General features: G+C 42.6%; 2 protein-coding genes and 5 pseudogenes across 3 annotated transcripts; 3 read left to right on the forward strand and 4 right to left on the reverse strand.

Annotated features, from left to right (window-relative positions):
* The first annotated feature begins 11822 nt into the window (after positions 1–11822).
* On the forward strand, positions 11823–20679 carry LOC112239686 (5-hydroxytryptamine receptor 3A). 2 transcript variants are annotated; one of them, XM_042316637.1, is made up of 8 exons: positions 11823–11976; positions 13962–14006; positions 14090–14196; positions 14412–14581; positions 18365–18486; positions 19254–19464; positions 19830–19979; positions 20407–20679. In XM_042316637.1, the coding sequence occupies exons 1-8, from the start codon at positions 11881–11883 to the stop codon at positions 20649–20651; spliced, it is 1146 nt and encodes a 381-aa protein (XP_042172571.1). In that variant the 5' UTR covers positions 11823–11880; the 3' UTR covers positions 20652–20679. The 2 variants fall into 2 exon arrangements, with proteins under 2 accessions (XP_042172571.1, XP_042172572.1); XM_042316638.1 differs by lacking the exon at positions 11823–11976 and adding an exon at positions 11987–12390.
* Positions 20680–23224: 2545 nt separating this feature from the next.
* On the reverse strand, positions 23225–40352 carry LOC112239683 (exocyst complex component 7-like). The gene is made up of 17 exons (XM_042316635.1): positions 40047–40352; positions 39645–39710; positions 39131–39315; positions 38300–38405; positions 37000–37207; positions 36126–36487; positions 35943–36078; positions 35432–35578; positions 33553–33695; positions 32569–32721; positions 32497–32506; positions 30530–30628; positions 27763–27878; positions 26522–26691; positions 25351–25414; positions 25162–25203; positions 23225–23389 (listed from the first exon to the last, which is right to left on the reverse strand). Exons 1-17 carry the CDS (start codon positions 40104–40106, stop codon positions 23225–23227), a joined length of 2232 nt encoding a protein of 743 aa, XP_042172569.1. The 5' UTR covers positions 40107–40352.
* Positions 40353–40495: 143 nt separating this feature from the next.
* Positions 40496–44148, reverse strand: LOC121845383 (annotated as a pseudogene).
* A 1202-nt stretch (positions 44149–45350) lies between these two features.
* Positions 45351–46963, forward strand: LOC121845384 (annotated as a pseudogene).
* A 1229-nt stretch (positions 46964–48192) lies between these two features.
* LOC112239685 lies at positions 48193–53707 on the reverse strand (annotated as a pseudogene).
* A 9191-nt stretch (positions 53708–62898) lies between these two features.
* Positions 62899–86660, reverse strand: LOC112242444 (annotated as a pseudogene).
* Positions 86661–90687: 4027 nt separating this feature from the next.
* Positions 90688–93715, forward strand: LOC121845385 (annotated as a pseudogene).
* Positions 93716–101278: the final 7563 nt, after the last annotated feature.

Raw genomic sequence — 101278 nt, forward strand, 5'->3', positions numbered from 1 at the left:
AAATTGTTAATTTGCTTTTAACAAAAATATTTAAAGAAATGGTGGTCATATGATAGAGAAAGCATTCCTATATCGTTCCTATTGTGGCATCTGTGAGTGCACAGGCAGTGCCATTGAGGCCATCTCCATTTTGAAGTAGTCCATTTTCTTCTTCTACTATTTCTATGAGTTGGTAAACAAACTGAAAGGGTTTATTACTGCCACATGTAGTGAACAGGTATAAAGTTAAGGTTGATGATTTACTGCCACATGTAGTGAACAGGTATAAAGTTAAGGTTGATGATTTACTGCCACATGTAGTGAACAGGTATAAAGTTAAGGTTGATGATTTACTGCCACATGTAGTGAACAGGTATAAAGTTAAGGTTGATGATTTACTGCCACATGTAGTGAACAGGTATAAAGTTAAGGTTGATGATTTACTGCCACATGTAGTGAACAGGTATAAAGTTAAGGTTGATGATTTACTGCCACATGTAGTGAACAGGTATAAAGTTAAGGTTGATGATTTACTGCCACATGTAGTGAACAGGTATAAAGTTAAGGTTGATGATTTACTGCCACATGTAGTGAACAGGTATAAAGTTAAGGTTGATGATTTACTGCCACATGTAGTGAACAGGTATAAAGTTAAGGTTGACGATTGCAGTTATGGAATGTTTGCTCACAATAATTAATTGGCTGATCCCTACTGATGACCCGAATGGAATCATGTGATCCTTCCTTAGTCCTTCCTTCAAAATGCTTCAAGTCCCATGCTGCTGCCAATGCTAATACAGGCTTTTGGCCACAAGAGGTCTCTATCATTCTCTATGGTTTGGTCATCACAAATTTTGCAAGAACTAGCAAAAACTACCTTTAGAGCTTCTGTGTGGGAAAAAATGTATTTGTGTATTCTTCACTCGAGCTTTAAATTTCAACATGTTTACAAAGAGACAGTCATATGTGGAATAATGCATTTAGCAATTAGAATTCTAATGAATACATGTAATGGGGACTGTAGCTGTAGTATTAGTAGTGTGGAAACAAATCAACAGTGTGTTATTTCCTATAAAGTCAGTGTGAAGGCCTTATATTATCTCCTAACTAAGCAGGTTCTCAACCTCAGGCTGAGATATCAAATAGTCTCTCGATCATCTCCTCCACCTGCGCTGGGCTGTATTTGTGGTATCTCTCAGGGTGTTTGGAGAAATCATGGTCACATCTGTGTAAAGGACCATAATAAATGAATATCACTGTACCAGCGTTCTGTATGAAATTCTTACTGCACATCAATATTGAACAGTGCTGTATTAAAAATATACTTGATATACAGTGCCTTGCAAAAGTATTCATCCCCTTGGCGTTTTTCCTATTTTGTTGCATTACAACCTGTAATTTAAATGGATTTTCATTTGGATTTCATGTAATGGACAAACACAAAATAGTCCAAATTGGTGAAGTGAAATGAATAAATCAAATGTAAAAAATATAGAACGGAAATGGCTATGAAGTCCCTAACTAGGATCTGGTGCAACCAATTACCTTCAGAAGTGACATAATTAGTCAAATAAACGCCACCTGTGTGCAATCTAAGTGTCACATGATCTCAGTATATACACACACCTGTTCTGAAGGGCCCAGATTCTGCAACACCACTAAGCAAGGGGCACCACCAAGCAAGCGGCACCATGAAGATCAAGGATCTCTCCAAACAGGTCAGGGACAAAGTACATATCAGGGTTGGGTTATAAAAAAGATCAGAAATTTCTAACATCCCATGGAGCACCATTAAATCCATTATTTAAAAAAAAATTGAAAGAATATGGCACCACAACAAACCTGCCAAGAGAGGGCCGCCCACCAAAACCCACAGACCAGGCAAGGAGGGCATTAATCAGAGAGGCAACAAAGAGACCAAAGATAACCCTGAAGGAGCACTTTAAGCCGTACACTCCATACAGCTGGGCTTTACGGAAGAGTGGCCAGAAAAAAAGGCATTGCTTCAAGAAAAAATAAGAAAACACTTTTGGTGTTCACCAAAAGGCATGTGGGAGACTCCCCAAACATATGGAAAAAGGTACTCTGGTCAGATGAGACTAAAATTGAGCTTTTTAGCCATCAAGAAAAACACTATGTCTGGCGCAAACCAACACCTCTCATCACCCTGACAATACCATCCCCACAGTGAAGCATGATGGTGGCAGCATCATTCTGTGGGGATGTTTATCATCGGCAGGGACTGGGTAACTGGTCAGAATTGAAGGAATGATTGATGGCGCTAAATACAGGGAAATTCTTGAGGGAAACCTGTTTCAGTCTTCCAGATATTTGAGACTGGGACGGAGGTTCACCTTCCAGCAGGACAATGATCCTAAGCATACTGCTAAAGCAACACTCGAGTGGTTTAAGGGTAAACATTTAAATGTCTTGGAATGGCCCAGACCTCAATCCAATTGAGAATCTGTGGTATGACTTAAAAATTGCTGTACACCAGCGGAACCCATCCAACTTGAAGGAGCTGGAGCAGTTTTGCTTTGAAGAATGGGCGAAAATCCCAGTGGCTAGATGTCCTAAACTGATAGCAATATACACCAAGAGACTTGCAGCTGTAATTGCTGCAAATGGTGGCTCTACAAAGTATTGACTTTGGGGGAGGGGTGAATAGTTATGCACACTCAAGTTCTGTTTTTTGTTGTTGTCTTATTTCTTGTTTGTTATACCAAAAAATATTTTGCATTTTGAAATTGGTAGGCATGTTGTCAAATGATACGAACCCCCCAAAAATCCATTTTAATTCCAGGTTGTAAGGCAACAAATTCAGAAAAATGCCAAGGGGGGTGAATACTTTCGCAAGCCACTGTAGATATCAAAACATACATGGTACACCTCAGAGTTTCAGCTACAGTATTTGAAACATATCATTTATCCAACCACTTTAGAAGTATTTCTACAAATTGAATTTTAAATGCAATGGGCAAATTATAAATTAATATCATGTTTGCAATTCCTTTTCGGTCAATGGGGTGTACATTTTGTTATTTTGATTTCTGAGTCAAAACTGAAAACGAGAGCCTTATACCCATCGAGTCACTTCCTGTGGAAGGATCAACTGGTTTCAGGGAGACGACAAAGACATCTACACGTAAATACATTACATTCCTTACCCAAACGGGCGGTGGATCGTGAACAAAGTATTATTATTATTATTTCGAGGGTAGTTTCCAAATGTACAATAAGTTTGACTATTTGTCTCTTCCTCCCTTTATCTACCCCTCCCTCTCCATATGTGTACCAAGCCGTCATATCTTGTCAGTCCACTAGGGACCTTTGTCTCATGTAAGTGTGTATGTGTATACTGTGTTATTATTTAGTTAGTTAGTAATTAAATCAATTTGTGTAGTACTGAATAATCAACTTCTTCTGTGGTGCCCCAAATTCCTAATGAGTTAATTGTTACATGATTCATTTAATTGGGTAACAATTAAACACAGTTAGTTGACTCGATAAATAACAGTCATCACATTAATGCAAGTCACATCACAACACTGCTCATCCTAAATTTTGCTCCCTCTTGTTCAACAGCACTTTGATTAAATCGATTTAATGTTTCAATTTGCATCAAGTGTGGTTTTTATCCACTAGATGGCAGTAATGTTCTACCATTGTAACCTAAATAAATTGTCATGACACTGTCTCACTGGGCATTTCCTAATGTGAAAGGTTTGCTGCAACTCTGCATGATTATGGCAGTAGAGGGATAAAGATTCATAGCCCAAGGACCGAACCTACTGGCACAAACAACAAACAGAAGACTGGGTGCCCTTACACATAAAAGTCTTGGATGATGTAGGAGTGCGGTGTCAAAGCCTGACAAATCGTGTCAATACAATATATAAAAAGCCAAACGGATCCTCGATCTGCCCCAAAATGTTTTTTTGAAGCTCATTAAAGAAGGGCGTGTGGTCAATGGTGAGAGCTTATGGTGAGGCAGGAAAAGCCTGACCCTGGTGCATGTGTGTTCATTTCTGGACCGATGTAATGGATATAAATTCCATTAAAGAAATGCACTAGAAGGTGAATATAATTGCTTCAAACCACACATTGCATTATATTATAGCACTGCAGTGGTAGTTTTATTGCTGTTTTAAGGCACCTATAGTAGACATACTGCCTAGTAGCCAACGTAACTTCTAGAATGTGCAACTCAATGCATTCAATCCTGACTTTTTGTTTTCAGAGCATCTCCACAAACAACAGACAAGGAGCCAGAGATCATCAGACACCAGTGGATAACTGAAGTACCAAAAAGCCAGTAGATGTCATACTGACAGAGACCTTTTTAAAGTATAAAGTACAAGTCATATTATATACTGAAGTGGTGCAGCGGTCTAAGGCACTGCATCTCAGTGCAAGAGGCGTCACTACAGTTCCTGGTTGGAATCCAAGCTGTATTCCATCCGGCCATGATTGGGAGTCCCATGGTGCGGCAGGGGTAGGTCGTCATTGTAAATAAGAATGTGTTCCTAACTGACTTGCCTAGTTAAATAAAACTATTTAAATAAACATTAAGGGCAGACGTTTGCTATGTTGCAGAACGGTTTGTCCCGAACAACACGTTTTCCAAAATTGCCGTTGTACATTCTTGAACAGACTTTTTAGGTATGTTTGCTCCCGTTTGGTGGGTGCGGCGAAGTGTGAATTGAAGAATTGAATGACATATTTAAAGGGCAGTGGCCATGCTGACAGCGTTCCCCAACCCCTCTGTTTAAAGGGCCATGCTGACAGCATTCCCCAACCCCTCTGTTTAAAGGGCCATGCTGACAGCGTTCCCCAACCCTCTGTTTAAAGGGCCATGCTGACAGCGTTCCCCAACCCTCTGTTTAAAGGGCCATGCTGACAGCGTTCCCCAACCCTCTGTTTAAAGGGCCATGCTGACAGCTCTGTTTAAAGGGCCCCAACCTCTCTGTTTAAAGGGCCATGCTGACAGCGTTCCCCAACCCCTCTGTTTAAAGGGCCATGCTGACAGCGTTCCCCAACCCCTCTGTTTAAAGGGCCATGCTGACAGCGTTCCCCAACCCTCTGTTTAAAGGGCCATGCTGACAGCGTTCCCCAACACCTCTGTTTAAAGGGCCATGCTGACAGCGTTCCCCCAACCCTCTGTTTAAAGGGCCATGCTGACAGCGTTCCCCAACCCTCTGTTTAAAGGGCCTGTTTAAACCTCTGTTTAAAGGGCCATGCTGACAGCGTTCCCCAACACCTCTGTTTAAAGGGCCATGCTGACAGCGTTCCCCAACCTCTCTGTTTAAAGGGCCATGCTGACAGCGTTCCCCAACCCTCTGTTTAAAGGGCCATGCTGACAGCGTTCTGTTTAAAGGGCCCTGACAGCGTTCCCCAACACCTCTGTTTAAAGGGCCATGCTGACAGCGTTCCCCAACCCTCTGTTTAAAGGGCCATGCTGACAGCCGTTCCCCAACACCTCTGTTTAAAGGGCCATGCTGACAGCGTTCCCCAACACCTCTGTTTAAAGGGCCATGCTGACAGCGTTCCCCAACACCTCTGTTTAAAGGGCCATGCTGACAGCGTTCCCAACACCTCTGTTTAAAGGGCCAAGCGTTCCCCAACCCTCTGTTTAAAGGGCCATGCTGACAGCGCGCCATGCTGACAGCATTCCCCAACCCCTCTGTTTAAAGGGCCATGCTGACAGCGTTCCCCAACCCTCTGTTTAAAGGGCCATGCTGACAGCGTTCCCCAACCCTCTGTTTAAAGGCCTCTGTTTAACCCCTCTGGGCCATGCTGACAGCGTTCCCCAACCCTCTGTTTAAAGGGCCATGCTGACAGCGTTCCCCAACCCTCTGTTTAAAGGGCCATGCTGACAGCGTTCCCCAACCCCTCTGTTTAAAGGGCCATGCTGACAGCGTTCCCCAACCCTCTGTTTAAAGGGCCATGCTGACAGCGTTCCCCAACCCTCTGTTTAAAGGGCCATGCTGACAGCGTTCCCCAACCCCTCTGTTTAAAGGGCCATGCTGACAGCGTTCCCCAACCCTCTGTTTAAAGGGCCATGCTGACAGCGTGCTGTTTAAAGGGCCATGCTGACAGCGTTCCCCAACACCTCTGTTTAAAGGGCCATGCTGACAGCATTCCCAACACCTCTGTTTAAAGGGCCATGCTGACAGCGTTCCCCAACACTCTCTGTTTAAAGGGCCATGCTGACAGCGTTCCCCAACCTCTGTTTAAAGGGCCATGCTGACAGCGTTCCCCAACCCTCTGTTTAAAGGGCCATGCTGACAGCGTTCCCCAACCCCTCTGTTTAAGGGCCATGCTGACAGCGTTCCCCAACCCCTCTGTTTAAAGGGCCATGCTGACAGCGTTCCCCAACCTCTGTTTAAAGGGCCATGCTGACAGCGTTCCCCAACCTCTCTGTTTAAAGGGCCATGCTGACAGCGTTCCCCAACCCTCTCTGTTTAAAGGGCCATGCTGACAGCGTTCCCCAACCCCTCTGTTTAAAGGGCCATGCTGACAGCGTTCCCCAACCCCTCTGTTTAAAGGGCCATGCTGACAGCGTTCCCCAACCCTCTGTTTAAAGGGCCATGCTGACAGCTGTTTAAAGGGCCCAACGTTCCCCCCTCTGTTTAAAGGGCCATGCTGACAGCGATCCCCAACCCTCTGTTTAAAGGGCCATGCTGACAGCGTTCCCCAACACCTCTGTTTAAAGGGCCATGCTGACAGCAATCCCCAACACCTCTGTTTAAAGGGCCATGCTGACAGCGTTCCCCAACACCTCTGTTTAAAGGGCCATGCTGACAGCGTTCCCCAACCCCTCTGTTTAAAGGGCCATGCTGACAGCGTTCCCCAACCCCTCTGTTTAAAGGGCCATGCTGACAGCGTTCCCCAACCCCTCCCATTAATTTTTTTACTGATCGTGCAGCACAGCACCGTTTCCATTCAATTGAACATTCCAGAACGTAAACACGTACTGACGCAGCCCTGGTTTCCCTGACACAGATTAAGCCCAGTCATAGACAACAACAAAAAAGCACTTTCAATAAATCATCTCCACTGAGCTTGATTTTTACTCTAGGACTAGCCTCAATCTGTGTCCATTAGCAGCAACAGAAATATTACACTAAGTAGGTGTAGGTAGGTACAGAGCCATAGTTGGCAAACTATTCTCCAACTTGCCACTAAAATTACCATGACATTCTCATTCATTATTTAGTTTTATTGTGGCCATGGAACCTTTGGGTCAGCATAGCACCCACCAAAATGGTAATGTCAAACACCCTACGAGAGTTTTTAAACCCAGTCTCTACGTTCAGTGGTGTACACTTTTAACATTAGGATATCCTGTGGGAGCAGCAAGAACCTTTTAGCGCGGAGTGTGCTAATAGGTCAAAGAATATGGCTCCGTTTCACAACCAGGGGCAAATGAGCAAGATTTACTACATTGAAATTAGGACTGTGTTTTACTTTTTTAATTTTTTTTACTCTTGATCCAAAAACTACTGGAAAATTGGCTTTATGCTCACGTTACATTTGCAAACAGCTCCATACAAGTGTGATCTGTTACCTTTCAGTAGAGGTGGTAGTACATAACTGCCATCTAGTGGATGGCAAATTGTACAACATGGGTATTCTGTACATACACCACAATTCAGCCATATTTGAAACTTGACCCAGCATTAGGGCCATGCCTTTGGGCAGTTTTTTTCCTAGGCGGTAACACCAATTACATAAAAGTCAGTAAAAAAATAAGAAATAATGAATAGTCTCTTTCCTAAATTAGCCTTGGATGGAGATAGGGATTTGGACATGTGGTTTTATTTAATTCTCCTTACTGACCAATGATTATGCCAGCGATTCTGATACAACCATTAATTCATACATTGTGCCCCTGGCCTGAGAGGATGGAAGTTCAATATGTAGCTAATGTACTGTAGTAGGCTAATGTTAACTAGCGGCACATCGTTGCCCATGAAAGGAAGTTAGGTTGCGAGCAAGCATTTTAGCCAGGTAGCCTAGGAAAACTAAAACTAAAAGTGTGTACTGTATGACAGAGTCATGAAAGACAGGAGGATGGCATTGGCGTTTCTCTACAAGTAGGGTGAGTCAACATGTTTTTCAACTTTGCATGCACACGCACACAGTCTTGTACAACTAACCTTGTGGGGACACACAATTCAGTCTCATTCAAAATCCAATTTTCCCTAACCCTAACCCGTACTCTAACCTTAACCTGAAAACCTAACCTTAGCCCTAAACCTCCTAACCCTAGCTCCCAACCCTAATTCTAACCTTTACCCTAAACCCCTAGAAACAGCAGTTGAACTTGTGGAGACAACAAAATGTCCCCAATTGGTCAAATTTTGGTTGGTTTACTATTCTTGTATAGTTAAACACGTCCACACACAAACAAATCAGTACTGAACAGCCACATAATTCTACCCATGCCTCGCTACTGGTAGCTGATTTTGGTAGTTACCTGTATGTAATTAAGCTATAGAATAAGTAGTACATGTTTGTAACAATAAAATAAAACTGTGTGTGTATCTGAAGAAGTCATCTTTTAAAAGTGGCACGTTTGGATGTCTGCCTGTTTATATAAGCCTCAGTTATTGGTAGGACCAGACCGACATAACTCAGGAATAATATGTGTCTGTTGCTAGTAATGTAATAGATAATGCATTTCTCAACAAATAGTCTTTTTCTAAAGGATTGTGCTTATTATAAATTCCTCCTGAGGTGTGTATGGATAAATACATAATGGGCCGGTTTCCCAGACACAGATGAAGCTATTACTGTGGAAAACATGTGTCTGGGAAACTGGGAGTCATTCTGCCATGTTTACAGACTAGAGATGACATGGTATATCCTCTTCTCTATGGCTCTCAAACACACAGTAATGGAACATTTCTGCTGAAATGCAGAACACCATATCATCCATGACCCATCTACTGTGGTCATGGTAGAGGTGCAGTGTACATGGGGACCCCCAAAGTACATCTGGTTATTCTCAACAGTCTGGAAATGATTCAGTTGTTCCTGATGCTTTCATCAGAGGAAGGAACCACCATGCTAAGTGGGTGGGGGTTATATCCTGCCTGTTTGGCCCTGTCCAGGAGTATCGTCAGGTGGGGCCACAGTGTCTCCTGACCACTCCTGTCTCAGCCTCCAGTATTATGCTGCAGTAGTTTATGTGTCGGGGCTAGGGATAGTCTGTTATATCTGGAGTATTTATCCGGTGTCCTGTGTGAATTTAAGTATGCTCTCTCTTTCTCTCTCTCGGAGGACCAGAGCCCTAGGACCATGCCTCAGGACTATCTGGCCTGATGACTCCTTGCTGTCCCCAGTCCACCTGGCCGTGCTGCTGCTCCAGTTTCAACTGTTCTGCCTGCAGCTATGGAATCCTGACCTGTTCACCGGATGTGCTACCTGTCCCAGACCTGCTGTTTTCAACTCTCGAGAGACAGCAGGAGTGGTAGAGATACTCTGAATGATCGGCTATGAAAAGCCAACTGACATTTACTCTTGAGGTGCTGACCTGTTGCACCCTCGACATCCACTTTGATTATGATTATTTGACGCTGCTGAACATCTTTTGAATTTTGAACATCTTGGCCATGTTCTGTTATAATCTCCACCTGGCACAGCCAGAAGAGGACTGGCCACCCCTCATAGCCTGGTTCCTCTAGGTTTCTTCCTAGGTTCTGGCCTTTCTAGGGAGTTTTTCCTAGCCACCGTGCTTCTACACCTGCATTGCTTGCTGTTTGGGGTTTTAGGCTGGGTTTCTGTACAGCACGTTGAGATATCAGCTGATGTAAGAAGGTCTATATAAATAAATGTCCAGACAATTAGTCCACAACCAGCTGTCAAAACAAGCTGCTTCCTGAGCCACTAGTGAGGAGATAGCAACCTTTCTCCATTACCCAGAGAGGAGACAGCACCACTGAAACCACAATGCTGTCTGGTGCCCATGCATGATGACATTTCAAATAAACCAACTCAATCCCTTTTGTATTATTGTCTGTATGAAGTCTGTATGCTCAACAATATGATAACAGCCTACGGTCCTATTGAGGTCCAGTGAAACATATAGCCAACTATAGGGTTTAGAGGCAGGTGGCGGTGCAGTATATCCACTTCTGCCTAGTCACAGTAATTAGTAAATACCTGTCTGTTGTGGGTTGTTGTTTACACAAGATGGTGAAATGAATCCTGGGAGGTTAATTTAAAAACTCATTATTTGGGGATTATGGTCAAGCACATCCTGTACAATATCGAGGATAATATTCTAATGTAGACAGTTTGTGGGGTGTGTATGTTCTCATGGAAGACTGCCGTGACCACATGTTCCAGAGCAGCCTTTATAAGGGTCATCCCAGGTGAGGCTTTGGCTTGAGAGGAAAGGAGAAGGCAAGTGGTGATCACTAAGCATCTTAAGGTAGGTTTTCAGTCCTTCTAACAGTTTCATTGGAGGAAACTCGTCATTTCTAGTACGACTGTGCAACAATGTCTAACTGACCATGTACTTTGTGACAGGAGGACGTGCAGGGATGAGACCCATGGACCACAGCGTGCTGAAATGTTGTCTCTTCTCTCTACTCTTGCTAACAGGTAAGACATTGGGCTCCATTTTACTCTTCTTAAAACAGGCACAGATTACACTAGAAGAATATCGTCTTTCTCGTTCCTATTAGCAGATTTTAAGTAAACATTGCGAAACAAGCATTTCAAATGGTTAACAAGCTGAAATATTCAAAACATGTTTAAAACTGCCTCGTCCCATTTTGACGCACTGCTTGGGCTGCATGTGGAAAATGCAGCACATTGCCTTTCAAACAGATTATCTTACTAAAGTCATGAAAACAATTAGAAATAAAATATTCAAATATATTTTTAAGTGTATTGAAGCTGTATAACATGTTGCACTAAAAGCTGGCAATGTAGTATGCTGTTTGATCTAAACCTGGTACTCTTATCTCTAGTCCAGTATCACTCCAATATAACTGATTTAGAGTACCAGGTTTAGATCACTTTTCAGACTTATTGAGTCACTACTATGAAGCCATCAGAAATACTCTAAATGGGGAGATGGGAAACTCCATTTGATTCGTATTACCGCCCATTGTGTACAATGTCCACGCGTTGTCAATTGGCCGCACAGTGTATTCTGGGTAAATCTGGGACAAGAAGCGCACTCCTTCAATGAGCGAATGGGAGTCAATTGAGCGCTAGCTCAAAAATCCAACATTAGCATGAGTTACACGGGAAAAAAAGCACATTAGAAATATATTCAGAGATCTGAGATATGTATCTTGTTTACCTAGTTTGTTATTTGTGACATTACTTACTTAAGAAAATAAAAATGTTATGCGTCTGAAACTAACTTTCTACAAGGGATTTCGGGGCGATTAGTTTAACAACCGCGCGAGACAACATATGACAACGTGAACGCGATTGTCAATGAGCGTAGCGTTATACGTTATCCATTAATTGACCAATGAGATTCCCAACTCCTCATATCTTAAAGTATTTCTGCTACCACGATGCAAGGCAACAACCTTATCCGATTGAATTTAGATTAAGTGTTTTATTTACTGTACTGTGGTTGTTAAAATATTGGAAGGCATCATTGGTTCCTAGAAAATCGCTATATAAATCCAATGTATTATTCTGAAATGATATACCTGTCTCTGGTTCCACAGTGTCTGCAGCAGACCCTGCATCCAATGCAGCCATTTTAGCTAGTGAAATGATTCCAGGCAATGCATCCAATACAGGCCAAGCACCCAATACATCCACTAATACATCCAACACAGCCAGTACAAACCAACCATCAACACAGCCACTTCATCCAGGGCAACGACACCCTCCTGTACAACACGTCGATGTCTGGCCAGCATGCTGATTGCGAAAGAAGCTCTGAGTCAGCCACAGTCTCCATCATGCATCTCAAATATCAGTGTGCCGTTAATAGTGTATGAAACTCTGTCTGTCGTAAGTCACTTTCTGTTCCTTTTAATTGAGTTTTGTACAATGTGATGAGTTTCAGAGAGAACCCATTGACATATATATAAGTATGTGATGATTAATTATACCACAGCGTTGTTGAATACTAATTTCTAATTGGCTGAAAGGGCATTCTAAAATGGATATTAAAACCAGCTAACGGGAGAGTTGAAAAATATATTGTGCCAGTTGGAAAATAAATTGGGACACCTTGCAATCATGATGCATTATGTGCCTACACATGCAGACCGTACTTGCTACAAAATTACAAAAAGCTAAACCAACAACCACACAAACCGAAATTGGATACATTGTAAACGCAGGTACAACGGGGATAAACTTCGCTAGCTGTCATTGATTTGTTTTTGCAGACTTTTTTTGAGCATCTGATGACCTAATGTGGTGAGTAATGAACATACATTTTTGCAGTCATGACGGCGGCGCTATGCTGTCAAATCTTCCCACGTTTCTAGTTTGACCAGCTGTGTTCAACTGGTATTTTTGATTTAGGTTCCCAGATTTGCTAGCAACAAACTATTTAGCCAGCTTCTAGCCTAGTGTTTGATATGTAATGCAATCTTCTCGTAATAAAGTGTCCAGCGTCCTGACGGAAGGCAGACTTTAGCTATGTCAGGCAAAATCAGGCATGATGAGCTCACTGTTATGGATGTATCCAAATGAATGTCAATAGAAAAAAATCTTAAACACATCTACTTTGCTGTTATTCTGATTGCAGAGATTGTGACACTGTTAGCCATAGCTTGTTGGCTAACTAGCAAGAAATGGACAAAAACAGTGGTAAAGTAAACATACTTTGAAGTACTAAAGTCGTTTTTGCGATATCTTTACTTTACTATTTCTGAAAACATCACATTCCTACAGAAAATACAAATAATAATAATAAAATGAACTTTTTACTCCATTTTCCTTGACACCCAAAAGTACTCGTTATATGTTGAATGCTTAGCAGGACAGGAAAATGGTCAAATTCACTCACTTATCGAGAGAACACATCCCCACTGCCTCTGATCTGGCAGACTCACTAAACACATGCTTCGTTTGTAAATTATGTCTTAGTGTTGGAGTGTATCCCTGGCTGTCCATCCATTTAAAAACAAGACAATGGTGCCAAGACAATCTGCTTTGCTTAATATAAGGAATCTATTTATACTTTCACTTTTGATACTTAAGTATATTTTTAGCAATTACATTTACTTTTGATACTTAAATATATTTAGAACCAAATACTTTGACTTTTACTCAAGTCATATTTTACTGGGTGACTTTTACTTGAGTAAAAGTATAGTATAAAGTAAAGTATACCTTATTAATAGAAAGTTATTCAAGTATGACTATTGAGTACTTTTTCCACCACTGCAAAAACGTTGGCAGCGAGCACAACAAGTAGAACGCGTCCATAAATATCTAACTAATCTAACGAACGACTGGGTCTCTAGCAACAAACATATGTGAATGTATGAATTATCTTTATGAAAATATTAACAAACATTTTTATGTCTAGCAGTAAATGTGTGCTTTAGTATTTTCTTTGGCAACTGTGGGATAAACTTCTCAGTTCTGTACATTACCATTGAAAAATAAACTGCAAAGGGACTTGACTCCGCCGCGTCGTCCATTATTTCCAAGGTAATCATCATCTTCTCAGATATAATGGCGGTCTGCAAACCAACGTTAAAGGTGCATGCCGCCACCTACTGTGCTGGAGTGTGAGGTCAATCACGGTTTACAACATTTCTAAATCATCCTACCTAAATTTAGTACTTCTGTGGAAAAACGAGCCCTACTAACTGCTAATAGACCCTCTCCCATCCCCAAAATCCCCCCACCCCAACGATCCTACACTTCCATCTGTCCCTCTCTTCAACATACTTACAATATAACACATGCTCCACTGTTTCTTTCAAGGGAATGTACAGAATGTTGGCATTTATCCCTTATTATCTTCTAAATAGGACACAAAAGATCTCCGCTTCGAGAGTCATCTGCAAGTTATGTTGGTAAGTACACATTTTAAAAATCCAGAAACATTCAAGTAAATGTGACATTTTGTAATACCACTCATTATGATTATACACTACAGTCTTGGGAAGACCCTGATTTATCATGGGACACATCAGTCTATCATCATGATATGGTGGTCCTGCCTGTCAGCAAAATCTGGACTCCTGAACTCCATGTGACTAATGGGTGAGTCCACGTACAACAGAATACAATAACCTACCAGTAAGTTATATTTAATTTATTCTTGATTCCTTTTATAACATGATCTTCTAAATAGTGAGTAAAACATCTACAGAAATTAAATAGAGATACAGTATTTATTTTTGGAGTGGCCAATTGTTTAGGTGTGACAGTTTTAGTAGATCAATCCTCAGTCTGTTCTTAACTTCTCATGTCTAAAGAGTGCAAACAACGATAAAGCACAGCAACAAGGATTTACTGGTGCACAGCAACGGGACTATAGAGCACATGGTCATCATGAACACTGTGGTGGGCTGTGAGGTCAATCTGTACAATTACCCCTTCGCTTCAGATTTCTGCCCCATCGCCATCAATGTATGGGCACTTAAAGGTAAGTGCCTCATTTCAATCCTCATTCTGTCTGCTAAACAGCTATTGCGCACTATTACTTACCAAAAGATCTTATTAAAAACAAGATGTTACCAAAAACAACTAAAACTTCATTAAAAAAATCTGTATAGCCTACTGCAATTCCGTATATGAAGCAATTCAGTTTATTTGTCATCTTTTGAGTTTTATATGCTCCCTGACTGTCCTCCCTACCAATGATGTACATAAATGATTTATACCCCTTGACTTATTCCACATTTTGTTGTTATGGCCTGAATTCAAAATGATTAAATATTGTTTCTCTCTCACCCATCTACACACAATACCACATCATGACAAAGTCTTTATAAATGTAAAAATACAGAACTCAATTTACATAATTATTCACACCCCTTTCCTATGACACTACAAATTGAGCTCAGGTGCATCCAACTTCCTTTGATCATCCTTGATATGTCACTATCCACCTGTTTATGTAAGGTCCCATAGTTGACAGTGCATGTCAGAGCAGAAATGATACCATAAGGTCCTAGGAACTGTCTGTAGATCTCGGGAATTGTGATGAGGCATATCTGGGGAAGGATATAAAATAATTTCTAGAGTGTTGAAAGTTTCCAAGAGCACAGTGGTCAACATCATTGGGGAAATAAATAAAAACATGGAACTACCCAGACTCTGCCTAGAGCTGGCTGTCAAATCAAACTGAGAAACCAGGCAAGAAGGACCTTGGTCAGGAGGTAACCAAGAACTCAATGACCACTCTGACAGAACTACAGAGTTTCTTGGCTGAGATGGGAGAACCTGCCAGAAGGACAACAGTCTCTACAGCACTTCACCAATCTGGGTTTTAAAGGAGAGTGGCCAGACGGAAGCCACTCCTGAGAAAAAGGCGCATGACAGCACGTCTGGAGTTTGCAAAAAGGTACATGAAAGACTCGAGCATAAGGCAAAAATATTCTGTGGTCTGATGAGACAAAAATGGAACTCTTTGGCCTGAATGCAAACCACTATGTCTGGAGAAAACCAGGCACAGCTCATCACCTCTAACACCATCCCTACCCTGTTGAGCAGCAGGGATTGAGAGACTGGTAAGGATAGAGAGAACATTGAATGGAGCCAAATACATCCTTGATGAGCACCTGCTTCAGAGTGCAAACGACATTAGACTGGGGGTGAATACTTGCAGCCAAAGCAACGATGGAATGGCTTCAGAACAAGAATGTGAAAGTCCCTGAGTGGCCCAGTCAAAGCCCAGACTTGAATCTCATTGAAAAAAACTTAAATTGCTGTTCATCGCTCCCATCTAACTTGAAAATCTGCAGGGAAAAATGGGAGAAAATCCCCCAAAATCAGATGTGCAAACACAACCAAGATGTAACACTTTATTTTTAGAATAAATCAAGGGGTATATAAACCCTGGATTGCCGATGCTATGTATTGGCCATTGAGAGGCATTGAAGCCATTCCTCCAGTAGGAGCAGTGCTCCATAGGAATGAATGTAATTCCTACAGTATTTCAATGAAATGTTTCAAGGACAAAAATTACATGCATTTAAGTATTGTTCTGTTATTGTGGTGACTAACATTTGTAATTCCAAAAAGTATACTTTAAAAACTCCCTAAAGTCTATGCCCACGACCCTGTGGAAATCGAATTAGCATAATAATCCCCATAAAAATCGGTCAATTTAAGATATGTTTTTCGTATGAAATGCGTTTCAATTCACTGCGCCTGCCAATATCGCCCTTCCGCATCTGCGATGAAAGGTGCCAGAGCTAGGGCGGGTGTTTATCAGACCATGAGACATCCCGAAAATCGGTCTTCTCACAAAAATGTCTTTAGAGTCCATACGGTTTGGCCTACAAACTATTAAGATGAGACACTCAGGAACATGACGGTTCTCCGTTTTTGCTCTATGACCCCACAACAGTCACAGGACTGGTCTGAAGTCAGTACAGCCGATATGCCAACTTCTGTCTGTAGCATCCCAACAGTTTGGGCTACACACTATGACCCTTCTATGGAAAGGTGAGTCTCTCACGAGCCTAGTTTAAGTTTTTTTGAAAAAAAAAAATGTATGTAAGAATATATGGAGATAAGGGGTTAAATACTATCTGTGTATCCATGTATGAAGCTGTTATTCAAGGTGTTTCTATGGAGTCTGCAAAAACAAATGTAGACATTAATAAATGCTTCCAAAAAATACAATGATGGGGGTGCCAAGATGGAGGCACGGTGGTTCAACACAGCGCCCCATCAGTCATCTACTGTATAGTGTATATATACATCATTGTCCCTTCCAGGTTAGTGGTGACAGAGGTGTGTTTGGGCCGGTGTAGCATGCTGCAGACCCAATTGGCCTTTGGGCTGACACAGTGAATATTAGGGCTGTAATGGTTCAGTCAATTTTTTTTTTTTGCTCAATTTTCAGGAGGGGAAAAAAAAGAGACCATTATACCATCCTGTGTAAACGATGGACAATCTTTAATGTAGGCTTAAGCTATCTCCCACATTAAATAAGGTAAATAAGTTAAGCACGAATAAGAATTATATAAACAACATAACAGATGCAAGCTTTTATGTGTTGTATAGTTCACGTCAGAGTGAAATAGACAGATACTGGGGTGAATGGTTTTAGCAGTATTGCATGACGATAGACATGAGAACTGGGGGTGTTATAAAGAGTGGAAGACAAACACTATGTTCTGAGCGGTATGAAACACCATGAGAGAAGGCAGTGTTTTATTAGTGTGTATGCTGAAAGCAAGAACACTCTAGAAATCCATATTTTTATTTGATTACTCCTTAAGCTTTAGCCTTATTGGGGAAGTTCATGATTTTACAACTTGATGTTAGATGGTTCGTCACCCTTAAAGTAGTCTATGGGCCTGGAGAAACATTAACCCATGGTTCAGTTCTCTCTGAACAACAACTACTAACAAATCAAATCAAATTGATTTATATAGCCCTTCGTACATCAGCTGATATCTCAACGTGCTGTACAGAAACCCAGCCTAAAACCCCAAACAGCAAGCAATGCAGGTGTAGAAGCACAGTGGCTAGGAAAAACTCCCTAGAAAGGCCAGAACCTAGGAAGAAACCTAGAGAGGAACCAGGCTATGTGGGGTGGCCAGTCCTCTTCTGGCTGTGCCGGGTGGAGATTATAACAGAACATGGCCAAGATGTTCAAATGTTCATAAATTATTCGTATAATAATAAGGCAGAACAGTTGAAACTGGAGCAGCAGCACGGTCAGGTGGACTGGGGACAGCAAGGAGTCATCATGTCATCACTTTAGCCACCGCTAACAAACAAAAAAATCAATGGGAGTGATCGGGGCAATTGTCAACATTTCATGGCCAAATCAACCACATTTAGTTTGATGTTACTTAATGGTGATTTGGACACTTGTTTTTTAATTTTTTTATTGCATTTTGCAAATGATGTGGCACTTCTCTCTGAGAGCCCACGCTAACAAACAAAGGATATGGCTGCCAGAATGAATCAAAGTGAGGTTGTTTCACCAAAGTGGCTCTGAGATATGTGTTACAGTAGGCTACCACCACTGAAGTACTATAGATTTATGTTTTTTTTTTTTTTTTTTTTAAAAAGGGTCATTTTTCCATCCTCTTCTGAGAACCAAAATAAGAGTCATATCAAGAAATGAACCGAACAAAAATGTCAATCTTTACACCCTACAACAACAAAAGATTTTTAGGGGTGTGAAGCTACGTACGGTATGATCTTTGAATGACTGAATTAGTATCAAATATCTGCTTTCCAGGATGTGGCATGTTCCTGAACTTTGGGAATGTGAGCACAACTAGTGCAAACCGTGGAGACTGGCTAACCGAGAACGTGAAACTCGATGCGAAAGGAGGCAGAGATGATCGCAACTATCTATGGGTTAGTCAGTGCTCCGGGTGATTTCAGTAGTTTGTGGGACATGTAAAGATACTTTACTCTTCCTGTTTAAGGGCAGAGCTTAAACAACATTTCCCCTGAAAAATACAATACACTTAAATAAAAATGTATCAGACGTTTTTATACCTTTCATAAGTAGTGTTCCGTTGAGACAAATACACGTCCCAGGCTATGTATTGTGTAGACCCACGTCCCAGGCTATGTATTGTGTAGACCCACGTCCCAGGCTATGTATTGTGTAGACCAGGCTACGTCCCAGGCTATGTATTGTGTAGACCCACGTCCCAGGCTATGTATTGTGTAGACCCACGTCCCAGGCTATGTATTGTGTAGACCCACGTCCCAGGCTATGTATTGTGTAGACCCACGTCCCAGGCTATGTATTGTGTAGACCCACGTCCCAGGCTATGTATTGTGTAGACCCACGTCCCAGGCTATGTATTGTGTAGACCCAGTTACATGCCACAATTCCAAATGAATTAAAAAGATGAGCACCATGTCATTTCCAAATTTGCAGTGCGTTTCTTTTCCCATTAATTGGGGTTAAGGCATAGTTGGATCTGCACAACCGACGGTGAAGGATGTGGACTAATTGACATAAGGCTTCTTAAGAGTTCTAAAAACATCTGACAGTCTGATTTTGGAATGTAATGCTCTTCCCTTTCAATTTTAAACAAATGCTATACGTTTAGACGCAAGAACTCAAAAAACAAATGATTTCAGTCTGGCCTACCCATCTGTCTTCACAGGTGTCGCTGAAAATGCGGTCTGAAAACCCGTTTCTGTCCCTGGTCCTGCCCAGTATACTGATCATTGTGGCAGATGTGGTGAGCTTCTCCCTGCCACTGGGGAGGGGCGAGCGTATCTCATTCAAGGTTACACTGGTTCTCAGCTTCATCATGTTCCTCATCATCCTCAACGACCTACTGCCTGGAGGAGGCCAGTGCAGCCCCATCATCCGTGAGTGTCCTGTGTGTAATGCACCAGAATGAAACAGCATTTTGTTATAAACGGTGTGTATGTAACAGAGTTAAGAATGGTCCATAAGCTTATTTCACAGCTAGCTTGAAATGTCGCCAAGGGAGCTATCGAATTCAATATTTTTCTGCAGCTCAATAGTTTGGTATGTTGTCAATTTGGGAGCAGTGTTCCTGAACAGCAACAGTGATCCGTTGGGTGCAGAGTTTCACTATTTCCAGCCCGGTATGTTACAGGGACAGTAAAGAAAGATATACTGGTAGCAGCACACTGATGTCAGTTTCATGTATACAGGACCTCTCTGCCACCATATAACACTCACACATCTCTCTCGTTGTTCTCCATAGGAAAGCACTTCTGTTTCTGTTTGGTCATCCTGGTGTTGAGCACGTTGCAGTCTATGGTGCTCACACGCCTGGCTAAGTGTGGCACTCTCTGGCCCTGCAGCCTCTCCAAGTCCAAAGACTCACTACTTAAAGACACAGACAATGAAGAGGGTAAATGTTTTCATTCTTCTGTCATCTCAGTTATCCACAGAGCAAGATATTTTCATGGTTTCCAAAGACATTAACAAAACGTCCTTATACAACCATTTATAACCTGACCATGAAGTCATAATGACGTTACTGCAACCAGTTTTACTGGGTACCCCATAAATGACTTTCATCATCATAAACTAGTCAAGTTGTATTTTAATGCTCAACCTTTTAATTCGTACCCTTTAGCTGCAGTTAAAGCATGCAGTTGACGTCTTTCCCAGCATCTTTTCTTGTTAGCATCATTTGTCTGGCGTTTACGCTGGTCTGGACAGCTACTCCATTTGATCTTTCATCTGTCACTGAAAACTGTCAATTTGTACATCTTTATTTAATCATGTTATATTAATATTAGGTTATCCTTTTTCCTCTCATTTACTTTGTCTAGAATCCAAGTCTGATATTAAAGCCTCAGCGGAAGAGAAGAATACAGCCCTCCAGAAGGTGGTGAAGTTTCTCAACAAAATGGCTGCACAAGACCAGAAAAATGCTATACACCATCGCTTTGCCAACAAAGTGGACTTGATCTGTTTCTGTATCTATCTCACCATTCTCATTGTTTATGCAGTCGTCATTTTATATTTCTCCTTTGGTTCTCAATGTAAGATCAACCAATTAGATTTCTGGTCATAAATTCTTTATTCGCTTTTAACAACCATTTTAAAAATATTGGTGTATTTGGGTCTTCAGAAGTTTTGCAAGCACAAACAAAAGCTAGTTGTTTTGCATTTCTGGGTAAAATAACTAGATGTGTTTATTCTGAAGTAGGGCTTTAACAATATTTATTTAAACATGTTTAGAACTAGCCAGTCATATGTGTAATAATACATTTAGCAATTAGGGCTCTAATGAATACATGTAATGGGGACTGTAGTGCTATAATCCCCCAGAATAGAGGCCTAGAACTCTAATGCATACATGTAATGGGGACTGTAGTAATATAATCCCCCAGAATAGAGGCCTAGAACTCTAATGAATACATGTAATGGGGACTGTAGTGATATAATCCCCCAGAATAGAGGCCTAGAACGCTAATGAATACATGTAATGGGGACTGTAGTGCTATAATCCCCCAGAATAGAGGCCTAGAACTCTAATGAATACATGTAATGGGGACTGTAGTGCTATAATCCCCCAGAATAGAGGCCTAGAACTCTAATGAATACATGTAATGGGGACTGTAGTGCTATAATCCCCCAGAATAGAGGCCTAGAACTCTAATGAATACATGTAATGGGGACTGTAGTGCTATAATCCCCCAGAATAGAGGCCTAGAACTCTAATGAATACATGTAATGGGGACTGAAGCTGTAGTATTAGTAGTGTGGAAACAAATTAATAGTGTGTTATTTGCTATAGAGGCAGTGTGAAGGCCTTATATTATCTCCTAACTAAGCAGGTTCTCAACCTCAGGCTGAGATATCAAATAGTCTCTCAATCATCTCCTCCACCTGCGCTGGGCTGTATTTGTGGTATCTCTCAGGGTGTTTGGAGAAATCATGGTCACATCTGTGTAAAGTACAGGCAAAGGACCATAATGAATATCACTGTACCAGCGTTCTGTATGAAATTCTTACTGCACATCAATATTGGACAGTGGTGAATAAAATAACCCATGTCTTGTACCAAACATACATGGGACATCCCAGTTTCACCTACAATATTTGAAATCAGTTATTCAACCACCTTATGTGTGCTGAATTCCAAATGAACCCCCTATTCCCTAGCCACCCTTGCAGATCTAAGAGGATTGGATAGGTAGAAGCAATACGACAACATTTTCACTAGGCCAATCAGAAGGCAAGATGAAGGTATTACCATAATGCTTGTATCCATCCAATCCGCACAGATCTACAGGAGTAGTTGGGGAGTAGGGGCTAGAGAGTAAGAGCTAGGGGATAGTGAGTAAGGGCTAGGGAGTAGGGGCTAGAGTGTAAGAGCTAGGAAATAGTGAGTAAGGGCTAGGAGTAGGGTATAGGGGCTATGAAGTAAGAGCTAGGGAATAGTGAGTAAGGGCTAGGGAGTAGGGTATAGGGGCTATGAAGTAAGAGCTAGGAAATAGTGAGTAAGGGCTAGGGAGTAGGGTATAGGGGCTATAGAAGTAAGAGCTAGGAATAGTGAGTAAGGGCTAGGGAGTAGGGTATAGGGCTATGAAGTAAGAGCTAGGGAATAGTGAGTAAGGGCTAGGGTAGTAGGGGCTAGAGTGTAAGAGCTAGGAAATAGTGAGTAAGGGCTAGGGAGTAGGGGCTAGAGTGTAAGAGCTAGGGAATAGTGAGTAAGGGCTAGGGAGTAGGGTATAGGGGCTAGAGTGTAAGAGCTAGGGAATAGTGAGTAAGGGCTAGGGAGTAGGGTATAGGGGCTATGAAGTAAGAGCTAGGGAATAGTGAGTAAGGGCTAGGGAGTAGGGTATAGGGGCTATGAAGTAAGAGCTAGGGAATAGTGAGTAAGGGCTAGGGAGTAGGGTATAGGGGCTATGAAGTAAGAGCTAGGGAATAGTGAGTAAGGGCTAGGGAGTAGGGTATAGGGGCTATGAAGTAAGAACTAGGGAATAGTGAGTAAGGGCTAGGGAGCAGGGTATAGGGGCTATGAAGTAAGAGCTAGGGAATAGTGAGTAAGGGCTAGGGAGTAGGGTATAGGGGCTATGAAGTAAGAGCTAGGAATAGTGAGTAAGGGCTAGGGAGTAGGGTATAGGGGCTATGAAGTAAGAGCTAGGGAGTAGGGGAATAGTGAGTAAGGGCTAGGGAGTAGGGTATAGGGGCTATGAAGTAAGAGCTAGGGAATAGTGAGTAAGGGCTAGGGAGTAGGGTATAGGGGCTATGAAGTAAGAGCTAGGGAATAGTGAGTAAGGGCTAGGGAGTAGGGTATAGGGGCTATGAAGTAAGAGCTAGGGAATAGTGAGTAAGGGCTAGGGAGTAGGGTATAGGGGCTATGAAGTAAGAGCTAGGGAATAGTGAGTAAGGGCTAGGGAGTAGGGTATAGGGGCTATGAAGTAAGAGCTAGGGAATAGTGAGTAAGGGCTAGGGAGTAGGGTATAGGGGCTATGAAGTAAGAGCTAGGGAATAGTGAGTAAGGGCTAGGGAGTAGGGTATAGGGGCTATGAAGTAAGAGCTAGGGAATAGTGAGTAAGGGCTAGGGAGTAGGGTATAGGGGCTATGAAGTAAGAGCTAGGGAATAGGGTTGATTCTGAATGCAGCAGCAGTCTCCAGTCATAAGCTCTGTGATATGCCATGACTCCCCTCAGCAGAAAGGCTGTGTAGGCCTAGGGACACCATCTCTCTCTGGGCCTGACAGATGGCCTGGCGCTGCTCTCTGTCTGGGATGGCCCACGCTTTCTGAGCCTTATACAGTTCCTCCAGGCCCTCGTTGAAGCTCTGGACGACATGAGGTCAAAGGTCATATCATTTTGGGGGACCGTCATGTTATCACATATGAGGGCACTGTTTTGTAACAGAAAATGCAAACATTACAATCTTTGGTGTCCATAAATATAGCATGTCACAAACGGTGCCCCATAAATACTAAGCTGACATTCAGATTAAAAAAACTTTAATGTCCTCAAAGAGGCAATTCATCTTGCAGCAGTCATAAAATATATAACATCTAAAAAATATAAAATAAGCTGACATGTTGGGTTTAGACGTTTATGATCATTCTGTTTGTGAGTATGAATAAGGGTTGTTGTGTAGAGGTACTGATTAGGGCTGGGAATTGCCAGGGACCTCACCATACCATAATATCATGATACTTAGGTGCCAATATTTTATGTATTACGATTCTATATGTATTGTGATTCTCACGATTCTATATGTATTGTGATTCTCACGATTCTATATGTATTGTGATTCTAATGATTCTATATGTATTGTGATTCTCATGATTCTAAAATATATGTATTGTGATTCTAATGATTCTATATGTTATTGTGATTCTAATGATTCTATATGTATTGTGATTCTCATGATTCTATATGTATTGTGATTCTCATGATTCTATATGTATTGTGATTCTCATGATTCTATATGTATTGTGATTCTAATGATTCTATATGTATTGTGATTCTCATGATTCTATATGTATTGTGATTCTAATGATTCTATATGTATTGTGATTCTCATGATTCTATATGTATTGTGATTCTCACGATTCTATATGTATTGTGATTCTATATGTATTGTGATTCTCATGATTCTATATGTATTGTGATTCTCATGATTCTATATGTATTGTGATTCTCATGATTCTATACGTATTGTGATTCTCATGATTCAATATGTATTGTGATTCTATATGTATTGTGATTCTCATGATTCTATATGTATTGTGATTCTCATGATTCTATATGTATTGTGATTCTCATGATTCTATATGTATTGTGATTCTCACGATTCTATATGTATTGTGATTCTCATGATTCTATATGTATTGTGATTCTCATGATTCTATATGTATTGTGATTCTCATGATTCTATATGTATTGTGATTCTCATGATTCTATATGTATTGTGATTCTCATGATTCTATATGTATTGTGATTCTCACGATTCTATATGTATTGTGATTCTCACGATTCTATATGTATTGTGATTCTCATGATTCTATATGTATTGTGATTCTCATGATTCTATATGTATTGTGATTCTCATGATTCTATATGTATTGTGATTCTCACGATTCTATATGTATTGTGATTCTCACGATTCTATATGTATTGTGATTCTCATGATTCTATATGTATTGTGATTCTCATGATTCTATATGTATTGCTATTCGATACTGTGATTTTATTGCGATTCGATGTTCCAAACATATTGCTCACCATATGTCTGCTGCTGAGACGAGAGACAGACATGAGAAAACTAGTTTTGATGAGTCATGGAAATAAAAAGTGCTGAAAACAAATTGTTTCCCTAATAAATTGGCACCTTATTTAAAATGAAGATGGAGAACAAGCTATGAAGGAAACATACTGGAGTTTTAGTGCAGGAACAACCAACTAGCACAAATATAATATTGCGGTATTGTCAAAACGATACGTTATATCGTCAAAGATAATACCTCGATATTTATCTGTATCGACCCCCCCATCACTAGTACTGAAACAGATCCTTTAGGTACATTGAGGAATCTGGCCTCCTTGTCTTACCTTGAACTTGTCTTTAATCACCTGACAGTCTTTTTCTTTCAACTGAAGCCCGATGGTGATGACATATGAAGAATAGAAAAGGTGTGATTAGGTTTGAATAAAACAAGCAAATCCACTTAAAGGTAGATAGTGTAATTTGATACATCTCCTTTTTAATTTAATATACAGTATCAAAACATCTACCCTCACCTTGTCACCTGGCTTAAAGGTGGGCAGATTCTTTTCAGTCAGGCACTCGGTCACCTTCAACCAACTGCAACACACATTCACTGCACAGATCAGTCATGTTCAGTAGCATAATCATTCATTGGACTGCCCACAAGTCTGGAACCAACAAGCCTGAACAGCTTATACCCCCCAAGCCATAAGACTGCTAAATAGTAAAAAAAAGTTAACCAATAGGTACCAGGACTATCTCCATTGGCCCGTTTTGCATGAACTCTTTTGACTTATCTAATACACTGCTGTTAGTGTTTATTCTCTACCTCAATTACATCGTACCCCTGCACATCGACTTGGTACTGGTACCCGTATATACAGCCAAGTTATCGTTACTCATTGTGGATTTATTCCTCGTGTTATTATTTTCCTATTATTTCTCTCAGCAGTGTTGGGATGGTCCCGCAAGTAAACATTTCACTGTTCATCTACACCTGTTGTTTACGAAGCATGTAACAAATACATTGTATTCAAGTTGTAGCATAAGATACTTGATTTAATGTAGCATTGTCCCGTGTGAAGTAATGGTAATGCTTCACTTAAAGCCTGCAGTTATAATGCATTATGATGCAGTTATAATGGATTTTGATGCAGTTATAATGCATTATAACACTTGTCATGAGCATGTATGACCACCGTATAATCTATATTATAATATCATAAACCTAGGCAACAAACATGAGCTGGTAGATTAGTCAACCCACACCAGAGAGGGGGGAATTTGATTCAAAACATTACATTTCCAAGGGAAAGCAAGTGCCAGGATCTCACAGGAGATATGGGTGTTTTTAAAATATTCCAGAGTTGACAATATTAGCAGCATATCCAGAGGCCGAAAAGCTGAACAGATGAATATCATTTTGAGGAGGAAGTTACATTTAATGATTTACCGGACGTAAGGGCAGTATGCTAACCTGGTTACCAATCTGTTCCTGTCATCATTCCACTCATTGTCATGCAAAACATGTTTTAGCAATGACAGGGAATACAAAGAGTGGAATGTTAGCAGAAAAGGCTGTGGATTTCAGGCTAGCAGGAGGCAGCTAGTCTCTTCTAATAATACATAATGATCAGGACTAATGTTAGACAATGTTAGATTCCATCACTCCCTTCTTCCTCCTCTGGATTCCTGGTCCCTCACCTGTGCTGGTACACCTGCTTCTGTTGCTCAATCAGTTCCCCGTACTCAACCTCCGGATCCCTGCCGCTGGTTTTAACCACTTCAAACAGAGATGACCTGCAGGTAGATGTCCCTGTCATAGCTAGTCTGCCACCCCTGTGAGCTGTGACAAATTCACTTACAACCCTGAACTAAAGTACATGGAAAGTCAAAATGTAGGTCACTTTGAGTGATAATTTTGTTGTGTAGGCCCCCTAGTTTATATCTCAACCTTAGGGATCTCTAATGTCTCAAATGAAGATTTATTATAGTTCCGGACTGTTCTGGAACGCATTCTGGTAAACTGCATGACCAGATTCGTATTCATTAGGGCACGCCACAGAAAAAGTTTTAAAAATGTTTTGTAACTGAAAAATAAAATGTGCGTTTCTCATTTCTTAATTCCAGGTGGTCCCTCCCCTCCCTGTTTGACTGTTTTCTTCCATTTGTTGCCTAATAAACATTATCTTATAACTAATTTCTGTGCTCTATTCATCTGCTGTTCTACAAACCAATTTCTGCGTTCACGCAGAGCTGACTGTACAAATCACCTATCAGTAGCTGCAATTTGGCAGTACGCCCAGATCGTGTTTTGCGAACAAACTACCATGTTTTGAGAACAAACAAAAAAGATCTCAGTTTCAAGGTTTCAGCTTAGAGAGAAAGAGGCCTTGTGAGGTGTTGGTCTGTCACATGTTGTGAAACAGTATTGGTCTGTCACATGTTATGAAACAGTGTTGGTCTGTCACATGTTATGAAACAGTGTTGGTCTGTCACATGTTATGAACCAGTATTGGTCTGTCACATGTTGTGAAACAGTATTGGTCTGTCACATGTTATGAAACAGTGTTGGTCTGTCACATGTTATGAAACAGTATTGACCGGTCACATGAATGAAACAAGATGGTAATGATTAATGAATTATGCTAAATCATGCAAATATAACTTGTCTATGTATAGTCATATATAAGACAACTGCGGGGACTGCCCAGGCAGAGCACCTGATTGACATGTGTACAATGGTGCATTGAGTTGGTTGGAACCTCTCCAGCGCGCTGACAATAAACAATGGTTCATTTAAGATTGCTTTGAGTGTCCCTGTGTAAGAATTTTTTCACAACACCTTGTTCATTAATATGCAAGGCCTAATGCCAGACTCAAGCAATGGTTCATCCACACTGAATATTACAGCTAACACCCACTGAAATGTACAAAGGGCCTACTTCTTCATTGACTTGAGGATGTAGTTGTAGTTGTTGAGGAAGATGGCCCCGGAGCGTGGTCTCGTACACCTTGGCCTTACTCTGTAGGTTGTACTGGAGATGCTCCAGCACTTTACCTGGAAAAGGGAAATCATGAACATCATGTAAAACCACATAGCCACCACATGGTGGCAGTCAAGGCTCCTCATGTAAAACCACATAGCCACCACATGGGGGCAGTCAAGGCTCCTCATGTAAAACCACATAGCCACCACATGGGGGCAGTCAAGGCTCCTCATGTAAAACCACATAGCCACCACATGGTGGCAGTCAAGGCTCCTCATGTAAAACCACATAGCCACCACATGGGGGCAGTCAAGGCACTTGAACTAAACACCACCTGTGGCGATTCTGACTCACAATCAGGGGTGAAAGTAGATTATCCAGGACCTCAGTATCGAATTTACTTTCTTTGGAGCCAAAAGCCAGAAGCCAGCATATTGCCTTGGCAATGGCGTCCGCATGCTTCCCAGCCAAAACAGTTCGGAAAGTTTGTGCATATATTATGACAACATTTTGTGACGTTTTCTTCGTTTTTGTACTTGATGAGGTTTTTTTTTCAGTTGTTCGGGCACACACATTTTTTTCTTGAGGCAGGCTGAAGTCGGTGGCTGAGAAGTCTACCCCCTTCGTCTGTGATTGGTCAACAGTAGGGATTCTTCAGTAAAGTCTTTGTTGTCATACAATGAGAGACGACTCGTTTTATGCATATTTTTTCATTGAGAAACACTGCACCAAACATCTTAGAAGATGTAAAGCTGCGCAACTAAGATCTCTGCAGAAACGTGCAAATTAATGACATAATTCTTGAGCTATCTTAGATCAATTCTGAATAGAAATTTGGCTTGTCACCTAAAACACTCACAAACACAATCAAGAGCATCCTGTCGGGTTGTATCACCGCATAGTACGGAAACTGCTCCCCCCACAACCGTAAGGCTCTCCAGAGGGTGGTGCGGTCTGCACAACGCATCACCGGGGGCAAACTACCTGCCCTCCAGGACACCTACACCACCCGATGTCACAGAAAGGCCAAAAAGATCATCAAGGACAACAACCACCCGAGCCACTGCCTATTCACCCCGCTATCATCCAGAAGGCGAGGTCAGTACAGGTGCATCAAAGCTGGGACCGAGAGACTGAAAAACAGCTTGCTCTATCTCAAGGCTATCAGACTGTTAAACAGCCATCACTAACATGAAGAGGCTGCTGCCAACATACAGACTCAAATCTCTGGCCAATAAATGTAATAAATGGATTTAATAAAGGTATCACTAGTCACTTTAATAATGTCTACATGTCCTACATTACTCATCTCATATGTATATACTGTATTCTATACCACCTACTGCATCTGGCCTATGCCGCACAGCCATCGTTCATCCAGATTATCATCCATACATATTCTTATTCATCCCTTTACATGTGTGTGTATAAGGTAGTCGTTGTGAATTTGTTAGATATTACTGCACTGTCAGAACTAGCACAAGCATTTCGCTACACTCGCATTAACATCTGCTAACCATGTGTATATGACCAATAAAATTTGATTTGATTATTTTGAGGAATTATAAAGCTGTCCTCGGTGTCTCAAAATGGACAAACCATTCACTATTGCCACTTTTAAAATAATTTTTTAAGCGAGGTATGCGAGCCCACTCGACTTCGGCTAGCCGCCAGCTGAACTGAAGCATGCGGGCCTTCTTAAGACCAAACGGTTCAGCGTCTTGCCCTTGTCAAAGGTCATTCTGGATATTAGACACAGCCATGTTGAACACTCACAGACATAAGGACTCAGTGCTCTCTGATTGTCATTTCCCCTTGGACTCCTGACTGTCTGATGGCTGTTCTTCTGATTCATCTGCATCTGAGTGAACAAAACAATTCTATATCTACACATCTTATCTCAATGAGGAAAAACCAACCATCTAATAACCATCTAGTTTTGTAACCGAAAACTCAATCTAATAAACAAAAGAAACACTCCGTACCAGTGTCATGTTGAGCGTCCACCGAACACTACTGGACACCTCCATAGTTACTGTGTCACTGTCACATCATGAGGATAAGGGATGGACCGAACAGCATCTGCAAAGGACAGCAACTGGTGCAGGAATAGAATTGTCTGGAGACAGTAAGAGAACAATTAACATATTAGACATCTTTTAGTTAGGTCAGTTCAAATGGGATAAAAAATAAAAGACACTTTATTCTACATTGGTGAGAAACTGACATGTGTCTTCTGTCTGTATCCCATGATGCAAAAATATAAGGAAACAAACCCCTCTGGAACCAAAACACCCTTGTCCTTACACAAATCTAGATAAGCACATCGGCATTACTGATTCACTTAATTGAATGGAAACTGATGGAGAGGAAACATCAGAAAGAGAGCTGTTACATTGCTGTTGAATTCATGCACCGTTCCATCCTTGGACATACTCTCCCTATCAGGGTTGTTCTGTGAGAGAAAGGGGAAAGTACAATTTGGAGTTGAGTTTCTCAAAGCTTCCAGATCGTTTTAGTCATTGGAATGTACGCAATCACGGCCCAAAAAATAAATGATCTCAGTGCTATGAAGCTTTTGGGAAACTCACCCGCTTGTCTGTCTGATTAAATCATATCATTACAACGATCCAGTCAGAGGTTTCCTTGCTGGATGATGAAATGTTCTATATTTCAAAGTCCTTCCAACTAAAACAATCTTTGAATGGTTAGAATGTTGTACCTTGGCGGTGAGCAGAAAAGTCCATCAGTGCTCTGGCTGCCAGGGTCTTCATAGATGTAACGAGTTTGGAAAACTTGGCCAGGTGCCGCTTGTTGTGCACTGACAGGCAATATGAAACATGACATCACACAGTCAGCCATAATAATACAGTGGTGGACTAAAGTTTTCAGAATGACACAAATATTAATTTTCATAAAGTCTGCTGTCTCAGTGTCTTTAGATTTTTTTGTCAGATGTTACTATGGAATACTGAAGTATAATTACAAGCATTTCACAAGTGTCAAAGCTTTTATTGACAATTACATGAAGTTGATGCAAAGAGTCAATATTTGCAGTGTTGACCTTCGTTTTCAAGACCTCTGCAATCCGCCCTGGCATGCTGTCAATTAACTTCTGGGCCACATCCTGACTGATGGCAGCCCATTCTTGCATAATCAATGCTTGGAGTTTGTCAGAATTTGTGGGGTTTTGTTTGTCCACCCGCCTCTTGAGGATTGATCACAAGTTCTCAATGGGATTAAGGTCTGGGGAGTTTCCTGGCCATGGACCCAAAATATCGATGTTTTGTTCCCCGAGCCACTTAGTTATCACTTTTGCATTATGGCAAGGTGCTCCATCATGATGGAAAAGGCATTGTTCGTCACCAAACTGTTCCTGGATGGTTGGGAGAAGTTGCTCTCGGAGGATGTGTTGGTACCTTTCTTTATTCATGGCTGTGTTCTTAGGCAAAATTGTGAGTGAGTCCACTCCCTTGGCTGTGAAGCAACCCCACACATGAATGGTCTCAGGATGCTTTAATGTTGGCATGACACAGGACTGATGGTAGCACTCACCTTGTCTTCTCTGGACAAGCTTTTTCTGATGCCCCAAACAATCGGAAAGGGGATTCATCAGAGAAAATGACTTTGCCCCAGTCCTCAGCAGTCCAATCCCTGTACCTTTTGCAGAATATCAGTCTGTCCCCTGACCTTTTTTTCCTGGAGAGAAGTGGCTTCTTTGCTGCCCTTCTTGACACCAGGCCATCCTCCAAAAGTCTTTGCCTCACTGTGCGTGCAGATGCACTCACACCTGCCTGCTGCCATTCCTGAGCAAGTTCTGTACTGGTGGTGCCCCGATCCCGCAGCTGAATCAACTTTAGGAGACGGTCCTGGCGCTTGCTGGACTTTCTTAGGTGCTCTGAAGCCTTCTTAACTACAATTGAACCGCTCTCCTTGAAGTTCTTGATGATCCGATAAATGGTTGATTTAGGTGCAATCTTACTGGCAGCAATATCCTTGCCTGTGAAGCCCTTTTTTGTGCAAAGCAATGATGACGGAACGTGTTTCCTTGCATGTAACCATGGTAGACAGAGGAAGAACAATGATTCCAAGCACCACCCTCCTTTTGAAGCTTCCAGTCTGTTATTCGAACTCAGTAAACATGACAGAGTGATCTCCAGCCTTGTCCTGGTCAACACTCACACCTGTGTTAACGAGAGAATCACTGACATGATGTCAGCTGGTCCTTTTGTGGCAGGGCTGAAATGCAGTGGGAATTTTTGGGGGGGATTCAGTTCATTTGCATGGCAAAGAATCTGATCACTCTTCATAACATTCTGGAGTATATACAAATTGCCATCATACAAACTGAGGCAGCAGACTTCGTGAAAATTAATATTTGTGTCATTCTCAAAACTTTTGGCCACGACTGTACATTTCCCTCAGTATACTGACCCCAATTCCAGACAATTCAGGAACACTGAAATTCCAATTCTCTTCAATGCTTTTCAAGGAGGAAAGTCTGGAATTGGAATTTGGTTAAGTTTCTGAATTGACTGGAATTTAAATATAATTTACCCCAACCCTGACCCTGACTCCCCTGACCATGACACCCCTGACCCCACCCCTAAGCATGACCCCAACCATGATCACCCCCTGACCCCAAAACCACTGACCATGACACCTCCTGTCCCCAACCAAGACCCCGACCCTGACCCCCCTGAGCACACAACAACAGAGAGAAAGCTCAACTTACACTGTCCTCTCAGGATTATATGGCACCTTTAGTAACGTGTTAAACTCTTTGTCCTCCTCCAGGAGACGGCCCAGGACAGGTAACATGGCGACAAGGGCTGTGTAGTCGTGACGTGAACAGGCTCGTCTGACAGAGGACACGATGTTCTCCCCATTCTGGATCAGCTGGTTCAGAGCCACCTGAAGGAAATAAGATTACAATTACAAATTAGAACAACTTTATTGTCCACACAATGTGGACATTTGTCTTCGGCTTCACCACATAAAAACAGACAATAAACACCCTCATGAGCACATCCTTCTCAAGACCATTAAATAAACTCATAATCAAAGTACAAAAGTGCTGCAGTGCAAGATTATGTACATAACACCATGTACATAACACGCACATAACAGCATGTACATAACACGTACATAACATGTACATAACACGTACATAACAGCATGTACATAACAGCATGTACATAACAACATGTACATAACAGCATGTACATAACAGCACGTACATAGCACGTACATAACACCATGTACATAACACCATGTACATAACACCATGTACATAACACCATGTACATAACACCATGTACATAACAGCATGTACATAACACCACGTCCATAACGGCATGTACATAACAGCATGTACATAACAGCCTGTACATAACAGCATGTACATAACAGCATGTACATAACACGTACATAACATGTACATAATGACATCATTGGTCTAAAACTAGAATCATCAAGATACCCGACAGCCAGGAGTCCAAATAAATCCACATCACCGGTAGTGTAAGATGTAGAACCATGTGTATATATAACCATGATGGTTATACACCTGTAATGAGCTCCATTATGAAGAGCTCCCCATATGAAATGTTTGTTTGTTTTGTGAATCATCTGGCCACTGTGAAGCCTTATAATAGCCAAAAGCAAACATTCACAGTTGTGCAGACATTGACAATAAAGTTGTAATATTTTATTCATCACATTTTAATATCCTTCACTTCTGACCTGGATGAGAGTTTCAAAGGTATTGGAGCAGTTCAGAGGGAAGACTTTGGACACCATGGTGTATTCACTCTTGGCCAGGGACAAGAAGGCTGTGATGCAGGCCATGTAGGTCTCAATCTCAATGTGTAATATGCTGTCCCGCCCTAGTGACACAAGACAGGAGTGAAAGGGTGAGTGCCATGGAAATATCATTAACATTACATATCATCTATCTATAGTTTAATGAAAACTGTATTTAACCAGGGAGTACCTTGATATAAGGAATCCTTTATTCTACCAGGAAGTTTGATGTAGAGTCCTATATATAACCAGGAAGTACTTTGATATAAGAAATAAAGGGTAATTATTTTAGGGAAACCTGGATCCATGGTATGCTTAGTAATATGTTCACAAAGGAATGTGCAAATAGAAAAGCATCCCCTGTAACTGTGTCTACAGTGGCTTGTGAAAGTATTCACCCCTTGGCATTTCTCCTACTTTGTTGCCTTACAACCTGGAATTAAAATAGATGTTTTGGGAGTTTGTATAATTTGATTTATACAACATGCCTACCACTTTGAAGATGCTAAATATTTTTTCTTGTGACACAAACAAGAAAGAAGACAAAACAAACAATACTTCGTAGAGACACCTTTTGAAGCAATTACAGCTGCAAGTCTCTTGGGGTATGTCTCTATAAGCTTGGCACATCTAGCCACTGGGATTTTTGCCCATACTTCAAGGCAAAACTGACTAGCTATCTTTAAGTCACACCACAGATTCTCAATTGGATTGAGGTCTGGGCTTTGAGGTCTAGGCCATTCCAAAACATTTAAATGTTTCCCCTTAAATCAATTGAGTGTTGCTTTAGCAGTATGCTTAGTGTCATTGTCCTGCTGGAAGGTGAACCTCCATTCAATTCTGACCAGTTTCCCAGTCCCTGCCGATGAAAAACAGTGGTGTTCTTGAGGTGTTGGGTTTGTGCCAGACATAGCATTGTCCTTGATGGCCAAAAAGCAAAATTCTAGTCTCATCTGACCAGAGTACCTTCTTCCATATGTTTGGGGAACCTCCCACATGCCTTTTGGCGAACACCAAACGTTTGCTTATTTTTTTTTCTTTAAGCAATGGCTTTTTCTGACCCCTCTTCCGTAAAAGCCCAGCTCTGTGGAGTGTATGGACAGATACTCCAATCTCCACTGTGGAGCTTTGCAGCTCCTTCAGGGTTATCTTTGGTCTCTTTGTTGCCTCTCTGATTAATGCCATCCTTGCCTGGTCCATGAGTTTTGGTGGGCGGCCCTCTCTTGGCAGGTTTGTTGTGGTGCCATATTCTTTACATTTTTAACAATGGATTTAATGGTGCTCCGTGGGATGTTCAAAGTTTCAGATATTTTTTTATAACTCAACCCTGATCTGTACTTCTCCACAACTTTGTCCCTGACCTGTTTGGAGAGCTCCTTGGTCTTCATGGTGCAGCTTGCTTGGTGGTGCCCCTTGCTTAGTGGTGTTGCAGACTCTGGGGTCTTTCAGAACCGGTGTATATATACACTGAGATCATGTGACACCTAGATTGCACACAGGTGGACTTTACTTAACTAATTATGTGACTTCTGAAGGTAATTGGTTGCACCAGATCTTATTTAGGGGCTTTATAGCAAAGGGGGTGAATACATATGCACGCACCACTTTTCAGTTTTTTCTTTTTTTGAAACAATAAAAATAAAAAAATCACCAATTTGGAATATTTTGTGTATGTCCACTACATTAAATCGAAATCAAAATCCATTTCAATTACAGGTTGTAATGCAAAAAAAATTGAAAAACACCAAGGGGGATAAATACTTTTGCAAGGCACTGTATAACCATCATGAAGGTGGTGTGCAAGGTGGACTTTCATGACCTGTTTTTTTGTTCTTCTTGACGGCAGAATCCACACGCCTGCTCTGCAACACCGGGTAGAGGAGGTTCCTACTCTTGTGGTCCTTCAAACCCTTCATGGAGCAGTCCAACTGATTGGAGCGCACCATGGCGTAGTGGGCCTTGAGGTCTGTGTAACAATAACAGCACGACTGATTACCATGACCACTGATCAATGGAGCAACGGGTGTTTATGTTGTGCTGTTGGGATGCAGGTTCGAATCCTAGGTCCGCTGTGGCAGAGATAAACCGTGTTACAGATACACGAGCCCTAGAACATAAAGAAACAGAGACAACAAACATATAATAATACAATGAAGTGAAGGATAATTGTGCAGGGAGAGGTCAGGAAACCCCCAGAGGTGACATGTGGGAGGGTCTTGGCCCTCACCAAAACGTCAGTTCAGTTACGTATATTTAAGAAAGCTAATTGATACAGATACGCCTCCACCCTCTCAATAGAAGAGATGCCACCAAGGCTGCGTTTAACTTACCAAAGGCTGAGCTGGGCTTGGGTCTGAAGTATGGCAGGATGTAGGAGGTGGAAGCTGGGGGCTTGGGTTTGCAAGATGGGAAGGTATGGGAGGTGGAGTCTCTAGGCAGAAATGGGATGGACTCAAAGATGGTTGTCTAATATCGGGAATATTCAGTCTGCTGCACGGCTTCGAGGTGGATACCTTGGTGAAAGAGCTACTGGATTCCAGTTTTCCAAGGGAGTCTAGTGATGGATTCTTGTCTAGTGATGGCTTTCTGTCCAGGGACAGCGTTTTGAATTTACCAAATGACTTCAGGCCGATCATCTTGGTGAACAGGCTGTTTGCTTTCAGTTTTCCAAGAGAGTCCATTGATGGCTTGTTTTCTATTGATGGCTTTCTGCCTAGAGACTGTGTTTTAAGTTTGGAGCAGTAGGACTTATTGGTGAAAAAGCTGCTGGGCTCCAGTTTTCCCAGAGAGTGGTGGGATGGGTTTCTTTCCAGTGACCGTGTTTTGAATTTGCTGGCAGAGACTCTCCTCTTAGCTGTCAGATCTGCATCCTCACCTGGATTAACACTGACATCATTAGCATCCTCACCTGGATTAATACTGACATCATTAGCATCCTCATCTGGATTAACACTGACATCATTAGCATCCTCATCTGGATTAACACTGACATCATTAACATTTGCTGCACTCTGCCTTTAACATCAGGGTTTGGTTCAGAGGGACAAGCAAATAGTTATTTTTTCCTAAAGAACACGACCCAAGAATCCACTGAATTATGTGGTTAAACTTTACACCAGGGTTGGGATCAATTTCATTTAGAAAGTTTTAAAAAACAAATTCCAATTGCAAATTTTCCTCACTGAAAAGCATTGAAGTGAATTGGAATTTCAGTGTACTTCTGGAATTTACTGGAATTGACCCCAACCCTGGTTTACAACATGGACAAGAATGCTGAGAGTAGGGACCTCCTCCTGTTCGTGACAGACATACTACAGGTGAACAGGCAGTACCACTACCTTACCTACAGTATCAGCCAGGTGGAGATGGGCAGCACCACTACCTTACCTATCAGCCAGGTGGAGATGGAGATGATGTCCTGAAGCCTAGTTTGGGGTATGAGTTGTACCTCCTCCACTCCGCCTGCAGACCCATTCAGTGACTTTTTGTCCAGGACATCCAGGATTCTGACTGTCTGCACTGGCTTGCTGTAGCGCCCCAACAGGACTTGGAACTCGGACTCCAGCTGTGACTTGGCACTCTCTAAACGACCTCTCTGCAAAAACAGATAGAGTAGTATTGGGGTCAATTCCATTTCAAACCCAGTCAATTTAGAAAGTAAACCAAATGTCAGTTCCTATTCCAAATGTTCCTCATTGAAAAGCATTGAAGAGAATTGAAATGAGAATTTTAGAGGACTTCCTGAAATGACTGGAATTGAACCCAACTGTGGTTTAGAGATCTTAGTTTACTACCACACCCGTTCAAAGGCACTTAAATATTGTTTCTTGCCTTTTACCCTCTGAATGGCACACATACACAATCCATGTCTAGCTTGTCTCAAGGCTTAAAAATCCTTCTTTAACCTGTCACCCCCCTTCATCTACACTGATTGAAGTGGATTTAAGAAGTGACATCAATAAAGGATCGTAGCTTTCACCTGGTCAGTCTATGGCAAGGACAGAGCAGGGGTTCATGTTTTGTACACTCAGTGTGTGCTGTACGTTCAAATCGGAGGAACTAACAGTTATTGGATATAGTGATTTAAATCTAACAGTTGGATAGTGACTATGAAGTGATTTAAATCTAACAGTTATTGGATAGTGTCTATATAGTGATTTAAATCTAACAGTTATTGGATAGTGTCTGTAGTGATTTAAATCTAACAGTTATTGGATAGTGTCTATATAGTGATTTAAATCTAACAGTTACTGGATAGTGTCTGTAGTGATTTAAATCTAACAGTTATTGGATAGTGTCTGTAGTGATTTAAATCTAACAGTTATTGGATAGTGTCTATATAGTGATTTAAATCTAACAGTTATTGGATAGTGTCTATATAGTGATTTAAATCTAACAGTTATTGGATAGTGTCTGTAGTGATTTAAATCTAACAGTTATTGGATAGTGTCTATATAGTGATTTAAATCTAACAGTTACTGGATAGTGACTGTAGTGATTTAAGATTTAATAGCGACCATATCTTCTAGTAAAATAAGGCATCTTGTGATTAATGAGCACCCTTTCACTGAAGCGAAGCATACTCTATTCTCTTGTCCAACTGTTTGATAGTATTCATACTTCTACAAAGAGAACCTGGCTTGATTGAATTAGAGATGGCAACAGAAATACATGAAGACAGTGTTACCAGCATATTCAGTTCAGGCCCGTCCGGGTCTTCCTGTTGAAAGTACTCCTCTGCTTTCTTGAGTCGGTGAACACAGGCTAGATAGTCAGAAAGTCTTCCTGTAGGCCTTTGTACATACAGAAATTATCAGTTGATCAGTCATGTATTTGACACACATAGTTGACACAAATATGACTATTCTCCCTCTCCTTCTCCCTTGACCCATACTGAACGTCTATTAACAGAACATCATACTGAACCTCTATTAACAGAACATCATACTGAACCTCTATTAACAGAACATCATACTGAACGTCTATTAACAGAACATCATACTGAACGTCTATTAACAGAACATCATACTGAACCTCTATTAACAGAACATCATACTGAACGTCTATTAACAGAACATACTGAACCTCTATTAACAGAACATCATACTGAACCTCTATTAACAGATCATACTGAACCTCTATTAACAGAACATCATACTGAACGTCTATTAACAGAACATCACACCGCACCTCTATTAACAGAACATCATACTGAACCTCTATTAACAGAACATCACACCGCACCTCTATTAACAGAACATCATACTGAACGTCTATTAACAGAACATCATACTGAACCTCAATTAACAGAACATCAGTAGTACTCTTTTCACTCTCTCGTGGTTTCTCAATACGAACTGTGCTGGCTTGGATCATTGTCCTTTTCCAGTATAATTCCAGCAACTAAATGTAATCTAACCAGGCCAGTGCAGGCCAACTCCACACAGTATTGTGAATAGGGTATACGAGGTCAAATATGGGGCTTGTGTGAGTGTTACATCGTTCTCCCTACTCTCACCCCTGTATGATGACCTTGTCTGTGTCTCGGACGGCTTGGTAATGGCTGATGGCATCGTCCAGGTAGAATAATGTCTTCTGCGTTGTCCCCTTCAGCTGCAGTAGGTTCTGTGTGCTGTCGTGCATGGGAATGACCGAGTTCTCCAGGTGCTCCAAACGGCCCTCCAACGACGAGAGAATGGACACCTAGGACACCACACCTTGAGCTACACTGTCTCACGTTAAAGCTTGCATAGAACTGAAGCTATCTTAAGACATGGCATTTGAACTCTACTTCATTTGCAATTCAAAACATTAACTCACCAATACGTTTTAGCTAATAATATTCTGTAAGAACTCAAGTAGTAGCACATTTGAGGTGTGGTACTCAGTTCCAGTGAGCTCCGGCCCATTTCAAGCACTGATTTAATTCATATCTGTGACACAGTAACTTTAGTTGAACACAAGTCAGGTAGCTAACAGTTAGCTAGCTTAGGTAAGAGGATTCAAGTTCTTTGATTTCAGATTAATCTTACCATGCCTTCAGTCAGCTGATCACTTCTTTTGAGGCTGTCGCTAACGAATGTCAGCAGATCTTGATCCTTGAGAAGAAAACGGATTGGTAGCTAGCTAGTTTCATCTAATTTGGCTAACGTTAGCTCTCCTTACATATTATTGTCGCATTTAATGAGGCTACAGTGAGTTCTCATACAAATAGTCAAAACGTTAGTAAGTCTACTACTCTAGCAAGCAATGTCATATAATATTTGGACAGACATGTGAAGTGTTCACTAGCCATTGTGTGGTCTGAATGACACCCTAAACCCAGGCATGTTACTAGATACAAGCTACAGCTGCTAACGTTAGTCCTAGTTCATGGATGATAACTTGATTTGCTAACGCTAGCTACTGTAACTAGCCAGCGAGCCTAACGTTACCCGTTTGAGCTTCTCCTCAATCTTCTCTCTCCACAAATATGTTTCATCTGTCGCAGTCATTCTGTTAACAATTATCTTTTTAGGTATAACTTAACTATTTTATTGTCAAGCATTTGTAAAACAGTTCACCCCCTGCCAGGTAAATGAGTTAGCCAACTGAACCACAGGTTAATTAAAAGGGTTGTTGATGGTTAGTCAAGTGGCTTCTGCTTCTTTGCGCCAAACTTCCAAGGACAAATTCCATTGGCTGCATTTAGTGTGGACATTGCATGATATTATTACAACTCACTTGACTCACACACTTTTGTTTTTTATTCATTCACCCAGACATTTTATGTAAATATAATATTTACAAATGTCTTATATTACAATCAGCAGTTATCAATCATTAACAAGGTTGTATTTTGAATAGTTAGCAGGAAAACAAATGAAACAAACATACAAAGAAAACTAGTAGTCTCTTAGTTTTATACTACATCGTTTGTAGGACTCGGTGGGAAACAACCCCGTGCCCTCAGAATAGAGAGATGCCTTCCACCTGTTCAACAGGAATTAAGAAAATAACAGTAGCCTATGCCTCAGTTAAAGCAAGGCAAGATCCTCTTGATAACATAAAATATTACATTAGCAGAAATGCTAATGTTTCTTCTCTCTGCACATCCACCTCTAAGGTCCCTGTTTGGCCATTGCCTATATAAAGAAAACAAACATGAATGTTTAGATGGCAGAAATATCATATATTATCACAGACAAAAGTAGTCCATGTTGCAACTGAACCCGATCTCAAATGGGAAATATAATTGTAGTCGAAATTAAAAATGAGTTGGTGTTTATTATCCTCCAAATTGCTACCTATGAGCTGAAATGTCTAATATGGTCTGTTTTTAAATAAGAACTATATACCTGTTTGAAGAACTGGCTGCCAAGGTAGTTGGTTGCCATGCTCCTCAAGTTGGTCTTCCCGCCTACTTTGCATCGCACATATCCATACAGGTTGGCCCACTGCAATGCCACACCCATGATCACCACTGCCTGCAAGGGGACATGACATAAAAATGCAATGCGTTGTGATTATTTATGTTTCTTTGAGAACCCAAAACAATGCATGTATCTGTTTATGTTAAATCATATAGCTAGCTTCATACTAGGTTTGACATATTAATTATCGGGTGGGAAATTAGAGATGTCTAAATTCAAATGGAGAAAGGAAAGGTACTGAACCCACCAGCCACTTAAACTTGAAGGAGAAGAGAGTACTGAACACAAAGATGACCCAGAGGACTGGACACACAACCAGACCCAGCCAGAAGATCTGTGATTCAGAGTTGGTTGGAACTTTTCTACTGGTTGCCTACAGAGAGAGTTGGGAAAATTAAGCACGTGTCTACAGAAGTCTTAGTTGTTGCAATTCTTTCAGTCGTAGACTCTGTGCTTTGTTTAATTGATTGAACAGTCTGATTTTTATATACTGTTTTTGGGGGGTGCAATTTTCATATAAGCCCTCTTGGATTTCCAAACGCACCTGGTTGTTTATCGGCACTGTTTGTCTTTCACTTGTATTTTGTGGGTGCGAATAAATAAATGAAAACTAAACTAATAGACAGGCACAACTACAACTCCACTCAGCCTGTTACCAACCCTTAGTAACCTTCTTGACCAGATACAATGCTATTTTACAGTAAACAAATTGTCTGAGAGAAATTGATAAAAATATTGTGGGGGCTGTTTTGTTAGACTTCAGTGCGGCTTTGACATTATTGATCATAGTCGGCTGCTGGAAAACATATGTGTTATGGCTTTACACCCCTGCTACATTGTGGATAAAGAGTTACTTGTCTAACAGAACACAGAGGGTGTTCTTTAATGGAAGCCTCTCCAACATAATCCAAGTAGAATCAGGAATTCCCCAGGGCAGCTGTTTAGGCCCCTTACTTTTTTCAATCTTTACTAATGACATGCCGCTGTCTTTGAGTAAAGCCAGTGTGTCTATGTATGAGGATGACTCAACACGTCAGCTACTACGGCAACTGAAATGACTGCAACACATAACAAAGAGCTGCAGCTAGTTTCAGAACAGGTGGCAAGGAATAACTTAGTCCTAAATAGTTCTAAAACTAAAAGCATTGTATTTGGGACAAATCAATCCTAAACCTCAACTAAACCTTGTAATGAATAATGTGGAAATTGAGGTGACTAAACTGCTGCAGTAACCCTGGATTGTAAACTGTCATGGTCAAAACATAGTGATACAACAGTAGCTAAGATGGGGAGAAGTCTGTCCATAATAAAGTGCTGTTCTGACTTCTTAACACTATCAACAAGGCAGCTCATACAGGCCTTAGTTTTGTCACACCTGGACTACTGTTCAATAGTGTAGTCAGGTGCCACAACGAGGGACTTTGGAAAATTACAATTGGCTCAGATCAGGGCAACATGCCTGGCCCTTGGATGTACACGGGGAGCTAACATTAATGATATGCATGTAAATCTCTCATGGCTCAAAGTGCGTGAGAGATTGACTTCATCACTACTTGTTGTTGTAAGAAGTGTTGACAAGCTGAATGTACCGATCTTTCTGTTTAAACTACTAGCACACAGCTCAGACACCTATGGATACCCCACAAGACATGCCACCAGAGGGTCTCTTCACAATCCCCAAGTCCAGAACAGAATATGGAGGCGCACAGTACTACATAAAGCCATGACTACATGGAACTCTATTCCACATCAGGTAACTTATGCAAGCAGTAGAATCAGACTTTTTTTTTTTAAATAGATAAAAATACACCTTATGGAACTGTGAAGAGACACACAAATGTACAGACACACACATACAACTACTAGCACATACGTATATTGTAATATGGTATTATACATTTTGTATTGTAGATATGTAGTGGTTACATGATGTACTGTTTTATATGTAAGTGCCTTAATGTGTTTGGACCCCAGGCAGAGTAGCAGCTGCATTGGCAGCAGCTAATGGGGAGCCGTAATAAATACAAATACAGTCATGGACTATACTGCAACCGTACTGGTCTGGACTCAAACACCCAGTGGCTCTGTCCATCCTCATCCACCTGGTTCCACCACCTGAGGCCCACCATCAACCTGCCAGACACATTCTGAGAAAGAAACACAATGGGATCACTGACCAACTGGACCTATAAAACAAAGGCAACTTTGACCCTTTTCACACTACTCTGTCAAGCTGTGCTAGCCTGGCCTGGTTGCACATCCAACAATCGCTGGAAACATGTGGGAAAGGGCATTGTGAAAATAAAATATCCAGACCAACACGATAGTGTGAAAAGGGTATGACAAAATAAAGTTGTACCACGTCAAACTGTGACAACCCACCCACCTTGACTGTCCAGAAGTCACATGAAAGGAGGAGGATGATGGTGACCATACAGACGATGAAACTACTGCTCAGGATTTCACACAGTAGGTAGACTAAGATGGCACTGGTGCGGAAGAAGAGATGGAAGAACGTGGCCAGGGGATGCCTAAAACAAGAGCAGGTTTTGATCACACACACACGCGAGAGAGAGAGAGAGAGAGGAATAGTTCACAAACAATATCTCTTATTCTGGTGATCAGAATAGCTGATCCGGGTGGAAATGAAAATATCTGTTTGTTCTGTTACTCCTCATCAATTAGTGAATCAACTTCCAAAACGCACTTGATTTCTGATTTCTTCTGTCTGGTGGCAGTGGGGGGCATCATCATCATCGTCACCAAAGAGTGGAGCATCCGCTCCCGTGAATCCTTTCAAGAAATAAATGAGCTGTCAAACAAGGCTCACTTTGAGGTGGCTAACGTTACTTAGATAGCTACTACTGTACAGCTAAATGACATGACGGTGAGTGACACACTAATTAGATAGCTCTGGGGTCATTTGTGCATTCTAGCTAAATAGTTCGGTTTAAAACATTACAAAGGTTAATCTATTCAAATAATTGCATATAAACGTAGCTAGCTAAAAGAACAAGTTATGAGCAAGCTAGTTAGCTAGGTAAGGCTCACTGGAAGTTAGGCAACACAAAGTTCAAGAAAAACGCCATGAGAGCAACTTGAACAGTAAAGCGTTACCAGGCATAGTGTCATCAATAGTTAAAGATATAAAACAACTTATTTGTTTGAAAATAGTAAGAGATCTCACCAGTCTCATCTTCTTTGACACTCACTTCCGGATGACGTGTAAAAAATAAACATGCTTGTATGAAGGACCCCACTCATAGGTGCAGAATAAGTTGCCTGGTTGCAACTTTGTAAAGATCTGAACCAGAGATTTGAAAATCTAATGATGTGAAATGTGATATCACTAATTGTATGAATTAAATTAATTAATTAATTAAAAAACATATTCATGGCGATATCTTTACCTCGAACATAACTTACTGCTTGTGATTAGACTGATCATTTTCAGGTCTTTAATTTGTAATGGTTTCATTTCATACCCACCTTGATCATCTGCAAAGCGTCTCACCCCAAGAAAAGAATCCATCACCAATATGTATATCGCCCACACGACCCTATATCAGATGTGCGTTCAATTGTTGCAGAACGATTAGTTCTGAACAACACGTTTCTCCAAAACGTCATTGAACAGACTTTGAGGTATGTTTGCGCCAATGACTGGAAATATGAAGGTTTGCTTCCATTTGGTGGGTGTGGCTTGAAGCAAATGAGTGACGTTTTTAAAGGGCAGTGGACATGCCGACAGTGTTTCCCAACACACAACCCCTCCCTGGTTTTTCAACTGGTCGTTCAGTACAGAAATGTTTCTGTTCAATTGAACGTTCGAGAACGTTAAAACATACTGAACGCAGCCCAGGGTTTCCTTAAACTGTTCAGGTGTGCACATTTGGTTTTTGCCCTAGCACTACAATGCTGATTAAATTAATCAACGTTTGATGATGAGTTAGTTATTTTAAATCAGCTGTGTAGTGCTAGTGCAAAAACAAAATGTGCACACAGGAGGGGCTCCCAGGACCGAGTTTTGGGAAACTTCTGCCTTAAATGACTGGTCGCAATCACAAAATATATGGATGGGAACAGTTTGACAAATCTTTTATTTTTATTTTTACATAGAATGTTTAGATTTAACATTGATGAGTTCGCAATGACTTTTTTAAAATTTCAATTCCACCGCTGGTCACAAGAAACATCACTATAGCGGCTTTTACTTTTACTGTAGATGCACATTTTAACACTATACAGTTTTCACTGTGACAGTTTTTAGGCATAAAGGCTATGAAAAGGTGTAGGCCTAAATCAAATCACTTTTCTTTCATAGAGACATCTACACTGTTATTTTTGGGGGTGTTATTGCTGCGGCTGCAGCAGCAGTTAATCTTTGACCAAGCTGGTGACCAGCCGGTAAAGATGAGTCAACCAGAGATCATCAACTTCATAATCTGGGAACCTGTGCACTCACTCCCTCATGTGACAGTCACACTGCCAGAGACAAAGGTCACCCCGTACTTCATCCACTTCTGTCAGAAGCATTCAGGATGCCAAAAAACACCAGCCGTGTTTCTTCTCCTCGGTCTCTGTCTGTTCGGGGCAGCTGACGCCCTGTACAAGCAGTGGATACCCGACACTAACTATGAAAACAAGACCAACTGGGACAAAGGGTCCGTGCCCTGCGGTAATGACATAGTGCAGTTCTCGGCTCAGAGGAAAGTGTCTGTGTATGTGGAGACGGTCCACTCTGTCCAGGAGATCCAGCTACCGGTGGACGGAGAGTTCATCCTTCCCTCGGGGGGCGGCTTCACGGTCAGTAATGGAGGGGACCCCGGTTGCGGGGCCGGCGTCACTGCCCAGTTCAAAGATGCAGAGTCTCTGCAGTGGTTCGACCCGGCGCTGTGGCAGGCGGCAGAGTCTTTAGACGACCTGGAGAAAGGTCGCTTCCTGTTCTCGGTACACGAGGAGAGCGTACCCTGCCAGTATGACAATGTGTTGTTCCGCGCTGGCTCCTCGTTCCGCGTGGACACTACCTCCAACCAGCCCAGCGTCCCTGTCCAGAGTGTGTCCGTTCTGGGGAAGAAGTTCAGCAGCAGCTCGGAGTTCACCCATTATCTGGGGTCACACTCTGGCCGGCTGCAGTTCCACGGAACCTCATCCCCCCAGCGTCGGGGCTTCTGGCTGCAGTGATGCCTCTGGCTGTGACTGTGGGAACTCTGCGAATCACAACAGGATCTGCGGCACTGTGACATGCGCTCCTATGAGCTGTAAGAAGCCACTGTACCCCATAGGACACTGCTGTGACGTGTGCAGCGCCATCGTCACCATCCAGTATTCCTCAGGCTTCATCCTTGAGTCTTATCGGAATCGACTGCAGCACCTCTTCCTTGGTCTGCCCTCGTACCAGTCCATTCAGCTAGGCATGTCCAAGGTGCTCAAATCTCAGTATTTCCTCGGGGTGATCCCACGTGCGGCTGCAGCTGAGATCCAGATCGTGCTCCTGGATGGGGAGTCTGGTGCGGTGGCAGAGGCCCTGGCTCGGGACATATTGAAGGACGTCCAAGCCCAAGGCTCAAACCTGGGCATAACCGGGGCTGAGTTCCAGGCCTCTTCTGGGGCCACCAGTGGTGACGGGGCAGGGGACAACGCAGGAGTTGTGGTGGGAGCCGTGTTCGGCATCCTGATAGTAGTCATTGGTCTCCCCCTCCTGGCTGTCCTCTTCCGCAGAGGCGTCATAAAAATGCCAACCATGCCCACCATCTCCATCCCTTCTCTGAGCAGCTTAAGGAGAAGCCAGGAGGAGATAGGGGAGTTCACGACCACGGCTTTGAAAACCCCATCTTCGACAAGCCCACCATGATGCCCGAAGTACCAGGTATCTATGACTGAAGCCGCCAACTTATCTCCTGACGTCGTCAGGTGTGCATTTTGTTAACTTGCGATGATGAGAACGAGACCTCAATCGATTTCTCTGCCTGAGACTGTGTGTCATGGTATCTGTAAATATTTTCGGTACATTCTTATGAGAATCATTTTACGTGTTGTAATGTATCAAATCAAATGTATTTATATAGCCCTTCGTACATCAGCTGATATCTCAAAGTGCTGTACAGAAACCCAGCCTAAAACCCCAAACAGCAAGCAATGCAGGTGTAGAAGCACGGTGGCTAGGAAAAACTCCCTAGAAAGGCCAAAACCTAGGAAGAAACCTAGAGAGGAACCAGGCTATATATGTATCTAAAATGTAAAAATAATATGTCTCATGCTTAATTTCATCTGAAGTATTAGGTATTTTAAAAAGTCAAGCAATTCATATTTGTAAATCAATTCTAAAAAAGATTTGGCAAAAGCTTTGTCACATTGTTAATATGATTTACATTGGATTGACCATTGACACAACAATGAAAGACAGCCCTTGAACTCATCTTGGTAGTTAGTACTCAGCACAATGTCAAATAAACATAGTATGTTTTTGCATATGAAAGACCAACCACAGTAGTTAGCAAGTCAGTCACTTGCTAACCTGTTCCAATAAAAAGGGCAGTTAAAAGTTATTACTCAATCCCTCAGTGTCATGTTTTGTTCTATATCAAATCAAATTATATTTGTCACATGCGCTGAATACAACAGGTCCAGACCTTACTGTGAAAATGCTTGCTTACAAAGCCCTTAACCAACAATGCAGTTCAAGTAATAGAGTTAAGAAAATATTTACTAAAATAAACTTAAGTAAAAAGTTAAATCAAAAGTAACACAATAAAATTACATAACAATAACAGGGCTGTATATAGGGGTACCGGTACCAAGTCAATGTGCAGGGGTACAGGTTAGTCGGAGGTAATTTTGTACATAGATAATAAACAGCGAGTAGCAGCAGTGTAAAAACGTCTGGGTGGCTATTTGAGCAGTCTTATAGCTTGGGGTAGAAGCTGTTAAAGGAGCCTTTTGGACCTAGACAGCGCTCGGTACCGCTTGCTGTGCGGTAGTAGAGAGAACAGTCTATGAGTTGGGTGACTGGAATCTGGAGAATTTTTTGGCCTTCCTCTGACACCGCCTAGTATATAGGTCCTGGATGAGTGCAGATACCCCCTGTAAAGTCCCTGTCTGTTGTCTTGTGATACTTGATGCTGTGTCCTGTAAAATAAGTACAGTATCAGTCACTTAAGGCAACTGCTTATGAATAGAATAGATACTTTATTGTATTTGTGAGAAACAGAAATGTGTACTGGTCCGCCTCTCTAACCTAACTACACTTCTGCAGTCAAAGTATTATGATTCTGGACTGACAGGAGCTGATGTTTCCATGGGAGTGATGGGGGTGGCAGGCAGAGTTGAGCTCTTCATTAGTGGGGGGTCCTTAGGACCAACCAATAAAACCACACTGTCCTTCTTTGAGAGCCAGACAGTAGGATACAGGGCTCCATGAACTCAGCCTTGTACCTGTAGAGGAGTGTCATAGCGATGTCAGTCACACCATAGAAAGCTAATGAGCCTGAGTCAAAGTCGATGTAGACGCCGATTCTCGTGAACACACTTGTGGCTTCCACGACCGCCTCCATATCAGCATGCCAAGTGGAAAAGCTCCGCCCCTCCCTTCCGAGGCTCCACGAGAAGTCATTTCCTGTGATGCAGCTGCCTCTCTCACGCCTTTCCGGTCGATGCTCTTGTAGGTGAGTCCCACGTGCATGCCCTCCCCACTCAGCTCTGCCTCAAAGTAGTGTCGGCCCAGGTAGAGGCTCTCTGAGGTCATCACCTGGCGCCAGTACTCGAAGCGTTCGGGCGTGTCTGGGTAGCTGTGCTGCCAGGGCGTGGTGTTGGTCACCTTCCTGTCGTCTTCGGTTAGTCTCAGGAACTTGTGGACAGTGTCTGGGTCAAAGGTCAGACTGCTGGCATCTGTCAAGTAGACACATTTAATTGAATAAACTTTATTAATCGTCAGAGGGGAAAATGGATTTGTCGCCAGCACAGGACACATGCAGGGACAATACAAACACACACATACTTATTCAAAGGCTACCTCAGTCGCTATAACACATGTGAAAGGTTACACCAAGTCAGGCTATTTCTCAAAGGGTTAGCTCATTGTGAAGAGCACTAGCTATGCAAATCAAATTAGAAATGGTTGCTAATGCAATAAAAAAAGACATCTTACACGTGAGGAAGTCGTCTCGCATCTCAGGCTCAGGCAGTGAAAAAGACTTTGACATCTTGGGATGGACCATGGTTGTAATGCCCAGTTTCTCTGTAGGTCAGTGTAGGAGAAAGATAAGTTATCCTCCAGGTACTACATAGAGAACTCTCTATAATACAATGCATTGGGAAGACTATGGTTACTTATCCAACTAGTTATTTAACTTTTATTTAGCTAAGTCATTGGGAGAATATTCTCTTTTACACTAACAACTTCGGGTCGTTTCATTATGTCATGAAACAGCATATGTCAACAACAAAAACAAACAAAGGAACATGAGCAGTTTTTCCAGGCTTCTATAGTTTTGTTGTGTTTGGTGCCTAATGAACACAGCCCTGGTTAAAATGTGTACACTCATCACCAGTCCTGCAGATGTCCTTCAGTTTGTCCCTGTAGGTAGCCTTGAGCTGGTCACACAGTTCCTGGGTGGACTCAGTGAGCAGGCAGCTGAAGGAGGCCAGGCGATCTGTGAGGCCGACGTAGAGCCCAGGCAGACAGACATCCACAGCCCCCGTCTTCCACTCAGAGTATTCCTACATTCACCAGCAGGAGGAGCCACTCACACTACTGTCACACTACTAAGACAGCTATATCTGCTTCCCAAATGACACCCTATGCCCTTTATAGTGCACTACTGCTGCTCCATCACAGCATGAAAGTAGTGTACTATAAAGCAGTGCACTATATGGGAACTAGGTGCCATTTGGGATGCACAATAGGACTCCGACCAGAAATAATACAAACCTCTACCCCGAGACATTTCAGATAGGTTAAGGCAATATGGTAGTATTGCTTTCCCTTGAATAGACTTGGTAGGTTCTTGGCTATACTGTTAATACCTATCAAATCCTTTCAAAATCTAAATGAAGTGTCTATGGTAAGCAGCGGAGGCTGGTGGGAGGAGCTATAGGAGGACGGGCTAATTCTAATGGCTGGAATGAAATCAATGGAAAGTATCAAACACATGAAACATATGGAAACCACTAACTTCCATTCCAGTCATGACAGTGATCCTGTCCTATAGCTCCTCCCACCTGTCACTTCCCCTCACACTGTGGACACTGTCAACATTACAAAACCGCTGACCGAGACGAGTCAAAATTACTGACCGAGACAATATTTAACAGATCATAGGGGAAAGCTGAGGCAAAGGCTAAGATATTAGTCCTCTCAGGATAGGGCTCAGAATGAGTCCTATCCTGAGCAGTCAGGGGGGCGGCAGGGTAGCCTAGTGGTTAGAGCGTTGGTCTAGTAACCAAAAAGGTTGCAAGTTCAAATCCCTGAGCTGACAAGGTTCTTATCTGTTTGTTCTGCCCCTGAACAGGCTTGCCACTGAAAATAAGAATTTGTTCTTAAACTTGCCTAGTAAAATAAATACATCTCCAAACACTGCAGTGTGATGCAATATACACCATCAACCTATAAAATACATGTGCCTTCAGAAAGTACCCATGACTTTTTCCACATTGTGTTACAGCCTGAATTTAAATTCCATTCTTTTGTCACTGGCCTACAAACAATACCTCATAATATCAAAGTGGAATTATGTTTTTCAAACTTTTACAAATTAATTCAACATTTTAAGCTGAAATGTCTTGTCAATAAATATTCAACGCAGCATCAACCAATAGAATGTAAAAAAAATTCATAAAATACCTCTCACAGTATCATGACACAGGAGACTTGAAGGCAGCAGGTTGATATTGTGCTTTTCAGCAACAACACTAGCTGCATGCGTTCTGTTTCATTTCATTTCATGTGTGACACTCACCAGGGATTGGGGTCAATTCAATTTAAATTCAGTCAGTTCATTTTCATCAATGCTTTCCTACAAATTTGAGTTTAATTCCTGAATTTACTGAACTGAAATGGAATTAAACCCAACCCTCTCTGGTGCACTCTAAAGTTGCCCCCGGGCCTAAACGCTGATCTTGGGTCAGTTTAGCATTTTTCCCACTAATGGTTAAGGTTGGAGGAGATCCAAGGTCTGTACATAGGATAGGTTTCACCCCCGGAGCCCCAGTCTCTCACCTGCAGGAAGTCTACGTCCCTCTTGTTCCTGAAGAGTCTCTCCACTCTGGCCAGGGTCTTCTTCAGCTCTTGGCTCTTCTGCTCAGGTGGGCCTGGATGCCCTCGGCCTGGCTGAGGCGCCTGCCTCTGCTCCCCTCCAGAGACCTCCGTGGCCCTCCTCCTGGCCTCTTCTACGGCCTTGCAGCAGATAGAACTGCTGCTCCATCTGCTCTACATTTACCCTGCCACCGAGCTCTGGGGAGAGAAAGATGGACAGAATATGTGATAAAGAGAAGAGGAGGAATGGAAGTACTTAGTAAATGCATGTATCAGCTGTATGTTTCGAGGTTCAATAAGATCCCAGGGTAATGTTTTAAGTGATAAATGAACAATATGCGAACGTGGGGAAAGAATGTATGGAGAGAATGTGTGACATACTTTTTTTTTAAAGGAGAGGAGGTGTAGTTGTATCAGCTGTGTGTTTAAGGTTCATTAAGATCAGAGGAAATGGTCAAAGTAACGCTGGTGTAGTGAAAAACCTCTATGGATGCAGTGTTGCTCTGTAGCTTGCCAATGGAATTCTCTGCCACTGAGACGGTCTTCATAATGTCCCCTTGTTTCTTCTGCAGCTCTGTCTATAGACGATCACACACACACACACACACACACACACACACACACACACACACACACACACACACACACACACACACACACACACACGGGACCAGTGCCAGGTTACCAGCATAGCCCAATAGAATGCATTTGCTTTATTACTACAGTAGCTTTGAGAGGGCCACCTATTGGAAGAGAACAATGGGCAGGCTGTACGTATCACATGTCACACAGAAGGTTTCTTATCACAGAGAAACGTACTGAAGTCTTGTGATAAACAAATAAAAACTCATGCCCTGGAGACTCCTTATCCTATGCTCCCTACATCGTGTCCTGGATCACTAGACAGTTTTGGAGTTTTTGGACTTCAAAACAACAACCGTGCCTTTTGAGAAATGTAACTTGGGAAAAAAAGAAAAAGTTTGGTTTTACCAAATTTTAACATTCTGTCAGAAATAACTTAAAACAAAACTAGTTTTCCCATCTCAAGAGGTTAAAAAAAGACAACGGGAAGTACCTATGAAAGGGGCAATCGGCAGTTGCTGAAGCCATTTTTTTTACTTATAAATTAATTATATGTACCCATTGATTCTTGAAGAATATAACTTATAAATGTTTTATTAGCTTAGTTCAACTGTCGTATTGCCCCATCAGAACCCAAAATATAAGCTTGTTTTACTGCAATGTTTGTAAACAAAGTAAATGTAAACACACTAATTAGCCTCGAAACATGTTTAAAACTATAATTTTCATATCATTGATGGTCAGTCCTTTGAATCTGAGAGTGGTTTTATTTCTCCGGGCCCATCCTTCAGCTTTGTACTGAACCAGGGGTGGAAATACTTTATTATTGTTTCTACTGCTGAGTGCCAAATAAGGCAACAGAGTTGAACGTAACGGGGGAGACCATTTCCTCTTGAATAGTTTCACCATATTAAATCGAGAGTTCAGTTCACGTAACAGGGTTGACCTTAAAATGAGGGCCGACATAAATTAATCACTAATCACATGAAATAAATAATCATCTCCAGACAAGACTTTGTCATCAACATAACCAGGGCTTTACAATGATGCTGAATGTTGGGGTTAAGTGTGTTCAAATCTTCCCAGAAGTCACAGCGGGTGCAAGGGTGACATGTCAAAATTGTTAATTTTGGCACTTTAACAAATCGTTTTTGCGAGAATTCCCCTTCTGGGTAATCAAGATTATATTCATATTAAAGATTTATTGAATTCTCCATGTGTTCTATATTAAAGGACACTTCATTTAATATAACAATCTTTTAAAATGTAATATTGGTGCACAATGTCTACTTAAAATATCAAAGGGATGCAAAAGGCAGTGTTTTCGTGGAACAACCCAAAACAACATGTCCATGCCAGAGAAAAGGGAGCACTCATACAGTTATCACTCACTGTCTGTGAAATGGAAGTGTGTGGTGTGTCTGTATGTATCAGTGGAGGCTGGTGGAGAGAGAAAGGGGAGGACAGGCTCAGCCATTACAAAGAATCCAGTCCTCCCTAGTTCCCCCTCTACCAGCCTCCACTGGTAAAATATAAATGTTACCAATACCTGGATCTGTCTTCGAGCCTCCTCTACAGGTACAGTACTGTGCCCCAGATGCCCCTGTCCCTCACACTCGCAGCACACACACACACCGCAGCCGTCCGTCAGGCAGTATAGTTCAAGCGGTAGCCGGTGCTCCTCACAGGTGTGACACTCGATGTCCTGTAAGGGCTCCACCAGTCGGTGATTCTGGAACCTCTGGTTCTCCAGGTGGGGTCTGAGGTGGGCCTCGCAGTACGACACCAGGCAGGTGAGGCAGGACTTCTGGGCCCGGCACGGATCTCGTGCAGGAGTCACACAGCACATCTTCTGGGGTGACAGTAAACCCGCTAGAGATTGTCTGAGGCTGGGTGGCTGGTTTAACGATTGCGTTGTTGTGTTCTTGTTCCTGGTTCTGAGGCTGGGTGCTTATCGTGCGTTGTTATTTGTGTCCTCTTGTTCCTGGTTCTGGGGCTGGGTGTTCTGCCCTGGTTTATCTCGTTGTTGTTGGGTCCTCTTGTTCCTGGTTCTGAGGCTGGGTGTTCTCCCCTGGCTTATCGTGCGTTGTTGTTGGGTCCTCTTGTTCCTGGTTCTGAGGCTGGGTGTTCCCTGGTTTATCGTGCGTTGTTGTTGTGTCCTCTTGTTCCTGGTTCTGGGGCTGGGTGTTCTGCCCATGTGCGTTGTTGTTGGGTCCTCTTGTTCCTGGTTCTGAGGCTGGGTGTTCTCCCCTGGCTTATCGTGCGTTGTTGTTGGGTCCTCTTCCGGGTTCTGAGGCTGGGTGTTCTCCCCTGGTTTATCGTGCGTTGTTGTTGTGTCCTCTTGTTCCTGGTTCTGGGGCTGGGTGTTCTGCCCTGGTTTATCGTGCGTTGTTGTTGGGTCCTCTTGTTCCTGGTTCTGAGGCTGGGTGTTCTCCCTGGTTTATCGTGCGTTGTTGTTGTCCTCTTGTTCCTGGTTCTGAGGCTGGGTGTTCTCCCTGGTTTATCGTCTTGTCCTCTTGTTCCTGGTTTAGGTTCAGGTCCCACATGTTTATCATGGATGTGGTGACATCTTTGCTTCCAGTTGTGGGATGAGTCTCTTCTGTATTCTCTTCATTCTTGATGATGAGGGTCTCCATGTTCTCTTTCTCTGGTTAGTGGATGTCCTGTGTGTTGCTGGTGTGCCAAGACACAGTATCTCCCCTCACTCTCTCCTCTCTACTTCAGGCTGCAGGGTGTGACTGCTGGGCCTCTGTCTGGGTCTCTGGGCCTGAACAGGCAGACGGTGCAGATCTTTCTTCACATCTTAGTTTATCATGACATCCTATACAGGCCTCACTACTCTTATAATTCCTATTCTCTCGCTCAGTAAGTCGCTTTCTCTCTCTCTATCTCTCTCAAAAACACTTTCTCGCTCTCTGTCTTTCTTTCACTCTCACCCTAACTCTCACACCCTAAGACTGTCTCTCTGAAAGTCTCCTCTCTAACTCTCTGTCCAGCTCCCTAACTCTCACACCCTAAGACTGTCTCTCTGAAAGTCTCCTCTCTAACTCTCTGTCCAGCTCCCTAACTCTCACACCCTAAGACTGTCTCTCTGAAAGTCTCCTCTCTAACTCTCTGTCCAGCTCCTAACTCCAGATAATGTAGTGAGAAGACAAGAACAGAACTGAGGACCGCGCCTTAATAACTGTATCCGTGTGAGTCAGCGGCAGCAGCAGGAGCCTCCTCTTGTTACACTCCTCCCTTGTCTCTCTTTCTCTCCTTTTCTCTCTCTCCTCCCTCATTCAGTTGGGTTCAGGGAAGGCGGAGTTGGTTTGAGTGGAGAGAAGGGGGAAGTGGGTATTGAGCAAGGAATGTGGAGATCTCTGTTTTAACAGGACAAATAACAGGACAAATACAATATAAGCCCCAAAATAATAATAATTATTATGAATCATGAAATCATTACTGTACAGCCACACTCCCCTCATAGGACATCCCAGACGTGGCAATTCCAAAGTTGTTGTCTAATAGCATTTCGTAGAAAAAATACTGTTGTATCAACAAAGATGATCTGGGTCAGCTGGGATGACTGTCTTCTGCAATATAATCTGTGAAAACTGGAATGTCAACATCCTGGAGAAACCCGCATCACTGAAAAGTGAGCTTTTCAGGAGTCATAACAATGTGTTTGGAATGACTGGTCCTACTCTAACGTTATCATATGTTCACAGTAGATGAAGGAGAATAACTAACAAACGGACATACATTGAGATAAAAGGGTTTTCAGATGCCGTTATGGTTGACATGATCACAGAAGAGTCATCCAATGTCTGGAGAAACTATATCACTAATGTAATGCAAAGTTAAAGGAAGTCAAGGAACCACAGTGACCAGGCCTTACCTAGTGTTTCTTCTGTTTAGGATGTTTCTAGACAACATTATGTTCCCACCGCACCCTTCCTGCAACTATTTATAACCATACTACAACTTATCTTACAATAATGTAGTGAGAGACTGAGCTGGTAACAGAATTATTTTGACATTTTGGAAATCTAACAAACACACATTTGTCTTTCATATACAAATACAGCTCGGGAGGGGCTCGTTTCAGCCTGACTAATTTGCTCTGTTTCACTTTTGTTGAAATGGAACAATTCATTTTAGATCCAGACTAGGCTAGATTCAATATAAACAGGAAATGTAAACAGGAATTAGATTGTCTGGATATAGAGCCGTTGTAAACAATGAGAGTAAGTCTGGCATAGAAAAAGAATGGCAGAACATTGGATGGGAATGTCTGTGAAGTCAGGTACAATGACCGGTTATGACCAAAAATCCAAGCTCATGTTGTGATCAGTTAGTTGTAATTTAATGCATACCTGGAAAATGACTCAATAATATCCTTGATTGACAAAACAGTCCTTACCTACTGTGCACATATTAATCAGTGGGAACGATCTCTGGCCTCAGTTTACTTAAATGACCCATAACCTCTGATCCCATTGTTTCCCCTATCCCTCTCTTCCTACATCCCAATTTTCATTTTTCTGGAAGTGTGCTCTAGTTTATTTCCCTTCATGGATTTAAAACTGAAGGTTGGCATCATTCATTTTGTGAAAATGCATGTACATGCATGAGGAGTGCACAATTACACACTTCGGGGGAAAGGACAGAGAATCGGGATGCAGGTTGACGAAGGAGAATTACTCCCAGGTCGGTCGGGTGCAGGGTGAGGAAGTTAAGGAGAATTACTGCCAGGTTGGGTGCAGGGTGAGGAAGTTAAGGAGAATTACTGCCGGGTCGGGTGCAGGGTGAGGAAGTTAAGGAGAATTACTGCCGGGTCGGTCGGGTGCAGGGTGAGAGTTAAGGAGAATTACTGCCAGGTCGGTCGGGTGCAGGGTGAGGAAGTTAAGGAGAATTACTGCCAGGTCGGGTGCAGGGTGAGGAAGTTAAGGAGAATTACTGCCGGGTCGGGTGCAGGGTGAGGAAGTTAAGGAGAATTACTGCCGGGTCGGGTGCAGGGTGAGGAAGTTAAGGAGAATTACTGCCAGGTACTGCCAGGTCGGTCGGGTGCAGGGTGAGGAAGTTAAGGAGAATTACTGCCAGGTCGGGTGCAGGGTGAGGAAGTTAAGGAGAATTACTGCCGGGTCGGGTGCAGGGTGAGGAAGTTAAGGAGAATTACTGCCAGGTCGGGTGCAGGAATTACTCCCAGGTCGGGTGCAGGGTGAGGGTGAGAGTACTCCCAGGTCGGTCGGGTGCAGGGTGAGGAAGTTAAGGAGAATTACTGCCAGGTCGGTCGGGTGCAGGGTGAGGAAGTTAAGGAGAATTACTGCCAGGTCGGGTGCAGGGTGAGGAAGTTAGGAGAGTCGGTCTGCCGAGGTCGGGTGCAGGGTGAGGAAGTTAAGGAGAATTACTGCCAGGTCGGGTGCAGGGTGAGGAAGTTAAGGAGAATTACTGCCAGGTCGGGTGCAGGGTGAAGTTGCTCCCCACTACTGGTTAAGGCTATGATTGTAGTAGGGAAGCTGATCCTAGATCCTGGAGCGGCCTGCCTCAGTCAGAGTCCTGTCTGTTGCAGCTTCACATACACAATGCAGAGAAGGACATATTAGTATATTTGTTTATTTAAAAACACTGTTTGATCTTTTAAAAAATGAGGCATTCAATGTGGACATTGTGTAGGTTTCAAGTGCATCTGATAAAATCCACCACCAAAACCAATGACACATACAATATAATTGGGAAGACTTCGTCACATGATCAGAACAGAGACATACAGAACATTCCATAGACATACAGCGCAGATTGAAGACTACAATGATGGTTAGAGGCAATAGAGAGAACTTTTAGCCTCTATGGGTGCTCTTCAGACAAAACGGGTCCTTTAATCTAAATGGACAGAAATAGTTTCCAGAAAATGACATCATCGTACAGAAAAGGCACATGTCCCCATAACCACGAGAAAAAGCAGAACATATTACCTGCCTAAAATTCAAGACTTGTGTAGTTTCATGAAATGGATTAGAGTAATATCAGTGTTCCAGGTTTCTATGAAATAGGACCTATATTGAATTACAATATAATGAGTGTATATACTTTTCCTTCCTAAATGTTTTAATTAAACATGTTAAACAGCAGCTTTTTCTGTGTTGGAATGGTGCAGCCGTACCCCAACAACACAACGGTGCGGCCGTACCCCAACAACACAACGGTGCGGCCGTACCCCAACAACACAACGGTGCAGCCGTACCCCAACAACACAACGGTGCGGCCGTACCCCAACAACACAACGGTGCAGCCGTACCCCAACAACACAACGGTGCGGCCGTACCCCAACAACACAACGGTGCAGCCGCCCCAACAACACAACGGTGCGGCCCCCAACAACACAACGGTGCAGCCGTACCCCAACAACACAACGGTGCGGCCGTACCCCAACAACACAACGGTGCGGCCGTACCCCAACAACACAACGGTGCAGCCGTACCCCAACAACACAACGGTGCGGCCGTACCCCAACAACACAACGGTGCAGCCGTACCCCAACAACACAACGGTGCGGCCGTACCCCAACAACACAACGGTGCAGCCGTACCCCAACAACACAACGGTGCAGCCGTACCCCAACAACACAACGGTGCCGTACCCCAACAACACAACGGTGCGGCCGCACCCCCCCAACAACCCCGACAACACGGTGCGGTACCCGACAACACAACGGTGCGGCCGTAACCCAACAACACAACGGTGCGGCCGTGCCCCAACAACACAACGGTGCGACGTACCCCACAACACAACGGTGCGGCCGTACCCCAACAACACAACGGTGCAGCCGTACCCCAACAACACAACGGTGCGCCGTACCCCAACAACACAACGGTGCAGCCGTACCCCAACAACACAACGGTGTTGCCATATACCAATCATTAAAAATAGGAATGCTAGTAGACCGCTGATTGGCCAGCTCATCCTCCTTAGGAGGATGACATCATCCTCTATGAGGAAATAGCAAGCATTTTTTTCAAACGGTCTGTTTGAGGTGGAGTTTTTAAGTGTTTTTTTTTCTCAAATGTATGCTTTGGCCACAAATAATAGCATAAGATGAGTCAACAACATTATTTGGGTATGAGTTAACAGAATATGAACTTTTAAAGTGAGATTTTCACTGGACAGTTACATTAGCATCATGCCAAACCAACATGTGTAACCATACAGCCAACCTTCTAGCCGAAATTTGACATGTACCAATTAGTAAGGAAACGTCCATAGTGTAACATGGTTAACCTGTACGCTGGACATCTATATACTGTATCAGAAAATCAGCAGAAAAATAACTATGACAATGGATTTAACTGTGTGTGAGGTTTACCTCTCGAAACATTAAAATCCACTCAATACGTGTTTAGTTGAACATTCTCACATAGCGTCAACTTTCAATGAAAATAATTAATTGGCCTCCTTTATCAGTGAACCAAACTGAAAGTGGTTGACCTGGCATACTGTGTGTAAACAAATGTACTGGTACAAAATGGAACAATGCATAGCAAGATGAATGACCGAGCCAAACCAATCAACAGGTACAAAAAATGCCTTAATAGCAGAGAACTGGTAATGCACAAATAATGGTAATATTGTAGCGAAGTGGAGGCAGCCTGACTATGACTCATAACCACCCTACAAATTTGATACATTATCTCCATCAACAATGGAAGTATCTATACAAAACTATGGATTTGACACCTTGGCTGGGATTCTACGCAAGGCGCGTTATAGCACTCACTATACAGCCGACAATGTGCTTTTTAAAGGCATTTTCCCAGAAGTTCACGGAGATCGCATTCATTGTAAAAGCTGCGTATGCAGGCTAAAGTAAATTACCTTTAAAAACCTGTTATGGTGCACCGTGTTAAAACGCATCTTCTATTGAATCCCGGCCTATGTCTAATGGATTAATAAACAAATACAAACAAATTACCATATGCTCATGTATGTAAAAATCCTGTCCTTAACAAATGCACTGGCACTAGGAGCACAGGCCCAGGGGATGGTAGTACGGTATCTAACATGCCCCATCTACTGACACCAGGAACACATTCTCAGGGGATGGTAGTACGGTATCTAACATGCCCCATGTATTGACACCAGGAACACAGTCTCAGGGGATGGTAGTACGGTATCTAACATGCCCCATGTACTGACACCAGGAACACAGTCTCAGGGGATGGTAGTACGGTATCTAACATGCCCCATGTACTGACACCAGGAACACAGTCTCAGGGGGATGGTAGTACGGTATCTAACATGCCCCATGTACTGACACCAGGAACACAGTCTCAGGGGATGGTAGTACGGTATCTAAAATGCCCCATGTACTGACACCAGGAACACAGTCTCAGGGGATGGTAGTATGGTATCTAACATGCCCCATGTACTGACACCAGGAACACAGTCTCAGGGGATGGTAGTACGGTATCTAACATGCCCCATGTACTGACACCAGGAACACAGTCTCAGGGGATGGTAGTACGGTATCTAACATGCCCCATGTACTGACACCATGAACACAGTCTCAGGGGATGGTAGTACGGTATCTAACATGCCCCATGTACTGACACCAGGAACACAGTCTCAGGGGATGGTAGTAAGGTATCTAACATGCCCCATGTACTGACACCAGGAACACAGTCTCAGGGGATGGTAGTATGGTATCTAACATGCCCCATGTACTGACACCAGGAACACAGTCTCAGGGGATGGTAGTATGGTATCTAACATGCCCCATGTACTGACACCAGGAACACAGTCTCAGGGGATGGTAGTACGGTATCTAACATGCCCCATGTACTGACACCAGGAACACAGTCTCAGGGGATGGTAGTATGGTATCTAACATGCCCCATGTACTGACACCAGGAACACAGTCTCAGGGGATGGTAGTATGGTATCTAACATGCCCCATGTACTGACACCAGGAACACAGTCTCAGGGGATGGTAGTACGGTGTCTAACATGCCCCATGTACTGACACCAGGAACACAGTCTCAGGGGATGGTAGTACGGTATCTAACATGCCCCATGTACTGACACCAGGAACACAGTCTCAGGGGATGGTAGTACGGTATCTAACATGCCCCATGTACTGACACCAGGAACACAGTCTCAGGGGATGGTAGTACGGTGTCTAACATGCCCCACAGGGGCCAACGTATTGGGGTCAGACAGAGAGGTGTTGGAGGGCAAGCCACACCTCCTTGTTCTTCTCTCTGTACACTGTGCCACATGACATACAAGAACACTGCTGCACATCAACACTGTGTTCTGTGGATACAGATCCAGGCAGTCTTTGGCTGACTGCGTATGGTGACGCAATGCTCCAAAAGATGGCATGCCATAGCTCTCTGTCCTTCACGGAAGCAGCAAGGTCCTCTGTAGTTCATTAAAACGGTCAACAGTTTCGTTTAGTGCATTAAAACAGCCAACAGTGTTGTTTAGATCATTAAAAAGGTCAACAGTGTCCTTTAGTTAATTAAAATTGGTCAACAGTGTCCTTTAGATCATTAAAAATAGTCAACAGTGTGGTTCAGTTAATTAAAAGGGTCAACAGTATCTTTTAGTGCATTAAAACCGTCAACAGTGTCATTTAGTTAATTAAACGGTCAACAGTGTCTTTAGATCATTAAAATTGGTCAACAGTGCAGTGGACTTCCAGATCCAAAATACCCTTCAGATTTCTTCAGCTCTTCTCCTTCATTTACAAAGTCCATAGAAAGCTCAGGTTTCTGTATTTTACTTGTCTTCTTTTGTTCACTGAGATGTTTATCTTAACAATGTCCTCCTTTCTGCCTAACAAGTCACAGGGTCACCCAGGGAATGAAATGACAACATTTCTCTGAATGTCCTTACATAAAATCGCAGAGTCAGATAAGCGTGTCCCTGAATATTGCATACACTACAACAAACCGCTATTTATGTTGTAGCTGTAAAGTCTCTGAATGTTGCATACACTACAACAAACCCCTTTGAGACATTAGCCCTGACAACACTGAGCAACAATGCTCCACTGACCTACCTTTAAGGTAGGAAGAGCATTCTGCTGGACCTATACAGTGTGTCCACCTAGTGGTCTCCAGAAGAATGGCAATGACATATTTGAAGAGACAGACAAGAATGAATTCTATGCCGGATTGTTACTATTATCATCAACCAAAGAAAACACTAGATGCCTTCCTTCATAACTATGTGTAGAGGAGAGCAGCAACAATACTAACATGTCCCACTGAAAAATCCCCACACTACACACTCAGATGTAATCTGGAGGTTAGGTTTACTCTGTAGGTTAGGTTTACTCTGTAATGTAGGTTTACTCTGTAGTGTAGGTTTACTCTGTAGTGTAGGTTTACTCTGTAGTGTAGGTTTACTCTGTAGTGTAGGTTTACTCTGTAATGTAGGTTTACTCTGTAGGTTAGGTTTACTCTGTAGGTTAGGTTTACTCTGTAGTGTAGGTTTACTCTGTAGTGTAGGTTTACTCTGTAATGTAGGTTTACTCTGTAGGTTAGGTTTACTCTGTAGTGTAGGTTTACTCTGTAGTGTAGGTTTACTCTGTAATGTAGGTTTACTCTGTAGTGTAGGTTTACTCTGTAATGTAGGTTTACTCTGTAGTGTAGGTTTACTCTGTAGGTTAGGTTTACTCTGTAGGTTAGGTTTACTCTGTAATGTAGGTTTACTCTGTAGGTTAGGTTTACTCTGTTAGGTTTACTCTGTAGGTTAGGTTTACTCTGTAGGTTAGGTTTACTCTGTAATGTAGGTTTACTCTGTAGGTTAGGTTTACTCTGTAGGTTAGGTTTACTCTGTATGTAGGTTTACTCTGTAATGTAGGTTTACTCTGTAATGTAGGTTTACTCTGTAATGTAGGTTTACTCTGTAGTGTAGGTTTACTCTGTAGGTTAGGTTTACTCTGTAATGTAGGTTTACTCTGTAATGTAGGTTTACTCTGTAATGTAGGTTTACTCTGTAGGTTAGGTTTACTCTGTAGGTTAGGTTTACTCTGTAGGTTAGGTTTACTCTGTAGTGTAGGTTTACTCTGTAGGTTAGGTTTACTCTGTAGTGTAGGTTTACTCTGTAGTGTAGGTTTCCTCTGTAGGTGAACGTCACAGTAGTAGAGGTATACAGTACCTACACAGCATCTTCAGATCCAAAAGTGTCATTCACCATTCACAGCAGGGTGTCCTCGATGTAGTCAGGGTCCTCAAGGGTCTCCAGACGTCTCTTGCAGGCATCTAGGATTTTCTTCCTGGGCCCCAGGGGATGTGGATGCTCTTGAGGTCCTGGTCCGAGCACAGCAGCAGCGCCTCCAGGTCGATCTTCTCCCGCCTGAAGACGGTGAGGAACTCGCCCATGGTCTGCGCAGCCAAGAACACCTCCAACGGGCTGGTCACGGCCTCGCAGTCATCATCCAGCCCCAGCTCCAGCTCGTCCCAGGGAAGCTCCTGGCGGTTCCTTTCCCGGAGGCTGCTGGCACTGCCGATGCTGTCCCCCCCATCGTCCAGGCTGGGCGAACGCCGCAGCCGGCTGCGTAGCCGAACGTTGGTGCTGCCAGCCCGTTCGGTTCCTACGCCGAGGCTCCCCTCGTCACGCCCGCCGATGCCGAACAGGCCGCCGCTGATATAGTTGCGTCGGAACACCATGGTTCCCAGACCGGGCCGGTTGAAGAGAGAGTCGTGGCCCGAGTCGGTGCTGACCTCAGAGTATTCCATGTCGGGCCGGTAAGACAAGTCTGGCTCGCTGATGGCACGAGAGATGGCGTCGTCGTTGGCGTCTCCGTGGAATATGTCTCGGAGGTTGCCGCGGCGCCCTGCGCGGTCCCGAGGGCCGACATAGGTTCCCTGTTTAAGGAACATGACATCGTTGCCCAGCTGAAGGCCCGAGAGGGAGCGCACGCTCTTCCTGCCGTCCTCGTAGATCTTGAAGGTCCCGTCCCCTTGCTTCCTCTTCTCCAACCTCTTCTGGATCTTGGTCTTGCCTCGGGTTGTGGCGTGAAGAGTAGCCTGCAGGGACAAAGAGCAACACAGGCTTCAACCACTAATTATAGAGGAGCACACATCTCAAATTTAACAGATGACAAATGTTTAATGTTGGGAGTGTAATGTCCCTTTAATTTTCAACATGGCATACATAATTATAGACTGCAAATAACTGTCATTGTATCCTCTCCTTTCTTCACTGATGGGAAATGCTGCTGTTCCAACTGTTGCATGTGAAATGGTACAGCAGCAGACATAACAGAGAGGGAGTTTCACATGCACAACAGTTGGAACAGCAACATTTCCCATCAGTGGAGAAAGGAGAGGATACAATGACAGTTATTTGCAGACTATAATTATGTACGCCATGTTGAAAATTAAAGGGACATTACATTTGTCAAACTTGAGATAAGTCCATATCCCAGGTCATTCATTTTATAGATGCAGCTTTGTGCGACAATCCTAAATGAAGGGAAAAGAGAAGCATCATATTATTTCCAGATGTGCTGTATTCATCTTTCCCATTTATTCATTTAGCTTGAGGCATCATATAGCTGGACCTACACAGACAATGGAATGTGCACTCCTCTTGACATTGGACTATTTTTATTTTTTAAAACTATTTTTATCTGACAAACATTGGTTTTGGAGTGGAATGTCCCTTTAAATAAATATTCAAAAGCCAAAAATGGCTGGATGAAGCTGTATTGTATTGACCTAAGAGTACGGCACACTGTCACACCCTGATCTGTTTCACCTGTCTTATACTTGTCTCCACCCCCCCTCCAGGTGTCTCCTATGGCACACTTTCCCAATTATCCCCTGTGTATTTATACCTGAGTTATCTGTTTGTCTGTTGCTAGTTTGTCTTACCCGTTAAGTCCTAACAGAGTGTTCCTTTTCCCCTGTCCCAGTTCTCTGTTCTAGTTTGTCTGATCCTGTCTGATTTAGGAGACACCTGGAGTGGAGACAAGCACAGACAGTGTTCCTAGTTCTAGTTTTTCCCCTTAGCCTTCCCAGTTCTGACCTTTCTGCCTGTCCTGATCCTGCCTGACTCTGATTTGGGAGACACCTGGAGTGGGCAGTGGAGACCAAGCACAAGACAGGTGAAATAGATCAGGGTGTGACACACACTGACTGTGGTGGTGTTTAGGTGGTGCAGTTTGTACTGACCTGAGAGTATGGCACACTGACAGGGGTGGTGCAGTTTGTACTGACCTGAGAGTATGGCACACTGACAGGGGTGGTGCAGTGGTGAGAGTATGGCACACTAGGGGTGGTGCAGCTTGTACTGACCTGAGAGTATGGCACACTGACAGGGTGGTGCAGCTTGTACTGACCTGAGAGTATGGCACACTGACAGTGGTGGTGTTTAGGTGGTGCAGCTTGTACTGACCTGAGAGTATGGCACACTGACAGGGGTGGTGCAGCTTGTACTGACCAGCTTGTACTGACCTGACTGACCTGAGTGGCACACTGACAGGGGTGGTGCAGCTTGTACTGATGAGAGTATGGCACACTGACAGGGGTGGTGCAGTTTGTACTGACCTGAGAGTATGGACACAGGGATGGTGGTGGTGACCTGAGAGTATTAGGGGTGGTGGTGGTGCAGACAGGGGTGGTGCAGCTTGTACTGACCTGAGAGTATGGCACACTGACGGGGTGGTGCAGTTTGTACTGACCTGAGAGTATGGCACACTGACAGGGGTGGTGCAGTGTTGAGGTGGTGGTGTTTGAGGTGGTGCAGCTTGCGGCTCACTGAGCTGCTTGTGTAGCTGGAGAGTAGCTCATGGCGTCTGACATGGACTGCTCCGACGCCGCCTCTTTGTGGAACTTGACCGCTCCATACGCTTGTGGTGCTTCCGCTGCAGCTTCACACACTCAGTTTGTAATCCTCCTCTCGGCCTCACGGAAAGCCCGCTCCTTCAGCTTCCCCACCAGCTTGGGTTGAGGGCCGACTGCTTGGCGGCAATGGAGTCCAGGTAGCGGACACAGTCCATGTGGCTTTTGGTGGCGGCCATGTCCAGGGCGTGTGGTAGTCGTTGTCCAGGCACCACATGTTGGCACCGAAGGACACCAGGAAGGACAGGCAGTTGTGGTGGCCGTTGGCGGCCGCCAGGTGGAGAGGTGTGTTCCCCATATGTCACACTTATCAGGGTTGCCTCTGCAGAACAAGAGGAAGTACAGAAATCAGCTAGAATGTTGATCCAGAGAGGCTGAAAGAAGCAACGGGCATATAGCACACATATGGCCTCCATATTAGACAGTCTTCATTCTAATATGGATGTTGTACCAGACCTGGGACGAACAGGACTATGGAAAAGTATTTCAAATACTTGAACTGCTGGATTTAGTCGTCCCCCCCAGAACCAATGGAGTAGTCCCAAATGTGAAAATATCAAGCTAAATCTAATGCACCACAAATACGTGCTCTTAGTAAACAAGATACTTTTTTCCCACTCTTACCTGTACTTGAAACATCAATTTTGCAACGATGTCAAGATCATCCCCAACTCTTTACAGTGCCAACGAAGACCCGTGCCAAGACAGAGGTGATGATGCTGTTACAACAAGTCATGCTGTTCTGTTCCAAAGGCATTCAGTAAGTGCTATCTGTGAGTAATATGAACCAGGAGAAGGATAACCCACTCAGATACTCCTAAACATAGCAGGTACCTTGTGAGAAAGCCCATGATTTTTTAAATCATGATTTCAGCACTGAGATCTCATCCATGGGCTATTCATCGAGTCTTCATAAATCATGTTTAACCTTACATCACAGTACCCTTTAGCACTGATAAATCTCTGCAGCCACAGCACCAGCACCACAGTAAACTAATTCTTAATGACGCCAAACAGATACACAAGTTATGAGATGAACAATACCACTGTTTGGACCTGTTGTCATTACGTTTAGAGGACTTCTCTGGCTTCTCCATGCTTTCCATTCCCTACCATCAGCCTACCATGAGCACCTCAGCCTCCACTAGGACCTACAGTGGGGCAAAAAGTATTTAGTCAGCCACCAATTGTGCAAGTTTTCCCACTTAAAAGATGACAGGCCTGTAATTTTCATCATAGGTACACTTCAACTATGACAGACAAAATGAGAATGTTTTTCAGAAAATCACATTGTAGGATTTTTAATGAATTTATTTGCAAATTATGGTGGAAAATAAGTATTTGGTCACCTACAAACAAGCAAGATTTCTGGCTCTCATAGACCTGTAAGTTCTTCTTTAAGAGGCTCCTCTGTCCTCCACTCGTTAGCTGTATTAATGGCACCTGTTTGAACTTGTTATCAGTATAAAAGACACATGTCCACAACCTCAAACAGTCACACTCCAAACTCCACTATGGCCAAGACCAAAGAGCTGTCAAAGGACACCAGAAACAAAATTGTAGACCTGCACCAGGCTGGGAAGACTGAATCTGCAATAGGTAAGCAGCATTGTTTGAAGAAATCAACTGTGGGAGCAATTATTAGGAAATGGAAGACATACAAGACCACTGAATCTCCCTCGATCTGGGGCTCCACGCAAGATCTCACCCCATGGGGTCAAAATTATCACAAGAACGGTGAGCAAAAATTCAAGAACCACACGGGGGACCTAGTGAATGACCTACAGAGAGCTGGGACCAAAGTAACAAAGCCAACCATCAGTAACACACTACGCTGCCAGGGACTCAAATCCTGCAGTGCCAAACGTGTCCAGGCCCGCCTGAAGTTTGCTAGAGAACATTTGGATGATACAGAAGATTGGGAGAATGTCATATGGTCAGATGAAACCAAAATAGAACTTTTTGGTAAAAACTCAACTCGTCATGTTTGGAAGACAAAGAATGCTGAGTTGCATCCAAAGAACACCATACCTACTGTGAAGCATGGGGTGGAAACATCATGCTTTGGGGCTGTTTTTCTGCAAAGGGACCAGGATGACTGATCCGTGTAAAGGAAAGAATGAATGGGGCCATGTATTATGAGATTTTGAGTGAAAACCTCCCATCAGCAAGGGCATTGAAGATGAAATGTGGCTGTGTCTTTCAGCATGACAATGATCCCAAACACACCGCCCGGGCAATGGAGTGGCTTTGTAAGAACCATTTCAAGGTCCTGGAGTGGCCTAGCCAGTCTCCAGATCTCAACCCCATAGAAAATCTTTGGGGGGAGTTGAAAGTCTGTTTCCCAGCAACAGCCCCAAAACATCACTGCTCTAGAGGAGATCTGCATGGAGGAATGGGTCAAAATACCAGCAACAGTGTGTGAAAACCTTGTGAAGACTTACAGAAAACGTTTGACCTCTGTCATTGCCAACAAAGGGTATATAACAAAGTATTGAGAAACTTTTGTTATTGACCAAATACTTATTTTCCACCATAATATGCAAATAAATTCATAAAGAATCCTACAATGTGATTTTTCTGGATTTTTTTTCTTCTTATTTTGTCTGTCATAGTTGAAGTGTACCTATGATGAAAATTACAGGCCTCATCTTTTTAAGTGGGAGAACTTGCACAATTGGTGGCTGACTAAATACTTTTTTGCCCCACTGTATACCTCTACACTACAGTCAGCCTGTAACACAACCACCGGCTTGTCAACACCACTACACTAACCAGTGTCTTGTTTCACGGAGGCCCGGGCCAGTCAGGCTGCCCCTGACTCAGGAGCGTACTACCAGGGTGTGCATACCTGGTGATGTCATGCTCAATTCCTTCAGTCGCGCAGCATTGGAGCTGAGTTTTCCCAATGTAGTGACATTACAGATTACTTAGTGTCACTAATATTTGTTTAGGGACAGTACAGTTGACTTAACATTACTAATATTTGTTTAGGGCCAGTACAGATGACATAACGTCACTAATATTTGTTTAGGGCCAGTACAGACTTTGTCACTAATATTTGTTTAGGGACAGTACAGTTGACTGTCACTAATATTTGTTTAGGGCCAGTACAGATGACTTAAAGTCACTAGTATTTGTTTAGGGCCAGTACAGATGACTTAAAGTCACTAATATTTGTTTAGGGCCAGTACAGTTGACTTTGTCACTAATATTTGTTTAGGGCCAGTACAGTTGACTTTGTCACTTATATTTGTTTAGGGCCAGTACAGATGACTTAAAGTCACTAGTATTTGTTTAGGGCTGAGGGGCAGATTTGAGTTTTTAACGTGTTCCATAAAACATTGATAACATATCACAACGTGATTCGTATTTCAGTTCTATTCCCAGGAAAAGGGAATTGTTTACAGGAATTACATCAAAGGTGAAGTCCTGTTTACCACCAGCTTGTACTTCAACTTATCCTTTCAGAGGTTTAAATATTAACAGGAAGTTCCTCTATTTAAAGGCAGTGTATAAACAGCTGTCAGATTTGGAATGGTTCTGGATGGTGGTACACTAAGCTTATTGCTGATCTTAAAGGGGAAGTTCATGATTTTACAACTTGATGTTAGATGGTTCCTGACCCTGAAAGTAGTCCGGGCCAGGAGACCAACTTTAATCCATGGTTCGTTTTTAAATGTGTATATATTTTATTTATCCAGGTGAGTCAGTTAAAACCCCTTACACTGGTGGGCATTGGGCTAAATAAAATCTTTTCCTCAGAGGAAATATGGAAAGCATATGCAGAATTATAGTAGCAATTAAAAGGGAACAGTTTGGAGATTATGGGACAAGTATGAGACTAAAGGTGAGGACACCAGTTCACCTGACACAAGACTGAATCCACTGTTGATTTAATGTGATTTTACATTTACAGCACTTTTACTGCATTTGTTTAACTAAACCAGAAAATACTCTGGATATATTCAGTAACATGATAAGAATATTATTGGGAAATCTGGGGTAGGTGAAACATAAGACAATAGAATGACAAGGGTTTGAGTGAGAGGACTAACTGGTGTCTCCAAGGGGCCACACACCTCTCCAAGTGTGAACCGTTCCTAAGTCATTTCAATGCGTTTCTATGACTCAAAGGAGAGTCTTCAACTATAAGGTGTTTTTGTATGTTCTATAGCCAACATGAGAGCTCCATTATAACATGACATTAGTGTTGAGGCTTTCACAAGGCAATTCAGAGCAGCAGATTGTAATTATTTTCCACATAGAATGGAGTCATGAGTGCATTCAAATACGTGGTCCACGGCAAATCTTTGTCCCAATACAACAAACATTGTCTCATTCTGTTCAGAACAAACCCAGGGTATAACACAATGTCATCTTGTAACTGTATATTAGTGTTCATAAATGCTGACACTGTTTATTACATGAGTTTTTAATGATATGGAAATGTGAAGTGCACATGTATACAGCCACTGCCTTACGATATAGGCCCTTATCAGAGTTCAAAGCTGCCTGTAAAGGACTACAGACAAATTCTTATTTACAATGACGGCCTGGCCAGTGATGACTAGGAAGTGTGGTGCAATAAATCAAATCACAACAAAACATGTGACAACACAGAAGGACAGGGACATGTGACAACACAAGGACGGGGACATGTGACAACACAAGGACGGGGCATGTGACAACACAGACATGTGACAGGCGAGGCATGTGACAACACAGGAGGCGGGGGGACATGTGACAACACAACACAGACGGACGGGGACATGTGACAACACAGACGGACGGGGGCATGTGACAACACAGACGGACGGGGGCATGTGACAACACAGACGGACGGGGGCATGTGACAACACAGACGGACGGGGCATGTGACAACACAGACGGACGGGGGCATGTGACAACACAGACGGAGGGGCGGGGGCATGTGACAACACAGACGGACGGGGCATGTGACAACACAGACGGACGGGGCATGTGACAACACAGGAGGACGGGGGCATGTGACAACACAGGAGGGCGGGGGCATGTGACAACACAGAAGGGCGGGGGCATGTGACAACAGAAGGGCGGGGGCATGTGACAACAGAAGGGCGGGGGCATTTGACAACACAGAAGGGCAGGAACTGAGGGGTCACAGTCTAAATCTTCTAGGAACTGAGGGGTCACAGATGTACACAGAATAATAGAGAACAATGAAACAAATATACTTTATATTGGTTAGGGTCTGGTAGGGTTTTATTTATTATTGAACCTTTATTTAACAAGGCAAATTAGTTAAGTACAAATTCTTATTTTATAATGACGGCCTACCCCGGCCAAGCTCCGCCTAATGGGACTCCTGATCATGGCCGGTTGTGATACAGCCCGGGATCAAACCAGGGTCTGTAGTGACTCCTCTAGCACTGAGATGCAATGCCTTAGACCACTGCGCCACTTGGTAGCCCATTAGGGGGTCAGGTAGAGCGTATTCTACTTGTACAGTAGAGGTCAGGTATTATTCAACACTGTTCTATAGCTGGAGGATATGTTGACAGGCCGATTGATGGAAATGTGAATGTGTGCTGTTTATCATAATCACTGAGAGATGGGTACAGTACACAGTGTAGTAAATGTTTTATAAGCTGTATACCGTGGGAATTCCTAGAACTAGGGTTGTTATCGGTTACTTTATCACCACACTAAGTGGACCTGCCATTGTGCTACTTTGTGCATTTTCCCTCAACAAAATGGTGGAATGATGAAGCCCATCTTGCTTCTCTGGGGATCCCTTGCATGTTGAACTGTAGATGACATCCCCATAGTCAAGCATGGGGAAGATCATCTGTATTAGTGTCAACCGGGCAGAGGGGTGAAAGAGGTCCTGTTACAACAGAGTCAATCCAATCACTTTCTTGACAACACCCCTTTTGCTTTGAACGAAACCTTCCATACATATTTGCCCATTGTAGAAGTGATCAGAAAGTGACTCTTGACATTGAAGAGAGAAAGGTGCTCAATGTTGACCCATGTTGCATACCCCACCATACCACGAGACTTGTCTTCATCACTGGAAAAGATCAACGGTTGAGATTATGTTTTAAAAGCTTACAAACAGGGTTGTCAAACTATTTTATACTTTATAAAAACATTCTTTTCAAGAAATTGACATTTTAAACCTTTACATGTTGTGTCTCAACCGATGGAGGCACAACACAACCTCAGATGATGTGAAGTAGGGTCTAAGTTACATATGCAAATATTATTTTTATTTTTATCTGAACACTCAAACTCCATTTACGTTAAATGTAAATAAATAAAAGAGCAAAAAAATGACAACTGTTTGACAACTAATTTCTCCATCCACTTACTTCATCATTTCAGCCAATCACTTTTCCTGGCATGTTTTTCATCTGATCCTTTAGATTGCTGCTGCTTATTACTATGATAAATCACATGGCGAGGACGTTTGCTATCAAGCTAATATATCTAATAAGTGGTGCAAGGCAAGTAGGGCTGACCCCAATTAGTCGATGGTTGATTGTTTGATCGACCAAGATTTTTTTTAGTCAAGCAGTATATATGTGTGTGTGTGTGTGTGTGTGTGTGTGTGTGTGTGTGTGTGTGTGTGTGTGTGTGTGTGTGTGTGTGTGTGTACACACATATACACACTACCGTTCAAGTTTTGGTCACTTAGAAATGTCCTTGTTTTTGAAAGAAAAGCGTTTTTTTTTTTTGTCCCTTAAAATAACATCAAATTGATCAGAAACACAGTGTAGACATTGTTAACATTGTAAATGACTATCGTAGCTGGAAACCGCTGATTTTTAATTGAATATCTACATAGGCATACAGAGGCCCATTATCAGCAACCATCACTCCTGTGTTCCAATGGCACGTTGTGTTAGCTAATCCAGGTTTAGCATTTTAAAAGACTAATTGATCATTAGCAAACCCTTTTGCAACAAAATATTTCTTGCTCATATGATTTGAGAAACTAATCATCAGGAGTAGGCAGCGGCATAAGTGAGTAAACTGAGATACAACTATGGAGTTAATCAGGGCAATTTGTACATAAATAGACAGGTATTTACCTCCATGGTTGCAGGATCTTGTCTATTTTTACAAGTTTTCTATTGAAATTCATTGTGGAGAGCTCATTTATATATTTTGTGACATGAATACCAAGTATGTCTACTTCACCATGAACCCGTTTTAAAGGTAAACTGCAGGGTAATGTAAATGATCCAATACGTAATATTGTACACTTATCATAATTAGGTTTTAGTCCGGAAGAGTTATCTAGATCTTCAATGAGACATTGCAGGGATCTAGGTTGTGAACATAATATAAAACGTGAGTCATCAGCATACATGGACACCTTTGTTTTTAAGCCTTGGATTTCTAATGTAATGGAAAGTGTTGTATAAATCTAAAGGGATGCTGTCAAAAAGTGGTTGAATTCAAATGGATTTACCTGATATAAAAACCCAAGTCTGTAATTTTCCAGTTTTCTTTGAAAAGCCATTAGGACCTTCACTAACATTAGCCACCGCTAGCTAGCTAACAATCAATGGAAGTGATAGGGGCAACCGTGAATTGTTTTTTCTTTTTAAGTTCCAGATGACCTTTAAGCAATAATTGAGTTGATTTCAGTTGACTTTCCAACATAAATGCTTTAACAGACAGGGTTTGAGCTCCGTCGTAGCATCCCTATATACTGTAGCATTAGTTCTCCAACAGGCTTGATCAATAGTTGATGAGGTGCAGCTAGCATTGCACTGGTCGCAGGGGCTAGGGATACATTATTGATGGACAAAGCTGCAAGGTTTTCACAGACAACGGAGAAGCTGTGTGCCTGCCACGCTAGTCCCAACCAGAGCCAGGATTAGCACCTTTCACCAGACTGACCTTGATTTCTTGTGTGACCAACCCGGGTCTCGTGCGCAACACAACAGTTTTAGTCCAATGAGTTAAAGGCATTAACTTGGAACGCCAGCAGATTAACACCTCACCTGCCTGATCCTGATTTCCCCCCCAGGAGAGCCATAGGATTAACTAACTCCTAACTTGCCTGACTTTAATTTCTTCCTGCCCTGATCTGACAATCCACACTCTTAGAAAAAAGGTTCCAAAAGGGTTCTTCGACTGTCCCCATAGGATAAACCTTTTGGTTCCAGGTAGAACCCTCTGTGGAAAGGGTTTTAAATGGGAATCAAAAGGGTTCTACCTGGAATCAAAAGGGTTCTACCTGGAATCAAAAGGGTTCTACCTGGAATCAAAAGGGGTTCTTCAGAGGTTTCCCCTATGGGGACAGCTGAAGAACCCTTTTGGTCCTAGATAGAACCCTGCACTCTGAGAAAAAAGGTGCCAACACATTACTCTTACTTAGCCTTCTGAGCTAAAGCCTCTGCATTAGCTCAGGGAGCCAAATTATTAAAATATCACCTGCCCAACCCTGGTTTCTCACTGTCTAGTGTTACCTACAAGGGTTCAAACTGGGTCTCCGGAATTGATTTGCTGTCTCCTCTCTAGTGTGCCAATTTTAGTGTCTTGTTTTGCATGTGTCGTCTTGTCTGGGACATAAGACAAAGGTGGTCTGGGAAGTCTAAATCTTCTAGGAACTGAGGGGTCACAGCCTAGAAGATTTAGGAACTGAGAGGTTAGTCTAAATCGTCTAAGAACTGAGAGGTCACAGTTTAGGATCAGGTAGGGCTAGGGTCATGTAGAGCTAGGGTCAGGTAGGGTTAGGATTAGGTAGGGTTAGGTTTAGGATCAGGTAGGGTTAGGGTCAGGTAGGGTTAGGGTCAGGTAGGGTCAGGTAGGGCTAGGTTTAGGGTCAGGTAGGGCTAGGTTTAGGGTCAGGTAGGGTTAGGGTCTGGTAGGTTCAGGTAGGGTTAGGGTCAGGTAGGGCTAGGGTTAGGATCAGGTAGGTTTAGGGTCAGGTAGGATTAGGTTAGGGTCAGGTAGGGTTAGGGTCAGGTAGGGTTAGGTTTAGGATCAGGTAGGTTTAGGATCAGTTAGGGTCAGGTAGGGCTAGGTTTAGGATTAGGTAGGGTTAGGTTTAGGGTCTGGTAGGTTCAGGTAGGGTCAGGTAGGGTTAGGGTCAGGTAGGGTTAGGTTAGGGTCAGGTAGGGTTAGGGTCAGGTAGGGTTAGGTTAGGGTCAGGTAGGGTTAGGTAGGGTTAGGGTCAGGTATGGTCAGGTAGGTTTAGGATCAGGTAAGGGGTTAGGTTTAGGTTTAGGATCAGGTAGGGTTAGGTTTAGGATCCGGTAGGGCTAGGTTTAGGATTAGGTAGGGTTAGGTTTAGGGTCTGGTAGGGTCAGGTAGGGTTAGGGTCAGGTAGGGCTAGGTTTAGGTTTAGGGTCAGGTAGGGTTAGGTTTAGGGTCAGGTAGGGTTAGGGTCTGGTAGGTTCAGGTAGGGTTAGGGTCAGGTAGGGCTAGAGCTAGGGTCAGGTAGGGTTAGGGTCAGGTTAGGGTTAGGTTTAGGATCAGTTAGGATCAGGTAGGGCTAGGTTTAGGGTCAGGTAGGAGGGCTAGGGTCAGGTAGGGTTAGGGTCATTCTGTTCTATTAAAACCTCTTTGGGCTAGGGGCACTATTTTCACGTCCAGATGAAAAGCGTGCCCAAAGTAAACTGCCTGTTACTCAGGCCCAGAAGCTAGGACATGCATATAATTGGTAGATTTGGATAGAAACACGCTAAAGTTTCTAAAACTGTTAAAATAATGTCTGAGTATAACAGAACTTATTTGGCTGGCGAAACCCCGAAGACAAACCATCCAGGAAAAAGAAAAATTAAGGTTACTGTGTTTTCAATTCGTTTTCTATGGGAAACTATATTTATGAGGCACCTGGTTACAGTTCCTATGGCTTCCACTAGATGTCAACAGTCTTTAGAAATTGGTTGATGATTTTCTTTTGAGAAATGAAGAAGTACAGCTGCTCGTTGTGAGTGTCAAGCCAAGTGGACTCTATTGTTTGTTGCGCACGACCTGGAGCTCGCTCCACGTTGAATTTATCCGCTATTGAACACAGTATATTCCGTCTTAAATTTGATTGATTATTTACGTTTTAGGATACCTAAGGTTGTATTAGGAAAGTTGTTTGGACCAAGTTTACAGGTAACTTATTAGATCATTTGTAGTCATGTTGGGCGAGTTGGAACGGGTGTATATCTGAATCAAACGTGCCAAATAAATGGACATTTTGGGGATATAAAGAAGGAATTTATCGAACAAAAGGACCATTTGTGATGTTTCTGGGACATTTTGGAGTGCCAACAGAAGAAGATCTTCAAAGGTAAGGCATGAATTATATCGTTATTTCTGACTTTCGTGTTGCACTTCCCTGGTTAAAATATGTTTGTCATGCATTTGTATGATGGGCGCTGTCCTCAGATAATCGCATGGTTTGCTTTCGCTGTAAAGCCTTTTTGAAATCTGACATGCCGGCTGGATTAACAAGGAGTTAAGCTTTATTTTTGATGTATTACACTTGTGATTTCATGAAAGTTTAATATTTATAGTAATTTAATTTGAATTTGGCGCTCTGCAATTTCACCGGATGTTGCCGAGGGGTCTAGCCGAGGGCTCTAGCCGTAACAGGTTAAGAATATGTATCACAGTTTAACTGAGTTACAAGAGTACTTTTCTTCATTAAATCTTTATTTGTCAAAATACTAATAAAGATTTTTTTCTCTCATTTTTGATTATCAGCGTCTTTTGGGGCTTCTTTTTTTGTCTACTCTCCTGGTAAATGTTTTGGGGTGCAAATGGTGCAAAGGGGACTCAAGGGTCAAAGCGCTTTAAAGGACTGTGTCACAAATGCCCGGGCCTCTGGGCAGACGAATCTCAAATAAATCTAAATATCAGTGCTATTATATAATATCTGCCAATTACCAGACACTTTATCCAAAGCCACTTACATTGATGCATACATTTTATGTCTGGTCCCAGGAATCCAACGCACCATCATGGCATTGCACACATCATGCTCTACCAACTGAGCTACAGACGACCAGCTATTTGATGATACATAATGTTTATTATGCAATTACAGCTCAGTTGTTAGACACTACATGATTTTACATCCCTCACTCTTCTCTGGGCACCTTTTACTGCAGGTCATAGCCCAATAATAACACACGATAACCCTTGTTCACTTAAAATATGATAAGAATGGAATTGAAAAGGACTCCACTGTCCTCAGTATCCTGACTATGCTTGTTGTTACATCATAGAATGACAGATTGTTGCTCCCTACTGCTACTGTTTCACTAAATTCCTATAAATCCACTGTAAATCTGCCAGGCCTGTATTTCAGCAGCAAACCCAATAAAGTTGTCAGACATCACTGAAATGGTCTCCCTGGAAAGGGTGCTGCTGTCTAGTGTCACTGGTGTTGTGAGCTATGGTGACTGGAAGTATTTTAGTACCACATGTCACGCACACTTTTTCATGGTGTTAGAACTGCTGTTTATCATAATCAGTGAGAGAGATGGGTACAGTACACATTTGGTGTAGTAAATGTTTTATAAGCTGAATACCGTGGGAATTCCTAGAACTAGGGTTGTTATCGGTTACTTTATCACCACACTGTCTAAGTGGACCCGCCATTGTGTTACTTTGTGTACATTTTCCCTCAACAAAATGGTGGAATGCACAGAGGGACTAATGAACCACATCAAACCTAATTTGGCATTTGCACAGTATATTTGTGTTCCTGAAATGCACACAAGGCCCACTTTAGTCTGTGTGAGAGAACGAGAGAGACTATGCCTGGCAAAAGCAGACACACTGACAGAGAGAGAAATAGAGGAGAGGGAGAGAGAGAGAAATGACCAAGAGAAAGAGACAGGGAGAGGGAGACAAATTACACCAAACACATTTGGCCCTTTCACTGGTTGAATACCTCGGTCACCTAACCTGCCCGACAATGGGGAGCTTATAGAGCACCCTCCACCTACACGCTGCCATGCTCTCAGCCCCCCACAACCCCCACTGATGCCCTTCACTCCCGCTAAGCTCCTGATGTGCCCTAACTTCCTTAACACTGAGGGTGAACAGTGCATTGCCCCCACCTTCGCAAACTTCCCAGGATCGAGTGTTAAAAGTCAGTACGCCCTCCGGACCTTCCTGCCAGTCCCTAGTGTCTGCTGTCACTTGCAATGGTGGAAACGGTGGCTTAGGCAGTTTCTTGATGCCATTAAACATCCCTGCAGGGTGGCTGGAACGACCTTAAAGGGATCTGTGTAGAAGATGGCCTCCCATGGCCCATGCACCACACCCCCTTCTCGTGTGGTCCTTGGCAGTTGCCAGGCACTCAGTACTAGAGTGTAAGTCTAAGACCCCTGCTGTGTTCAGCCTCATGAGGAGAAGCTGCTGGTCCAGCCCTAAATTGCCAGCCCTCCTCAACAGAGCACATGCTAGTTCCCTCCAGCCATCATCAGTGTGGTATAGTCTCTGTGCCACTTTGGGTCGGAAGCCTGCCACCCTGCTCTCCAGGTCCATGAGGCCTTGTCTCCCTTCCTGGACAGGCAGCAGACTGACGGGGCCTTGAACAGTTTATATCATAGGGACGATGCCACCAAGTTGTTGATGATCAGCACCCTCCCTCTGTATGACACTCTGGTAGAGGAGCCACCTCCACTTCGCCTGGCTTCGACACCACCACTTATGACACTCCCTCCCGGTTCTTCCTGACCCACCCCTCCAAGCCCAGATACATCCCAAAATATTGAGCCCTTCACAGACCCACTGCCCCCCCACAGATACTCATAGTCCATCCTATCAAAGGCGTTCTGGAAGAAGGTCCAAGGTCCACATTCTGAAGCCTTGATTATTATGTCTCTGATTATGAACAGATGGTCTGTGATTGAGCATCCTGGTACACAGTACATTTGGTCCCAGTGGGACTTCAGTCTGTTAGAGAGGACCTTGACAAAGACCTTATAGTCCCCACAGAACAACGCTACAGGCCTCCAGTTCTTTAGGTCACTCAAGCCACCCACCAACAGCTTAGTTGCAACTCCTCCGACGCACTCACAAAACAAAACAAGTCCTGTCAATTCACTTTATAAAAGTCCACAGGCAGACCATCGACCAGCGGGGCGCGGCCAGAGGCCATCTTGGAGATAGCAGCCGAGAGTTTGTGAACGTCCGGAGAAAATCCATTTAATTTCTCTGAATTTGGGAACGTCCGTGAGCAGAACCTGAGAACACACAGGAGTTACACACCCATCAGGCTCCTCATCTCCCCCACAACAGAAGTTACCCCACCAGACAAACTCTGTTTTTTCAACCCAAAGAAGAAAGAGCTGGGAGCATCCATCCCTCTCAACATGGAACATCCTAGCTCATACAAGTGCTCCTTTTGCTTTCATCTGAAAGAAAACACCCAGGCGTAGTTCAGATTATCTCGCAGCCCCGGCCCTACCTTGCCCCACCAGCTCATCCTCTACCTCACTTATGAACCTCTCAAGCTCCCCAGTTCTCTCCTGGACTCTGACTGAATACTGCTGACATAACAGCTGAAACTGGGCTTTCCCTATGTCCCACCACTGACTGAGACTCCCCTTTCCACTGTCCCCACCTCCACCAAAAGCCTTGGAAGCTTGAGAAAAGGTGGCATCTTGTAAGAGCTTTGCGTGTCATTTTCCAATAGGACACCTGACAGGGCCCTGGTGAAACAGATAACTGAGCCATGGAAAGATAAGGGTCTGAAACCCCAGCTGGGGGTCGGAGGCCCTCACCAGCCTGTTGCTCTGGTACGATCCTCACCCTACCTCCAACCACCTTCACCCTTGTATACTACTTTGTGGTGGGATACTTAGTTCTCTATGTGACCACTGTCATTTACAATCTCCCCCTACACAAGGTATGTGTAGAAAGCCCCTGTCTTAAACACCCAAACAGGACCCCCCCCTCCCAACCCATATTAGGTACATACATATTTATGGAGAAGAGAGAAGAGGACAGAGAAGAGAGAGAAATAGAGATTAGAGAGAGAATTCCCGAACTTTTGCCAGTAACTACTTTGCTAATGGGCTTCTTTATCTGGACAGGAAGGAAACCAGGTCAGCCAGAAACACACTGAAGAGAGCTTTGTGTACTCCAGTTTACTGGTGCTTCCTAATCTAAACCCAACATACAGTCAGGTCCAAAATTATTGGCATCCCTTGATAAAGATGAGCAAAAAAGACTATAAAATAAATAATACAAATACTGAGTTATATTGTACGCTCAATAAAATTGGGAAATGTTTCCTCATCTTTTTTATCACATGTTAAACACTCTCTTTCTCTGATCAATTGAATTAGTATATAAAATAATATTTTCACTTTTTTTTGTGCATACAATATCTCAGTATTTGTATTTCATACAGTCTTTAAAAAAAATCTTTATCAAGGATGCCATAAGTTTTGAACCTGACATTATCTAAACAGGCTCATTGGCCACTGGTCATTTGATTGTCCCAAATTAGATGTATTCATTTTCTATCCTGAATAGAATGTTTGATCTGAATTAATTTTATAGCTACTGACAAATGACATACATGGAAACTAAGTGAGATTGTCTGTCTGTAAAAAAGCATTACACTTTACACATTTTTACTGAAAGAAGAAATGGCATGATGATGACGTGATGAGTTGTCCATTGTTGCATCACATAATTCTGACCTGCACAATAACCAGTAAAGTAACATTCTACATCTAGAATTGTAATCTCACCCTCTCTGACGTTCTGATGTTTTTTCAAAAAGCAATGTTAAACTGAGGAGAGGATACAACAACAGCCTTAACTGATCATGGTAGGCTTCCTTTTGTTGCAAACATTTATGTTGCTAGGATATGAGTAGAGATGGACACTTTTATGGTTATTTGAAAAACAGTGACATAACTAAGCAGTAGCTTGCTCATTGGTTAGTCTATAGTTGGAGCCAGTAGTCCCTCCACAAAGAAAGTAGGGCGAGGCCAAATCAATCAATGCACATCATCACGTCAACAAAACATTTATCAGATCCAATGTTATATTTTTGGGGGGTATTTGGAAGTTTTATTGACAGATATAGAATATGAGATGAGTGATACAGTAGTGTAGAGTGACTGGTAGGACAGGGGATTGAACCACTGCCTCAGGGCACTGCTAGGGGCACTAGGTGACATTAAATGTCTGGAACTAGCTAACCTACTCAGTTAATAGTCTATCAATGGAAAGGTTCATGATTAAACTGGTCTACACAGCTGGGCTATATCCTCGTGGCTGACCTAGCTGTGCCAGTCAATATATGTCTGGGGTTATTTGGGGAAAAGGAGAAGGCAATTTTTGTTCTAGATATAATTTTCCAAATTAACAATAGATATATTATTTTCTATTATATTCTATGATATTCTATTCCATGATTCCATGATACTATTCTATTATATGATACTCTATTATGATATTCTATTCCATGATATTCTATTCCATGCTATTATATGATATTCTGTGATATTCTATTATATGATATTCTCTATTCTATTATATTCCATGATATATTCCTGTTCTATTATATGATATTCTATGATATAATATGATATTCTATTCTGATATTCTATTATGATATTCTATTCTATGATATGATATTCTATGATATGATATGATATGATATGATATTCTATTCTATGATATGATATTCTATTATATGGTATTATATTCTATGGTATTCTATGATGAGATTCTATGAAATGATCTATTCTATAATATATTATATTCTGATATTCTATTCTATTATATGATATTCTATTCTATGATATTTTATTATATGGTATTCTATTCTATGGTATTCTATTATGTGATATTCTATTCTATGGTATTCAAAACACAGAAAACATATACTGTCCAATAAAAGTACAGGAAATGTTCACAGTACAGTGCCTTGCGAAAGTATTCGGCCCCCTTGAACTTTGCGACATTTTCAGGCTTCAAACATAAAGATATAAAACTGTATTTTTGTGAAGAATCAACAAAGTGGGACACAATCATGAAGTGGAACGACATTTATTGGATATTTCAAACTTTTTTTAACAAAATCAAAAACTGAAAATTGGGTGTGCAAATTATTCAGCCCCTTAAGTTAATACTTTGTAGCGCCACCTTTTGCTGCGATTACAGCTGTAAGTCGCTTAGTATGTCTCTATCAGTTTTGCACATCGAGAGACTGGACTTTTCCCATTCCTCCTTGCAAAACAGCTCGAGCTCAGTGAGGTTGGATGGAGAGCATTTGTGAATAGCAGTTTTCAGTTCTTTCCACAGATTCTCGATTGGATTCAGGTCTGGACTTTGACTTGGCCATTCTAACACCTGGATATGTTTATTTTTGAACCATTCCATTGTAGATTTTGCTTTAAGTTTTGGATCATTGTCTTGTTGGAAGACAAATCTCCGTCCCAGTCTCAGGTCTTTTGCAGACTCCATCAGGTTTTCTTCCAGAATGGTCCTGTATTTGGCTCCATCCATCTTCCCATCAATTTTAACCATCTTCCCTGTCCCTGCTGAAGAAAAGCAGGCCCAAACCATGATGCTGCCACCACCATGTTTGACAGTGGGGATGGTGTGTTCAGGGTGATGAGCTGTGTTGCTTTTACGCCAAACGTAACGTTTTGCATTGTTGCCAAAAAGTTCAATTTTGGTTTCATCTGACCAGAGCACCTTCTTCCACATGTTTGGTGTGTCCCCAGGTGGCTTGTGGCAAACTTTAAACGACACTTTTTATGGATATCTTTAAGAAATGGCTTTCTTCTTGCCACTCTTCCATAAAAGGCCAGATTTGTGCAATATACGACTGATTGTTGTCCTATGGACAGAGTCTCCCACCTCAGCTGTAGATCTCTGCAGTTCATCCAGAGTGATCATGGGCCTCTTGGCTGCATCTCTGATCAGTCTTCTCCTTGTATGAGCTGAAAGTTTAGAGGGACGGCCAGGTCTTGGTAGATTTGCAGTGGTCTGATACTCCTTCCCATTTCAATATTATCGCTTGCACAGTGCTCCTTGGGATGTTTAAAGCTTGGGAAATCTTTTGTATCCAAATCCGGCTTTAAACTTCTTCACAGCAGTATCTCGGACCTGCCTGGTGTGTTCCTTGTTCTTCATGATGCTCTCTGCGCTTCTAACGGACCTCTGAGACTATCACAGTGCAGGTGCATTTATACGGAGACTTGATTACACACAGGTGGATTGTATTTATCATCATTAGTCATTTAGGTCAACATTGGATCATTCAGAGATCCTCACTGAACTTCTGGAGAGAGTTTGCTGCACTGAAAGTAAAGGGGCTGAATAATTTTGCACGCCCAATTTTTCAGTTTTGATTTGTTAAAAAGTTTGAAATATCCAATAAATGTCGTTCCACTTCATGATTGTGTCCCACTTATTGTTGATTCTTCACAAAAAAATACAGTTTTATATCTTTATGTTTGAAGCCTGAAATGTGGCAAAAGGTCACAAAGTTCAAGGGGGCCAAATACTTTCGCAAGGCACTGTAGGTAGGCCTCTCTACAGTATACACTATTAGTGTGGTCAGTGTGGTGGTGGTATTGGTGACCTTTTACTTGTTTACCCCGAGCCAAAACAGTTCATTTCAATGGAACAAACATACATGACTTCAATAAATCCCCACTGACCACCACCTAGGCATTATGGGTGTGGCTAACCTGCCACAGACAAAGAACAAACTAAAGATCAGTAGGCTACTGTTACTTTATTTATCCTGCATCCTGACTCTGTCGGTAGGCTACTGTAACTTTATTTATCCTGCATCCTGAATCCGTCAGTAGGCTATGATCTCCTCTTTCATGTGTTATTATGGCACACCCCTCTAGCACGACTGGTGCTGCACCTTGCTATTGACCCTACTAGCCCTACCTAATGTTACAGACCTTTAATACTAGTCCTACCTAATGTTACAGACCTTTAATACTAGCCCTACCTAATGTTACAGACCTGACCTAATGTTACAGACCTTTAATACTAGCCCTACCTAATGTTACAGACCTTTAATACTAGCCCTACTAGTTACAGACCTACCTAATGTTACAGACCTTTAATACTAGCCCTACCTAATGTTACCTAATGTTACAGACCTTTAATACTAGTTACAGACCTACCTAATGTTACAGACCTTTAATACTAAGTTACAGACCTACCTAATGTTGACCTTTAATACTAGACCTTTTAATACTAGTCCTACCTAATGTTACAGACCTTTAATACTAGCCCTACCTAATGTTACAGACCTTTAATACTAGTCCTACCTAATGTTACAGACCTTTACTAGCCCTACCTAATGTACAGACCTGACCTAATGTTACAGACCTTTTAATACTAGTTCCTACCTAATGACAGACCTTTAATACTAGTCTACCTAATGTTACAGACCTGACCTTTAATACTAGTCCTACCTAATGTTACAGACCTTAATACTAGTCCTACCTAATGTTACAGACCTTTAATACTAGCCCTACCTAATGTTACAGACCTTTAATACTAGTCCTACCTAATGTTACAGACCTGACCTAATGTTACAGACCTTTAATACTAGTCCTACCTAATGTTACAGACCTTAATACTAGCCCTACTAGTTACAGACCTGACCTAATGTTACAGACCTTTAATACTAGCCCTACCTAATGTGACAGACCTTTAATACTAGTCCTACCTAATGTTACAGACCTGACCTAATGTTACAGACCTTTAATACTAGTCCTACCTAATGTTACAGACCTTTAATACTAGCCCTACCTAATGTTACAGACCTTTAATACTAGCCCTACCTAATGTTACAGACCTGACCTAATGTGACAGACCTACCTAATGTTACAGACCTTTAATACTAGCCCTACCTAATGTTACAGACCTTTAATACTAGTCCTACCTAATGTTAGACCAGTCCTACCTAATGTTACAGACCTGACCTAATGTTAGACAGACCTGACCTAATGTTACAGACCTTTAATACTAGCCCTACCTAATGTTACAGACCTGACGTAATGTTACAGACCTTTAATACTAGTCCTACCTAATGTTACAGACCTTTAATACTAGCCCTACTAATGTTACAGACCTTTAATACTAGCCCTACCTAATGTTACAGACCTTTAATACTAGCCCTACCTAATGTTACAGACCTGACCTAATGTTCCAGACCTGACCTAATGTTACAGACCTTTAATACTAGCCCTACCTAATGTTACAGACCTCCTACCTAATGTTACAGACCTTTAATACTAGCCCTACCTAATGTAGACCTTACCTAATGTTACAGACCTTTAATACTAGTCCTACCTAATGTTACAGACCTGACCTAATGTTACAGACCTTTAGCCCTACTAGTCCTACCTAATGTTACAGACCCTAGTCCTACCTAATGTTACAGACCTGACCTAATGTTACAGACCTTTAATACTAGCCCTACCTAATGTTACAGACCTGACCTAATGTTACAGACCTTTAATACTAGTCCTACCTAATGTTACAGATGACCTAATGTTACAGACCTTTACTAGCCCTACCTAATGTTACAGCCCTACCTAATGTTACAGACCTTTAATACTAGCCCTACCTAATGTTACAGACCTTTAATACTAGTCCTACCTAATGTTACAGACCTTTTACTAGCCCTACCTAATGTTACAGACCTTACCTAATGTTACAGACCTTTAATACTAGTCCTACCTAATGTTACAGACCTGACCTAATGTTACAGACCTTTAATACTAGCCCTACCTAATGTTACAGACCTGACCTAATGTTACAGACCTTTAATACTAACCCTACCTAATGTTACAGACCTTTAATACTAGCCCTACCTAATGTTACAGACCTGACCTAATGTTACAGACCTTTAATACTAGCCCTACCTAATGTTACAGACCTGACCTAATGTTACAGACCTTTAATACTAGCCCTACCTAATGTTACAGACCTGACCTAATGTTACAGACCTTTAATACTAGCCCTACCTAATGTTACAGACCTGACCTAATGTTACAGACCTTTAATACTAGCCCTACCTAATGTTACAGACCTGACCTAATGTTACAGACCTTTAATACTAGCCTACCTAATGTTACAGACCTGACCTAATGTTACAGACCTTTAATACTAGCCCTACCTAATGTTACAGACCTGACCTAATGTTACAGACCTTTAATACTAGCCCTACCTAATGTTACAGACCTGACCTAATGTTACAGACCTTACCTAATGCTACAGACCTTATCTAACGCTACAGGTTTTACTAGACCAGACCTAATTCCTACAGAGGTGATGCGTTCCATAGGAGAATATACATATAATACACAGAGCACTGCATGAAGGGGTAGGCTAGCTAGTATAGGTGGGCAATAGAATAACTATTTAACACAGGGAACTTTACCTATCGTATCTATCCATGATAAGAGTGCGCAATAATACTTAAATGTTTTATTACACAATATTATTAACCACACGAGATATGGACACTATCTATCCTTAGCTACTGCACGAGTTGAGCAAAAGGAATACAACATTCCACACGTGACGAAAAGTACATTTTCAGTTCTTAAAGTCTACTTGCCCTCTGCCCACGATAAGTCGCAGAGCCTCCAAGTTGCCATGATAAGCGGCCCATAACGTCGGTGTCATGCCATCTTCATCCGGCGCGTTCAAGTCCTTCCGCGTAGCCTCCTTCAGCAGGTCCAGGTAGCCATCCCGGGCCGCCTTGTGATACCTGTCATTCATGCTATCAACGGGCCCTCGACTCCATTGCTCTCGGTCGTCATCTACCCATCTCTCGGTCTAAATGGCAGGCACCACAGGCTAGAGTTCCACTGCCTGCCTCCGCCTGTGTTTCATTGTAAGACAGCGCCGTTCCTCTGGTCTGAAATGTAATTGTGGCGTATGCCGTTGCAGTGACGGCCGCGCGAGCCGAGAAGGAACGCGCATTTGGTATCCAGGGGCTATCGCGTCGGGGCTGTTGTTAGGTTATGATGTGCACACAAAATGCACGGAGCCTAATATAAATGTGAAAGAACATAGAAAAATAAAGAAAAAGCTTGGAATATATAGGCATTTAAAAATAACTTCAAGTTCAATATTCATATTCTACACATGCAGCCTATACCTCTTAGAAAAGGGTTCCAAAAGGGTTCTTTGGCTGTTGCCATGGCAGAGCCCTTTTTGTGTTCCGGTAGAACAATTTTTGGTTCCAGGTAGAACCCTTTTGGGTTCCATGTAGAACCCTTTCCACAGAGGGTTCTACATGGAACCAAAAAGGGTTCAACCTGGAACCAAAAAGTGTTCTTCGAAGGGTTTTCCTATTGGGACAGCCAAAGTACCATTCGGTATTCTAGATAGTGCTTAGGAGTGTAGATATTCATTTCCGATAGCCATTTAGAGTCCGTTGAAATGTTGATTCATGCATAGAACAACATAACATTTGATATGCTTTTAAACATTTCATGTGCCATTATAAAGGCTCATACACACTTATAAGAAGTTGTACCTCATTATAACAGCAGTCTGCCAGTGTTACTGAACAGACCATCATATCCACTGACTCATCGTTAAAGGTGTGATGTTAATGATTTGAGTTTTGATGAGCACATCACAATATGATGAGCCATGTTGTGACAGTGAAATACTAAAATGTTGAAAGGTGTTTTTCTAAGCAGAAGCTTGTTATACGTCCACACATGAGTGTTCTTTGATAAATCATTAAAAACACTCCCTATGTGTGGACATATAACAAAGCATGTTGTTTCTCATAGATGTTTGACATTTATGACTGTCTGTACATTGGTGTTGTTGTCTGTAAATCAGGCTGTGGCTAGGGACGGCTATAAAAGCCATGAGGACACGGCTCCCAGGCACTCTGAACCTGATCACACACACCTCCCACAAAGGTAAGCAGCTGCTCAGGCATCCTCATATTGATCATCAATGTATTGATCTATAGGTATAAGATAGACTGAGTGAACTTAATCCTGAGTCTAACTCAGATTTGTATGTTGTTCAACTCAAAAACACTCAAAACTCAAAAACATGCTTTATCAAATCAAATTGTATTTGATAGGAAAGGTGTAGACCTTACAGTGAAATGCTTAATTACAAGACCTTAACCAACAATGCAGTTTTGAGAATACATACAAATTAAAAATAATAATAAAAGTAACAAATAATTAAAGAGCAGCAGTAAAATAACAATAGCGAGGCTATATACAGGGTACCGGTAGTCAATGTGCAGGGGCACCGGTTAGTCAAGGTAATTGAGGTAATATGTACACGTAGGTAGAGTTATTAAAGTGACTATGCATAGATAATAACAGAGTAGCAGCAGCATAAAGGGGGGCAATGCAAATAGTCTGGGTAGGCATTTGATTAGATGTTCAGGAGTCAGGGGTAGAAGCTGTTTAGAAGCCTCTTAGACCCAGACTTGGCGCTCTGGTACCACTTGAACAGTCATGCGGTAGCAGAAAGAACAGTCTATGACTAGGGTGGCTGGAGTCTTTGACAATCTTTTTGCACCAGGGCCTTCCTCTGACACTGCCTGGTATCGAGGTCCTGGATGGCAGGAAGCTTGGCCCCAGTGATGTACTGGGCCGTACATGGTGCACTACCCTCTGTCCAGTGCCTTGTGGTTGCAGGCCGAGCTTGGCAGTTGCCATACCAGGCAGTGATGCAACCCGTCAGGATGCTCTCTGGTGCAGCTGTAGAACCTTTTGAGGATCTGAAGACCCATGCCAAATCTTTTCAGTCTCCTGAGGGGAATAGGTTTTGTTGTGCCCTCTTCACGACTGTCTTGGTGTGCTTGGACCATGTTAGTTTGTTGGTGATGTGGACACCAAGGTTCTTGAAGCTCTCGACCTGCTCCACTCCAGCCCCGTCGATGAGAATGGGGACGTGCTCTGTCCTCCTTTTCCTGTAGTCCACAATCATCTCCTTTGTCTTGGATATTTATTTTTTCATTTGTTAAGTAACTCAGTAACTCATTATTTCTGACACTCTTATTGACCTGTTAGATAAATAATTCAGTCAAGTCCAGGAAACCAATTGCTTTTGATAAACTGAACAAATAATACTGGGCACTGCAGCCTTTTCTCACCATTAGTGTGTTTACCAGACTGCCACTCTAATGCGTTTGTATTGAGATGATGTGGATGGCTCTAATCAATTCATAGAATGTCAAACTGACCAATTGGAACCCCATTCATAAGCATCCAATTAAATTGATACTATCCCAAGTAACCTAGTAGTCTGAGTCCCACTCTCTTTAGCTAACATGCTACTCCTTGCCACTTATTGTCATTGCCAAAGAGACTGGCCTTTACACAATCTCAACGTTCGCTGGATTTATGGTGGAGTTGCTCATTGGTTGTTGGAAATAACATTCATATTTTCCATGACAACATGTGGTGCCTTGGAAATAGAATTTATAACAAAGTCAAAAAACAACATTTAGCTGTTAGCTAGGCAAGTTGTTGTATTTTGACATTTTGTGGCTGGAATTGCAGTATGTATTTAGTGTGATAATTTAGACTTCAGCTAGCAACTTTGAACATACTGTTTTAGCCTGGACAAATAAAAAACGGTTGCTATACCAACGTGTTCTGTGGAGTTCCAATATTTGCATAATCATTGTGATTGGAGGATAGCTGTGAGGTTGATCGACTCAGGATCAAATCCTCTGAATCAGGATCAAATCCTCTCATTAATGATAGAAGGTTTGAATTTGAAGTTGAAAGAAAGGCCAGTCTCTTTGTACATGACATGGAGTACAAGGAGTGGATTAGCTAATGAGACTTGTACCCACAAAATCCATAAAATGTTACATTTTCCACAATGTATATGCTAATACATCCATCAATACATTATAATAAGTACACCCAATTAATTACAGTTTCATCTTAAACGTACAGAGAACTAGGCTATATCAAGTGCTGTTAACACTTTGTAAAAAAAAGTATTGCGATAAATAAATAAATACTATTTCAACTGGACTTTTATCAGCATTTACAGTTGGGCTGATTTAAAAATAAATGTTTATGGACTGCAAAGTGGATGTAATGACTACACCGTCATGTGAATATTTCAGAAACGTCACCCACATGTTTCATTACATTGGCTAGGTTATTGTTAGATTGCAAACAAACTTGCCGCTGCGAGACAGTTTGTCAGTGCTGCAACACAGGCATTTTGAAAAATCACTTTTGAACCAGCACACCTATATGGTGTGTAATGATTAATATATTATGAGGAAATTCGGGGATCCAGTAGGGTATTTCCAGTTTCCGTTATGTTCGCCTATGATTCACTGTGTTTTCAGACCTCCGTTTTGGTATTGGGGAGTAGCCTTCTGTTGTTCTAGGGAACAGTCAGCGCTGTCGTAGAAACAGACTTATTAGACAGAAACTGAAAATCGACTATTTTTTATATAAAATAATAAGTTGGTTTCCAGGAAACAAAACATACCTGACCTTGTGAAGATAAAATACCAATGTGTGTTAGTAAATATGAACTGTGAGGATTTCTTTGTTCATTTCAATTTAATCAAACACTGGCATTGACCCAAATCAAGCAAGATAAACTCATATTCATTGAAGCATGGTGGACTGGCACTGCTTCTGATGATAAACAGGGAAATGATAAGAAACCTTTTCTATTGTCATATCACTGATAGGGTTGACATTGATGATGAAATGAGGTTAGTAGCTGGGTTACGGGAAGGAGGGACCTTCTTATACAGGCAGAGCCTTTGAGTGGACGGTTAGGTGTTCACACAACTCTGATCAGAGCAGACATGCTTTCTGAACTCATTAGATTTTCTACCTTTGGAAAGGATATGACATTTTGAACAAAGATTGCTTGGATTGTAACAAATCACAAACAAACTGTGGACTAGACCTTTGCAGAATGAGAAACATCATGGACTTGACCTTTGGCTTCTTTTCATGCGAATCCAGCAGGATGACATCTGAAGCTGAGATGGCGGTTGAGGAGGGCTACATATCCCCCCGCCCACCAGGCCCACCCTCCCTTCCACCCAGTGTTCCATCCACTTGGGAGTCCAGGCAGGGAGTATGAGGAGGGGGAGCGACGTCTTCTCGACCAGCAAGGGCACGGTGAGCGAGAGGGGCCGTAACCGCAGCTGGCTACTCTCTAGCATCATCACTTTCAACGTCCTGATCCTAGGTATTGCTCTGGTCAGTGGCAGTGTCTTCAACAACGTTAAGATCAACGCCATCAACCTGCAGATCTTCCTCATCGTCCTCATCATCCTCACCACTGCCTGGATGCTGTACTACACCATCTACACATCCAGGAAGATCATGCCGTGCTTTACAAGGATAGCCATGCCGGGCCTGTGTGGCTCAGGGGTAGAGAAGACACTTTTCTGATCTTCTTGGTCTACAGCTGCTAAATTCCAGAGTTCCCAGTTGTTTGTTTTTATCCCTGGAAATCTGGGAAGTTTGTGGAATTTTGCAACCTTACCCTGTAGGATTCACTGTCTGGTAATACCACTGGACTGAATTAATAATCTCTCTTTGGATTGGGGAAGAGTTATATTCTAATAGGATATCATTTACTAAACCTAGACAAAGTTTTACATTCACCCATTGTTTTTAATGAGTGTGATTATTTCAAATTGGATTTCATTCTGTTTTTTTCTCTAGGTGGACTGGTGCTGTTTGGCTTATGCAGTCTGATTATGGACGTGTTTAAGATTGCTAACTACGTAGGCTACCTGCACTGTGACTCTGCTGTGAAGATAGCGTTCCCTGTCGTACAAGCTGTATTCATACTTGTCCAGGTAAGAACACAAGTTCTGACATCTCAAATGGAGCTTCCATTAGGTGATATAACATTAAGGAAACCACTGAGGGATTTGGCTGGTGGGAAAAATGCAAGTGTAGGTGATCATTGTATCTTTTTCAGACATACTTCCTCTGGCTCCACGCTAAAGACTGTGTACAGCTACAACGGAACATAACTCGGTGAGGGTAACTAACTGCTACTGTATAACTGAATTGATTTATTTATTGATGTTGTAAATTGATGTTTGATTGATGGTTGGACATTTAAACATTGCCCGTTGACCTTCATGTTTCCCAAGCAAAGTTTAAGTCTATTCTATTCTATTAAATTCAGTTCTGTTCTCTTCTATTCTATTCTTACAGAATTAAATAGTATTTAAAAAATAGTTAGTATTCTGTTCTGAACTCTTGTTTCCCTCTTGAAGCTGTGGGCTGATGTTGACTCTGTCTACCAATCTGATGTTGTGGATGGCAGCAGTCACAGAGGAGTCCATACACCAGACTGTTGTTCCACCAGAGGACGACAACAGCACACATTCCTATGACATCAGAGGTAGAGAACATTGTGTTGTTGAATCTTCTCTAGAAAATCTAAGTATGTAAACTGAAATGGGAATTCCTTGTTTAAATGAAGGATCATTAAAATAAAATACATTTTCAGTTTACTTTCTGAACTTACTGTATTTAAATAGAATTACCGTCGACTATGAAATACAACCAACCGACATAACAAAACATCACCTCAGAGTCAAACAATAATGTTTCATTTTATTTCAGCCCCTGGTGGATCCAGCAGCTGTAACTGCAGCCACTCTGCCTGTGCCGTCTTAGAAAAGGCCTATTACTACCTGTACCCATTCAACATTGAGTACAGCCTGTTTGCCTCGGCCATGGCCTACGTCATGTGGAAGAACGTGGGCCGCCTGGTAGACGAGCACAACCACCACTCGCTCCATTTCCGCCTGAAGGACATGCTGGTGGGGCCTGCGGTCGGGCTGGTCATGCTGGTGGCGGGCCTGGGAACCTTTGTCATCTACAAGGTGGACGTGGAGAAGGGGGACCCGAGGAAACGTGACACGGTGCTGATGATACACTACGTGATGAACACGGTGGCTGTGACGCTCATGTCCGTCTCGACCGTGGCTGGTTGCGCCATCTACCGGCTGGACCAGAGGGACCACGTGTCGGGGAAGAACCCCACACGGAGCCTGGATGTAGGCTTGCTGATCGGCGCCTCATTCGGACAGTTCACCATCTGTTATTTCACCATCGTGGCTGTGGTGGCAACGGGGGCCGAGGGCCACCTCAACGCTCTCAACCTGGCTGTCTCCTGCTCACTGTGATCCAGCTCTGCCTGCAGAACATCTTCATCATCGAGGGCCTCCATCGCGAGCCCTTTCACGAAGACATGCACCAGGCCTCTGTATTCACAAACCCATACGTCCTTCAAGCCCAAGCCCATAGAGACATACACAACCTCCCAGGGACATTCATGGAGACCAAGACGTCCCCGGCCCTCACAGTTCACAGTATGCATGTTGCTCCTTCTGCTCTTTCTAGCTCCCCCCTTCCTCAGCGCCATAGGCTGACCTGGAAGAGGAGGGCCCTGAAGGAGATCTGTGCATTTCTGCTGCTCTGCAACATCCTTGTGAGTAGCCTACTGAGTACCCACCACTGTCCTTTTCAAAATGGCTCTTTTAAAGGGCTTGTTAACCTAGGATGTTGTCCTTTCATCCAAAACCGTTTTTATTAAGTTTGGATGAAACGCCCTACCCACAGGGTACTCACTGGTTGAATCGACTTTGTTTCAATGATATTACATGGAATAGACGTTGAATTGATGTCTGTGCCCAGTGGGTATGTACAGTAGGTCGAAAATAAATAGAAACTACTGAACCATCCCTTTAAATTTTTCCTGTTTGCCTAACTTGCTCATGAGCCAAAGGGCTCCCTAAGATTTGTGCAGTACAATACATCATAGTAGAGTATGATCCTAACTAGTATGTTTAAGTTGAAAGATTGGACTGAACATCTTTACTCTGTTTCCGTTGACAGCTCTGGATCATGCCGGCGTTTGGCGCCCGCCCCCAGTTTGACAACCCGATTGGAGCAGAGTTTTACGAGTTCACCATGTGGGCGGCTGTTGTGAATATCGGACTCCCTTCGAATCTTTTACCGTATGCACTCAGTCGCCAGCCTCTTTGAGGTCTTCCTAACCTCCTAAACAGGCGAATTACAGAAACTATTCTGAAAATGTATAAAGATCTTTTTTTTTTTACAATCTGTTTTATTGTTCTTTGTTCTGTCCTGAACATGCACTGAAACATATATAAAGGATATAAAGAATACAATTTCATTTTTAATGAAATATGTCAATATCAGTGAGCTATTAAACTGTATCTAGTAAACTGTATAAATAGTTTTATATTAATTATAATTGATGACTTTGTAATAAATTGCACATACATTTATGTAAACATTTTCTGGGATATGAGTCATTCTTCTTTGTGGCACACTGTAATACAACACAGACCAATCACAAGCACTACTTATTTTTACTATCTCATGAGTTTACAACAACTGTCTTACCTGCAACACAACACACGTTTTATTACCCCATTGATTACAAACATGGTTAAAACTATCATTTTAACCTGATGGATGGTAAGGTTTTGCATAGACCAGTCTATGGATGCATATTTCTCCACTCCCGTCCCTCAAGTGTTCAGCAAAGCAAGTGGGGGAAAAACCACCTTGTTCTTGTTTGAATCCCAGGTTGCTCCTTTAATATTATGTACAGTACACCCAAAACAGTACTTAACCAGTGTTCCCTTCTCTGTATTATCAAAAGGTATTCTGGTCTGGCTTCCTCTTTCTGTTCTGTCTACTCCAGATTCCACTGTGTTACACAGCTCAACTAGCCTGGTCCCAGATCTGTTTGGGTTACACAGCTCAACTAGCCTGGTCCCAGATCTGTTTGGGTTACACAGCTCAACTAGCCTGGTCCCAGATCTGTTTGGGTTACACACAGCTCAACTAGCCTGGTCCCAGATCTGTTTGGGTTATACAGCTCAACTAGCCTGGTCCCAGATCTGTTTGGGTTATACAGCTCAACTAGCCTGGTCCCAGATCTGTTTAGGTTACACAGCTCAACTAGCCTGGTCCCAGATCTGTTTAGGTTACACAGCTCAACTAGCCTGGTCCCAGATCTGTTTGGGTTATACAGCTCAACTAGCCTGATCCCAGATCTGTGTTATACAACTCAACTAGCCTGGTCCCAGATCTTGTCAAAGTTAGTGGCAAAGCGGCAGATAGACAATTCACACAGCTGTGCCAAGTATCTTCTCAACTATCTGCACCAGACAACAACCTGCATTAGTTCTCAACTATCTGCACCAACAACAGCCTGTCCCAGATCTGTTTGGGTTATACATTTCCTAGCCTGATCTCAGACTGTGTTATACAACTGCAACCAGCCTGGTCCCAGATCTTTCCTCCCAACTCAACTATCTGCACCAGACAACAACCTTAGTTCCTCTTCTCAACTATCTGCACCAGACAACAACCTGCATTAGTTCCTCTTCTCAACTATCTGCACCAGACAACAACCTGCATTAGTTCCTCTTCTCAACTATCTGCACCAGACAACAACCTGCATTAGTTCCTCTTCTCAACTATCTGCACCAGACAACAACCTGCATTAGTTCCTCAACTATCTGCACCAGACAACAACCTGCATTAGTTCCTCTTCTCAACAATCTGCACCAGACAACAACCTGCATTAGTTCCTCTTCACAACAACCTGCATTAGTTTCTCTTCTCAACTATGCCAGTCAGGTGATTAGGGAATGCCTTACAGGTGTGCTGATTAGTAATCCTGCACAGCTGTGTTGGGTGTTGTCTTCAGCTGGCCTGGTGCTGAAGGTAGTGCAGCCTTCCACAGTTCGGAACTGAGTCCACAGTGCTGCAGCCAGTGTCTCTGTCCATGGTGCTGAAGTGAGTGTACCTGCCTACTATGCTGAGGTGGGTGGCTCTGTCCATGGTGCTGCACTGGGAGTCCTTCAGCCACACCTATGCCCATGTATCTCATGGTGCCACAGGGCCCTCAAGCGTGCATGAAATGCATCGAGTTTGTCTGGAAGAGAGGCATCATTGGCAGGAACATGGCTGGGTCTTTATTTGTAATTTGTAATGGACTGTAGCCCTGCCAAACGCGGTAGGCATCAGAGCCTGTGTAGTATGATTCCACCTCATACCTATATTTTTATTTTGTTTGTTTAATGACTCTGCGGAGGTCGTAGCGGGACTTCTTGTTCCTGTCCTCAGCTGTAGCCTCAGGGTTGTCTGCGAAAGCCTTGTGTGCTGTAGCCTGGTCCTTTAGCTTAGCGCCAACCTCAGAGTTAATACAAGGCTTCTGATCAGGGAAGCAGCAAACCTTCACAATGGGAACAGTGCATTTCCTTATGAAGCCGGTGATGGAGGAGCTCGTCGATGTTGTCGGCTGAGTATCTGAACATATTTCAATCAGTGCAAACAAAGCAGTCCTGTAGCATAATCTCTGATTCTGATGACCATTTCTCAACGGTGCGAGTCACAGGTATTTCCTGTTTGAGCTTCTGCTTGAAAACAGGAAGCAGGAATACGGAGTAATGATCTGATTTGACGAATGGCGGACAAGGAAGGGCCTTGTATGCTTGCTAGCTGGTAGAGTAACAGTGGTCTAGGAGATGTGTTGAAGGAAGTTGGGCATGACTTGTCATAGTGACACTGAATTAAATAACCGGTGACAAGGAAGGCAGCCTCCGGATGTATGTTTTCCTGCTTGTTTATAGCCTAGTACAGTTTGTTAGTGCCATCTTGTTATATTTCCTGTCCTGAGGTGGAATGTTTACAACAGTCATGATAACAGCTGAAAACCCATTCAGGAGGTGGAAGGGTTGGCATTTGACCATCAGGTATTCCAAGACAGGTGAGAAATGAGTCGAGACTACCCCTGCACATGAGTCAGCACATCATTTGTTGTTGATGAAGAGGCAAACTCCTCCCCCTCTCGATTTCCCTGACCCTGACTACTGTCTTGAATGAATAATCCATCGAGTTGGATAGCCAAGGCAGGTATCTTGTCCGGAAGCCATGTTTCAGAAAAGCATTGAATATTTCAGTTACGAAATTCCCGTTGGTAGCAAATCTGCGTTTAGAGGTCATACATCTTATTATCAAGTGACTGTACATTGGGCAATAAAATGGAGGGAAGAGGTGGCCGGGGTTTACCTTCACCTTGATCTGGTCAGGAATCCCCCTCTCCTGCCTCTCTGGTGTCTGTTTTGGGTTGGAATTACAGAAAGAGACCAGGGCAGATGAGTCCAAGTTCAAGTTGAATCCAGAATTGGGGTAAGTAACTGCAGATCTGATGTTCAGAAGTTCTCGTCGGTTATAACAAATGATAGTGGATACATTTTGTAAATACAAAGTAAGATAAATGCCAAAAGAAACACAAAATAGCAGAGTTGGGTCGGAGTTCGCAAAACAGCAGCAACAGCGCCATCTATATTTCAGAAGCCACCCATAAGGCTATGTGAAATAGTGAAATATCTATGTGCTATTATTAGTAACAGCAACTGAGTTGATTCCCATGTTTTTCACCTTTCCAGGCATGTTTCGTCAGTGATTACTTCAAGGAAGGGAGGACTTGCACATCATACTTGCACAGCATCATCTGCACATCTATCACTCCACTGTTCATTTGCTAAATTGTAATTACTTTGCTACTACGGCCTTTTTATTGCCTTACCTCCTCATGCCATTTGCACACACTGTATATAGACTTTTGTTTTCTTTCTACTGTGTTATTGACTGTACGCTTGTTAATTCCATGAGTGACTCTGTGTTGTTGTGTGTCGCACTGCTTTGCTTTATCTTGGCCAGGTCGCAGTTGTAAATGAGAACTTGTTCTCAGCTGGCCTACCTGGTTAAATAAAGGTGAAATAAGATAATGGAGGATGCCCTTTTAAGGAACATGAATGGGGCAGATGGTTAGACAGCACTGCCATCTACGGTCCAAATGGAGAACAGGAAAAAGAAAACTAAACTCTGGATCAGAAAATTCTTCTTATGGTCCTTTACTGGTTCCTTTATGAAACATGTATAATATACTATTATACAGCATAATACAGTCGACAATGCTGATTGCAGAATGACATGCAGACAAATATAACAATGTACATGTAAGATATAGCCATTGACTTTTACACAGTAACATGAAGTCAGTTTGGATATTTGTTTCTTTCAGTCTGGAACAGACAATAGTGTCCTTTTCACGTTCTTGACGAGATACAATCCCTTGTCACATTGCCACTTTACAAAGACCACAGCAGTAAGGTCTCATTTGAGGAAATGCAATTTCACAACATGACACGTTCTCACTTTAATGTGTCAATTAAATACAATTCATGTTAAATAGCAATGCCATCCAATAATATTTTAGGCTGCTAACTAAAAGTGTAATTTTGATGTCTGTGCAACACGTTATAATAACTTTCATGAATAAGCAACAAGTAAACAATTTATAAGTATGTGTGTGCTTTGGGGACTCTTCTGACGAAGAGGAGTAGTATGAAGGATCGGAGGACCAAAACGCAGCGTAAGTGTTCATGTTTTTTAATGAATAACGAACACTGAACAAAATAAACGTGAAGTAAATCAAACCGAAACAGTCCCGTGTGGCACAGACACTGACACGGAAAATAAACACCCACAACTCAAAGTGGAACCAGGCTCCCTAAGTATGATTCTCAATCAGGGACAACGATTGACAGCTGCCTCTGATTGAAACCATACCAGGCCGAACACAGAAATCCCAAATTATAGAAAAAAAGAACATAGACAACCCACCCAACTCACGCCCTGACCATATTAAAACAAGGACATAATAAAAGAACTAAGGTCAGAACGTGACAGAGGGCTGCAGTAGATATCTCAGATAGGGGGGAGTGAGGCCTAAGAGGGTTTTATCATCAACCAGTGGGTCTTCAAATCAAAGTTTATTTGTCACGTGCGCCGAATACAACGGGTGTAGACCTTACAGTGAAATGCTTTCTTACAGGCTCTAAGCAAAAGTGCAATTAAAAAAACATAAAAACAAAGGTATTAGGTGAACAAGTAAAGAAATAAAAACTACAGTAAAAACAGTGAAAACAGTAGTGAGGCTATATACAGTAGTGAGGCTATATACAGTAGTGAGGCTATATACAGTAGTGAGGCTACATACAGTAGCGAGGCTATATACAGTAGTGAGGCTATATACAGTAGTGAGGCTATATACAGTAGCGAGGCTATATACAGTAGTGAGGCTATATACAGTAGTGAGGCTATATAGAGTAGCGAGGCTATATACAGTAGAGAGCCTATATACAGTAGTGAGGCTATATTCAGTAGCGAGGCTATAAACAGTAGCGAGGCTACATACAGTAGCGTAGCAAGGCTATATACAGTAGCGAGGCTATATACAGTAGCTATATAAGGCTATATACAGTAGCAAGGCTATATACAGTAGCGAGGCTATATACAGTAGTGAGGCTATATACAGTAGTGAGGCTATATACAGTAGTGAGGCTATATACAGTAGTGAGGCTATATACAGTAGCGAGGCTACATACAGTAGCGAGGCTACATACAGTAGCAAGGCTATATACAGTAGCAAGGCTATATACAGTAGCGAGGCTATATACAGTAGCAAGGCAATATAGAGTAGCAAGGCTATACAGGCTAGGCTATATACAGTAGTGAGGCTATATACAGTGGCAAGGCTATATACAGTAGTGAGGCTATATACAGTAGTGAGGCTATATACAGTAGCGAGGCTATATACAGTAGCGAGGCTACATACAGTAGCGAGGCTATATACAGTAGCAAGGCTATAAGAGTAGCAAGGCTATATATAGACACCGGTTAGTCAGGCTGATTGAGGTAGTATGTACATGTAGATATGGTTAAAGTGACTATGTATACAGTATATGATGAACAGAGAGTAGCAGTAGCGTAAAAGAGGGGTTGGCGGGTGGTGGGTGGCTGGACACAATGCAGATAGCCCAGTTAGCCAATGTGCGGGGGCACTGGTTGGTCGGCCCAATTGAGGTATTATGTACATGAATTTATAGTTAAAGTGACTATGCATATAAGATAAACAGAGAGTAGCAGCAGCGTAAAAGAGGGGTACGGGCCTTCCTCTGACACCGACTGGTGTAGAGGTCTGGAAGGCAGGAAGCTTAGCCCCAGTAATGTACTGGGCCGTACGCACTACCCTCTGTAATGCCATGCGGTCGGAGGCCGAGCACTTGCCTTACCAGGCAGTGATGCAACCAGTCAGGATGCACTCGATGTTGAAGCTGTAGAACCTTTTGAGGATCTGAGGACCCATGCCAAATCTTTTTAGTGCAACAGGTATACAGAGATGACCAGTTTACAGAGGAGTTTAGAGTGCAATGATGTGTCCTATAAGGAATATTGGTGGCAAATCTGATGGCAGAATGGTAAAGAACATCTAGCCACTCGAGAGCACCCTTACCTGCCGATCTATAAATGATGTCTCCGTAATCTAGCATGGGTAGGATGGTCATCTGAATCAGGGTTAGTTTGGCAGCTGGGGTGAAAAAGGAGTTACGATTACGATAGAAGAAACCATGTCTAGATTTCACTTTAGCCTGCAGCTTTGATATGTGCTGAGAGAAGGACAGTGTATCGGCTAGCCATACTCCCAAGTACTTGTATGAGGTGACTAGCTCAAGCTCTACATCCTCAGAGATAGTTTGACTGTTGCTGGGTGTTATCGGCCACTATCAGCACCGGCCTTGTACCCTAAATGCCCTAAGGTCTCTCCTGGCCCCTTACACTAAGTCTGAATTTGTCCTGCTAGGTGACCTACGCTGGGACATACTTGACCAGGTCCTAAAGCAATGGGACTCCCTAAATCTTTCTCAGATTATTACCAATCCCACAAAATATGACTCCAAACACCCAGAAAAGGCTACTCTCCTTGATGTTATCCTTACAAATAATCCTGATAGGTATCAGTCTGGTGTTTTGTGTAATGACCTTAGTGATCACTATTTTACAGCCTGTGTTTGTAACGGCTGCTCAGTGAAACAACCTGTCCTGATTTGTCATAGACTCTTGCTAAAAAACTTTAATGAGCAAGTCTTCCTTCAGGACCAGGCCTCTGTAAATTGGTATAGAATCAGCTTGATCTTCTCTGTCGAAGATGCTTGGACCTTCTTTTTTGATATTTTCATTGGTATCGTTAACAATTATGCGCCCATAAAGAAAATGAGAATTAAAAACAGGTTCAGCCCCTGGTTCGACCGTGATCTGGTAGAGTTACTCCACCTCAAGAATTCTATTTGGCAAATCGCTCGGCACACACATACTCAGGATGACTGGTTCTCGTTCAGGCAAATTAGAAATAAGTGCAGTCAGGCTATCCGGAAGGCCAAAGTTAGTTACTTTACGGAGCAGTTCTCTCTCTGTGGGTCTAACCCCAAGAAGTTCTGGTTGTTACTGACTGTTGATGATGTGGTTGTTACTGACATGACAAGTGATGATGTGGTTGTTCCTGACAAGGAGCACAATGTTACTCATAAGATGATGTGGTTGTTACTGACAAGGAGACGGTTAAAGACCCGGTTTGAAAGAGCACATGTCCCATAATGTTGAGAATAAACCATGTCCATAATGTTGATGATGTGGTTGTCCTCAACAGCTGTCCCTTAATGT

The sequence above is a fragment of the Oncorhynchus tshawytscha genome, unplaced genomic scaffold, assembly GCF_018296145.1.
Source record: "Oncorhynchus tshawytscha isolate Ot180627B unplaced genomic scaffold, Otsh_v2.0 Un_contig_12287_pilon_pilon, whole genome shotgun sequence".
NCBI classification, from domain to species: Eukaryota; Metazoa; Chordata; class Actinopteri; order Salmoniformes; family Salmonidae; genus Oncorhynchus; species Oncorhynchus tshawytscha.

Excerpts from the sequence above, each read along its gene's own strand:
- LOC112239683 (XM_042316635.1), bottom strand. The coding sequence starts at position 40,106 with ATGACTGCGACAGATGAAACATATTTGTGGAGAGAGAAGATTGAGGAG. Across the intron at positions 36,488-36,999 it reads CATCTCCACCTGGCTGATAG|GTGAGGATGCAGATCTGACA; the intron begins GTAAGGTAGTGG and ends GTGTTAATCCAG. Across the intron at positions 36,079-36,125 it reads CCAGTAGCTCTTTCACCAAG|ACAACCATCTTTGAGTCCAT; the intron begins GTATCCACCTCG and ends TCCCGATATTAG.
- LOC112239686 (XM_042316637.1), top strand. The coding sequence starts at position 11,881 with ATGCTGATTGCGAAAGAAGCTCTGAGTCAGCCACAGTCTCCATCATGC. Across the intron at positions 11,977-13,961 it reads TGTATGAAACTCTGTCTGTC|GACACAAAAGATCTCCGCTT; the intron begins GTAAGTCACTTT and ends TCTTCTAAATAG. Across the intron at positions 14,197-14,411 it reads GAACTCCATGTGACTAATGG|AGTGCAAACAACGATAAAGC; the intron begins GTGAGTCCACGT and ends TCATGTCTAAAG.